We start from the raw sequence: 144,179 nt of genomic DNA on the forward strand, positions 1-144,179 counted from the left end.
TTCAAGAGGTAGGAAGACTAAAGTTTGGGTGCTTTGGTCCTTCTTAGAAAGGGGAACAAAATACTCACAGGAGCAAATATGGAGATAAAGTGTAGAGCAGAGACTGAAGGAAAAGCCATACAGAATCTGTACCACCCGGGGATACATCCCAGACACAATCACCAATCTCTGACAATATTGTGGCTGCTAAGAAAGACTTGCTGAAAGGAGCCTGATATAGCTGTCTCATGAGAGTTCTTGCCAGAGCCTTACAAATACAGAGTCAAATGCTTGCAGCCCACAATTGCAGAGCGTGGGGGCCCCAATGGAGGAGTGAGCGAAAGGACTGAAGGAGCTGAAGGGGTTTGCAACCCCACAGGAAGAGCAACAATATCAACCAACGAGAGCCCCTAGAGCTCCTAGGGATTAAAACACCAACCAAAGAATATACATGGCTCTGGTTGCAGATGTGGCAGAGGAGAGCCCGTCAGAAGCGTGATAGATGCCCCAGTGTAGGGGAACACCCTCATAGAAGCAGGGGGAGGGGGAATAGGTGAAGGAGTTTCTGGGAGAAGGGGATATCTTAGCATGCCACACCAATCACTCTGGGAGCTAGCATGCTTCTGCAGCATTCTGTGGAAAAAACACAAACATACCCTCTTCTCCATACCTGATCAGAATGATGCCATATGCCAATAAACAGATCCTTCCATCTCAACTAGGCATAAGAATGCCTACTTGTAGGATGCTACAGACACTCAACAAGGAGTTCCTTGGCATCCAAATTTTAATTTTTTAAAAAAATATATAAAAGCATGACTTAAATAATGTGCACAGCGATATTATTCTCCCCTTTTTGTTTTTAAGAAGATATTGTTTTAAAGTCTCACAATACCTTGTCCTTGACAGTTATAAAAAACTAAATTGTTATTAAATTGTTGTCAAAACATCTCAAATGTTTGACTGTAATAAATAGCCAGTTCCATTACCTGTTTTAATCTGAGTTGGAACACCAAACACAGAAAATAATGTAGGCAATGACTATGTAAGCATAGAAAATAAATGTAGCATTTTTAGTTGCTTCTTCTGTTAGAACTGCTGCAACTAGAAAGCCTGAAAAGATATCATTAGTCACATATACATATTTTAATTTTGTAAAAATCAGACATTTAAGTACCAGTTTATTTGCAATAACTGATTAATTCCTCTAGAATTAACACCATTATATGGTACAGGTAGAAACTGAGGACACTGAGAACAAGTCTTTACAATTTAATGTGCACATTCTCTAAAAATATCAACTTATTCTCAAGCCATTACTATTTTAATGATATGATGTATGACCAATTGTTTCTATGTAAGGCCTATAGTCTGCCTAGGACACAAATTTCTTGTGGCCTTTCCTTAAGGGGTCTTGTCCAGGCAATCTAGGATGAGCTCTTTTTTGAAGTTTTATTAATGTATTATATATAAGTACACTGTAGCTATCTTCAGACACACCAAAAGAAGATGTCAGATCTCATTTTAGATGGTTGTGAGCCACTATATGGTTGCTGGGATTTGAACTTAGGACCTCTGGAACAGCAGTCAGTACTCCCCAACTAAGTCAGTACTCAGCTAACACTGAGCCATCTCCCCAGCCCTGGGATGAGAGCTCTTAAATGTCCAGAGGACAATCATTTGAAGGAATAGTACCTTTTCTTAACTTGAATTGTATTTGCATAAATAATTGCAAAATTTAAAAATTAGCAGTATCTAAAATTGTAACAATTTCAAGCAATTGTAGGCCATGATATATAGATAGATAGATAAATAGGTAGATAGATAGATAGATAGATAGATAGATAGATAGATAGACAGACAGATAGATAGATAGAGATACCGATACAGATACAGATATAGATATAGATGTAGATATTGATATATTGGCTATCAGTATACAAATTTAAAGCTTGATTTTGTAACATTTTAAAGATAGCCTCTATAGCACACAATCCAATTATCTGTGCTGAAGCAGGGGAAACTCAAAAGAATAAACATGTGATCCAATTACATGAGCTTCTCTCCCACAGTAGATGCATTCTTTATGGAATGCATGCATAAGTCTATAGGAAATACAAAAGCATGCATGGAAGAAAATTTTAACTTGTCTTTTGGATAACAATTATTGATTTTGCCTAAAAGGCTTGCCATGAAATAGGCCAACTATCAATATTCTGCAATAGTCAATTTGATTGCTGTTTGAAACAAGGAACAAATGTTTCATCAGGTTCTTAAGACATTCTTTTAAAAATACTTTCAGGATTATATCCTACAAAACTTTATTGACACACCAACAGCTTCATAATAAGATGCTAAATCTTTACTTGGAGATGAAAAAAGGTGACTCCAAATTAATACTCCCTTTTCCAGGAATTGTTGGGAACACATAGCATAAACAACTAGCAACTGATTACTGTAGCTTTCTCTACTATCTGTAAAGCTATTTCTCTCACCAGTTAATTTGCATACCCCTTGAGAACATCAGAGACTTAAGTCTTCCCAAGGTAAACTTAAGGTGAGGTCTTAGCCAGGTAACATATCCTAACAACTTTGAAAATCATTTACATTAAGTAAATTATCTTTTCTTTAAATTTTCTGAGCCAATTTGTTTAGGATATAATTGATATATTACCTTTGAATCTTTTCTGGAGCAAAAACTACTCCAAAACTTTTAAATCCCATTGTTTAAAATTCTGTAATATAAGTCCATGAATAATATACACTGAAAGATTTAAAATTCTAGCTTCTTGTATTGAAGCAGAGACAAACATTTTTTCTCACATAAGGTCAGGCTATATCAGCCATTTCTTGAGGAAAAACTTTCCAATGATATTGCTTCATTGGTTCTTTAAAATTAGCTCATTAGAAGCAAATGCTTTACAATTATCAGGATGCAAAGGAAAAACAACGCACTAAATCCATGATAGTTTTTCACAGAGTAGGCAGGCCAAATTTTAATGCCTTCATAAGTTCTACATAGCCTTATTAACCTTTCATAGATCTTAAGATTGAACTTTATTTCGAACCACACCTAGATAGATCTGTTAAAAATGCGGTGGTTTACAAGACAAAAGCAGTGCCTCAAAAGCTCCCCTGAGGCAGCTCTGAGCTTTGCATTTACTCAAATGTAAATATTTTCTAATCTGAGCCTATTGCCCAAGGCCCACCTCTCCTGCAAGGCAGCAGCCTGCAGCCAGATCCCATTGTATGAGGGTCCAATAACAAAAGGAACCTCTGATTGAGGGTTTCAGAAAAATTCTTCTAGCAGTTTTAGTAGACTATCTGCAAATTCCTGAAACAGTTCAAAAGGAGCCTGTTTGATATCAAATAAATTCCCACTGAGATCTCCTTTCCAATCTTAGGGGTTAAATTTTGTTTCTACTGCTATATCCAATAAAGCCTGTATAAAGTGGCAGCAGGCCCATACTGGCCACAGCTGTTTTTAACATTTATCACTTTTGAAATCATCCTAATTACAAAATATGGGTGAATTAAGAATCGTGAGCCTTTGATCAGACTGCAAACTGCAGTCAATGGTTGCTACCCATAATTCTTAAGTTTCTCTTGCAATATTAGAGCATAACTAGAACTTTGGAAAGCAAAACCCAATTTTAAACAATCCGTTCTCCTTAAGATCAATACGCAAAGTATTACTTTTACAAGTTTGGCTGTCAGATCTTTTATATGAATGCATGACTATACAACTTTTAATAGCTCATTAAAAAGACATTGTTTTAAATCTAATACCTTATAAGCCTAATTTCTAGGACAAGAATTACATAAAATATTATGCCAATTTAGAAGTATCTTTAGGGCTGGAGAGATGGCTCAGCGGGTAAGGGCACTGACTGTTCTTCCAGAGGTCCTGAGTTCAATTCCTAGCAACCACATGGTGGCTCACATTGTTTGTTTGTTTGTTTGTTTGTTTGTTTCTGTATTGGTACACTGAAGCTTCAGACACACCAGAAGAGGGCATCAGATTCCTTTACAGATGGTAAATAAATAAAATAAAGAAGTATCTTTAGAGGCCTGTTTTTCCTGGGTTGGGTCATGCCATGTGCTATTGTTTAAATGACTCCAACCCTGATTTACCAGGTTTAAGCTAACTTTCTTGTTACCAATGTTACAATTTTTAATCATGCCTAATAACTTATAAGCCAATGCTCTGTAGCCAAGACATACAAACCATATTTATACCTTTAAAACCAATCAAAAACAAAATGAAGCAACTCTATGAATCATATAAATTTAAACCAACCAATTTTTTTTTCTTTTTCTAGCTGTAATTTCAAGAGAAAAAGCACTTTGGGCCCAATAATCACTATTATAGAGATTTTTCTAGGAGAAATGACCATCAACCTATTTGCCCTAGAACTTGAGATGCTGCTGGCCATTTTAAAAGCAGCTTTTTCTCCAGTTGTGCTTGACACCTAGCTAAGAATGTGGGGCAGCTTAAATCAGCCTCTGCTGTGTAAACTGAGACTGGATTAAGAGATGCACCGCCAGCGCATAAAGTTTTTACCATTTTTTCCTTTTCAACATGAAACATAGAACAACTATCATGCAAACAACAGGGCAAAGACAGACACAAATTGACATGTGGATAAATTGGTGCACCAAAGACAAACAATACATACAGAGGGAAGAGAACTTGTAACCAGTACTAAGAATATCTCCAGTAAGGTCCATAGTAGAAACAGGACATCTCCAGATTTCCCCTTGTCCCTAGGAGAGTTCTGAAATCCATTCTCCTTCTCTCTTTCTCTCTCATGTTTCTAAAATCTATTTTTGTTTGTTTGGTTTTTTTTTTTTTTTTTACTCTTTTTATTTTATTTTATGCCCTAATGTAGTTCTAGATGTAGTTCTAGACTGCAGACAGTTGCCTAATAAGATTCACCATTTCAATCTGCTGTCATACCCTAGCTGATCTCAGCGTTGGGCCTACGCTGATTAAGTCTAGCCTGTATCCCACTTGCACCCCTGCAACAACAGCCTTCAAAAGATGGCATTCATAGCGCTAACATTAATGCTGCATGTTGCTAACCGTAATGGATACATAACTTTTTTCGTTCCTGTGGAGCTTCACCTAAGACAGGGTCCCTCAGTTGGTCTCTCCATTTCCAAGCACTGTGTTCGGGTGCTAATCTGTAACCACCTGCAGGTGAGGGAACCAATGGCACCTGGAAGGAAAGCTGGGGATGAAATAAAAGGACAGGCAGGAAAGAGAAATATGGAGTCAAGGCAAAGTTTTCTGGCCAAGGCTAAATATTTAATGGGGAGCTCCAAATTTAAAGGTGTGGGGGGAACCCTTCCCCCCAAAAGGCTGGCAACTCCTTCGAAAAACTAGTTTGGTTACTCAGAAGGTGGTTGGCTCCTCTCAGGAAACTGTAGGTCCTTGAAGGACAATGTACTTCACCTTGGACCAAGAGATCCAACTTAGGTTGGAAGTAGTGACCAACATCAAGGTTTGAAATTCCCACTCAAAGCCTTGAGGGGAGGGAAGGCACATTGGGGAACTGGGGTTAGGTGCTAGAAAGTCCTAGATGTCAGGAAAGCAAGAGCCACCCAGGACCTAATATGGATGACATTAGCTGAAATTCCCTACAAAAGGCAGGGAGAACCTGGCAAGAACATATCCAGAGTTTATGCATGGCCCTATCCCCTGGGTTGGAGGATGGGGCCACCCACCTATCTTCAAAATTTTATCCCAGAATTGCTCTTGTCTAAAGGAAATACAGGGACAAAGAGTGGAACAGAGACTGAAGGAAAGGCCATGCAGAGACTACCCCACCTGACGATCCATCCCACATTCCGACATCAAACCCAGACATTATTGCTGATGCCAAGAAGTACCTGCTGACAGGAGCCTGATACAGCTGTATCCTGAGAGGCTCTGCCAAATCCTGACCAATACAGATGTGGAGGCTTGCATGCAAACAACATCCTGAGCACAGGGACCCCAATGGAGGAGTTAGGGGAAGGTCTGAAGGAATTGTAGGGGCCTTATCTGGTGTCAGTGGGAGTGGAAGCCCTTATTCCTTTGAAGGCTCAATGCCCCAGTGTTAGGTAAATGCTAGGGCAGTGAGGCAGGAGTAGGTAGATGGGTGGGGGAGAACCCTCATAGAAGTAGGATAAGAGGAGATATGATAGATGGGTTGCAGAGGGGAAACTGGGAAAGGGGATAACATTTGACATATAAATAAAAATGTTTAGTCTGAATAAAAATTAATATGATCACCCTTGTCATATTTAAGTTCATTATATCTGCTTTCAAATGCCCAAAAGAACACTGCCTTTTGAGGGTTTGTTTCTTTTGGTGGCAGAGGTAGGTTGTAGATTGGCAATAAATTAATTTTAAAAAAAAATTCCTGGTTCTAAACTGCCTGTGGCTATAGTGGTTTCTGGCCTAGTTCAAGAGCATCATGTATCAGCTCTATGGTACTCACGCAAACTATACCATCTAAGCTCTTACCACCCAAGTGGGGGAGTATTGGTATTCTTATTCCATTGAGTTATTTTCCTTGAATTCTTAAAACGTCAAAATAGAAAGTATAATATTGTTTGGTCTCCTCAGAGACTACAAGATACCACAGTGAGATCTCAAGTAACAAGTAGGAAATATAAGCAGATAGAAAACTGGGGAGGAAAATGAAGGAAATGGAAGTGAAATGCTATGTTGCATTCTATGCACAACTGGCTTTCTCCTGAGTTGATAGAAGTCACTTGAAGAATTAAACAAGGGAGGTAACACAGCTAGACAGCATTGCAGAAGAAAAGCTTTGGGTAGGACAGCATGCTAAAGTGTAAGAGTGTAAGAGGTGAACAGATGAGTTAGATGTTTATTGACACATATCATCATCTTTTTAGAAGCCAGGCAGAGGTAAATAGAGACAGAGATATGCTATCAAGGGAAGTGGCCCAATAAGAATGCAAATCCTTCCTGATGTGTCAGGGAGGATTGGAACCCATGGGGGACATTCTCTTCTTCTCAGAGGTGAAGAGGAGGGCATCATGGAGAGATATGAGGGTAGGGCTGGGAGGGGAGATGGAAGGGACTCCATTCCAAATGTAAAGTGAATAAATAAATAAATTAAGTGAAAAGAAAAGAATGCAAATCCTGAACTGAAATGCCCAAGAAAGTGATACTGTAAAATGAGGTCTTTGGAAGGTAGCATGGAATAACAGCTGAGTCTCCTAAAATTATCACAGTGGGAATTAAGCTTTCATGCATAAATTTAGAAAAACATCAAGACAATAGCTGTATGAATTTCACAAGTGCTAGAGGAGTTTCTTAAATTGACTCTACAATCCCTCTTACTCCATCCCAACTCCAGCCTAACAACTATCTTTTCTCTACAGAATGCCATAGCTCTTAACCCTTACTGTGATCCAGAGTCTCTTTTTTATAAACTTCTTTTTTTTTCTTTATTAGATATATTCTTTATTTACATTTCAGATGATTTCCCCTTTCCTGGTTCCCCCCTCCCAAAAAGTACCATAAGCCCTCTCCCCTCCCCCTGTTCCCTAATCAACCCTTTCCTGCTTCCTTGTCCTGGTCTTCTCCTACACTGCTTCATTGAGCCTTTCCAGGAGCAGAGGCCTCTCCTTCCTTCTTCTTGGGCATCATTTGATATGTGAATTGTGTCTTGGGTATTCTGAGCTTCTGGGCTAATATCCACTTCTCAGTGAGTGCATACCATGTGTGTTCTTTTGTGATTGGGTTACCTACCTTCGGATGATATTTTCCAGTTCCGCCCATTTGCCTAAGAATTTTATGAATTCATTGTTTTTAATAGCTGAGTAGGATTCCATAGTGTAAATATACCACATTTTTTTTGTATCCATTCTTCTGTTGAGGGACATCTGTGTAACCCAGAGTCTTTACCATCTTTAGCACCAACTGACAACATTTCACCTATCCTGCTTCTTACTGACTAGGACTTTGGTTCTCTTTAGTTCTCCTCACTGACCCTGCACACAGTAACCCATAAATAAATTAATTTGGAGATTCAGTTAATCTTTGTAGTTTAAGCAAGATTAATGATAGTGAAATTAATAAAAAATATAAAGAGCTATAAAATCTAGTTATTGTTTAATAACAAACCATTCTCAAAACTGAGTAACTTAAATAATTTTTTACTGCTCACAAATATATTTGGGACAAATGAGTAGTCCTGATAATCTAGACTAAACAAAGCCTGTATGAGCTGTACCTACTGTGTTGGCTGGCAGGTGGGCATCCTGATGAAGCTAGCCATTATCATTTAAGTGATGAAGAGTCTTGAACTATTTGTCACTCATAATCTGGAAGGCTACCCTGAACTTGTTCTTGATGTTGAAATAAGCCTCCATGAGAGTCCGAGAAGAATGAAGTCACTTGAGGTCTATACTGAGCCTGGGAAGAATGTTGCTTCTGTATTCTACTGGCCAAAGAAAGTTACAAGATCAGTCCTCATTCAAAAGAACAGTACAAATAAACAACCTAATTGAAATAATAAAAAATAATTCTGTTATAGATACAGACATAGGGGATGTGAGGTTTGGGTACATTTCTGTAACTGATCTATTTTTAAACAAAGATTTGGCTTGGTCAAGATTAGCTCATCACAGCCGGGCGGTGGTGGCGCACGCCTGTAATCCCAGCACTCTGGGAGGCAGAGGCAGACGGATTTCTGAGTTCGAGGCCAGCCTGGTCTACAGAGTGAGTTCCAGGACAGCCAGGGCTATACAGAGAAATCTTGACTCGAAAAAATCCAAATCCACAAAAAAAAAAAAAAAAAGATTATCTCATCATAAAACATGCTGTTAAGTAGTAGGAGACTTGCCTCCTGTGTATTGGATCTTAGTATTATCCTCAGCAATGCAAAACAAAACAACTACAATGAATAAAAACTCAAAACCTCTCACCTTTAAAAAATGATGACAGCAATGGTAAGGACAATGGTAGCAATAGTGATGATGGTGGCGGTGATGAAGAAAATAATGATGGTGATAATAGGGATGATGCAGTTAATGGTGATGGCAATGGGGATGATGATGATGACATTGGTAACAATAATGATGATGCTGGTGATGGTGATGGCAATTCAGATGATGATGGTGATGATGATGCTGGTGACAATAGTGATGATGCAGGTGATGTCAATGATGAGAATAGTAGCAGTGATGATGATGATGATGGTATAATGATAATGGCAAATGTGATGGTGCCAATGATGTTGACAGTGATAAAAGAGTTGATAATGATAGTGATACTAATGATAACATTAATGGCAGTGAATGTTCATGACAGTGATGGTGAGGATGGTGAGGATGATGATAATGATAAGGTTAGTGAAAATAGTGATGATGCTGGTGATAGTGATGACAATGTTGATGATGATGATATTGATGATGATAGTTATAGTGATGATGGTGATGGTGATAGCTGTATTAGTTACTTTTCTGTTGCTTTGATAAAACACCATAACTAAATGACATAGTTACATTTCAGTTGCTGTGGTAAATGAATTTATACATGAAAGCATTTAATTGGAGGCTCACAGTTCAATGGGGTTAGAGTCTGCGACCATCCTGGCAGGAAGCACAGCAGCAGGCAGCTAGGCAGAGCACTGTAGCAGGAGCTGAGAGCTTACATCTTTTTCTATAAGCACTAGGCAGAGAAAGCTGACTAAGAACCAAATCAGCTTTTGGATCCTCAAAGCCCACTCTCAAAACCTACTCTTGGTGACTCACCTTCTCCAACAAGGCCATACTTTCTAATCTTTTCCAAACAGTTCCACCAGGATCAAGTATCAAACTCAGGATCAAGTATCAAGCATACAAGTCTATAGAGGCCATTCTTATTCAAGCCAGCATACCAAGATGACTTATAGAAGGAAGAGTTAGGATTACAATTCTAGAGAAATACAAGTCCATTAGGACACGGAGGTGTTACAACAAGTGGAAGACAAGTGGCATGATCAGAAATCTGAATTCTCACATCCTCAAACAAAAACACAAAATGAAGAGGGCAAGTTGGAAGTGGTGTGGAGTGTTTAAATTCTCAAAGCCTTCCTTTACTGATATACTTCATCCCATAGGATTGCATCTCAAAAACCTCTCCAAACAGTGCCACCAATTAGGGACCAAGTATTTCAATATCTGAGCCAACAGGGAGCATTCTCATTCAAACGATTACAACAGCAATGGTGATGCAGATGGTGGTGATGGTGATGAAGACGGTGGTGGTAACTGTGATTATAGTAATGATCACACAAACAAAACTTCCTGTAAGCCTAACATGTCTTTTTTTTATTTATTTTTTAACATTATCTATAATCAGATTCCCATGCACTTTTCATTTTCAATTATGGAAATCTAGTACTCAAGTAGAAAAGTGACCTGGCAACTAAGGTTTTCCCAGGAACTGAAAAAAAAAAATTTTGTGTTTTTTTTTCTATTGAATCTGTCTCCTTTTATCCCTCTTGATTATCCTTTTCCCTGTGAAGTCTTTCAGATTTAATCTGTAATGTTTTATAATAAAAGACTTTTTTATTCTGCTTTATAAAGGCATGGAGAGGATTAACAGTTAATTTAATGTTTTCAAAATGTTTTAAGCACCTTAGAATTAAATATGTCATGTGCAAATAAATAAATAAATGAAAGCTTTAGAGCACAAAGGCATCAGTCTACTTTAACGCACATGCTCATCTAAATGCATATATACTCACAGCCTGCTGAAAATCTGTGGATCCCAATGGCAGACAGCAAGGGACCCTAGAATTTAAAATTTCATGTGTTCTATTAGAAATAAGAGATGAAAGGCAACATTTCATCATTTTCCACATATTCTCTCCTAGAAACCCACACACACACACTCACAAAAAAGATAAGGCATAACAAATACCTTCCTTAAGTATGATCAACAATATATTTCACCTATTCACATCACACACATACACACATTTCATATCTTTTCTGAGGTGTTTTCCCATTCTCATCATCTAACTAAGTACACTTTTCCTAGATGCTACTCACTAGAGACTGAACAGGGAAGGGTAGAGGCAAAGATCTGCTTTTAGAGCCAGAAAGACAGCAAGGAGCTTGGCACTTCACTGACAGCAATTTCTCCATTTTTATCTTTGTAACCCATGTGTCAGTGCTTCCATTTCTGACTGCTTCAGACATACCCAGCATTCACCTACCAAATCTTAGCATGTATCAGATGAGATCTCAGCCTGCATAGGAACTTGAGGTTAGATATACTCTAGAATTTATAACCTGAATAAAATCAGTATAAATTTGGAGGTTAACCTAAAACCACTTATAACATCTTATAACTCATGTTTGGTAGTAAACAATGGATATGTGGATATTTTAATATAAAACTGTGGTTGTCAAGGTAATGTGGATTTTAAAGCAAAAAAAAAAAAATCTCAGTATTCAGGCTTTCTCCATAACACTCATGATGGATATGTTTATTGTATTCTATTTCTTTTTTGTGTGTAGGTGTAAGTTTTATATATATATATATATATATATATATATATATATATATATATATATATATATATATATATATATATGTGTGTGTGTGTGTGTGTGTGTGTGTGTGTGTGTGTGTATGTATGTATGTGCATTTATGTAGATCATGTATGTGGAAGACTAGTTTACCTGCATTGTCTCATGTAATCATTCATCCATGGAAGAATATTAAAAGATAATATGTGATTGTCCATATTTTATTTCTGGAATCTTGAACTATGTTACTTCTGGATGTTCATGGACCTTTCTGAAGGAGGTACCTTGCTTACCATTGTATCTCTCAAGAGATCTTCCAGATAACAGATATTTAGTCCATGCTCACTGGAGAAAAGAGAAAAGAGATAAGAAGAATTGAAAATCATTCCTGTGAGCTTACAAAATCTGTGTCTCTTTTGCAGAACCCAACCATTCTAGGCCAGAGTTCTTGATCCTGTCTTAGGAAATGTCCTAAACTCAACATCTGTTTTTTTTCAAAATTTCTCCCCCTCCAAAAAAACAAACAAACAAACAAACAAACAAACAAACAAAACCCACAGTGTCATTAGATGCTGCTTCTTTTGCCTTGCAGATATGTCTTCTCATTTTTTTTTTGTAGCCTCATTTGTCTGTACTATTTCCAGATGTGGAATTTGAGTTGGGATTCCTTCGTGTCTCTTATGGAATGACATTTGGGTAAATCCTTGAGGTTCTTAAACAAGTCCCTTTTTAACTTGTATTTTAAAGTATTTTATTGGGGCTGAAGAGATGGTTCAGCAGGTAAGAGATGGTTCTTCTAGATGTCCTGAGTTCAATTCTCAGCAATCACATGGTGGCTTACAACCATCTGTAGTGGGATCTGAAGCCCTCTCTTGGTGTGTATGAAGAACATAACAGTGTAGTCATATACATAAACAAACAAACAAACAAACAAATTTGTAAGAAAGTTTTCTCTTTTACTTAAATGCTTCGGATACTATCTAAGAAAGCTTACCGCAATCCTGCCTTGAGGCACCACTCAGCCCTGATCCCCCACTCCACTTTCTTTAACTAATGGAGCTCCATTTCCAGTCCCAGTGGCCTCTTGTTCTTGAGTGAGCAAACCCATGATGCTGCCACATCCTCTCTTCCTGAAATAATTATCACATCTGTCACTCTCTCACCTTTCAAGTTACAGTTTAAATGTCACCTTATCAAAAAGACATTCTTACCTACACAATCTCACAGGCACTTCTCACCATATCATTTTCAGTGCCCATAGCTTGACTGTACATTGACACAGCTTCACTATCACCTGCCATGTTACAGATGTATTTAGTTAATATCTCTCTTATTAAGACAGTATCTTTTTCTTAGTTACCCATTCTGTCTTCAGTGCCTGTAACTTATTGTAGACTCAACCATTTATGAATGAATGAATCCATGAAACAAATGGTATTTCCTCACATAAAAGGAAACACAAGTGTCTCACTACATTCTTTGATATCCATCTCCAATCTCACTTGTGAATCACAGGTCTTACCCTGAAGAGATGGGATAGAGCATTCAAACCCTTTCCTTACTGCACACAATAAAGACTGATGTCTTTACTTAACAAAGAAATTTAATTGACCTCCTAAGGCTAGTATGTTTTCTAGCCTTGTGAGCTGAGTAGATCACATATCAGTAGGGAGACCTTTACTTGTGACTCTGGTTTGAGGATGAGACTATATCATAGCAATTAGCTTATTCTCTCATGTAATCATTTCTACCAGGAGTTCATACTGCTCCTTTGTTTTAGCCTACAACTGTGCAGGTGCAGGCTTTGACCAACTCACAACATCAGATAGTGCTCATCTCCTCAAAAGGAGAGGCATTTTCAGGATGGAAGCTTGGAATTCACCCCAGTGAGGGTATTAACATTGGGAAAATTGGCATGTTATTTTTCTGATCCTCTTCACTTTGGTAATTAAGGGAAATATGTGTGGGGAGGTAAAGTTCAGAGGGAAAATTTCCTTTCTCATCAAGAACTGAAGAGGTTGGAGTTATTTCAGGGGTCTTTACTTCCCATGGTCATTGTCCCTACATCACTTCTGTCTGGTTTTGAGAGACAGAAAGAAGAAAGAGGAAGAAAGCCTGTGACAGGATCCTTCCAGTCACCATCTGCACCCTGGAGCTGGAGTTGCTCCACAGCCCTTTGTGCACAGGTCCCTTCAGCAAAGAGTTGGGGTCTTGGAAGTGCTGACAATGGCATAGGAGGGACATGGTGCAGAGAGAGACAGCAAGATGAACTAAATCCAGAATAACCAGATGACTAAAGGCAAGTGCAAGAACCCCACCTACAGAAACCAAGGATACATGGTATTATCATAACCAAGTTTTCCTAACACAGAGTGTACTGGATACACCAACACACTGGAAAAGCAAGATTAGAATTTAAAATCACATCTCATGATGCCAATAGAGAACTTTAAGACGGATATAAATAAGTCCCTTAAAGAAATATAGGAGAACATGGGTCAGCAGGTAGAAGCCCTTAAAGAGGAAACACAAAAATACCTTAAAGAATTACAGGAAAACACAAGCAAACGTGTAGAGGAATTGAACAAAACCTTCCAGTATCTAAAAATAAAATTTGAAACAATAAAGAAATCATAAAGGGAGACAAATCTGGAGATAAAAAACCTAGGAAAGAGATCAGGAGTCATAGATAAAAATATCATCAACAGAATACAAGAAATAGAAGAGAGAATATCAGGTGCAAAAAATACCATAGACAACATTGACTCATCTGTCAAAGAAAATGCAAAATGCAAAAAGCTCCTGACACAAAACATCCAGGAAATCCAGGACACAATGATAAGACCAAAGGTAAGGATAATTGGTATAGAAGAGAACAAAGACTCTCAAAGGGCCAATAAATATCTTCAAAAACTTACAGAAGAAAATTTCCCTAACCTAAGGAAAGAAATACCTATGGACACACAAGAAGCCTGCAGAACTCTAAATAGATTGTACCAGAAAACAAATAACTCACATCACATAATAATCAAAACATCAAATGCACAAAACAAAGAAAGAATACTAAAAGCAGTAAGGGGAAAAGGTCAAGTAATAAATAAAGGCAGAACTATCAGAATTACATCAGACTTCTTAGCAGACACTATGAAACCAGAAGATCCTGGGCAGGGATCATATGGACACTAACAGAACACAAATGCTTGTCCTGGCAACTATACCCAGAAAAACCCTCAATTTTCATGGACCAAGAAACCAAGATATTCCAATGCAAAAACAAATTTACACAATATCTTTCCACAAATCCAGCCATTCAAAGGATAATAAAAGGAAACCTCCAACAACAGGAGGGAAACTACACACTAGAAAAAGCAAGAAATTAATCTTCTTTTAACAAAACAAAAAGAAAAACACAAACATAACTCCACATCCTCTAACAAAAGTAACAGAAACCAACAATTACTTCTCTTAATATCTGTCAATATCAGAGGACTCAATTCTCTAATAAAAAGACATAGACTAATAGACTGGATACATAAGGAGGACCTAACATTTTGCTGCATATAGGAAACTCACCTCAGGCACAAAGACAGACAAGACCTCAGAGTAGAAGACTGAAAAACAATTTTCCAAGCAAATGGTCCCAAGAAACAAGCTGGTAAAGCCATCCTAATATCAAATAAATTTGATTTTCCACCTAAAGTAATCAAAAAAGATAAGGAAGGACTCTTTATACTCATCAGAGGAAAAAATCTCAATTCTGAACATATATGATACAAATACAAGGGTACCAACATTCACAAAAGAAACTTTAACAAAGCTCAAAGCTGACATTGTACACACACAATAATATAGGAAGACTTCAACATCCCATTCTCATCAATGGACAGATCAGGGAAACACAAACTAAACAGAGAAATAGTGAAATTAACAGAATTTATGAACCAAATAGATTTAACAGATTTCTATATAACATTTTATCCTAAAACAAAAGAATATATCTTCTTCTCAGTGCGTCACTGTAGCTTTTCCAAAATTGACCATATACTCAGTCACAAAAGACCTCAGCAGGTATAAGAAGACTGAAATAATTCCATGCACTCTATCAGATCACCACGGACTAAAGCTGATTTTCAATAGCAACAAAAACAACAGAAAGGCCACATACACATGGAAAATGAACAACATTCTACTCAATGATAACTTGGTCAAGTAAGAAATAAAAATATTAAAGACTTTTTAGAATTTAATGAAAACAAAGGCAGACCATTCCCAAACTTATAGGACATAATGAAAGCAGTGAAAAGAGGAAAACTCATAACTCTGAGTGCCTCCAAAAAGAAACTAGAAAGAGCATTCACTAACAGCTTGACAGAACATCTGAAGGTTCTACAAGAAAAAGAAACAAATACACCCAAGAGGAATAGATGGCAGGAAATAAATTCAGGGCTGAAATCAACCAAGTAGAAACAAAAAGAACTATACAAAGAATCAACCAAACAAGAAGCTGGTTCTTTGAAAAAACCAACAAGATAGATAAACCCTGAACCAGACTAAGCAGAGGGCACAGAGACAGTACCCAAATCAGCAAAGTCAGAAATGAAAGGTAGGCATAACAGCAGATACTGAGCAAATCCAAAAACCCATCAGATCCTACTACAATAGATTATACTCAAAACAGTGGAAAACCTAGGGGAAATGGACAATTTTCTAGACAGCTACCAGGTACCAAAGATAAATCAGGATCAGATAAACAACATAAACAATCCCATAACCCCTAAAGAAACAGAAGCAGTCATTAAAATCCTCCCAACCAAAAAATGCCCAGGACCAGATGGGTTCAATGCAGAGTTCTATCAGACCTTCAAAGAAGACCTAACACCAATACTCTTCAAACTACTCCACAAAATAGGAACAGATGGAACACTACCCAATTCATTTTATGAAGCCACAGTAACTTTGATACCTAACCCACACAAAGACCCAACAAAGAAAGAGAACTTTAGACCATTTTCCCTTATGAATATCGAGGCAAAAATACTCAATAAAATTCTTGCCAATTGAATCCAAGAACACATCAAAACAATCATCCATCATGATCAAGTAGGCTTCATCCCAGAAATACAGGGATGGTTCAATATATGGAAATCCATCAATGTTATCCACTATATAAACAAACGCAAATTCAAAAAGCCTCATAATCATTTCAATAGATGTTGAGAAATTATTTGAGAAAATCCAACAACTCTTCATGATAAAAATCTTGGAAAGATCAGGAATTCAAGGCCAATATCTAAAAATAGTAAAAGCAATACACCACAAATGAGTAGACAACATTAAACTAAACAGAGATAAACTTGAAGTACTACCACTGAAATCAGGGAATAGACAAGGTGTCCACTCTCTCCCTTCTTGTTCAATATTGTACTTAAAGTCCTAGCCAGAGCAATTAGACAACAAAAGGAGGTCAAAGGGATTCAAATTGGAAAGGAAGATGTCAAAGTACCATTATTTGCAGATGATATGATAGTATACTTAAGTGACCCCAAAAATTCCACCACAGAATTCCTAATCCTGATAAACAACTTCAGCAAAGTGACTGTAAATAAAATTAATGCAAACAAGTCAGTAGCCTTCCCATACTCAAAGAATAAAGAGGCTGAGGAAGAAATTAGGAAAATGACACCCTTCACAATAGTCATAAATTATGTAAAATACTTTGGTGTAACTTTAACCAAGCAAATGAAGAATCTGTATGACAAGAACCTCCAGTCTCTGAAGAAAGAAACTGAAGATGATCTCAGAAGATGGAAAGATCTCCCATGCTCATGGATTGACAGGGCTCATATAGCAAAAATGGCCATATTGCCTAAGCAGTCTACAGGTTCAATGGAATCCCCATCAAAATTTCTACTCAATTTTCATAGAGTTAGAAAGTGCAATTTCCAAATTTATCTTGAATAACAAAAAACTCAGGAGAGTGAAAGCCATTCTCAACAATAAAAGAACTTCTGGTGGAATCACCATCCCTGACCTCAAGCTATACTACAGAGAAATAGTGATAAAAACTGCATGGATTGGTATAGGGACAACCAGGTAGATCAATGGAATAGTTTGGAGAAACAGAAATGAACTCTCACATCTATGATCACTTCCTCTTTGACAAAGGAACTAAAACCATCCAGTAGAAAAAAGACAGCACTTTCAGCAAATGGTGCTGTGTCAACAGCCACTCAACATGTAGAAGGATGCAAATTGATCTATTCTTATCTTCCTGTACAAAGCTCAAGTCCAAGTGGATCAAGGACCTCCACATAAAACCACATACACTGAATCTAATAGAAGAGAAATTGGAGAAGAATCTAAAGCACACGGGCACAGGGGAAGAGTTCCTGTACAGAACGCCAATAGCTTATGTTCTAAGATCAAGTAGTGACAAATGTGACTTCATAAAATTACAAAGCTTATGTAAGGCAAAAGACACTGTCAATAAGCAAAATGGCAACCAGCAGACAGAGAAAAGATCTTTAGAAATCCTACATCCAATGGAAAAAAGATAGCCTTTTCAACAAATGGTGCTGGTTCAACTGGAGGTCAGCATGCAGAAGAATGCAAATTGATCCATCCTTGTCTCCTTGTACTAAGCTCAAATCCAAATGGATCAAGGACCTCCACATAAAGCCAGACACTCTGAAGCTAATAGAAAAGAAACTGGGGAAGACCCTTGAGGACATCGGTACAGGGAGAAAGTTTCTGAACAGAACACCAATAGCATATGCTCTAAGATCAAGAATTGACAAAGGGGACCTCATAAAATTACAAAGTTTCTGTAAGGCAAAGGACACCATCAAGAAGACAAATCGGCAACCAACAAATGGGAAAAGATCTTCACCAATCCTACATCAGATAGAGGGCTAATATCCAATATATATAAAGAACTCAAGAAGTTAGACTCCAGAAAACCAAACAACCCTATTAAAAAGTGGGGTACAGAGTTAAACAAAGAATTCTCACCTGAAGAACTTCGGATGGCGGAGAAGCATCTTAAAAAATGCTCAACTTCATTAGTCATTAGGGAAATGCAAATCAAAACAACCCTGAGATTTCACCTTACACCAGTCAGAATGGCTAAGATTAAAAATTCAGGAGACAGCAGGTGTTGGAGAGGGTGTGGAGAAAGAGGAACACTCCTCCACTGCTGGTTGGGTTGCAAATTGGTACAACCACTCTGGAGATCAGTCTGGCGGTTCCTCAGAAAACTGGGCACCTCACTTCCAGAAGATCCTGCTATACCACTCCTGGGCATATACCCAGAGGATTCCCCACCATGTAATAAGGATACATGCTCTACTATGTTCATAGCAGCCCTATTTATAATTGCCAGATGCTGAAAAGAACCCAGGTATTCCTCAACAGAAGAGTGGATGCAAAAAATGTGGTATATCTACACAATGGAGTACTATTCAGCCACTAGAAACAATGAATTCATGAAATTCTTAGGCAAATGGATGGAGCTAGAGAACATCATACTAAGTGAGGTAACCCAGACTCAAAAGGTGAATCATGGTATGCACTCACTAATAAGTGGATATTAACCTAGAAAACTGGAATATCCAAAACATAACCCACACATCAAATGAGGTACAAGAAGAAAGGAGGGGTGGCCCCTTGTTCTGGAAAGACTCAGTGAAGCAGTATTCGGCAAAACCAGAATGGGGAAATGGGAAGGGACGGGTGGGAGGACAGGGGAAGAGAAAGGGGCTTATGGGACTTTTGGGGAGTGGGGGGCTAGAAAAGGGGATATCATTTGAAATGTAAATAAAAAATTATATCGAATAAAAAAAAGTAAAATAAAAATGAAGCTTTTAAATAAAAATAAAAAAATGTGATCCTAAGAATAAAACATAATCATTATAAAAAAAAAAAAAGAAATCCTACATCCAATAGATGGCTAATATCCAATATATATACAAAGAACAAAAAAAGTTAGACTCCAGAGAACCAAATAACCCTCTTAAAATGGGGTACAGAGCTGAACAAAGAAGTCTCAACTGAGGAATACGAGATAGCTGAGAAACACCTAAAGAAATGTTCAATAATCATCAGAAATATGCAAGTCAAACCAACCCTGAGAGTCTACCTCACACCAGTCAGAATGACCAAGATCAAAAACTCAGGGGACAGCAAATGCTGGAGAGGTTGGGGAGAAAGAGGAACACTTCTCCGTTGCTGGTGGGATTGCAAACTGGTAAAACCACTCTGGAAAAGTTTAGCAGTTCCTCAGAAAACTGAACATAGCACTACCTGAGGACCCAGCTGTACTACTTCTGGGCATATACCCAGAAGATCCTCCAGCATGTAATAGGGACACATGCTCCACTATACTCATAGCAGCCTTATTTATAACAGCCAGAAGCTGAAAAGGACCCAGATGTCCTTCAACAGAAGAATGGATACAGAAAATGTGGTACATTTACACAATGGAGTGTTACTCAGCTATGAAAAACAACAAATTCATGAAATTCTTAGGCAAATGAATGGAGATAAAAAACTATCATCCTGAGTGAGGTAACCAAATCACAAAAGAACACTCATGGTACACAGTTGCTGATAAGTGGTTATTAGCCCAAATGTTTGGAATACCCAATGTACAACTCACAGAACATATGAAGCTCAAGATGAAAGGAGACCAAAGTGTGGATACTTTGATCCTTATTGGAAAGTGGCTCAAAACACCCATTGCGCACAGCCAACTAATAGAATGAGAATAGGGTCCCCAATGGAACATCTAGAGAAAAGACCCAAGGAGCTGAAGAGGTTTGCAGCTCCACAGGAGAAATAATAATATTATCAACCAGTACTCCCAGAGCTCCCAGGAACTAAACCACCAACCTAAGAGTACACATTGAGGGTCCACCTACATATGTAGCAGAAGATGACCATTTCAGACATCAGTGAGAGGAGAGGCCATTGGTTTTGTGAAGGTTCGATTCCCCAGAATAGGGGAATGCAAGTCAGAAAATTGAGGGGTGAGTTAGCAGGAATAGTAGAGATGGGATAGAGGATTTTTAGTGGGGTAATATGGAAAGGGGTTAACATTTGAAATCTAAATGAAGCAAATATCTAATAAAAAAAAAAAGTGAAAAAGAAACCCTCAATTTCCATTGATGGAGAAACCAAGATATTCCAATGTAAAAACAAACTTACAAAATATCTTTCCACAAATCCAGCCATTCAAAGGATGATAAAAGAAAATCTCCAACACAAGGAGGGAAACTACACTCTAGAAAAAGCAAGAAAATAATCTTCTATTAATAAACCAAACATAATTCCACCTCTAACAACATAAATACAAGGAAGAAACAATCACTTTTATTTAATATCTCTTAACATCAATGGACTTGATTCTTTAATTAAAAAACATAGACTAGAGCAGCGGCAGCAGTGGCTGCTCCAGCTGAAGGGCCATCAGCAGTGGAACCAAGGCGTCACAGGGACCAGTTAGGCCCTGCGCCCACGACCACTGACCTTCGCTGACCAGCCGGACAGCAAGCAGCTGCAGTTGTGCGGCGCCTTTCCTGCACGGAGGCCACTTCAGAACTCGGCCTCCCACCAGTCAGGAGAGGAGGATCCATCTTGGTTCCGTACTCCAGGAATCGGACAGACTGAGGTACACAAACATAATCCGAGGCCAACACCGCGGTGGTCTGAGCCCGACGGGCGTTGGCCTGCACCCAGGCCCTGGGCGGGTCGGGGGGCCATCGGGGTGCCAACCCAACCAGGAGGTTTTTTGCCCAGGCCTGCGAGCGCGCCGCCGCCATTTTGCCTGCAGGACGACAGAGAGCTCAGGCGGGCAGACCTGTAACAGGCATAGCCTAAGGCTAACAAAGCGGGGGTCCCCAAAAGGCACAGGACTGACCCCAAGAACTGGGCGGCTTGGTGGGCCATCTGTGAGTCAACCCGCCCAGGTGATTGTTAGCAAAGCAGACTCTCCCGGCGCTTTCAGGGAGCGCGGGCGCACACGCCCGCCATCCTAGTCACCTGGCAAACCCAATTAACAGTCAAAGCCATAGGGGAACTTTGCTCGGACCTTGGCCTCCCAGGCTTTTGCCTGGACTCAGGGACTGGGCGGCCAGGCTAACCTTGTGTGCGATAGCCCGGTTGGCAGATCGGCTGCCCAGCGGAGTGAGCGGAACTCAGGGGAGGTCACAGTAGCATACACCGTCGGCACTCCCTGGGAGTGCACACGGGCTCCATCTGCTCCACAGACAAAATCTGGGGCAAGGCCTCAGGCAGAAGCCCTTAGCTCTACTCTCTCCGCTTCCGGATCCAGATCAGTCTGGGCGGCAGCATTACATCTCCAAGTCCTGCAAGTGGCTAGCTGGGCTTCCGGGCGGCCAGCTGGGAGAAGTCAGTGTGCTCCAGTGAATCCAGCGGGCCCCAGCGGGAGCCTTCGGGTGCCTGCTTTGGGATCTGAACAGCCTGGGCAGCAGCACACTGTCTACAAGCAGTGCAGGAGGTAAGCTGTGCACCAGAGGCCAACTGGGAAGGGGCAGCTTGCACTGGTGAGTCCAGCACTGACAAGATAAACTAACACCAGTGAGATCTAGATGGCAAAAGGCAAACGCAGGAACGTCACTAACAGAAATCAAGGCAATATGGCAACATCTGAACCCAATTCTCCTCTACCAACATGTCCTGGATACCCCATCACACCAGTAAAACAAGATTTGGATTTAAAATCACTGGTCATGATGCTGGTACAGGAACACATGAAGGTCATACATAAAGAAATTCAGGAGACAATGGATCAAAAGGTAGAAGCCCTTGCAAGGGAAACACAAAAATCATTGAAAGAAATCCAGGAGAATACAAAAGCCAACAAGGAGGAAATGCAAAAAACACTTAAAGAAATACAGGAGAACTTTGCTCAACAGGCTGAGGTCATGAAAGACGAAACACAAAAATCTCTTAAAGAAATACAGGAGAACTTTGGTCAACAGGCTGAGCTCATGAAAGAGAAAACACAAAAATCTCTTAAAGAATTACAGGAAAACACAAACATGCAAGTGAAGGAGCTAAGCAAAACCATCCAGGATCTAAAATCAGAAGTAGAAACAACTAAGAAAACTCAAAGGGAGACAACTTTGGAGATAGAAAGCCTTGGGAAGAAATCAGGGGTCAGAGATACAAATATCAACAACAGAATACAAGAGATAGAAGAAAGAATCTCAGATGCTGAAGATTCCATAGAAACCATGGACTCAACAGTTAAAGAAAATGCAAAATGCAAAAAGCTTGTAACCCAAAATATCCAGGAAATCCAGGACACAATGAGAAGACCAAACCTAAGGATTATAGGCATAGAGGAGAGTGAAGATTTACAACTTAAAGGGCCAGCAAATATCTTCAATAAAATTATGGAAGAAAACTTCCCTAACATAAAGAGAGAGATGCCCATGAATATACAAGAAGCCTACAGAACTCCAAACAGACTGGACCAGAACAGAAATACTTCCCGTCACATAATAATCAAAACACCAAATGTTCTAAACAAAGAAAGAATACTAAAGGCAGTAAGAGAAAAAGGCCAAGTAACATATAAAGGAAGACCTATCAGAATCACAGCAGACTTTTCACCTGAGACTATGAAGGCTAGAAGGTCCTGGGCAGATCTCATGCAGACTCTAAGAGAACACAAATGCCAACCAAAACTACTATATCCAGCAAAACTCTCAATCACCATAGATGGAGAAACTAAGATATTTCATGACAAAACCAAGTTTACCCAATATCTATCCACAAACCCGGCCCTAAAAAGGATAATAGGAGGACAACACCAATACAAGGAGGGAAACTTCACCCTGGAAAAAGCAAGATAGTAACCTTTCATCAAACCCAAAAGAAGTTAAGCATTCAAATTTAAAAAATAACGTCAAAAATGATAGGAAGTAACAATCACTATTCCTTAATATCTCTTAACATCAATGGACTTAATGCCCCAATAAAAAGACACAGACTAACTGAATGGATACGTAAACAGGCCCCTACATTTTGCTGCTTACAGGAAACACACCTCAGGGTCAAAGACAAACACTACCTTAGAGTAAAAGGCTGGAAGACAATTTTACAAGCAAATGGTCTCAGGAAACAAGCTGGAGTAGCCATTTTAATATCAGATAAAATTGACTTTCAACCCAAAGTCATCAAAAGAGACCCTGAGGGACACTTCTTGCTGGTCAAAGGAAAAATACAAAAAGAAGAACTGACAATCCTGAACATCTATGCCCCAAATGTAAGGGCACCCTCTTTTGTAAAAGAAACTTTATTAAAACTAAAAGCACACATTGCACCTAACACAATAATTGTGGGTGACTTCAACACTGCACTTTCCTCAATGGACCGATCAGGAAAACAGAAACTAAACAGGGACACAATGAAACTAATTGAAGCTTTGGACCAATTAGATTTAACAGATATATATAGAACATTCTATCCTAAAACAAAAGAATATACCTTTTTCTCAGCACCTCATGGTACCTTCTCCAAAATCGACCATATAATTGGTCACAAGACAGACCTCAGCAAATATAAGAAGATCGAACTAATCCCATGCCTCCTATCTGATCACTATGGAGTAAAAGTGGTCTTCAATAGCAACAGAAACAACAGAAAGCCCACATACACGTGGAAACTGAACAATACTCTACTCAATGATACCTTGGTCAAGGAAGAAATAAAGAAAGAAATTAAAGACTTTTTAGAACACAATGAAAATGAAAACACAACATACCCAAATCTATGGGACACAATGAAAGCAGTGCTAAGAGGAAAACTCATAGCCCTGAGTGCCTCCAAAAAGAAAATGGAGAGAGCATACATTACCAGCTTAATGACACACCTGAAAGCCCTGGAACAAAAAGAAGCTATTTCGCCCAGGAGGAGTAGAAGGCAGGAAATCATCAAACTCAGGGCCGAAATCAATCAAGTAGAAACAAAGAGAACCATACAAAAAATCAACAATACCAGGAGCTGGTTCTTTGAGAAAATCAACAAGATAGATAAACCCTTAGCCAGAATGACCAAAGGGCACAGAGAAAGTATCCAAATTAACAAACTTAGAAATGAAAAGGGAGATATAACAACGGAAACTGAGGAAATCCAAAAAATCATCAGATCCTACTACAAGAGCCTATACTCAACACAACTGGAGAATCTGGAGGAAATGGACAATTTCCTTGACAGATACCAAATACCAAAATTAAATCAGGACCAACTAGACCATCTAAACAGTCCCATAATGCCTAAAGAAATAGAAGGAGTCATAGAAAGTCTTCCAACCAAAAAAAGCACAGGACCAGATGGCTTCAGTGCAGAATTCTACCAGACCTTCAAAGAAGAGTTAACACCAATACTCTTCAAACTATTCCACAAAATAGAAACAGAAGGAACACTACCCAATTCCTTCTACGAAGCCACAATTACGCTGATACCAAAGCCACACAAAGATCCAACAAAGAAAGAGAACTTCAGACCAATTTCCCTTATGAACATCGATGCAAAAATACTCAATAAAATTCTTGCCAACCGAATCCAAGAACACATCAAAACGATCATCCACCATGATCAAGTAGGCTTTATCCCAGGAATGCAGGGTTGGTTCAATATACGGAAATCCATCAATACAATCCACTACATAAACAAACTCAAAGAACAAAACCACATGGTCATTTCATTGGATGCTGAAAAAGCATTTGACAAAATTCAGCATCCCTTCATGCTTAAAGTCTTGGAGAGAACAGGAATTCAAGGCCCATACCTAAACATAGTAAAAGCAATATACAGCAAACCGGTAGCCAGCATCAAACTAAATGGAGAGAAACTTGAAGCAATCCCACTGAAATCAGGGACCAGACAAGGCTGCCCCCTTTCTCCTTATCTTTTCAATATTGTACTTGAGGTACTAGCTCGGGCAATTCGACAACATAAGGAGGTCAAAGGGATACAAATTGGAAAGGAAGAAGTCAAACTATCATTATTTGCAGACGACATGATCGTCTACCTAAGTGACCCAAAGAACTCCACTAGAGAGCTCCTACAGCTGATAAACAACTTCAGCAAAGTGGCAGGTTATAAAGTCAACTCAAGCAAATCAGTGGCCTTCCTATACTCAAAGGATAAGCAGGCTGAGAAAGAAATTAGGGAAATGACCCCCTTCACAATAGCCACAAACAGTATAAAGTATCTTGGGGTGACTCTTACCAAACATGTGAAAGATCTGTATGACAAGAACTTCAAGACTCTGAAGAAGGAAATGGAAGAAGACCTCAAAAAATGGGAAAACCTCCCATGCTCATGGATCGGCAGAATCAATATAGTTAAAATGGCCATTTTGCCTAAAGCACTATACAGATTCAATGCAATACCCATCAAAATCCCAACTCAATTCTTCACGGAGCTAGAAAGAGCAATTATCAAATTCATCTGGAACAACAAAAAACCCAGGATAGCTAAAACTATTCTCAGCAACAAAAGGAAATCTGGGGGAATCAGTATCCCTGACCTCAAGCAATACTACAGAGCAATAGTGTCAAAAACTGCATGGTATTGGTACAGTGACAGACAGGAGGATCAATGGAACAGGATTGAAGATCCAGAAATGAACCCACACACCTATGGCCACTTGATCCTCGACAAAGAGGCTGAAAACATCCAATGGAAAAAAGATAGCCTTTTCAACAAATGGTGCTGGTTCAACTGGAGGTCAGCATGCAGAAGAATGCGAATTGATCCATCCTTGTCTCCTTGTACTAAGCTCAAATCCAAATGGATCAAGGACCTCCACATAAAGCCAGACACTCTGAAGCTAATAGAAAAAAAACTGGGGAAGACCCTTGAGGACATCGGTACAGGGAGAAAGTTTCTGAACAGAACACCAATAGCGTATGCTCTAAGAGCAAGAATTGACAAATGGGACCTCATAAAATTACAAAGTTTCTGTAAGGCAAAGGACACCATCAAGAGGACAAATCGGCAACCAACAAATTGGGAAAAGATCTTCACCAATCCTACATCAGATAGAGGGCTAATATCCAATATATATAAAGAACTCAAGAAGTTAGACTCCAGAAAACCAAACAACCCTATTAAAAAATGGGGTACAGAGTTAAACAAAGAATTCTCACCTGAAGAACTTCGGATGGCGGAGAAGCATCTTAAAAAATGCTCAGCTTCATTAGTCATTAGGGAAATGCAAATCAAAACAACCCTAAGATTTCATCTTACACCAGTCAGAATGGCTAAGATTAAAAATTCAGGAGACAGCAGGTGTTGGAGAGGGTGTGGAGAAAGAGGAACACTCCTCCACTGCTGGTGGGGTTGCAAATTGGTACAACCACTCTGGAAATCAGTCTGGCGGTTCCTCCGAAAACTGGGCACCTTACTTCCAGAAGATCCTGCTATACCACTCCTGGGCATATACCCAGAAGACTCCCCACCATGTAATAAGGATACATGTTCTACTATGTTCATAGCAGCCCTATTTGTAATTGCCAGATGCTGGAAAGAACCCAGGTATCCCTCAACAGAAGAGTGGATGCAAAAAATGTGGTATATCTACACAATGGAGTACTATTCAGCCATTAGAAACAATGAATTCATGAAATTCTTAGGCAAATGGATGGAGCTAGAGAATATCATACTAAGTGAGGTAACCCAGACTCAAAAGGTGAATCATGGTATGCACTCACTAATAAGTGGATATTAACCTAGAAAACTGGAATACCCAAAACATAATCCACACATCAAATGAGGTACAAGAAGAAAGGAGGAGTGGCCCCTGGTTCTGGAAAGACTCAGTGAAACAGTATTCAGCAAAACCAGAACGGGGAAGTGGGAAGGGGTGGGTGGGAGGACAGGGGAAGAGAAGGGGGCTTGCCGGACTTTCGGGGAGTGGGGGGGCTAGAAAAGGGGAAATCATTTGAAATGTAAATAAATTATATCGAATAATAAAAAAAAAAAAAAACATAGACTAGCAAGTTGGGTACTTAACAGGACCCAACATTTTGCTGCATACAGGAAACACACTTCAGTGAGAAAGACAGACACTACCTCAAATAAATGGCTGGAAAACAATTTTCCAAGCAAATGGTCCCAAGAAACAAGCTCGAGTAGCCATCCTAATATCCAATAAAATCAACTTTCAACCTAGAGTTATCAAAAAAGGTAAGAAAGAACACTTGATACTCATCAAAGGAAAAATCTACAAAGAAAAATTCTCAATTCTGAACATTCATGCTCCAAATGCAAGGGCAACTACATTCAAAAGAAAACATGTACTAAAGCTCAAAGCACACATTGCACCTCACACAATAATAATGAGAGACTTTAACATCCCACTCTCATCAATAGACAGATCATGGAAATAGAAACTAAACAAGGAAGCAAGGAAACTAAGAGAAGGTAAGAACCAAATGTTCTATAGAGCATTTACTCCTAAAACAAAAGAATATAACAACTTCTCAGCACCTCATGGTACCTTCTCCAAAACTGACCAGATAACTGGTTACAAAACAGGCCTCAACAGATACAAGAAGATTGAAATAATCTCCTGCATCCTATCAGATCACCACAGAATAAGGCTGATCTTCAATAACAACAAAAACAATGGAAACCCCACATATACATGGAAGCTGAACAACATTCTACTCGATGATAACTTTGTCAAGGAAAAAATAAAGGAAGAAATTAAAGATTTCTTTTAGAATGTAATGAAAATTAATCTACAACATACCCAATAAAAGCAATTCTAAGAGGAAAACTCTTAGCTCTTAGTGCCTCCAAAAAGAAAGCATACAATAGCAGTTTTATAGCACACCTGAAAGCTCAAAAAGAAGTAAATACACCAAAGCAGAGTACATGGCAGAAAATAATCAAACTAATGGCTGAAATCAACCAAGTAGAAACAAAAAGCATTATACAAAGAATCAACCAAGCCAGGAGCTGGTTCTTTGAGAAAATCAACAAGATGGATCAACCCTTAGCCAGCCTAACCAGAAGGCACAGAGACAGTATCCCAATTAACAAAATCAGAAATAAAAAGAGAGAGATAACAACAGAAAGTAAAGAAATAAAAAAAAAATCATTAGATCCTACTACTAAAGTCTTTACTCAACAAAACTGGAATGTCTGGATAAGATTAACAATTTTCTAGACAGATAAGAGGTACTCAATTTAATCAGGATCCTAAACTATCTAAAGAGACCCACAGCCCCTAAAAAATTGGAAGCAGTCATTGATAGTCTCCTAACCAAAAAAAAAAAAAAAAAAAAAAAAAAAGCCAAGTACCAGATGTGTTTAGTGCAGAATTTTATCAGATCTTCAAAGAAGACCTAATATCAATAGTATTCAAATTATTTCACAAAATAGAAACAGAGGGAACACTACCCAGTTCTTTCTATGAAGCCACAATTACTAAGATCCAACAAAGAAAGGTGAACTTCAGACCAATTTCCCTTATGAATATCAATGTAAAAATACTCAAAAAGATTCTCACAAACTGAATCCAAGAACACATCAAAATGATCATTCATCACGATCAAGTAGGCTTCATCCCAGGGACGCAGGGGTGGTTCAATATGAGGAAATACATCAATATAATCCACTATATAAACAAACTCAAAAATGCCTGATCATTTCATTAGATGCTGAGAAAGCATTTGACAAAATCCAACACCGCTTCATTATAAAAGTCTTGGAAAGATCAAGAATTCAACGCCCATACCTAAACATAGTAAAAGCAATATACAGCAATCTAGTAGCCAAATTCAAACGAAATGGGAAAAACTTGAAGCAATCCCATTAAGATCAGGGACTAGAAAAGGCTGTGCACTCTCTCCATACCTATTCAATATAGTACTCAAAATGCTAGTCAGAGGAATTAGACAACCAAAAGAGCCAAGTTTGGATATAAACTGGAAAGGAGGGAATCAAAATATCATTATTTGCAGATGATATGATAGTATACTTAAGTGACCCAACAAATTCCAACAAAGAAATTCAAAGCCTGATAAACAAATTGTCTGGATGTAAAATTAATTCAAACAAATCAGTGGACTTCTACTCAAAGAATAAACAGGCTGAGAAAGAAATCAGAGAAACAACTCACTTCACAATAGTTCCAAATAATATAAAATACCTTGGTGTGACTGTAACTAAACACAAGTCTCTGAAGAAAGAAACCAAAGAAGACCTCAAAGATGGAAAGGTCTCTAATGTTCATGGATCGGAAGGATTAATATAGAAAAATGGCCATCTTACTGAAACCAACCTAAAGATTCAATGCAATCTTCATCAAAATTCCAACTTAAATCTTCATAGAGATAGAAAGAGCAAATTGCAAATTTATCTGGAATAATAAAAAACCCAGGATAGCAAAATCTATTATCAATAATGAAAGAACTTCTGGTAGAATCACCATCCCTGACGGCAAGCTGTACTACAGAGAAATTGTGATTAAAAAACTGGATGGTATTGGTACAGTGACAGGCAGATAGATCAATGGAAAAGCATTGAAAACTCAGAAATGAACCAGGCTACATGAAGCTCAAGAAGAAGGAAGACCAAAGTGTGGACACTTTGACCCTTCTTATAAGGGGAAGCAAAGTACCCATGGGAGGAAATATATAGACAAAGTGTGGAGCAGAGACTGAAAGAAAGACCATCCAGAGACTGCCCCACCTGGGAATCCGTTTCATATACTGTTTCCAAACCTAGACAATATTATTGATTCCAACAAATCCTTGCTGACAGGAGCCTGATATAGCTTTCTCTTGAAAGTTCCTATCAGTGCCTGACAAATATAGAGGGAATGCTCTCAGCCAACCATTGTACTGAGCACTGGGTCTCCAATTGAGGAGCTAGAGAAAGGACCCAAGTAACAAAAATACAAATCAATCAGTATCCCCAGAGTTCCCAGGGACTTAATCACCAACCAAAGAGTACACATGGAAGGACCCATGGCTCCAGCTGCATGTGTAGCAGAGGATGGCCTTGTCTGACATCAATAAGAGTAGAGGCCCTTGGACCTGTGAAGGCTTGTTGCCCTAGTATAGGAGAATGCCAAGTCAGGGAAGTGGGGTGTGGTTGGGTTAGTGAGCAGGGAAAGGGGGATGGGATAATGGGTTTTCAGAGGGGAAATGAAGAAAGGGGATAATATTTGAAAAGTAAATAAAGAAAATATCTTTTTAAAAAAAATGCATGGCGATAAGAATGGATCAATTCGCATTCTTCTGCATGCTGACCTCCAATTGATCCAGCACCATTTGTTGAAAAGGCTATCTTTTTCCCACTGGATGTTTTTGGCTCCTTTGTCGAAGATCAAGTGACGATAGGTGTGTGGATTCATTTCTGGATCTTCAATTCTATTCCATTGGTCCACTTGTCTGTCACTGTGCCAATACCATGCAGTTTTTAACACTATTGCTCTGTAGTATTGCTTGAAGTCAGGGATGCTGATTCCCCCAGAATTTCTTTTGTTGTTGAGAATAGTTTTAACTATCCTGGGTTTCTTGTTATTCCAGATGAATTTGAGAATTGCTTTTTCTAACTCTGTGAAGAACTGAATTGGGATTTTGATGGGGATTGCATTGAATCTGTAGATCGCTTTTGGCAAGATGGCCATTTTAACTATATTAATCCTGCCAATCCTCAAGCATGGCAGATTTTTCCATTTTCTGAGGTCTTCTTCAATTTCCTTCTTCAGAGACCTGAAGTTCTTGTCATATAGATCTTTCACTTGTTTGGTTAGAGTCACACCAAGATACTTTATATAGTTGGTGGCTATTTTGAAGGGTGTCGTTTCCCTAACTTCTTTCTCAGCGTGCTTATCCTTTGAGTATAGGAAGGCAACTGATTTGCTTGAGTTGATTTTATAACCAGCCACTTTGCTGAAGTTGTTTATCAGCTGTAGGAGTTCTCTGGTGGAGGTTTTCGGGTCACTTAAGTAGACTATCATGTCATCTGCAAATAGTGATAATTTGACTTCCTTTCCAATTTGTATCCCCTTGACCTCCTTATGTTGTCTAATTGCTCTAGCTAGAACTTCAAGTACTATATTGAAAAGATATGGAGAGAAAGGACAGCCTTGTCTAGTCCCTGATTTTAGTGGGATTGCTTCAAGTTTCTCTCCATTTAGTTTGATGTTGTCTACCGGTTTGCTGTATATTGTTTAACAATGTTTAGGTATGGGCCTTGAATTCCTGTTCTTTCCAATACTTTTAGCATGAAAGGATGCTGGATTTTGTCAAATGCTTTTTCTGCATCTAATGAGATGATCATATGGTTTTTTATCTTTGAGTTTGTTTATGTAGTGGAAAGCATTGATGGATTTCCTTATATTGAACCATCCCTGCATCCCTGGGATGAAGCCTACTTGATCATGGTGGATGATCGTTTTGATGTGTTCTTGGATTTGGTTGGCAAGAATTTTTTTTTTAATTTTTTTTTATTCGATATAATTTATTTACATTTCAAATGATTTCCCCTTTTCTAGCCCCCCCCACTCCCCGAAAGTCCCGTAAGCCCCCTTCTCTTCCCCTGTCCTCCTTCCCACCCCTTCCCACTTCCCCGTTCTGGTTTTGCCAAATACTGTTTCACTGAGTCTTTCCAGAACCAGGGGCCACTCCTCCTTTCTTCTTGTATCTCATTTGATGTGTGGATTATGTTTTGGGTATTCCAGTTTTCTATGTTAATAACCACTTATTAGTGAGTGCATACCATGATTCACCTTTTGAGTCTGGGTTACCTCACTTAGTATGATGTTCTCTAGCTCCATCCATTTGCCTAAGAATTTCATGAATTCATTCTTTCTAATGGCTGAATAGTACTCCATTGTGTAGATATACCACATTTTTTGCATCCACTTTTCTGTTGAAGGATACCTGGGTTCTTTCCAGCATCTGGCAATTATAAATAGGGCTGCTATGAACATAGTAGAGCATGTATCCTTATTACATGGTGGGGAATCCTCTGGATATATGCCCAGGAGTGGTATAGCAGGATCTTCTGGAAGTGAGGTGCCCAGTTTTCGGAGGAATCACCAGACTGATTTCCAGAGTGGTTGTACCAATTTGCAACCCCACCAGCAGTGGAGGAGTGTGCCTCTTTCTCCACACCCTCTTCAACACCTGCTGTCTCCTGAATTTTTAATCTTAGCCATTCTGACTGGTGTAAGATGAAATCTTAGGGTTGTTTTGATTTGCATTTCCCTAATGACTAATGAAGTTGAGCATTTTTTAAGATGCTTCTCCGCCATCCGAAGTTCTTCAGGTGAGAATTCTTTGTTTAACTCTGTACCCCATTTTTTTAATAGGGTTGTTCGGTTTTCTGGAGTCTAACTTCTTGAGTTCTTTATATATATTGGATATTAGCCCTCTATCTGATGTAGGATTGGTGAAGATCTTTTCCCAATTTGTTGGTTGCCGATCTGTCCTCTTGATGGTGTCCTTTGCCTTACAGAAACTCTGTAACCTTATGAGGTCCCATTTGTCAATTCTTGCTCTTAGAGCATACGCTATTGGTGTTCTGTTCAGAAACTTTCTCCCTGTACTGATGTCCTCAAGGGTCTTCCCCAGTTTCTTTTCAATTAGCTTCAGAGTGTCTGGCTTTATGTGGAGGTCCTTGATCCATTTGGATTTGAGCTTAGTACAAGGAGACAAGGATGGATCAATTCACATTCTTCCGCATGCTGACGTGGTTGGCAAGAATTTTATTAAGTATTTTTGCATCAATATTCATAAGAGAAATTGGCCTGAAGTTCTCTTTCTTTGTTGGATCTTTGTGTGGTTTTGGTATCAGTGTAATTGTGGCTTCATAGAACGAGTTGGGTAGAGTTCCTTCTGTTTCTATTTTGTGGAATAGTTTGAAGAGTATTGGTGTTAGGTCTTCTATGAAGGTCTGACAGAACTCTGCACTGAAGCCATCTGGTCCTGTGCTTTTTTTGGTTGGGAGACTTTCTATGACCCTTTTTTATTTCTTCAGGTGTTATGAGACTGCTTAGTTGATCTATTTAATCCTGATTTAGTTTTGGTGTCGGACATCTGTCTAGGAAACTGCCCATTTCCTCCAGATTCTCCAGTTGTGTTGAGTATAGGCTTTTGTAGTAGGATCTAATGATTGTTTGAATTTCCTCAGTTTCTGTTGTTATATCTCCCTTTTCATTTCTAAGTTTGTTAATCTGGATACTGTCTCTGTGCCCTTTGGTTAGTCTGGCTAAGGGTTTATCTATCTTGTTTATTTTCTCGAAGAACCAGCTCCTGGTTTTGTTGATTCTTTGTATGGTTCTCTTTGTTTCTACTTGATTGATTTCAGCCCTTAGTTTGATGATTTCCTGCCTTCTACTCCTCCATGTACTAAACTTCACTCCAAGTGGATCAAGGACCTCCATGTAAAACCAGACACACTGAAACTAATAGAAAAGAAACTGGGGAAGACCCTTGAGGACATGGGCACAGGGGAAAAGTTCCTTAACAGATTACCAATAGCTTATGCTTTAAGATCAAGAATTGACAAATTGGACCTCATAAAATTACAAAGTTTCTATAAGGCAAAGGACACTGTTAAAAGGACAAAACGGTAACCATCAAATTGGGAAAGGATATTCACCAAACCCACATCTGATAGAGGGCTAATATCCAATATATACAAAGAACTCAAGAAGTTAGACCCCAGGGAACCAAATAACCCCATTAAAAAATGGGGTATAGATCTTAAGAAAGAATTTTCACCTGAAGAAATTTGGATGGCTGAGAGGCACCTTAAGAAGTGCTCAACATCATTAGTCATTAGGGAAATGCAGATCAAAACAACCCTGAGATTTCACCTTACACCAATCAGAATGGCTAAGGTCAAAAACTCAGGAGACAGCAGGTGTTGGTGAGGATGCGGAGAAAGAGGAACACTCCTCCACTGCTAGTGGGGCTGTAAGATGGTACAACCACTGTGGAAATCAGTCTCGAGGTTCCTCAGAAAACTGGACATGAGACTTCCAGAGGACCCTGCTATACCTCTTCTGGGCATATACCCAAAGGATTCCCCGGCATGCAATAAAGACACATGCTCCATTATGTTTATAGCAGCCTTATTTATAATAGCCAGAAGCTGGAAAGAACCCAGATGCCCCTCAAAGGAGGAATAGATGCAGAAAATGTGGTATATTTACACAACGGAATACTGCTCAGCAATTAGAAACAATGAATTCACAAAATTTTTAGGCAAATGGTTTGATCTGGAAAATATCATCCTAAGTGAGGTAACCCAATCACAAAAGAATACACATGGAATGCAATCTCTGATAAGTGGATATTAATTAGCCCAGAAGCCCTGAATACCCAAGGCACAAATTGCATAACAAATGACTCCCATGAAGAAGTATGGAGAGGATCCTGATCCTGGAAAGGATTGATCTAGCATGGGAAGGGAGTATAAGGACAGAGAAAAAGGAGGGAGGTGATTGGAGAAAGGATGGAGAGAAGAAGGTTTATGGGACATATGGGGAGGGGGGATCTGGGAAAGGGGAAATCATTTGGAATGTAAACAAAGAATATAGAAAATAAAAATATTTAAAAAAAAGAAAAGAAAAGAAAGTTAAGAAAACTAAAGCAATCAATAAAAATGGAAAAAAAAATGCAAGTCCAAACTTGCTTTCTGTAGGCCCTGAATCAGAACTGTCCAAGGTGCTGCTAAAATTTGGATCACTTGAGCACCAACCCACCTGTGCTGATCAACTCTGAAGATGGGATTTACAAAAAAACACCACAGTGAGCACAATAAGATGACTCCTAAGAGCTCAAGTAGCTCAGGCCTGCTAGCCTGTATCAGCCTAATTTAGAGAGGTCATCTGAAATTTACAGGTAAGCCCCATATGACATTTTGAGGATAGGTTCGTTGAAGGACATTCCAATCCATGGTTTAATGAAGCTTTCTAAATTATTTGATGATGAACTTCACTATCAACTTATATCCTTCTTCTTGTCTTTTGAAATAGATGAATTCTTTTCAAAATTCCTGACAGTGATTTACCAAACAGAGTTTACTTACAATTGCTAATCTGGGAACCATCTTCAGATAATCACCACTAGGGACCTGGGGTGATGGAATCATAAGTAATAGGACCTCAGAAGCAAGAGGACCTGAGTTCAGATCTCCATCACACATGTAAACAGCTAGACATGGTAGCACACACCAGTAAACCCAGCAGAGTTTCAGGAAACAAGCCCCACTTAAAAATGGTGAGCTATACCGGGCAGTGGTGGCGCACGCCTTTAATCCCAGTACTTGGGAGGCAGAGGCAGGCGGATTTCTGAGTTCGAGGCCAGGCTGGTCTACAGAGTGAGTTCCAGGACAGCCAGGACTACACAGAGAAACCCTGTCTCAAAAAAACCAAAACAAACAAAACAAAAACCAAAAAAAAAAAAAAAATGGTGAGCTATAGTTTCAGTAAAAGAACTTATCTCTTAGGAATAAAATGATGACACAACTTCATCCTCTGGCCACTGCACACACACTCAATGGTATACATTTTGGCACATATGTGTGTATACATACTGCCAGGACACACACATATACAACAGTCAACACATGCACTTATCATATAGACAACAGAAAGGGAGTACAATATAGTGTGCGACAAAGTACATATGGAATATGGAATATGCACAAGCATGGCCTGAATCTTTTCCTTAAATTATTGTATGTAATCCACAAGCAATGAACATCTGGAATACTTATGGCACTGAGAAATGCTGTTAACATGCCTATTTTTCAGATGAGGAAGCTGATACATGGAAAGCCATATTACTATTAAGATGCAAAGCCTGAATTCATACCTGAACATGCTATGCTTCATCAAGAAGTTTATTGCCTGTTGAAAATTTTCACAGGCACACAATTCAATCATTTCAATCTCACTGAACAGAGAGAATTTTGTACCATAATTTTAGACATTTCTCACAAATGTCCAATTGTACTTTTCTGGATTTTCTCCTACAGAAGTCAGAGCTGGCTGAGAAGATTTATATGGATGGAATGCAATCATAGTAATTGGTTTGCATCAAGCAAAGGAATGAATAAATTAGCTTGAACATGACCTTTCAGAGACAGCTTTCTATATGGCTCCTATTCTCTGGCCCCGAATTGTCGCTCATTAATTGGTCGTTTGTTCCTAGTTGGGCTGCCTGTTTGTGACACTGGGCAATGTATTATGAGACAATCTACTTTCTGTGACTTCACATAGTTCCCATGGCAACTGTCAATGACATTTCTCTGCAGAATGGCTGCTTTGTTTGTACCAAATGTGTTAGAGAAATGTAAACATTTCTGATAAAAAAAAAATTACAGCAAAATAACAGTCCAAGCAAAGAATGATATTAATATAATTACAACAAGTTAGTAGTCTATAATTATTTCAACCTCTTTCCTGAGAGTAAAATAGAAAATATGTAGGATTTGGGCGTTTTGGGATTTTTTTTCCCCACATTTTTGTTTAGGCAAAGAAAATTAAGGAAAGGTTTGCTTAACAAGACATACTTGAAAATACATAGCACTCTTATGGAAAAAAAATCATTCATAGAAACCATAGTTTCTTAACATCAAGGCAACCACATTTCTGGGGAACAAGCACACTTACTAGCCTAGCCACCACAGACTCAAGTAAGGTGCTCTCTGCAACACCACCTCAAGTGTCAAGCTATCTTAAAAACTAATAAACCAGGATTCTCTTGGTTGAGCGAGAGATGGTCTCCCTTTTCTTAAATGCTACATTTGTTTTGTCCCCCTCTAAGTGAGTTCCCAGTAGATTTCTCATCTGAAGATACAGCCTCAAAGGATAAGAAACCAAAAAGACCTGGACCCTTTCTACAGATTTCTTGAAATATCAGAAACACAAAATCTATGTATATGCATTGTATATCCATGCACATTTCATACAATGGAATTCTGGAATCTGGAGCCTACTTCCCATGGATACCAAGGAACTGCATCTTCTGGAATGTTGCTTTCATGATTTTCTTTTTTCTTTTAGCCTGGTCTCTAAAGATGCCTATTTCCTTGAAGCTAAGACCTATGATGACCAATTTTTTTTCCCTTCAATGAGATAGTAGAAGGGTCTACACATATGAGCATATTGACAGAGCATTCTTGACTCAATGGGCTATTAAAAGAACAAAGGATATGGACTTAGGGGGCCTAGGAAGGCAACGTGTATATTAGATGAGTCAGTAGATGAATGTGATTAAAATAAATTTGAATACATGTAAAAAGTTTTTAAGAATTAATAAAATATACAAGAACATTGTGGTATTTTCTTAGAATTTGTGTACTACGGTGCAAAGAACCTTACATATTATCTGTATTATTTGTAGCTGTAATACAGAATAATTCTTATGTAAACCATTGTTATATTATCTTGATAAGAATAGGGACAAGGGAAAAATCAATTATTTTTCAATTCATAACATGTTGAACCTACAGTTGTGGAACTATAAGCATTAAAGTCTTTTTTGAATTCTATAATTTCAAAGCCACAGATAAGGGGAAGATTAAGTTTAACTGAGAAGTTAGAGAAAGCTTCAACTTCTTTGCACCTTTACTCCATACCAATATGTCTCTGGTAAAGTAAAAGGAGTTCACTGAATGAACTGTCAGACAAAGGCTATCTCAGAAGAAGAATACTCAGTCAACAATCATTAAGGACAACAAGCAAAGGCTCCAGAAACAAATATGCAGAAGCACCTGACACATACTATGTCAGAAATCATTAAATGTAGCCGGACGGGTAAACAGGTGAACATATATGCTTATGCTACAGAATTATTTTTCCCAACTCCTACCATTCAAGTAAGTAATATATTTGGCCATTATGAAGAAATATAACCCAAAGACAATACAGAAAAGGTCTGAAAGAAGAAAGCAATATTTAGAACCATCCTGAAACATGCCTCATGTATCAGGTTTAGCTGATAGAGAACGCAAAATGTATTAAGTGATATGATGGAAGAAGTAGAAGACGTTCAAGAGCGAATGTCAGTTGTGTAAACAAGGATTCAAGACACTGTTGAATAATGGGTAAAAATCAGAATGAAGGAGGAAGAACACCTCAAGTTTTCAGTAGACACCACAGAGTCACAGAAAGTATTAGTGAACTTGAAGGTATGCAAATAGAAATCCCCAAAAGTGAAGTTCATAGAGTAATGAAACAAACTAAATAATTGAGAACCATAATGCAACATCAAATGGAACAACAGAAGGATGCCTAGACTAGTACACAAAGAAAAATGTCAGAAGAAACATTTGAAATAAAAATTGATGTGAACTTTCTAGATTTAATGATACAAAAATCCAAAGAATATGACACGGATAAATAAAGCAAAACAAAGTATATAGAAATAGTGTATTCTAATTGCAAATAAAGACAAAGGGAAAAAAGACAAAGGAAAATTTCAGTTGGCACTAAAAGAAATATATACTTCACTTATGAAAAAGCAATGGTGGAAATTATAGGGAAGACAGGAAATGCTGTTTATATTAAAAATGCACACAGAAAACAGTGAAGGAAAAACATATGAAGAGTAAAAAGAAAATCATTTTTAACATTATAGACATTTATATCAAGAAGCTGAGTTGGAGGTGAGGCTACCATCTTCTCTCAGGTGACTGAGCAGGCAGTTATAGCCAGGTGCTCAGGGAACACAGAAGTGGCAGAGTAGGTGAGCCAGGGTCCCCACAGGTCCACCTGCACCCAGGATCTGGGAATAGCCACAGCTATCTGTGCCCCAATCCTCCCAGGGGAGAAGTACTCTGCAGGAAGTGATTTGACTCCCAGCTTTGGAAGTGAGGCCACCATCTTCCCTCCAGTGAGTGAGCAGGAAGGTACAACCAGAAGCCCAGGGAATACAGGAGTGGCAGAGCAACTGGCACAGGGTCAGTCCAGGCTCCACCTGCACCCAGGAGCTGGGCAACACCACATCACTCTGAACAAGGGAAGAAAAGGTCACCCTAGGGTCCTGAGACAGGCTTGCAGGACTACAGGAGGGACAAGAGCCAACCAGAGACAGCAGGACCAACTAACACCAAAGATAACCAGATGGCAAAAGGCAAATACAGGAAGTTACCAACAGAAATCAAGGCAACATGGCACCATTGGAACCCAATTCTCCCACAACAGCAAGTCCTGGATAACCTAACACTCCAGAAAAGCAAGATTTGGATTTAAAATAACAGCTCATTATGCTGATAGAGGGCTTCAAGAAGGACATAAATAACTCCCTTAAAGAAATACAGGAGAACACAGGTAAACAGGTAGGAAAGCCCTTAAGTAATTACAGGAAAGCACAATCAAACAGGTGAAGGAATTGAGCAAAACTATTAACAATCTAAAAATGGAGGTAGAAACAATAAAAAAAAATCACAAAAGGAAACAATTCTCAACATAGAAAAACTAGGAAAGAAGTCAGGAGTCATGGATGCAAGCATCAACAACAGAATACAAGAGATAGATGAGAGAATCTCATATGCAGAGGATACCACAGAAAGAACTGACACAACAGTTAAAGGAAATGAAAAATGCAAAAAGCATGTAGCCCAAAACATCCAGGAAATCCAGGACAAAATGAGAAGACCAAACCTAAGGACTATAGGTATAGAAGAGAGTGATGATTTCCAAATTAAAGGGCCAGTCTTCAACAAAATTATAGAAGAAAACTTCCCTAACCTAAAGAGAGAAATGCCTGTGAACATACAAGAAGTATACAGAATTCCAAATATATTTGACCAGAAAGGAAATAACACACTTCACATATTAATCAAAATGCCAAATGCACAAGAAAGAAAGAAAGAAAAGAAAGAAAGAAAGAAAGAAAGAAAGAAAGAAAGAAAGAAAGAAAGAAAGAAAGAAAGAAAGAAAGAAAGAAAGAAGGGAGGGAGGGAGGGAGGGAGAGAGAGAGAGAGAGAGAGAGAGAGAGAGAGAGAGAAAGAGAGAGAGAGAGAGAGAGAGAAAGAAAGAAAGAAAGAAAGAAAGAAAGAAAGAAAGAAAGAAAGAAAGAAAGAAAGAAAGAAAGAAAGAATACTAAAAACAGTAAGGAAAAAGTCAAGTAACATATAAAGGCAGACCTATCAGAATTACACCAGACTTCTTGCCAGAGACTATGAAAGCTAAATGATCCTGGGCAGATGTCATATAAACCCTAAGGGAAAACAAATGCCAACAGGCTACTATACCCAGCAAAACGTTCAATTACCATAGATGGAGAAACCAAGGTATTCCATAACAAAAACAAATTTATACAGTATCTTTCCACAAATCCAGCCCTTTAAAGGATAATGAATGGAAAACACCAACAAAAGGAGGGAAACTACACAATAGAAAAAGCAGGAAATTAATCTTCTTTTAACAAATCAAAAGAGAGACAGACATCCAAACATAGTTCCACCTCTAATAAAAAAAATAACAGGAAGCAACAGTCTCTTCTCCTTAATATATCTTAATACCAATGGACTCAATTCTCCAATAAAAAGACATAGACTAACAGACTGGATACATAAGGAAGACCCAACATTTTGCTGCATACAGGAAACACACCTCAGGCAAAAAGACAGACAATACCTCAGAGTAAAAGGCTGGAAAACAATTTCCCAAGCAAATGGTCCCGAGAAACAAGATGCTGCAGCCATCCTAATATCAAATAAAATTGACTTTCAAGCGAAAGTAATCAAAAAAGATAAGGAAGGACACTTCATATTCATCAAAGGAAAAATCTACCAAGATGAACTCTCAATTCTGAACATATAGTCTCCAAATAAAAGGACACCAACATTCACAAAAGAAACTTTAACAGAGCTCAAAGCTCACATTGAACCACACACAATAATATTGGGAGACTTCAACATCCCACTCTCATCAATGGACAGATCAGGGAAACACAAACTAAACAGAGAAACAGTGAAACTAACAGAATTTATGAACCAAATGGATTTAACAGATTTCTATAGAAAATTTTATCCTAAAACAAAAGGATATATCTTCTTCTCAGTACCTCATTGTACATTTTCCAAAACTGCCCATATGCTTGGTCACAAAAGACCTCAGCATAAATAAGAAGACTGAAATAATTCTATGCACCCTATCAGATCACCACGGACTAAGGCTGGTCTTCAAGAACAACAAAAACAATAGAAAGCGCAAATACACATGGAAACTGAACAACATTCTACTCAATGATAACTTTGTCAAGGAAGAAATAAAGAAATTAAAGACTTTTTAGAATTTAATAAAAATGAAGGCAGACCATTTCCAAGCTTATGGGACACAATAAAAGCAGTGCTAAGACAAAAACTCATAGCTCTGAGTGCCTCCAACGAATCTGGAAAGAGCATACACTAACAGCTTGACAGCAAATCTGATGGATCTAGAACAAAAAGAAGCAAATACACCCAAGAGAAGTAGATGGCAGGAAATAACCAAACTCAGGGCTGAAATCATCCAAGGAGAAACAAAAAGAACTATACAAAGAAATAACCAAACAATGAGGAAGATCTTTGCAAACACCAACAAGATAGGTAAACCCTTAGCCAAACTGCGCAAAGGGCACAAAGAAAGAATCAAAATCACCAAAATCAGAAATGAAAATGGAGACATAACAACAAATACTGAGGAAATCCAAAAAATTAACAAATCCTTCTAAAAGCCTATACTCAACAAAACTGGAAAATGTAAATGAAATGGACAATTATCTAGACAGAAACTAGGTACCAAGTTAAATCAGGATCAGATAAATGATCTAAATGATCCCATAACCCCTAAAGAAATAGTAGCAGTCATTAAGAGTCTCTCAACCGAAAAAAAAAATCCCAGGACCAAATGGGTTGAATGCAGAGTTCTACCAGACCTTTAAAGAAGACACAATACCAATGCTTTTCAAACTATTTAAAAAAAAAAATAGAAACAGAAGGAAAACTACCCAATTCATTCTATGAAGCCAAGATACCTAAACCACATAAAGACCCAACAAAGAAAGAGATCATTAGACCAATTTCCCGTATGAATATCGATGCAAAAATACTCAATAAAATTCTTGCCAACTGAAATCAAAAGCACATCAAAATGATCATCCATCATGATCAAGCAGGCATCCTCCAAGGGTTGCAGTGATAGTCTAATATACAAAAATCTATCAACATAATACAATCTATATAAACAAACCCAAGAAAAAAGCCACATGATCATATCATTAGATGCTGAGAAAGCATTTGACAAAACCCAACAACTCTTCAGGATAAAAGTCTTGGAAAGATCAGGAATCCAAGACCCATACCTAAACATAGTAAAAATAATATACAGCAAACCAGTAGCCAACATCAACCTAAATGGAGAGAAACTTGAAGCAATCCCACTAAAATCAGGAACTAGACAAGGTTGCCCTCTCTATATATATCTATTCAATATAGTACTTGAAGTCCTAGCCAGAGCAGTTAGACAACAAAAAAGAGGTGAAAGAGATACAAATGGGAAAGGAAGAAGTCAAGATATCACTGTTTGTAGATGATATGATAGCATACTTAAGTGACCCCAAAAATTTTACCAGATAACTCCTAAACCTGATAAACCACTTCAGCAAAGTAGTTGGATGTAAAGTTAGCTCAAACAAAGCAGTGGCCTTCCTCTAGAATAAAAAGGCTAAGAAAGAAATTAGAGAAGCAACTCCCTTCACAATAGACACAAATAATATAAAATATCTTGGTGTGACTCTAAGAAAACAAGTGAAAGATCTGAGTGAAAAATTCAAGTCTCTGAAGAAAGAAATCAAAGATCTCAGAATATTAAAGATCTCCTATGATCATAGATCCATAGGATTAATATAGTAAAAATGGCCATCTTGAAAAAGCAATATACAGATTCAATACAATCCCCATCAAAATTCTAACTGAATTCTTCATAGAACTAGAAAGAACAACTTTCATATTCATCTGGAATAACAAACAACCCAAGATAGTGAAAACTACTCTCAACAATAAAAGAACTTCTGTTGAAATCACCATCCCTGACCTCAAGCTGTAGGACAGAGCAATAGTGATAAAAGGCTGTATGGTATTAGTAAAATGACAGGAAGGTAGACCAACAAAATAGAATTGAAGACCTAAAAATTAATCCACACACCTATGGTCACTTGATCTTCAACAAAGGAACTAAAATAAGTCAGTGTAACAAAGACAGCATTTTCAACAAATGGTGCAGGTTCAACTTGTGGTTAGCATGTAGAATGTAAATCAATCCACTCTTATCCCCTTGTACAAAGCTCAAGTCCAAGTGGATCAAGGGCCTCCACATAAAACTAGATACACTGAAACTAATAGAAGACCTGGAGCACATGGGCACAGGGGAAACATTCCTGAACAGAATACCAACAGTTTATCCTCTAAGATGAAGAATTGACAAATGGGGCCTCTTAAAAATACAAAGTTTCTGGAAGGCAATGGACACTATCAATAGCACAAAATGGCAACCAACAAATTGGGAAAGGACCTTAGCTAACACTGTGTCTGACAGAAGGCTAACATCAAATATATACAAAGAACTCAAGAAGTTAGACTCCAGAGAACCAAATAACCTTAAAAATGAGGTACAGAGCTAAACAAAGAATTTTCAACTGAAGAAACTCCAATGGCTGAGAAGCACCTAAAGAAATGTTCAGCATCCTTAGTAAGGAGGAAAAGCAAATTAAAACAACCCTGAGATTTCACCTCACACCAGTCAGAATGGCTAAGACTAACAAATCAAGACACAGCAAGTGCTGTTGAGGATGTGGAGAAAGAGGAACACTCCTCCATTGTTGGTGGGATTGCAAGCTGGTATGACCACCCTAGAAATCAGTTTGCTGGTTCCTCAGATAACTGGACATAATACTACCAGAGAATCCTGCTATACCACTCCTTGGCATATACCAAGGGGAGTTTTTCAGCATACAATAAGAATACTTGTTCCACTATGTTTATCGCAACCATATTTATAATAGCTAGAAGCTGGAAAGAAACCATATGGTGAAAACTCTTCTCAACAATAAAAGAACCTCTGGCAGAATCATCATCCCTGACCTCAAGCTATACTACAGAGCAATAGTGATAAAACTGCATGGTATTAGAACAATGACAGGTAGATAGATCAAACGAATAAAAATGAAGACACAGAAACAAACTCATACACCTATGGTCACTTCATCTTTGACAAAGGAGCTAAAACCATTCAGTGGAAAAAAGACAGCAGCGAAATTGAAATTTTTGGCAAATGGTGCTGGATCAACTGGCAGTCAATATGTAGAAGGATGCAAATTGATCCATTCTTATCTACTTGTACAAAGTTCAAGTCAAAGTGGATCAAGGATATCCACATAAAACCAATACACTGAATCTAATAGAAGAGAAATTGGGGGAAAACCTGGAGCACATGGGCACAGAAGGAAATTTCCTGAACAGAAACCAATAGCTTATGCTCTATGCCCAAGAATTGAGAAATGGGACCTCATAAAATTGCAAAGTACACTGTCAATAGGACAAAATGGCAACCAACAAATGGGGAAGATCTTTACCAACCCTAAATCTGACAGAGGGCTAATATCCAATATATACAAAGAACTCAAGATCAAGCAACAGAATGGGAAAAGATCTTTACCACTCCTACATCCAATAGATAGCTAGTATCCAATATATACAAAGAACTCAAGAAGTTAGACTCTAGAGAACCATATAACCCTTTTAAAAATGGGGTACAGAGCAAAACAAAGAAGTCTCAACTGAGGAATACTGGATGGCTGAGAAACACCTAAAGAAATGGTCAACATCCTTAATCATCAGGGAACAAATCAAAACAACCCTGAGATTCTACCTCACACCAATCAGAATGACTAAGATCAAAACTCAGGGGACAGCAGATACTGGAGAAGATGTGAAGAAAGAGGAACATTCCTCCTATGCTGGTGGAGTTGCAAACTGGTAAAACAACTCTGCAAATCAGTTTGGCAGTACCTCAGAAAATGGTATGTAGTACTACCTGAGGACCCAGCTATATCTCTCCTGGGTTTATACCCAGAAGATGCTCCAACATGCAATAAGGACAAATACTCTACTATTTTCATAGCAGCCATATTTATAATAGCCAGAAGCTGGAAAGAACCCAGATATCCCTCAGCAGAGGAATAGATACAGAAAATATGGTAAATCTACACAATGGAGTACTACTCAGCTATTAAAGACAACAAATTCATGAAATTCTTAGGCAAATGAATGGAACTAGAAAATATCATATCCTGAGTGTGGTAACCCAATCACAAAAGAACACATGTGGTATGCACTCACTGATAAGTGCATATTATCCCAGAAGCTTGGAATACCCAAGATACAACTCAGACCATATGAAGAAGCTCAAGAAGAAATACTAATGTTTGTATACTTTGCTCCTTCTTGGAAGGTTGATCAAAATATCCATGGCTCACAGACAACCAATAGACTGAGCATAGGGTCCCCAATGGAGGAGCTAGAGAAAGAACCCAGGAGCCAAAGAATTTTGCAGTCCCACAGGAGGAATGTACTAACCAGTACCCTAAGAGCTCCCATGGACTAAACCACCAACAAAACAGTACACATGGAGGGATCCATGGCTCCAGCTACATATGTAGCAGAGGATGGCCTTTTCAGACACCAATGAGAGCAGAGGCCGTTGATCCTATGAAGGCTCAATGTCCCAGTGTAGGGGAATGGTAGGTCAGGAAAGTGGGGTGGGGGCTGCCTTGGTAAGCAGGGTGAGGGGAGATGGGATAGGGGGTTTTCAGAAGGGTAACAAGGAAAGGGGATACCATTTGAAATGTAAATAAAACAAATTATCTGATAAAAAGATTTATATAAAGAGATGTATACATGTTTTAGGTGTGATGATCATAGTCTCTGTCTAAAGTAGCTCTCTCAGCTTCCGAAACATGAAATCATATTCAAACAAAATTTCATTTGTAAAAGCAAGCAGCAGATTGACTGTGGCCTACCAGCATAGTCTGTCAGCCCCTGATCTAGGTGACTTCTGAATCTATTTTTAGTAAAAAGATCATTCATTCAACCTCACTCTATAAATGATAAAGAAATAGAGTAGAACAGTTGTTTTCTATCTCTACCTGATACCTATTCTTCAGGAGTTTCTGATTGTTAGCTTCAATTGTAAATGTGACTGAACCTAAAATTGTGCGAGAACTTCAGTGAAAGATTATCTATATTGGGTGAGCCTGTGGGCATGTCTATTCTGTTTTAAATAAGTTAATTGAAGTCAGAAGCCTTATACCAGATTGGCCAGCACCATTTCCTAGATGGGATCTTGAACTGGATAAAAGCAAAGAAATCAAGTTGAGCAGAGACAACCATGGCATGCATGTATATACTAATTTCTCTCTGCTCTTGACTATAGATATGACATGTTTAGCTGTTTGAAGTTCCTGCCTTGAATTCCCCATAATCATGGACCATACACTGGAATTATAAGGCAAATAAACCCTTCCTCCACTAAGCTACTTTTATCAAGATATTTTATAACAGCATCAGAAATGAAACTAGAACACGGTTCATATAATCTATGCTATTGAATCCTAACCTTCTTCCCATACATATATATCCTTTTTCAGTGGAATCAAGCACACAGCAGAAATAAAAAATAGAATAAAATAAAGTACCTATTCAAACGTCAGAGTGGTTAAAAATTCGGGCATTGGAATAAAATGGATAAAAGTCTCAGTTTCACCATGGAGAAGCAGATTCTGTTTTATTACTTCTTGATCCTTCATTTCTATAATGTGTCAAGTAGGGACTGTAACAGCTATTTAACATCAATTTTACACACAGCATGTACTTAGTAAATGTTGAATTATTCTTAATGTCTATTCTCTGGAAAGTTTTGCCTTCCAAAGCAAAACCTGAAAGAACAAGGAGAAAAAGAAAAATGATGAGGAAAAGAAGAAAAGGGAGTGAAGGGAAGGAAAAGGATGAGAATGAGAGGAGGATACAAGATTTGTGTGTGTGTGCCTGTGTGTATGTGTGTTGTGTGTGCATCTCTGTGTGAGTGTATGTGTATATGTGTGTGAGTGTATCTGTGTGTCAGTGTCTGTGTGAGTGTATGTGTATGTATGTGAGTGTGTCTGTATGTTTGTGTAAGTGTCTGAGTGTGTAATTGTGTCTCTGTGTGAGTATGTCTGTGTGTTTGAGTTTGTGTGTCTATGTGTGAGTGTGCCTGTGTGTCTGTGTGAATGTATATGTATATGTTTGAGTGTCTTTGTATTTGTGTGAGTGTCTGTATGTGTGTGTGTGTGTGTGTGTGTGTGCACCAGATGTATAAAGTTTAAGAGCTAGGTAACCTATCTGATATTACCAGGTAAATAGTGAGAATCCACTCCAGATCTGTATAACTTCTCAACCTAAACTTGGACTTTCAATTGCTTCATAGACAAAAATCAGTTTAGTATTCACACCTCCAGGGACTCATTCATGGCAACTATATTGTCCTGGAGGAGGTGTGTTTTGAAAAAGATAGATCAAACTCAGCGCATTTGAGTCCAAAGCCACTAAATCTGTTTCCACAAAAATCATGGTCCTCTGAGTAAGACAGCAACCATATTCACTGGCTGTGTGAGTATATACGTGTTTGTATTCAAGCAAGATCACCAGGCTCATCACCTTTTGATAATCCCTCAAGGGATTATCCCTCAAGGGAAGGGCTAGGAAGTCCCCTTTGATCTGACCTGAAATTCTGTTCCTATTTCCATTTATATGTTCCATCCATTTATATGCATCTCTCTCTCTCTTTGTGCTAATTGCTTTGGAATTTCAAGATACCAGAGTACATAAGCCTGTGAAAGTTAACAAAAGTGAGCTTTGCCTATGTGGCTATGGGGAAACCCATCATGTGTGGTTGGTGAAGACTTTCTATTGCAGCTGCTTTGGGGGCACACATGCTACTGCAGACAGCACTTCAGTAATGCCAATAAATTTATTGGTTTCCAAAGCAAATTTTGGTGGAATGGAACTTTGGTTTGTCACTGAGCTATTACAAGGAGAAGGGGAAGGAGGAGGAAGAGAAGGATGAGGAGGAAGAAGAGAAGGATGAGGAGGAAGAGGAGGAGGAGGAGGTTGGTCATGTTTACATCTTCTCAGGGAAGGAATTTTTACAATACTTCAGTAACTCTCTGTGGTCAAGCTTCTGCAGGGCATCATACACTATTGCAAACTCTGTGGTCTCAGAAACAGTGATGTACCTTCTTCCTTCTCCAGGGTCACTCAGTGGGCAAAGAAGCATGCGTTTCTGCTCTTGGAGAAAATGGTTAGTGCTGTGCACATGCTGGATGCCCTGCCTTACCTGTTTTACACGATTGCCTCACAGACAGCAGTGCCTTTGTAGAGGAGTCATAAGTACTTTTCTCCTTGAATTGGCAGAGAAATATTTATCCAGAGTTGTAAAAAAAATGGCCAAAAGATATTACATTAAAAATGAATAGAGAAGGAGAGGAGGGAAAAGGAGGGAGAGAGAGATGGAGGGAGAGAAAATATTTACTGTATTGGAGAATTAGCACTTCTCTTTGACATTTCATAAGGCATAAAATTAATAGTAACAGAAGTCCCAGAGATGCACTGTTAGTGCAGGTGAAGGCATCTGGAGGAGCCCAGGAACGACATGTCTCTCCCTGTTTTTTGTTTATCCTGAGCACACTCTTGTCTATAGGATCTCTTGAATACCTTTCTCTCCCAGGTTAGTTCACTAGAGACTCCAGACTCCAGTTCACACTGTTGAAAATGCTAGTTTTAATTCCTACTCATGCTCCCTTCCCTCAAAGAAGCCATCCTGTTAGGTAGCATACCTAAGGGCTGACTTAAGAAAAATACATGTCAAAAGAGTAGCATGTGACCCATATTTAAACATGAGGTGAGCACGGTGGGTTTATTTTGTTCAATAAACACCAGTTGTTTTGCAAAAAGAAAAGACAGATTTCTCAATGCAATTCACTTCATTCACTTAGCAAATGTATACTAAGGACCTACTGTGTTCTAGGCCCTGTGGAATGCTGGAAAAAACCCACTGTGAACATGCATGGTAAACTAGGAACACTGGCATTCCTCCCTGACCTGTGAGGCAAGTTAAGGAGAAGCAGCTGAGCATATAGCCCTGCTCAGTCCAGGCTGGTCAAGACAAAAGAGTACCTACTGCCTTGGGAGCTGAGTCACAGTTTGGCAGCTCTGAAATGAGAAAGACTAGGGCCAAGTGAATTCAACACACCTCTTTAGCATAAATAGCCAAACAATGATAATGTGACATTTAAGCACTGGCTGCAGGCATCTTATCATCTGTGCCACCTGGGAAAGAAGACTCCACAATGGAAAGGACATGGATGTGCCTTCATACAGGAACACACAGGCAGGAACAACAAGGTTTCCTTTAAATATGCCCTGTGTACCAATGGAACTCACTGAAGGTATAGTAAGTGTATATAGCCAACCCCTATCTTACTTTTCTGTGTAGGAAGCTTGCTCCACTTAGACTGAAAATTGCTTCTACATGCAGCATCTAATCATGTGCAGTTTCTGCAGTAGGCATTGTCCCTTCCTTTGTGGTAGAAATGGTAATAAAATGAAAAACTGACAATATTTCTTGAGTATTTTTCTACTTGTGAAAGAGTTGTCCAGGCACATTATATGTATCATTCATTCTGTCCCCAAAAGGGGGTCAATGGCCTCTTGCATAGAGGGACCACACACCAAGGATTCATCTTCTTATAAAAACAAAATAAAAGCAAGATGCCTGTGGCAGCTATTTTTGTTCGTGAAAATAAAACAAGAGTCTAACTTCTGTCAATGTGTGCTTAAAAACTATTTACAATTTATATAAAATTACATTTTGTATGAGATTTGACTTAGTCTTTATTCTGCATTTGTTTACCACATCAATTCAGGTTCATATCATGTGAGAGCCCCAGTTTCTCATTCATAAAATTAGTATAACAATTATTATTGTCAGAAGGAATGGAAATGGTTCCTTTAAGCATATAACACAATATAGTTACATAGCTGGTACCCAAAGTTCCCTTCCCTCACTTTTCTTCTCTTCCTTCTGAAAATCCATGTGTTTTCATGTCATAAATGATTAGCCCTGAAGCTGCACACTGAAGTCTAAAATTTTCCTGCCACAAATAAGGTTTTGGATAGCAGTACTTCTTTGGAAGTTGGAAAACTGCAGGTTCTAGCCCAGCCTCTTTGAGATCCATAGTAAGAGACTATTTATAAAATCTTTAGGTGATTCTAATGGAGCTGGAAAACAGTCTCCAAAGGGGCATCGATGAGGAAAGGAAAGCTGTGATTCAACTGCCTGAAGAAGATGTTAGAATATTTATATAATTACATATTTATATTTAAGTCTCATTTTGAATGTTTGATACTTTTGCATGTTTTACAATTAATTAGTATCAAGTATAAACACATACACACACTCCAGCTCAAGGGTAAACACTGTACTGAATAGGAAAGGGTATCAGAGTCTTAATCCAACTAGAAATCCCTTTCTGCTTCCCACGGCCCTGAAAAACAATTTCCAATAGCCCCCACAGTGGAGTAAATGGATAGCCCTTCCCTGGCACAGCATCGCTTGGGAATTCTCCATGTTGGTAGTGTGTCTATTATTTGCCCTTTGTGGAAGGGAGAAGTGACTTCAGCAAGTGATAAATTGGTGACCCAGACCATATTCCATCCTGTATCTTACTATGTGTTCCTCTACCAGTGTGTTACCAATTGCTGAGAACGTTCAACTGTTGCTTCTTTGCATATTCTATACCATTCCCTACCTATTCTCTGTTACATTCCCTACCTATTCTCTATTACTCATACTCTATTCCTCTGACAAAACAGAAAACTTGGCCCACTCCAGCTCAACTCACCCAGTGGCTGCCTTCATATGTTCCTCAGGCTGGACAACAAGATGATGATAGGAGTGAGGGCATAGACATGGCTCAGTACATAAGAGTATTTGTTGCTCTTGCAGAGGACCTAGATTCAATTCCCAGCACACAAATGGTAGCTCATAACCATCTATAACTCCAGTTCCAAGGAATCTGGCACTTGTATGTGGTACACTTATATACATGCATGCAAAACATTCATGCATATGAAATTAAATAATTAAAATGTATTTTTAGAAGATGATATAGCTGAATTCTCAGCCACAAGCTTCAAACAGACCTAGTTTACCTAGTCGTCCTACTAGCAACCCACAATTTCTCCTCCTTATTCTTCAAACCTCCAAAATGCCCCCTTCCTTCTTAGCCCTCAGCTCAAACAATAGCTTAGATTCTGCAAAGATGCCTGACTTTAGCCAGAGTTTAATGGCTTGGACTTCGTATTCTGAAACTTCAGTGCCTGTAATGGAATCAGAACATCTCTCATTCTAAATTCCTTACAGCATACACAAAACTTCTGGCTCCCTGTCAATGTCAAATCCAAATATTGACATTTTAGAAACTGCCCTTTCTCCAAATACCTTATTAATCCTCAAAGTATCTATGAGCTTAAAAAATGTTGCTAGTGGCATATGATGCATGAGACCAGCTGTGGATCCCAGTTTGCTAAGTTCCTGGTTCAAAAGCCTATTGTGATCTACTCTAAGATCAAGAGTTTATCCCCTCCCTAAAGCCCACTGTGTCTTTGTACCTGTGTCCTAACAAGCAGGAATCAAAAGAGGCAACACAAAACTTTCTCCTCTACCCCTGAATGATCTGATTACTATAGTTGATGGTGCACATGGCCCAGAATCCAGGATTGGAATTGGAGATTTGGGTGGAGTTCAGTGGTTTTCTTCAGTAAGATCTTTAAAATGTACAAAAATGCCCCAGATATGCCCTCCCACCAAGAGCTTCCAGTATCTCAAAAACCCTAAAGCATCATCCAGATGGAGTCAGGATGAGTGCAATCACCAAAGCCTAAGGAGAATACATACTTCTATGTCCTCACCCAACCCACTCAATCTCTATCTCCAGAACTGGATATGAAAATGTTTTAGTAATGCTTCTAAGCATGATCAGACTTAGGAACTGTTGAATCCTAGTCATTATGAACATATTTAAATACTCAAATAGTATTGCTGGCAGAAGCTTAGGGATAATTTATTCACCTATTATTTTAATTTTTTTCTCTTTTTAGAGCAGAGGAGAGAACCCATAGCCTTGCACTTGCTAGGCAATTGTTTTACCACTGTGGTAAAGCCCCAACTCCGCCTCACCATTTTACAGAAAAGAAAGCAAATGTGACCTTTCTACATTCTTGGGCCCAAGAGGAGCAACTGTGACTCATTTCACGTTGAGTTACAGTCTCAAGTAATTCAGAATCAAATCTGCCTTGTTGAAATTCACATGAATATTAACTTACTAATGGCTGAAAAGCAGGGCCATATTTCTTATTCAAAATCTTCTCCCCAGTAAGGCTAGTAATCTAAGTCCCAAGAGCATCTACCCTTATAGCCCACAATGCTCAATAATAAAGTGATTTCCATCTTGAACAGGGATAGGGAAAAATGCATCCTGAAAGCCCTGTTAGGTTTCAGTACTAAATTTAAGATTTCAGTAGGTGAGAATTCTTTGTTTAACTCTGTACCCCCATTTTTTAATAGGGTTGTTTGGTTTTTTGGAGTCTAACTTCTTGAGTTCTTTATATATATTGGATATTAGCCCTCTATCTGATGTAGGATTGGTGAAGATCTTTTCCCAATTTGTTGGTTGCCAATTTGTCCTCTTGATGGTGTCCTTTGCCTTACAGAAACTTTGTAATTTTATGAGGTCCCATTTGTCAATTCTTGCTCTTAGAGCATATGCTATTGGTGTTCTGTTCAGAAACTTTCTCCCTGTACCGATGTCCTCAAGGGTCTTCCCCAATTTCTTTTCTATTAGCTTCAGAGTGTCTGGCTTTATGAGGAGGTCCTTGATTCATTTGGATTTGAGCTTAGTACAAGGAGACAAGGATGGATCAATTCGCATTCTTCTGCATGCTGACCTCCAGTTGAACCAGCACCATTTGTTGAAAAGGCTATCTTTTTTCCATTGGATGTTTTCAGCCTCTTTGTCGAGGATCAAGTGGCCATAGGTGTGTGGGTTCATTTCTGGACCTTCAATCCTGTTCCATTGATCCTCCTGCCTGTCACTGTACCAATACCATGCAGTTTTTAACACTATTGCTCTGTAGTATTGCTTGAGGTCAGGGATACTGATTCCCCCAGATTTTCTTTTGTTGCTGAGAATAGTTTTAGCTATCCTGGGTTTTTTGTTGTTCCAGATGAATTTGATAATTGCTCTTTCTAACTCTGTGAAGAATTGAGTTGGGATTTTGATGGGTATTGCATTGAATCTGTATAGTGCTTTAGGCAGAATGGCCATTTTAACTATATTGATTCTACCGATCCATGAGCATGGGAGGTTTTCCCATTTTTTGAGGTCTTCTTCCATTTCCTTCTTCAGAGTCTTGAAGTTCTTGTCATACAGATCTTTCACATGTTTGGTAAGAGTCACCCCAAGATACTTTATCCTGTTTGTGGCTATTGTGAAGGGGGTCATTTCCCTAATTTCTTGCTCAGCCTGCTTATCCTTTGAGTATAGGAAGGCCACTGATTTGCTTGAGTTGATTTTATAACCTGCCACTTTGCTGAAGTTGTTTATCAGCTGTAGGAGCTCTCTAGTGGAGTTCTTTGGGTCACTTAGGTAGACGATCATGTCGTCTGCAAAAAATGCTCAACTTCATTAGTCATTAGGGAAATGCAAATCAAAACAACCCTAAGATTTCATCTTACACCAGTCAGAATGGCTAAGATTAAAAATTCAGGAGACAGCAGGTGTTGGAGAGGGTGTGGAGAAAGAGGAACACTCCTCCACTGCTGGTGGGGTTGCAAATTGGTACAACCACTCTGGAAATCAGTCTGGCGGTTCCTCCGAAAACTGGGCACCTTACTTCCAGAAGATCCTGCTATACCACTCCTGGGCATATACCCAGAAGACTCCCCACCATGTAATAAGGATACATGTTCTACTATGTTCATAGCAGCCCTATTTGTAATTGCCAGATGCTGGAAAGAACCCAGGTATCCCTCAACAGAAGAGTGGATGCAAAAAATGTGGTATATCTACACAATGGAGTACTATTCAGCCATTAGAAACAATGAATTCATGAAATTCTTAGGCAAATGGATGGAGCTAGAGAATATCATACTAAGTGAGGTAACTCAGACTCAAAAGGTGAATCATGGTATGCACTCACTAATAAGTGGATATTAACCTAGAAAACTGGAATACCCAAAACATAATCCACACATCAAATGAGGTACAAGAAGAAAGGAGGAGTGGCCCCTGGTTCTGGAAAGACTCAGTGAAACAGTATTCAGCAAAACCAGAACGGGGAAGTGGGAAGGGGTGGGTGGGAGGACAGGGGAAGAGAAGGGGGTTTGCGGGACTTTCGGGGAGTGGGGGGGCTAGAAAAGGGGAAATCATTTGAAATGTAAATAAATTATATCGAATAAAAAAAAAAAAAGATTTCAGTAGGGTTGATCCTAAATCAAGTTTCAGGCTTCAGGATGGTTTTCAGTCACACCATTCCTCTCTGTGGAATACATCAGCTGTTTTGAGACTCTCAAGGCCTTCAAGATCAGGTGGACCCTTTAGTGTAAGCCAGGAAGCCACTCATCCACAGCAAAGAAAATGCAAATGCATTCTGTGCTTGCATTTTCCAGGCGGCAGGTTTGCATACAGGAGTCACAACATTAGTGACATCTTTTAAAGAATGAGCCAGGCTTGGTCCAGGAAACAGAATTGCTAACAGAATAAAGATGTCATCTGTGAGTGTGAGAGCTGGGAAGCACTCCTACTTATAGGTGCCTGGGCATGTCTCTCCTGCCCTGTCATTTTTGCTCTAGGTTTGGAAGCCTGGCTTGTTATCCCACTGTTAGTCAATCGAGTGCCTTTCCACCTACCTGTCTCCTGAGAAATAGAATCTGTTGAGAGCCTATGAACAAGAGCATTGCCTAGAACTTCAGAACTCACATGAATATTGGATGAGCGTGTGAACTGAATTTTACCCTTTCTGATGTCTGTATATTTTTAGACAGCTTTTGACTTAATAGGTAAAGCCAATGTGAATCCTATCAAAAATGTGTCCAGTAAGGGTTAAATACATGTTAATTACTATAGCTTTATCAAAGTCAGTGAAGTAGGAGAGGTGCAAACTAGGGGAGAATTCACGTTTGCTATTGTTATCCCCACTTGGAGAAGACAGCTTGTGAAAAGGAACTTACAGAGGTGTGGAGAAGAGTCAGGATGTCTGGAAGAATTCTGCTTGCCTTGCCCCTATTTCCAAAGCCCTTGCCAACCCACCATAAGTTGTCTGTTGCCTAATTTCTCTTTTTATGAGTGGTGAGTTCCTTGATCGTGGAGATCTTTGCTCTATTCAATGATCTGCCCCAGCATCTAAAACAGCTTCCAGCACATCTGGAAATCTGGAATGATTCTGAATTCCAATCGTCTTTCTTTTGGCTATTAGTATGATTTATAACAACTGTCATGTTAGCTTTAGACTCCTCCTCTGTGATTCAGTTGTAAGAATTCAGCTTTCTAGGAGGAAAATAAATGCAACCAGAGATAATTTTATTAAGATGAAGTAGACAGTCTCAGAAAGACAAATATGTATTTTTCTCACTTCTAGATTTTACATAACATTTACATATATATGTATATATATGACCTTATATGATATTTAACAAAAATATCTAGGAAAACAAAAAACACAAAAATATCTAGGGATACAAAGAACACTAACAAGCAAGATGCAGGAGAAAGCATTTGACTGGGAACATTCAAGAGGTACACTCAACATACAAAATATGCTTGTATAAAAATCTCTTAAAACAATACGTTGAATATTGACTATGCACAGTGAAAAAACATTTTTTAAAACTAGGGAGTTATTATACCAGTGGACAAAAAAAAAAAAAAAAACCAGAACTAAGATTTCTCAAACAAGTTGGTTATTAGCTGATGGCATTCATATCACTGTGCATATCACATGACCTTAGTGTTCACATTTTGAAAGGCATAAGATCTGGAGATAAGGGCATGAATTTTAAGAAGCACACTGACTCTACCTTTCAAATGTATATTATGTTGCTTTTAAACATGAATATGAGAAAACACAGAGGATAAGAACTTTAAATAAATAAGGATTTGTTTCTTTTTTCTGTTTTCTCAAATGACAAGAAATCTGGAAGTGCCTCCACAGTCCACTTACTGATATCTGTAGTCCTCTGGATCATGGCTGAGGAAATTTTAATAGCTATGATTTTTGCATGGTTTAGATGTCTTGTCCTCTCCCCAAGCTCCAGAAACTCAGATGTTCAAGACGTGATCTTCATTGAGGTGTTGGAAGGTTGTAGAATTGTATGAGGTGAAGTCCAGTGGGAGTCTCAACTAGGTCAATTAAGACTGTACCATAGTGGGAGTGGTGGAATTCTCCTTCTGGCTTCTTGTTTGCATGCCTTATCTCTCCCATACTTGCATTCTTGATCTATTCCCTGGGGCTTCCATCCTGTGGCATTGCACTAACAAGGAGAAAAGAGGATAAGGCTTTGGATAGGAACTCACAAGCTTACCATAATTCATTTGTTTGAGATGGGGATGGTTTGTGTATGAATGTCAAATCCATGCAAAACATGGACCTTACTTGTAGGAATTTTTAAAAAGCTTCCTGAAAAAAAAATGGGATTTGTAGACTAAGATGATCTTTGCTAATGAAAACATTTTCATCTCTCTTGAATTGGCTTCTAGAAAGATTATTACATATCCCCTCAAGTGAAACATCTCAAACCCCTCCTTCCACAAGCTGAGCTCTGCTTCCATTGCCTTATGAAAAAGAGATGTGAGTAGTAAAGTACTAGTAGTCTAAACATTTACTGAGAACTTGCTATCCATCTGACACCATGTTAAACACTATATGAACTGGGTTATTTCAATTTCTTGACAAGCTTTTTTTTTTTTTTTTTTTTTTTTTTTGGTTTTTCAAGACAGGGTTTTTCTGTATAGCCCTGGCTGTCCTGGAAATCACTCTGTAGACCAGACTGGCCTCGAATTCAGAAATCCACCTGCCTCTGCCTCCCAAGTGCTAGGATTAAAGGCGTGCACCATTGCCATGGCAATCTTATTAAGTAAAACTCTTATCACATTATTCTGTAGCCAAGGTTAAGACTCTGAACAAAGGAAAGGAAGCTGTGAGGTAAAATCAGAAAGGGGTAAAAAGATACTTTATAGAGAATAGAGTGCATGGTAGTTTCTTAAAGCAGGTAATTCCCCAACAATAGGGAATTGAGAAAGGATAAGATTCAGGGAAAAATGACAGTAGGAAAACAAGAAAAGTCACTTTGGGAAGAACCTGCATGCCTACACAAAGAAGTGTGGGTTCCACTTTGCAAGAAAATTGGAAAATACAGAAAGAATCCACACCTCTGTATTCTCATATTGTAGACAAAATAACATTTAGAAGTCTACTCCACTCATTCAGAGAGAAGACATCGAGTTAAGGACAAAGTGTGAGAGCAACAGTCACAAAGATTCATGAAACTGTAGGATCATTAGCATCCTGGCCTAGGTGTGAAAGTGAAGGTCACATTACAGCTTCCAACACACCTGCATCACACATCTCATTTGACCCTACTTCACCTTTAATAGGTGTCAGGCTTTTTCTCCCATGTGGTTGACAAAAAGTCCCAATATAAAATAAATGCCTGGTCAAGGTCACACCAAGTATTTGGTAAAGACAGAGAATCAATCTCTCCTTTCCAAAGCCTAGTCCCAATCCTGCCTTGCCTCTGACCCTAAATTAGAAAGCAAACCTCTGTTTATCAAACATAACATATAGGACAAGTCACAGAAATAAGCTTTAAATTCTTCTAACTTCTAAAGCCTTTGCAACCTCAGCACTTCTCCTGACTTTTTCTTCATTTCTTTTCGGATAAATACTGTCATGTATATGCCTCACAGTACTTTCATTTTATACATACTCATGGATTTAAGGCAATGTTCTTCATCACCCATGACCTCTGACCTTGAGCCCCACCCCAGTTCACTTGTCATCCCCTATTTGTCTCCCAGTGGTTAGGTCATCCCTAAAGCTTTCACAGCTTCTCAAGCAGGATGGAAGAATGAATCCCTTTTTACTGTGGGGCAGAGTGAAATTTTGCTTTAAAAATGAGACCAAATTAATCAAGTTAGCTTTGAACTCATGTATGACTTCTATCTCCTCTGTCACCTCTTAAGGAGCTTTTTCAATCTGCTGAAGAATGTAGTTTCTCCCACTCACTATACATTCAGTGCTTTCTAGCCAGAGCATGAGTCTATACCATGTTTATGTCTTCAAAAACAGCCTTAACCATGATTATAGACTGTGCCTCAAGGAAGAATGTGGGATCAGAGAATGTCCTTGAACAAATAAATCATGCCAATTGAGGTCCAGTTTTCCCACCTCACACTGAAGGAAATAAGCATATGCCTTGCAGATAGAATCTTGATGAACTGTCATTTCCTTCATTGTTAAAGGAACACTTAGAATTTTAAATATGATAAAGATAGCTTTACAAATTAGTTGATTCATCTCTGTGTTGCAGAAGACACCCTGATTTTTCAGAAGGCATTTTATGCTGATTTTACTTTAATCTGTTTATTAGATTCTATTTACATAACACAACTTATTCCTGTTAGAGGGGAATGGATAGAAGACTATAGATAGGAGGAAAATTAGGAGGCTATTGAAAAATGAATCATTCTGAGGTACTATTGAGCACTTAACTCCTGAATCCAAGTCCTAACCCTCAGTATCTCAGAATGTGATTGTATTTGGCAGCAAACCATTTGGAGAGGTAATTAATGCAAATTCACGTCAAGCATGTAAGTCTTTCTCCAATATACATGGTGCCCTTACAAGAAGAGGAGATTAGGAAAAACACATGCACAGAGGGAAACTACAAACTAGGGAAAGACATTTGCAAGCCAAGAAGGAAGCTTCAAGAAAAAAAGAAAGAAAGAAAGAAAGAAAGAAAGAAAGAAAGAAAGAAAGAAAGAAAGAAAGAAAGAAAGAAAGAAAGAAAAAAGGAAGGAAGGAAGGAAGGAAGGAGAAAGAAAGAAAGAAAGAAAGAAAGAAAGAAAGAAAGAAAGAAAGAAAGAAAGAAAGAAAGAAAGAAAGAAAGAAAGAAAGAAAAGAAAGAAAGAAAAGAAAGAAAGAAAGAAAGAAAGAAAAGAAAGAAAGAAAGAAAGAAAGAAAGAAAGAAAGAAAGAAAGAAAGAAAGAAAGAAAGAAAGAAAGAAAGAAAGAAAAGAAAAGAAAAAACCTTTTTTTTTTTTCTAAATTGAGATCATGAACTTTCAGCCTCCAGACCACTGGAAGGCATTGTTTTCATTATCATTTAAGCCATCCAGTCTGTGATCTCTTATGGCAGACCTAATCCTTGACAGTCAGTCATTCATCAACTATGTACAGTATAGACACAGTGCATTGGGTAGCCCTGCTTTCGTAGAACTTCCCATGGAATATATGGTGTTACACTTAGACTTCGCAACCACTTTGTATGATGCCATAGACTCGGATATAGATCCCCAGATAGTGACATAGTTTTAAAAGGTGGTAGAAACTTTAAGAGATGGAAACTAGCAGGAAGAAGTAGTTCCCAGGGGCCATACTATTGAAGGCTTTATCAGGGGGCTGGCTCCATTCTTGCTCTCTGCTTCCTCTTCACCTCAAATAAAACACCCCACTCTGACTACATGTTCATACTATTGTGATGTTCTGCCCTGTTTTGGGCCCAGAGTCAGTGGAGTCAAGAACTGTAGACTAAAATCTCTGACAGCATAAGCCAACAGAAGCCCTTTCTTCCACAGGTTGTTTCTGTCAGAGAAATGATACGTCACTTAAACTTATGATAAAGATAGCCATAGTTTCATTGTACAAAGAAATAAGCAGATTCTAACAGACCAGCTGGATGGTATAATATCCATTATACTAAAATGGTACTAGGACATTGTCTTAGTTAGGGTTTTACTGCTGTGAACAGACACCAAAACCAAAGCAACTCTTATGAGGTCAACTTTTAATTGGGTCTAGCTTACAGGTTCAAAGGTCCAGCCCATTATTATCAAGGCAGGAGCATGGCAACTTCCATGAAGTCATTGTGCAGGAGCTGAGAATTCTACATCTTCATCTGAAGGCAGCTAGAAAAAGACTGGCTTCCATGCAGCCAGGATGTGGGTCTTAAAGCCCACATCTGCAGTGTCATGCTTACTGAAAAAAGGACACACCTACTCAAATAGGGCCACACCTTTTGATAGTACCACTCCCTGGACTAAACATATACAAACCATCACATTCTACTCCTGGGTCTCATAGGCTTGTTCAAACATCTGAGTCTATGGGGGCCATACCTTGTCATAGCATAATAAAAAAAATACATTTAGTCCAACTTCTAAAGTCATCATAGTCTATAGCAGACTCACCAATGTTAAAAGTAAAACTTCAAAGTTTCTTCTAAGATTCATTCATTCTCTCACCTGTAACTCCATATAAAGTTAAAAATACTGAACCAAAGCAAGACAAAAAAAAAAACAAAAACAAAAAACAAAAACAAAACAAAACAAAAAAAACCAGACAAACAAATTTCAAACTCCATGTTTTCATTTCTGATTTCAAAGCACTCTTCACATCTCCAACTCCTTTCATCCTTGTTGACTACTGTTGGCATTCAGCAGCAACAAACTTCATTTAGTTTCCATTCCCTATTAGCAGCTTTTTTCAGCAGGTATCCTATGACTCTGACACGCCTAACATCTTTGGGTGTAGGAAAACTTTAGCTTCACATCTTTTTATTCCAATGTCTGAGATCCACACATGATCTTCTGGGCTCCTCCAAAAGGCTTGGGTGATATATCCAGCTCTGCTCTCTGTTGCACTCTAAGTTCTGATTGACTCCACTCCACTGTCACTGCTGTTTTTGGTGATCTTCCCATGGTATTGGTATCTCTAATATGATGTTGTCTTCACCTGCAACTAGGCTTCACCAAGAGCTTCTCATAGGCTTCCTTCATGGTGTCAAGCTTCAACCTTTTGCATGACCCCTTCAGTCCTGGGCCATTAACTGCAACTGAGGTTTCACCTTCATCAGTGGCTTTCCTGGCCTGTTACAATGCCAAGCCTCAGATGCTTTCTATGACCCCCTTCATACCATCAAAATCAGCACAACCTGAGTGATTCTTATGCATTACCAAGTCCAGCTGTAGCACCAGGTACAACCTTGGCTTTCTCTGAAACACAGCTATTTGTGCTCTCAGAAAACACTTCCTAGAAGATTTTACCTCAGTGATGCTGGTTTCTTCTTAAGCATCACAAATTTCTTAGCTCCAGCTAACCATCATCAATTGTCCCAGAAATATCTTCTAGTTTTGACTCCAAAGCCAGAGTCATATTGCCAAAGCTATCGAGTTCTGCTGCTTGCTGGAGCTGGAGCATGGTCTCCATATTCTATTATATCATCACCAGCTTTCTGTTTTCCACCTCCTTCACTGCCTAAGCTTGGCTGTCCTAGACCTTGTTCTGTATATTAGCCTTAAACTCAGAGATCTGCATGGCTCTTTCTACTGAATACTGGAATTAAAGGCACCATCATACCTGAACCTAAATTTAGCTGGGTGATAGCTCGCCTCAAGGTAATGAATCCTTTCTAAACTTGCTATGCTTGTTCAAAATACTCTTCATGAGACATAACCAGAGAACAAGTCTATGCCAGGCATTTCTGAGACTTACTTTATCAATGCAATTAATCTGAGTCTCAGGCAGACTCCAGTCAAGGACAAAAATGGCACACCTAATAATGCTACTCCTTAGGATGAGCATATACAAACCATCTCAGTATCTGAAATGGCTCAAACAGTGAGTAGAAGACAGCACTAGGGATACAGAATTTATAAACTGACTAGTCATAGAAGGACCTCCTTTAGTAACCAGAGGAAAGATTCCATTAGATGACAGAGCAAGATCCATGCCAGTCCTCCAGAAAGGTGACCTCAGCTAGAACTAACTAGATTTTGTCAAAGTGGGGCCCTGTCAAGAATATAACTTCCATACAGTCTTGGGAATTAAGGCCAGTATACACTTGTTTTGCAAACAGGTGTGGGGACTCTGGACCTATCCTAGTAAGGTCTAAGGAACATTCTAACTATCAGCTGTATATAGTATGTTTACCATCTCTTTGAAAAAAATATTATCAAGACTGAAATATTATACCCACAATATAAGTTAATTTGCTATGGAAGCCAATGAAGGGTCCCCCTTTGTAAGATGATTAGAACAAAGCCAGTCACTTCCGTTGGAGACATTAATATTTGACTTATAAAATTCCAATTGCAGTTTCCTTTGATCAAACACCTACTGTGAAAATAAGAAAGTGGTGTGATTCAGCTCATTTAACATTTGCAACATCCCAATGAGACAAGAACTAGCATTTCCTGAATTTTGTTTAAGGAAATGTATGTAAAGGAAGTTAATTAGGTTGTTCACAATTCTACAGTGAATACCAAGCAAGGCATAATTAGAAGTTGACTGTGTCCAATGCTACATTCTTGTGCTCAATTGCTATGTTCTATAACTTCCTAGACTAAGGGATTAGACATACCCTGGAGAGGTAAGAGTACAAAAAAAGACTAAGCTTGACAAGGAGTCCCTTGCTCTTTTTATTTCCCAATACACTTTCCTCCAACTTAGCAGGTGACGCTCTTTTGAGATGTTGTTTTATAAAATTGGAACAAGAGCAAAGATCAACCATACAGCCCTTAATATTGTTCTAATCTTCAGTCCAGTAACTGCAAAACAGATATGAAAAGAGACTACACCTATAGCAAGAATAAAAATCAAGAAAGGTCAAGTGGATCAAAGGAATCTGAGACAAAGAAGCACAATCCTCCAAAATGATGGAATAGAACATGGACTAAAGGTTTCCAGCTTGGGTCCATCATATGGCACAACAGACCATATCCAAGTGGTGCAGGGAGACAGCTTAACCACTCAGGAGTGCAGAGAAACCAGTCTGCACAGGTAAAAGCATACCTGCTGCTCAGTTCATACCCAAAAACCTCTGGCAGAAGCCCTCCTGTTTCATTTTCTGGATTGGGACCACCCTCTGCCACAATATACCATATCCAAGTGATGCACAAAGCTAGCTAGCCACTCAGGAGTGCAGAGAGTCTGGAAAGCACAGATAGGACCACCCCTGCTACTCAGAGGAAACAGTCAGAAACCCTGAGGACACAAGAGCCTAGGAACAACCTGGGATAGTAGTCTTCCAACTACTGCCTGAACCCAGAGTTGATCAGGGCCACAGAGTTACATACCCAAATACAACCACAAGAGAATGAGTCTCAGAGGAGTACCCACAAACTGGTGTACACAGAAAGAATGGGTCTCCCAGGAATACAGATACAGAGGCTTGCATGACAGATAAGCCACAGGCAGAGACAGCAACACCAGCTAACACCAGAGATAACCAGATGGCAAAAGGCAAATACAAGAACATCACCAACAGAAACCAAAGCAACATGGTATCATCTGAACCAAGTTCTCCAACAACAGCAAGTCCTGTATACCACACAAGAAAAGCAAGAACTGGATTTAAAAATCACATTTCATGATGCTGATAGAAGATTTCAAGAAGAACATAAATAACTCCCTTAAAGAAGTACAGGAAAACATAAGTCAGCAGGTAGAAGCACTTAAAAAGGAAACAAAAAAATCACTTAAAGAAATACAGGAGAACATGGGTCAACAAAAAGAAGCCCATAAAGAAGAAACACAAAAAAATCACTTAAAGAAATACAGGAGAACATGGGTCAGCAAGCAGAAGTCCTGAAAGAAGAAACACAAAAATCCCTTAAAGAATTATAGGAAAACACAAGCAAACATGTGAAGGAGCTAAAAAAAAAAAAAATAACCATCCAGGATTTAAAAACAGAAATAGAAACAACTAAGAAGTCACAAAGGGAGAAAACTTTGTAGATAGAAAACCTTGGAAAGAAATCAGGAGTCACAGATGTAAGCATGAAAAAGAGAATTCAAGAAATAGAAGAAAGAATTGCAGGCTCTGAAAATAGCATAGAAAACATTGATTCAACAATCAAAGAAAATGCAAAATACAAAAAGCTTGTAACCCAAAACATCCCGGAAATCCAGGACACAATGAGAAGACCAAACCTAAGGATTATAGGTATAGAAGAGAGTGAAGATTTACAACTTAAAGGGCCAGTAAATATCTTCAAAAGAATTAAAGAAGAAAACTTCCATAACCTAAAGAGAGAGATGCCCATGAACATACAAGAAGTCTACAGAACTCCAAACAGACTGGACCAGAACAGAAACTCCTCCCATTACATAATAATCAAAACACCAAATGTACTAAACAAAGAAAGAGTATTAAAAGCAGTAAGAGAAAAAGGCCAAGTAACACATAAAGGAAGAACTATCAGAATTCCACCAGAATTCTCACCAGAGACCATGAAAGCTAGAAGATTCTGGGCAGATCTCATTTAAACTCTAAGAGAACACAAATGCCAGTCCAGTCTTCTATACCCAGCAAAACTCTCAGTCACCATAAATGCAGAAACCAAAATATTCCATGATAAAATCAAATTTACACAATATCTTTCCACAAATCCAGCTCTATAAAGGATAATAGATGGAAAACACCAATAGAAGGAGAGCAACTACACCCTAGAAAAAGCAGCATAGTAATCTTATTTCAATAAACCCAAAAGAAGATAACCACTCAAACATAAAAATAACACCAAAAATAACAGGAAGCAACAATCACTATTCCTTAATATCTCTTAACATCAATGGACTCAATTCTCCAATAAAAAGACATAGACTAACAGACTGGATACATAAACAGCACCCAGCATTTTGCTGCATACAAGAATCACACCTCAGTGTTAAAGACAAACACTACCTCAGAGGAAAAGGCTGGAAAACAATTTTCCAAGAAAATGGTCTCAGGAAACAAGCTGGAGTAGCCATTCTAATATTGGATAAAATGGACTTTCAACCAAAAGGCTTCAAAAAAGACACGGAAGGGCCCTTCATACTCATCAAAGGAAAAATCCACCAAGAAGAACTCTCAATTCTGAACATCTATGCTCCAAATGCAAAAGAACCATCATTCATAAAAGAAACTTTACTAAAGCTCAACCCATACATTGCACCTCCCACAATAATTGTGGGTGACTTTAAAACTCCATTCTCCTCAATGGACAGATAAGAGAAACACAAACTAAACAGACACATAGTGAAACGAATTGAAGTTTTGTTAAATCCATTTGGTCCATTTGTTTTATATATATATATAAACATTTCATCCTAAATCAAAAGAATATACCTTATCACCACTTCATGGTGTTTTCTCCAACATCGACCATATAATTGGTCACAAAACAGACCCCAACAAATATAAGAAGATCAAACTAATCCCATGCCTCCCATCAGATTACTATGGAGTAAGGGTAGCCTTCAACAGCAGCAAAAATAACAGAAAGCCCACATGCACATAAAAGCTGAACAATGTTTACTCAATGATACCTTAGTCAAGGAAGAAATAAGGAAAGAAATCAAAGAATTTTTAGAATTTAATGAAAATGAAGGTACAACATACCCAAACTTATGGGGCAAAATGAAAGTGGTACTAAGAGGAAAACTCATAGCCCTGAGTGCCTCCAAAAAGAAACTGGACAGAGAATAGAAACACAAGCTGCATACACTGGCAGCTTAGCAGCACACTTGAAAACTCTGGAACAGAAAGAAGCTAATGCATCCAAGAGGAATAGAAGGCAGGAAATAATCAAACTCAGGACTGAAATCAACCAAATAGAAACAAAAAGAACCATACAAAGAATCAACAAAATGAGAAGCTGGTTCTTTGAGAAAATCAACAAGATAGATAAACCCTTAGTCAGAATAACCAGAGGGCACAGAGACAATATCCAAATTAACAAAATCAGAAATTAAAAGAGAACTATAATAACAGAAACAGAGGAAATTCAAAAAAAAATATCACATCCTACTACAAAAGCCTATATTCAACACAACTGGCAAATATGAAGGAAATGTACAATTTCCTAGACAGATACCAAATTCCAAAATTAAATCAGGATCAAGTAGACCATCTAAACAGTCCCATAACCCCTAAAGAAATAGAAACAGTTATTGAAAGTCTCCCAATCAAAAAAAGCACAGGACCAGACAGTTTTAGTGCAGAATCCTATCAGAATTTCAAAGAAGACCTAATACCAATAGTCTTCAAACTATTCCACAAAATAGAAAGACAACGCTACCCAACATATTCTATGAAGCCACAATTATGCTGATATCAAAACCACACAAAGATTCATCAAAGAAAGAGAACTTCATACCAATTTCCCTTATGAATATAGGTGCAAAAATACTCAATAAAATCCTTGACAACCAAATCCAAGAGCACATCAAAATGATCATTCACCATGAGCAATTAGGCTTCATCCCAGGAAACAAGCTCAAAAAAACAAAAAACAAAAAACAAAACAAAACAAAAAACAACCAAAAAAAAAAAAAAACCAAATGTTCATTTCATTAGATGCTAAAAAAGCATTTTACAAAATTCCAAATTCAGCATCCCTTCATGCTAAAAGTCTTGGAAATATCAGGAATAGTCAAGGTCCATATCTAAACATAGTAAAAGCAATATGCAGCAAACCAACAGCCAACATCAAAATAAATGGAGAGAAACTTGAAGCAATTCCACTAAAATCAGTGACTGGAACAGGCTGCCCTCTCTCTCCATCTCTATTCAATATAGTACTTAAAGTTCTAGCTAGAGCAATTAGACAACAAAAGAAGGTCAAGGAATACAAATTGGAAAGGAAGAAGTCAAATTATCACTATTTGCAGATGATATGATGGCATACTTATGCAACCCAAAAAACCATCAGAGAACTCCTACAGCTGATAAACAATGTCAGCAAAGTGTCCTAATATAAAATTAACTCAAACAAATCAGTGGCCTTCCTATAGTCAAAGGATAAACAGGCTGAGAATGAAATTAGGGAACTAACACCCTTCAAAATAGTCACACTTTCTATACTCAAAGGATAAGCAGGCTGAGAATGAAATTAGGGAAATGACACCCTTCCCAATAGCCACAAGCATAAAGTAACTTGGTGTGACTCTATCCTAACAAGTGAAAGATCTGTATGACAAGAATCTAAAGTCTCTGAAGAAAGAAATCAAAGAAGACAACAGAAGGTAGAAAGACCTCCCATGCTCATGGATTAGCAGAATTAATATAGTAAAAAATGGCCATCTGACCAAAAGCAATATACAGATTGAATGAAGTCCCCATCAAAATCCCAACTCAATTCTTCATAGAGTTAGAAAGAGCAATCCTCAAATTCATCTAGAATAACAAAAATCCCAGGATAGCTAAAACTATTCTCAACAGTAAAAGAACTTCTGGGGAAATCAGTATCCCGGACCTCAAGCAGTACTCCAGAACAATAGTGTAAAAAAAAACTGCATGGTATTGGTACAGTGACAGGCAGGTAGATCAATGGAATAGAATTGAAGATCCAGAAATTAACCCGCACACATATTTCTGACAAAGGAGCTAAATCCATCCAGTGGAAATAAGATAGCATTTTCAACAAATGGTGCTGGCCCAACTGGCAGCTGGCATGCAGAAGAATCAAATCAATCCATTCTTATCTCCTTGTACTAAGCTCAAGTACAAGTAGATCATGTACTTCCACATAAAACTGGACACACTGAAACTAATAGGAAAAGAAACTGGGAAAAAGCCTTGAACTCATGGGCACAGGAGAAAATTTCCTGTATAGAACACCATTAGCCTATGTCCTAATATCAAGAATTGACAAATGGGGCCTCATACAATTAGAAAGTTTCTGTAAGGCAAAGGACACTGCCAATAGGAAAAAACAACAACCAAGAAATTGGGAAAAGATCTTTACTAACCCTACATCTGACTGAAGGCTAATAACCAATATATATAAAGAACACAAGAAGTTAGACTCCAGAGAACCAAATAACCCTCTTAAAAAAATGGAGTACAGAGCTAAACAAAGAATTTTCACCTGAGGAATATACAATGACTGAGAAGCACCTAAAAAAATGTTCAACATCCTTAATCATCAGGGAAATGCAAATCAAAACAACCCTGAAATTTCACCTCACACTAGTTAGAATGGCTAAGATCAAAACTCAGGAGACGGCAGGTGCTAGAGAGGTTGTGGAGAAACAGTAACACTCCTCCACTGCTGGTGGGCTTGCATGCTGGCACAACCACTCTGGAAATCAGTTTGCCAGTTCCTCAGAAAACTTGGCATAATACTACCAGAGAACCCTGCTATACCATTCCTGGACATATACTAAGAGGATTCCCCAGCATGTAATAAGGACACATGCTCCACTATGCTCATAGTAGCCTTATTATAATAGCCAGAAGCTGGAAAGAACACAGATGTCCCTCAACAGAGGAATGGATACAGAAAATGCGGTGTATATACACAGTGGAGTACTATTCAGTCATTAAAAACAGTGAATTGTTGAAATTCTTAAACAAATGGATAGAACAGGAAAATATCATCCCGAGTGAGGTAACCCAATCACTGGACTATGGAATGTGGACACAAGAGTGTTCTCACTCATGGGGGAAAAGAACACAAGGTGAAGGAAGCAATAGTTAGAAGAAATTCAGACACAAGCCATGGAACATCTACTACCACCAGCAACTGTGAGAATCTAGAAAGAGGTGAGAAATGATTCTTACCTAATAATAATACTATACTTGGCAAAAAAAGCTAAAGACATATCCATTGAAAACTACACTTTGTTGAAAGAGGACAGATATGAATACTATATGAAGGCATATAATATTTGAAATTATATTAAAATATTTATTTGTCGACAGTGATTTCTAGACCTACTGTTATCCCTATCAAAAACCCAGCAACTTTTTTTTTATAAAGTGTGTGTGTTGGGAGGGGGGTGGTCCTAAAATTTAGAACTATTAAAGGCCCCAAGTAGCTCACAAAAATCTTAAGAAAGAAGAAACCTGGAGCCCTCATACTTCCAAACTTCATAGCATATTATAGACAGGCTACATAGTAGATGAGAGAAAAATGTTGGCAAATCATGTGTCTCATAAAGAGTTAATATCCACAATGCATAAATAAGTCCTTTGATACCAAATATATGAAAAACTAACTTGACCATTAGTGAGCAAATGATTGGAATAACAATTTCTTCAAAGAAGGCATTCAAATAAAGGAATTGAATAGACTTCTTGAAGGAAGATATGCAAAGAACAAGAATATAAAAGAATTCTCAACATCATTTCTCATCGGAAAAATACAAATCAAAACCACAATGGGATACTACCCCATATCTGTTAGTATAGCAATTATCAGGTACAAAACAGACAACACTGAGTGATGTAGTTCACTGGAGTACTTGTGTGAAGTTGGCGGGGATGTGAAATGGGGTATTATTTCAAAAACAGTGTGAAGTTTTCTTAGAACTTAGAGACAAGACTATTCAAGATCCATCATTCCCAGTTTTGGGTATTAATCCTGGGTTTTTATTCCAAATGTGAAACAGATAGTTTGACTCCCATGTTCACCAAGAGGTTGAAAAAATTGGATCTCCATGGAAAGATAACTACATAAAGAACATATGCCATATATATAAACCATGAAGTCTTAAGCTTATAAAAGGAAACTTTACCCTGTGTTGTAATACTGAAAAAACTTGAAAAGTTTGTGATGAATGATATATGCACTCCATTCTTTCCCTGGAGGAGATGTGAAAAATGTCTGCCCAGTCCTCTTCAGTTTCTAACAACAAATTGAAACACAGTTATCACCACAATTCATTCTGGGAAACCAATGAGTTCATTGGTCTTGCTTACAGATCTTGAGTAAGGGGTTAGCAACAGGTATGCAGTGACCACACATAGCTACATTGGAAAATCTTCACTCAGCATGGATAATGGGTTTCCCATAGCCACATAGATGGAACCCCTCTCCTATATCCTGCATACACAATCCCTTTCCTGAGACCTGAGGCAATGTGACATTAGGTCATAACTACCTAAAATAGCTGAAGAAATGGCCAGAAACTTGGGTGAGAGTCCAATGACAGGACTCTAGCTCTTCGCTTTTCCAGGAAGGAATGCCAATAGCTGACAGGCCCAATCCTCATAGTCTCTAACAGATACACACTGTTGATCCTATGATAGTGGTAGCAGTTTGGTTTGGATGATAACACCTATTACATAGTCATAGGAGGACAAATATTGCTTGCCTCTACTTTGAGGAAGGATTAAAAGTAGTAAACAAAATAGAAGCAACAAATAAGATAGTCACTGCTAGGGTCTGAGAGTGGGGAAGCAGACATAAAAATTGATGGGTGGGTAAGACTTTCAGTTTCACAACATAAAAAATTTCTATTGTCTTTGCAGAAACATACATTTAGTTAACCCTTAAAATCTTGTAGATTCCATATTCAATGCTTTTTTAATACAATACAAAAATGGGAAGAAAAAAACTTCCCTGGATATTAAAACAGCAGCATGAGTCCATTGACACTGTAATTACAGACACCGATGCTCCAAATATGTAAAAGAATAAATTTCTACTGTTTTATAACTCAAGTTTTAATCATTTGTTGCAACCACTCTACTATGGCTTCTCATTCTAAGGGTGCAAGCATAAAGACAAAGAACAAGATTGGTAATGATATAATGATTCCCCAAAGAAGTATAAGGAAGCAAAAAGAAATGTAAAAATATTCAAATGAAGGAAAATGAAATGCTTCCTCATACATAAAGATGTACAAGGGATAATAAAATCTTAAGACAGGGAGCAACACAGGAGTGCTCTCAATCCAAAGCCCAAAGGTGAGATCACTACTTTTACTCCAATGACTGTCCAAAGACGGACCCAACAGAAGCACACGGGGCACAGGAAGAGCAGAGTAGAGTAGACAGGGACAGGATCCTTCTGATCTCCATCTGTGCCCCAGAATTAAGTCTGTCCCACAGCCCTCCACACCCAAATCCCTCCCAAAAGAGAATTCATCTCCCTATGAGTGTTAACACATCTAAGATCAGAGGATCACAGGCCCAAAGGAGGGACAAGTACTACTCCAGAGACAGCAAAACCAACTAATACCAAAGATAACCAGATGGAGAGAGGCAAGCACAGGAATGCAACAGAAACCAATGCTACTTGGCATCACCAGAACCCAGTTCTCACAGCAGAAATGAAAGATGCAGATTTAAAATCACATCTCATGATGATGATAGAGGACTGTAAGAAGGATGTAATAACTCCCTTAAAGAAATACAGACCAGAGGTAAACAGATAGAAATCCATAAAGAGGGAACACAAAAATCTTTTTAAAATTTAGAGGAAAACACAACCACACCGGTGAACAAACTATCCAGGATCTAAAAATGGAAATAGAAACAATAAAGAAATCACAAAGGGAGACAACCCTGGAGTTAGAAAACTTTCTAGGAAACAGATCAGGAGTCGTAAATGCAAGTATCACTAACAGAATACAAGAGATAGGAGAGATAATCTCAGATGCAGAAAATACCATGGAAAATGTTGAAACAACAAAGAAAATGAAATATACAAAATGGTCCTAACCCAAAATATCCAGGAAACCCAAGACACAACAAGAGGACCAAACATAAGGATAATAAGTATAGAAGAGAGTAGAGAGTCCAAACTTAAAGAGCCAGTAAATATCTTCAACAAAATTATAGAAGAAAACTTCCCTAAAGAATGAAATGCCCATAAATATACAAGAAGCCTACAGAACTCCAAATAGATTGAAACAGAAATGAAATTCCTCCTGTCACATAATAGTCAAAACACCAAATGCACAACACAAAGAAAGAATATTAAAAGTAGTAAGGGGAAAAGGTCAAGTAACATGTAAAGGCAGACCTATCAGAATTGCATCAGAGACTATGAAAAATAGAAGATCCTGGGCAGATGCCATACAGATCCTAAAAGAACACAAAGTAGCCCAGGCTACAATACACTCAATTACCATAGATGGAGAAACCAAGACATTTCATGACAAATTGAATTGTACACAATATTTTTCCACAAATCCGGACCTACAAAGGATATTAGATGGAAAACTGCAACACAAGGTGGGAAACTATGCTCTAAAAAAAGAAACAAAGTTATCTTGTTTCCAAAAGCCCAAAAGAAGATAGCCATGCACACAAAATTCCATCTCTAGCAACAAAAATAATGGGAAGCAACAATCACTTTTACTTAATATCTCTTAACATCAGTGGACTCAATTCCCCAATAGAAGACATAGACTAAAAGACTGGATATGTAAACAGGACCCAACTTTTTGCTGCATATAGGAAATGCACCTCAGTGACAAGGACAAACACTACCACATAGTAAAGGGATGGAAAATTTTTTCCAAGCAAATGGTCCAGAGAAATAAACTGGAGTAGCCATTCTAATATCAAATAAAATCTACTTTCAACCAAAAGTTATCAAAAAGGATAATGAAGGACACTTCATACCCATCCAAGAAAAAAATCTACCAAGATGAACTCTCAGTTCTGAACATCAATGCTCCAAGTGCAAGGGTGCTCACATTCATAAAAGAAACTACTAAAGCTCAAAGTACACATTGAACTTCACACAAAAATTGTGGGAGACTTCATCACCCACTCTCATCAATGGACAGATCATGGAAACACAAACTAAACAAGGGCACAGTGAAATCAACAGAAGTTATGAACCAAAGGGATTTAACAATTATCAATAGAACATTTCATCCTAAAACAAAAGAATATACCTTCTGAACACTTCATGTACCTACTCAAAAACTGACTACATAATTGGTCACAAAACGGCCTCAACAGATACAGGCAAACTGAAATAATCTCATACATTCTATTAGATCACCATGCACTAAGGCTTGTCTTCAATAACAATAAAAACAATAGAAACACACCTACAAGTGCAAGGGGCCCAATACTCTACTCAATGATATCTTTGTCAAGGAAGAAATAAAGAAATTAATTAAAGATTTTTTAGAAGGTAATAAAAATTAAGGTACAACATAACCAAACTAATGGGACACAATGAGTGCCTCCAAAAAGAAACTGGAGAGAGCATACACAAGCAGCTTGACAGCACACCTGAAAGCTATAGAACAAAGGGAACCAAATATACCCAAGAGAAGTAGACAACAGAAAATAATCAAACTCATGGCTGAAATCAACCAAGTAGAAACAAAGAGAACTATACAAAGAATCAACAAAACCAGGAGTTGGTTCTTTGAGAAAATTAACGGGAAAAATAAACCCTTAGCCAGACTAACCAGAGGGCACAGAGACAGTGTTCAAATGAGCAAAATCAGAAATGAAAAGATAAACATAACAACAGAAACTGAGGAAATCCAAAAAATCATCGTATCCTACTACAAAAGCCTACACTCAACAAAACTGGAAGTTCTGAATGAAATGGACAATATTCTAGATAAATACCAGGTACCAAATTTAATCAGGATCAGTTAAACCATCTAAACACACATATCACCTAAAGAAATATAAGCAGTCATTACAAGTCTCCCAAACAAAAAAAGCTCGGGACCAGATGGGTTATTGCAGAATTCTCTCAGACTTTCAAAGAAAGCCTACTACCAATACTCTTCAAACTATTCCACAAAATAATAATGGAAGGAACACTATCCAGTTCATTCTATGGCATCACACAAAGACTTATACCTAAATCACACAAAGATCCAAGAAAGAAAGAGCAATTCAGACCAAGTTCCCTTATGACTATTGATGCAAAATACTCAATAATATTCTCACAAACCAAATCTAAGAACATATGACAGCAATAATCCATTATGATCAAGTATGCTTGATCCTAGAGATGCAGGGATGGTTCAATATATGAAAATCCATCAACATAATTCTACTACACAAATAAACTCAAAGAAAAAAAGCAAATGGTCATTTCATTAAATACTGAGAAAGCATTTGATAAAATTCAATACCCCTTCATGATAACAGTCTTGGAAAGGTGGGGAATTTGTGATCTATACCTAAACATAGTATAAGTACTATACAGCAAACCAGTTGCCAAGATCAAACTAAATGGAGAGAAACTTGAAGAAATCCCACTAAAATTAGAGAGTAGACAGGGATGCCCACTTTCTTCCTACCTATTCACTATAGTACTCAAGATCCTAGCCAGAGCAATTAGACAACCAATGGAGGTCAAAGGAATACAAATTGGAAAGGAAGAAATCAAAATATCACTATTTGCAGATGACATGATAGTATAATTAAATGACTCCAGATTTCTACCAGAGAACTCCTACAGCTGATAAACAACTTTAGCAAAGTGTCTGGGTATAAAATTAACTCAAACAAATCAGTAGTCTTCCTATACTCAAATAATAAACAGTCTGAGAAAGAAATTAGGGAAACAACACCCTTCAAAATAGTCACAAATAATATAAAATACCTTGGTGTGACTCTAACCAAGCAAGTGAAAAATCTGTAAAACAAGAACTTCAAGTCTCTAAAGCAGAAAATTGAATAAGATCTCAGAAGTTGAAAAAAATCTCCAATGCTCATGTATTGGCATGATTAATATAGTAAAAATGGCCATCTTGCTAAAAGCAATCTATAGATTTGATGCAATCCCTATCAAAATTCCAACTCAATTCTTCAAAGAGTTAGAAAGAACAATTCTCAAATTCATCTGGAATAACAAAAAACCCAAGATAGCAAAAACTATTCTCAACAATAAAAGAACTGAGAGATTCACCATCTCTGACCTCATACTATATTACAGAGCAATAATGATAAAACTCCATGGTATTGGTAGAGAAACAAGCAGGTAGATCAGTGTAACAGAATTGAAGATCAAGTGGATCAAGGACCTCCACATGAAACCAGATATACTGAAACTAAGAGAAGAGAAGGTGAGGAAGAGCCTTGAACACATGGGCACACGAGAAAACTTCCTAAACAGAGCATCAATGGCTTATGCTCTAAGATCAAGAATCGACAAATGGGACCTCATAAAATTGCAAAGCAAAGGACACTGTCAATGGAACAAAACGACAACCAACAGATTGGGAAAATGTCTTTAAGAACCCTATATCCAGTAGAGTGCTTATATCCAATATATAGAAAGAACTTAAGAAGTTAGACTCCAGAGAACCAAATGACCCTACTAAAAATGGGGTACAGAGCTAAACAAAGAGTTCTCAACTGAGGAAACTTGAATTCTTGAGAAGCACAAAAAGAAATATTCAACATCCTTAGTCACCAGGGAAATGAAAATGAAAACAACCCTGAGAGTCCACCTCATATCAGCCAGGATGGCTAAGATCATAAACTCAGGTGACAGCAGATGCTGGTGAGGATGTAGAGAAAGAGGAACACTCCTCCATTGTTGGTAGGTTTGCAAGCGGGTACAGTTATTGTGGAAATAAGTCTGATATTTCTTCAGAAAATTGGACATAGTACACTTGAGGACCCAGCTATACCACTCCTGGGCATATACCCAGAAGATGCTTCAACATATAATAAGGACACATGCTCCACTATGTTCATAGCAGCCTTATTTATAATAACCAGAAGCTGGAAATATCCAGGATGTTATTTAACAGAGGAGTGTATATAAAAACTGTGGTATATTTACACAATGGAGTACTACTCAGTTATTAAAAATAATGACTTCATGAAATTCTTAGGCAAATGGACGGATCTAGAAAATGTCATCCTGAGTGAGGTAACCCCGTCACAAAAGAACACACAAGGTATGTACTCACTGATAAGTGGATATTAGCCCAAATGCTTTGAATACCAAAAATACAATTCACAGACCTATGAAGCAAAAGAAGGAAGACCAAAGTATTTATGCTTCAGTTCTTCCTAGAAGGGGAAACAAAATACTCACAGGAGGAAATACTGAGACAAAGTGTGGAGCAGAGACTGAAAGGCCATCCAGAGTCAGCTCCATCTGAGGATCCATCCCATATACAAACACCAAACAAGACATTATTGAGTATGCTAAGAAATGCTTGTTGACAGGAGCCTGATATCTGTCTTAGGAGAGGCCTGACAAATAGAGTTGGATGCTCACATCCATTGGTCTGAGCCTGGAGTTCCCAATAGGGGAGTTAGAGAAAGGACTGAAGGAACTGAAGGGGTTTGCAATCCCATAGGAAGAACAACAATATCAACCAACCAGAGGTCCCAGAGCTCTCAGGGATTAAACCACCACCCAAAGACTACGCATGGAGGGACTCATGGCTCCAGCCACATATGTATCAGAGGATAGCCTTGCTGGACATGAATGGGAGGAGAATAGGCCCTTGGTGCTGTGAAGGTTTGATGCCCCAGTGTAAGGTAATGCCAGGGAGGGCAGTTGGTAATGGGTGGGTGGGTGGGGGAGCACCCTCATAGAGGGAGAGGGAGGATTGAATGGGGAGTTTCTGAGGGTGGGGTTGAGGAAACGGGGGGGGGGGGGCAAGGGATAACATTTGAAATGCAAATAAATAAAATATTCAATTTGGAAAAAAAGAAAGAAGGGCCACTAGAGATGGTGGAGAATGTCATCCTAGAATTCAAGACAACTGCTTTTTTGAGAAACATAGAGAATAAAATGAGAAACTACTAGAGCCAGAAATCCTATGTGCAATGATAGAAACCAAGACTAAAATATAGAGATATTAAAATCCCAAGCAATTTCATCTAGAAACTCAGGAAGAGAAAAATATATGAAAAATATTAACAAAGCCAGTAAGATAAAACAATTTGCCAGACATGGGCTTCAGAGTCCAAAGACACATGAACATTAATCAATCGCTATAAAGAGGGCAATATTTAAACCTTATGAATTCCGGTACCTTATGTCTGAGGTACTCTAGATAAATGGGTTTTAAACTCTTACCTGTAGACTTGATGAAAGATACATTGCAGTGCTAAGAGAACATTCTCTGGAAGGTCATTGTTTTCTGAAATGAAAGAATAGCATCATAATCCCTCCCTGGTTCTGAGCCAATGTTTGTAGCATATGGAAGTAGAATTGCCCATTTTCGAAGCCTATGGTGTGATTGGAGTTTATTAGTCCCAGTGACAAGTGTGTTTCTACAGAGTTCATTCTGCTTGACTTAGTCTTGGCCTGGAACAAGCTAAAGCTTGCATTCCTGCCAAATCAGAGGGGAAAATCCATAAGGAAGCATCTTGAGTTTTTTTTTTTTAATTGCACATAAAACACAAAAAATGCTTTAAAAATCTCATGTAGTCATCTGTTTGGATAAATATTATTGGAAATATTGACATTTATGTGAAAAATTATTCTTCAGAAAATGGAGTGGAATGTTATCTTAGCACTGTGGTGTATCTTGCATTAAAAAGTCTCTTACCAGATAGCAAAAATAAGAAAACTAAAGAGATTGGTCGATTTTTTTTAAATTAAAATAGTATTAAACTGAGATGAGAAATATCAGTCTTGTAAGAATGAGTCAGAGTGGCATTTGGTGAGGTATAATGTCTCTTGGGATGTAAACAGTTCCTAGGATTATTTTGTTAATCAACTCTTAGGAGAGGGGATTAGACAAAAACCATTCTACCTAGTAAATGAAACATATTTAATTTTGTGTCTTATTCCATGTCAGCTTGTTGTTAAAGAAATTCATATCAAGACTTAAAAAAAACAGTTTTCAATCAATAATTGTTTGACAGTTAGGATGCTACAGGGTACGCCTTTCAATTTTGTAATTTGGGAAACACAGTAGATGAGACATGGATCAATAACACAGTCAATTTTTCTGTTATGGAAATAAATTGATATTTCCACCTCAAAAAAAAATCATTTCTTCCAATGTCTCTGAACAACAGTATTTATTTCCAGCAAGAAGGCAACTAAGTGTAGGTTTAAATGTTAGACAAATTACAGTAGTACTTACGAATTTCTTTAATTCTCTGGGTGATGTCAGGCTTGCTTAGCAACTCTCTCAAAGGGGCTATCTTCTCAGATTTCTTCATTGGCTTAGAAGAAGCAGGTCTAATTCTTTACTCCTCCAAGATCAACATTACTGACAGTGGCATTAGTAAACACAACAGAGAAAGCAAAGCGTAGATTTAGAAAAACAACAGAGCTGGGTATTAATCTTGACTTTGAATTTGTACGCACTCTTAACTAATCCTGAAACTTCAGCTCTCTCAACTACAAATTTCAATCAGCTCTATTTAGATTCAAATCCTTTAATCTCATTGTGGTTTGAATTAGAAATACTGCCCATAGTCACAGGCATATAACAGTCACTTGCTCTCTCTATTCAGTAGCAGTATTGGTACAGTTTTTGGTGGTGCAGCCTTGTTACCAATGTTACCAAAGGTGGGCTTTGGAGGAGAAAAGGCTTGCACCATTTCCCTTTCCTCTCTCTGCCTTATCATTTCTTTGTATGCCTCCATTCTGTCATCATGTGCACCAAAACAAATTCTTTCCTCTATAAGTTATTTTGGCTATGTTTTATAACAGCAACAGGAAGGTGACTAATATTTGGTAGGTTTATTCTGGCCACCTCTCCTTGAATAGTTCTGCTTTCCTTGGTGAACTATCAACATGAGTGCAGTAATTTGGTGTATGTAAATATTAAAGCACTAAAGGCATGCTTTAAATTTTCAGTTGTTTTCCTTTTCCTCCTACCCTTCATGTGATAACTTTCATGGGGAATACAGAAACAATGCATCACACTAGAAAGTTGAGATCCACTCGTGAAATAATCAGTCTTGTGTATCTCATCTTTATTCTAAGAAAGTAATTCTGCAAAAATAGCAGCTTCATTCATCAATTGCTTATGAAATCTATATGATCAAATCAACCCCAAATTTGTTCAAATGAGTTTTGCCCAAATAGTGTGAGGAAATGAAAATGGCTGCTATGATTGCCTGCTTAAAGAATTTTTTTTAAAGCATGTTCTTTTATTGAAAAAGGAAGTAAAAACATTTTGTGATAAAATTGAAGATTTACATGAACAATATTTCTGATAAGATAGAAGACATAGATAGAAAAACATGTTAAAATTGACAATTTTCATGGAAAATTAAAGAGTAAAGTGGTAGACATAAAAAATATTACTAAATTAAGTGAAAATGAAATAGAAACAATTTATAATAGAACTGAAGATTTATGTGGGAAATATTTCTGATAAAATTGTAGAAAATGTAGAAAACCATGTTAAAATTGAAGATTATCATGGAAAATTTTACATAGATGTGATAATAGTAGGCATAAAAGTATTCCTAAGTTGATTGAAAGTGGAATTGTAAACATTTTCTGATAAAGTTGAAGATTTACATGAAAAATATTTCTGATAAAATTGAAGAAATATGTAGAAAAATATGTAGAAAAATATGTAGAAAAACATGTTAAAATTGAAGGTTATCATGGAAATAATGCAGAAAAAGAGTAGGCATAAAAATAATTCTAAGGAGCTAGGAGCACACAGGGCGTAAGATCAGTGGAGCAGCTGGGACAGAAGTCTTCGGCTGCCATTTGCATTGGGGAGCCAGAAACTCCACAGTCTTCTGTGCATAGCCCTCCAGGAGAGAGATCTCCCAGCAGTGCTTTCACTTCTGAGCACAGAGGAGAGATCTCTACCTTCTCTCTGGAAGGGACCAGCTTGGAACACACAGGGCATAAGATCAGTGGAGCAGCTGGAACTGAAGTCTTCCTACCACCATTGACACCAGGGAGCCAAGAAACTCCACAGCCTTCTGTGAATAGCCCGCCAGGAGAGAGATCTTTCAGCAATGCTTTCACTTCTGAACTCAGAGGAGTAAGGACACAGGCTTACAGGCCCACAAGAGAAACAAACTCCAGCCAGAGACAACAATACCAACTAGCACCAGAGATAACTAGATGGTGAAAGGCAAGCACAAGAATCCTACCAACAGAAACCAAGGCCACATGGCAAGATCTGAACCCAGTTCTCCCACCACAGCAAGTTCTGGATACCCCAACACACCAGAAAAGCAAGAGTTGAATTTAAAATTGTATTTCATGATGCTGATAGAGGGCTTCAAGAAAGACTTAAATAATTCCCTTAAAGAAATACAGGAGAACATCGGTCAACAGGTAAATGCCCTTAAAGAGGAAATACAAAAAACCCTTAAAGAAATACAGAAGATCATGGGTCAACAGGCAGAAGCCCTTAAAGAAAAAACACAAAAATCCCTTTAAAAAATTACAGGAAAACACAACCAAGTGAAGGAACTGAACAAAACCATCCAAGATCTATAAGGAGAAGTAGAAACAATAAAGAAATCACAAAATGAGACATCTCTGGAAATAGAAAACCTTGGAAAGAATTCAGGAGTCACAGATGCAAGCATCAACAACAGAATGCAAGAGATAGAAGAAAGAACCTCAGGTACTGAAGATACCATAGAAAACATTGACTCAACAGTCAAAGAAAATGCAAAATGCATAAAGTTGGTAACCCAAAACATCCAGGAACTCCGGAACACAATGAGAAGACCAAACCTAAGGATTATAGGTATAGAAGAGAGTGAGGGTTTACATCTTAAAAGCCCAGTAAATATCTTCAACATAATTGTAGAAGAAAACTTCCCTAACCTAAAGGAAGAGATGCCCATGCACATACAAGAAGCCTTCAGAACTCCAAACAGACTGGACCAGAAAAGAAACTCCTCCTGGCACATAATAATCAAAATACCAAATTCACTAAACAAAGAAAGAATATTAAAAGCAGTAAGTGAAAGAGGGCAAGTAACGTATAAAGGCAGACCTTTCAGAATTACACCAGTCTTCTCACCAGAGACCATGAGAGCTAGAAGATTGTGGGCAGATCTCATACAGACCCTAAGAGAACACAAATGCCAGTCCAGACTACTACACCTAGCAAAACTCTCAGTCATCATAGATGGAGAAACCAAGATATCCCATGATAAAACCAAATTTACACAATATCTCTCCACAAATCCAGCCCTACAAAGGATAATAGATGAAAAATTCCAACACGAGAAACTATACCCTAGAAAAAGCAAGAAAGTAATCTTCTTCCAACAAATCCAAAAGAAGATATCCACACAAACATATAAATAACATAAAAAAATAACAGGAAGCAACAATCACTATTCCTTAATATCTCTTAACAATGGACTCAACTCCCCAATAAAAAGACATAGACTAATGAAATATTTCTCATGTAAATCTTCAATTTTATCAGAAAATGTTTGTAATTCCACTTTTAATTAACTTAGTAATTGTTTTTTATGCCTACAATTTTATCTGCATTATTTTTCATGATAACTTCAGTTTTAATACGTCTTTGTATATATTTCCTCTATTTTATCATAAATGTTTTCAATGTAAATCTTGGATTTAATCACAAATGTTTCTAATTCTACCTTCAATTAATTTAGAAAGAGTTTTTATATCTACCATTTTATATGTAAAATTTTCCATGAAATCATCAATTTTAATGTGTTTGTCTATATATTTCTTGAATATTACCAGAAATATTTTCCGTGTAAATCTTCAATTTTATCTGAAAATGTTGATAATTCCACCTTAATTCAACTTAGTCTTATCTTTGTGCCTATCATTTTATCTGTATAATTTTCATGATAATCTTTAATTTTAACATGTTTTCTGTATATTTCTTCAATTTTATCAGATATGTTTTCCATGTAAATCTCCAATTTTATTCAGAAAACATTTATAATTCCACTTTAAATCAATGTAGGAATACGTTTATGCCTATCATTATTATATATATATATAATTTTCCATGATAATCTTCAATTCTAACATGTTTTTCTGCATTTTTCTACAATTTTATCAGAAATACTTTTCATGTAAATCTTCAATTCTGTAATAAAATGTTTCTATTCCATATTTCAATTAAGTTAGCAATGTTTTACATGTCTACCACTTTACTCTCTAATTTTCCATAAATATTGTCAATTTTAACGTGTTTATCTGAAATATATTCCATGTAAATCTTTAATTTTATCATTAGTGTTTTTACTTCCCTTTTCAATTAAAAAAATAATTCTAAGTTGGTTGAAAGTGGAATTATAAACATTTTCAGGTAAAACTGAAGATTTACACAGAAAATATTTCTGATAAAATTTAAGAAATATATAGACAAACACATTAAAATTGACTATTTCATGGAAAATTATACAGATAAAATGATAGATATAAAAACCTTTCTAAATTAATTGAAGGCAGAATTAAAAACATTTTGTGATAAAATCAGAGATTTACATGGAAAACATTTCTCATAAGATAGAAGAAATATATATAAAAAATGTTAAAATTGAAAATTTTCTTAAAACATAATGCAGATAAAATGGTAGACATAAAAAACATTACTAAATTAATGGAAAAAGGAATTACAAGCATTTTCTGATAAAATTGAAGATTTACATGAAAAATATTTTTGCTCTTCTATGTTTTTTTGGGGGGTAATTGAGTCTGTTGATGTTAAGAGATATTAAAGAATAGTGATTGCTGGTTCCTCTTATTTTTGATGTTATTATTATGTTTGTGTAGGTATCTTCTTTTGGATTTGCTGGAAGATTAGTTCCTTGCTTTTTCTAGGGTGTAGTTGCCCTCCTTATGTTAGTGTTTTCCATGTATTATCCTTTGTAGGACTGAAATTTGGTTTTATCATGGAATACCTTAGTTTCTCCATCTATGGTGATTGAGAGCTTTGCTGGGTATAGTAGTCTGGACTGGCATTTGTGTTCTCTTAGGATCTGTATGAGATCTGCCTAACATCTTCTAGTTTTCATGGTCTCTGGTTTGAAGTCTGGTGTAATTCTGATAGGCTTGTCTTTACTTGCCCTTTTCCCCTTCCTGCTTTTAATATTCTTTCTTTGTTTAGTGAATTTGGTGTTTTGATTATTATGTGCTGGGAGAACTTTCTGTTCTGGTCCTGTGTGTTTGGAGTTCTGAAGGCTTCTTGTATGTTCATGGGTATCTCTTTCTTTAGGTTAGGGACGTTTTCTTCTATAATTTTGTTGAAGATATTTACTGGGCCTTTAAGATGTAAATGCTCACTCTCTTCTATACCTATAATCCTTAGGCTTGTTCTTCTCATTGTGCCCTGGATATCCTGGATGTTTTGGGTTACAAGCTTTATGCATTTTGCAATTTCTTTGATTATTGAGTCAAAGTTTTCTATTGTATCTTCAGTACCTCAGAGTCATTCTTCTATCTCTTGTATTCTGTTGTTGACTATGACTCCTCATTTTCTTTCCAAGGTTTTCTATCTCTAGAGATGTCTCAATTTGTGATTTCTTTTTTGCTTCTACTTCCACTTTTAGATCCTGATTGGTTTTGTTCAGTTCCTTCACTTGTATGTTTGTGTTTTCCTGTAATTCTTTAAGGGAATTTTGTTTCCTCTTTAAGGGCTTCTGCCTGTTGACCCATGATCTCCTATATTTCTCTAAGGGATTTTTGTGTTTCCTCTTTAAGGGCTTTTATCTGTTGAATAATGTTATTCTGTGTTTCTTTAAGCGAGTTATTATGTCCTTCTTGAAGCCCTCTATCAGCAGCATGATATTTCTCTATAGGGATTTTTGTGTTTCATCTTTAAGGGCTTTTACCTGTTGAACAATGTTATCCTGTATTTCTTTAAGCGAGTTATTATGTCCTTCTTGAAGCCCTCTATCAGCAGCATGAAATACTACTTTACATCCAACTTTTGTTTTTCTGATGTGTTGGTGTATCTGGGACTTGCATGTAGGGAGAACTAGGTTCTGATGCTGCCAACAGCCTTGGTTTCTGTTGGTAGGGTTCTTGTGCTTGCCTTTCTCCATCTGATTATCTCTGGTGCTAATTGGTCTTGCTGTCACTGGCTGGAGCTTGTCCCTCCTGTGGGCCTGTAAGCCTGTGTCTGTACTCTTAGGAGACCAACTCTCTTCTGTCATGGTCCATACACAGAAGGTTGTGAAGTCGCCCAGCTCCCTTCTGCAAATGATGGCAGGAAGACTTCTGTCCCAGCTGCTTTAGCTGTTCCCCTCCAGAAGAGAAGATGGAGATCTCACCTCCAAGCTCAGAAGTGAAAGTACTGAAAGGAGCTCACTCTTTCCTGGCAGGCCATGCACAGAAGGCTCTGGAGCTACCTGGATCCCTAGTGCAAATGGTGGCAGGAGAACCCTGCTTACAGAAGTGCAATACCTGCTGGAATGTTTTACCATGTCACAATTGTTATAACCATTATGCTCTTGTCTCCCAGGGTTAAGGAGAACACAGGCCTTCAGGATCTCATAAATTCTCTATAATTCCCAACCTCTGCTAAAAATATCCCAAAAAAACATTGTATGTGACTAGGGTTCTTGAATGCTGAGGGGTTTTAGAGTTGGTCAGTCCTGCTTTAATTAATGATAAGCTTGTTATTTCCATCTGAACATACCAACTATAGATGCTATCTGCTTCTTTTAGTATAGCTATTTGATTTAAAAAAATGCTTAGAAGCATAATAAAATTTGGCCATTTTCTAGCACTCAGGCTGTGGAAACTATCTCAAGATAATGAAGATAAACATTAAAACTAGAGAACAGAAGCAGAGATTGTGAAGTATGACAAAAAGCTGTAAATGCTGTCTACCTATATGGGTTAGATCAAACTTAGCAAAGACAATATTACAAAACTTTCTGTTCTTCATCTCCAATGTGATATTGATAATCCTCTACCTACTGGCAACAACTTTGTAGCCAGACTGCCTTCAACCTCATGTCCTACTACCTCACCTGCCCACATCTACGATTTGATCAGGAACATGCTTCCACACAAGTCAGTAGGTTGGATTAAAGTTTTTCCCCTCAAAATAATATTAGGATTTGCTTTAACTATCAGAATCAACAGGATAAGTGGTAACTTTCAGTACTAGTTTACAAAAGGACAAACATGCATTCTTGTTTGGCTTTGGAATGTTTTTATTGGGGCACTCTTTTAAATGGCCATCATACTGTAAGAAGGTTCTACCATAGGAAAGGGCACTTATAAATAGTTGATTATTATGCCCAGCTGTATCACCTAGGCCGACAAAAAATATGTAGGTGAAGGAACCTTCACATAATTTCAGACCCTAAATTTCTAAGTCTTAATAGACTGCTTGAGTATCCTCAAGTAAAGCCCTAGGAATTATAGAACAAACAAATATTTCCACCTCTATTCCCTGACTAGATTTATACCCACACACTATGTATAACCTGTGAGTTTAACAAAGTAGTGGTTATATTTTACTACTCAATATGGTGGTTTGTCATAATGTAGCATTAATGACTGGGATATATACCATAGGTTAGGCACAGTAGCATTTACAGGAACAGTACACACACACACACACACACACACACACACACACACACACACATTCAGTCTCACTTGTGATAGAGAGTCAGGGAAGGTTGAAAAAGAAAGGTAAGTCTCTGACATTCTATGTCCCAGTCTCTCTGGCCATGAGGGCTTAGGGAATTGGAAGGATATGCTCAGTTCACAAAGCTCCTCCAAGCTCTGATGTTCTGTCCTCCTTTCTCTTTAAGTAAAGCCAAGACTGAAAATTTCCACTTTCTCAGACATATAAACATCATTGATGACTTCTTTTTTTCTTTTTTTAATATATTTTTATTTCCTATATTCTTTGTTTACATTCCAAATGATTTCCCCTTTCCCGGATCCCCCCTCCCCATATGTCCCATAAACCTTCTTCTCTCCATCCATTCTCCAATCACCTCCCTCTTTTTTTTCTCTGTCCTTATATTCCCCTCCAATGCTAGATCAATCCTTTCCAGGATCAGGACCTTCTCCATACTTCTTCATGGGAGTCATTTGTTATGCGATTTGTGCCTTGGGTATTCAGGGCTTCTGGGCTAATTAATATCCACTTATCAGAGATTGCATTCCATGTGTAATCTTTTGTGACTGGGTTACCTCACTTAGGATGATATTTTCCAGATCAAACCATTTGCCTAAAAATTTTGTGAATTCATTGTTTCTAATTGCTGAGTAGTATTCCATTGTGTAAATATACCACATTTTCTGTATCCATTCCTCCTTTGAGGGGCATCTGGGTTCTTTCCAGCTTCTGGCTATTATAAATAAGGCTGCTATGAACATAATGGAGCATGTGTCTTTATTGGGCATTGATGATTTCTTAAGACTACTTGTATTTTAGACAGAAGCCTCTGATGCAGAATTTCAGAGCTGTAGGTTATCTCTTCTTTCTTTCTTTCTTTCTTTCTTTCTTTCTTTCTTTCTTTCTTTCTTTCTTTCTTTCTTCTTTCTTTCTTTCTTTCTTTCTTTCTTTCTTTCTTTCTTTCTTTCTTTCTTTCTTTCTTATGGGACAGGGAAAAGAGTGGTTCTGTAAGTCTTGAAGTTAAAAGTATCATTGCATCCTGATTATAAATTCTGAGTTCTGTTGCATACAGTAATTGTTACTTTACATGGAACATTGTTATACATTGATACTCTTCTGTGTTAACATAGTTTCCTTGAATATTAAGAAATTAATATAGTCAGTTTTTTTTTCCAAGATAATGCCATGCATGATTCAGAGTACAAAAAGTGTTCCCTGGAGTGATGTGTGAACATTGTTGTGTAACAGAGTATTATTGTGCCACTTTTGATGGGGATTTCTTTAAGTGAAGATTAAACAGAAAAGATTTTTAGTTTTTGCCCCATACGTTGTATTCAAAATTACTTATGTTTCTATTGCATGATGGCTAAGTCAGATCAAAAGAAAAACAAGCACTGGAAATATTATGCAACCATAGATGACCAGAATAATTTGCCCTCATTGATGAGTGATCTTGGATAAGTCATCTAACTCTTCTAATTTGTTCTCTAGAATAGGAAGGCAATTGTAGATTCAGTTATTTTTGTTTGTTTGTTTTGTTTGTTTTGCTTTTTGTTTGTTTGGGGGGGTTGATTAAAGGGATTATATACTTAGTACAATGCCTAATGTGTAAATCACTGATAAATGCTTGCTGCCTTTATTAATAACCCATTTCTATATTATTGTAGGCACGTTCAAGACAGAATATAACTTTCCAGGTGATTTTAATGTACTAGCAGAAGTCTTAGGAGGAAAAATAAAGTTGTCTGTGTGTATTCATAGATATCTGAGGTTAGCAGATGAGGTAATGTCTCATAATAACATTTCCAGATTAGCTGTTTAACTTTCCATTTTTCCTTTTTAATATAAAAGTATTGTAGTGAAAGGTGATAAAGTTATTAAGAAAAGTAGGAGACCAAAAATGAATTCTAATGATAGGTAAGTTACTTATCTTCTTTGAAACTTGATGCAGACACATATAAAGTGCTCAATAAATATTTGCAGGACACAATTCTAAAAAATGATTACATGAATATTTACCTTTTTCCCTGAAGGGATTAAATGAGATTTGAAGTGAAAGTGTCTAGCTCATGATTACCACTTGGCAAATATTAGTTTTCTTTAGCCATGCACTTAAAGGGCCAGACATTTTTTTATTAAGATATTCCAAATTTGACCAGTTCTTTTCATTTTAATAGAGCATAATTCCTCTGTTTATCACATGGGTAAGCATAGCTTTAGCTACTGAGCCAGCTTTACTGAATCTTCTTCACTCTCTCTTAGAGACTTTCTGAAACCACCATTACCAACACTGTTTTAGTGGCTTTCTGAGGATAGCTTGTCAACCATAGGGTTAGCAATGGTACTTCTTGCTGGGAATGAAGAACATAGACAGAAACTAACTCTGCTCTCAATGATACGATTGAAAAGTACAACTTTTAAAATTAACTTAGAAAGTACCTGTTTGCTTTTCTTGAGAGAGAGAGAGAGAGAGAGAGAGAGAGAGAGAGAGAGAGAGAGAGAGAGAGAGAGATATGAGGCAAGGGGAGGGGACAGGAGGAAAAGAGGTAGGGGCGCATACACAATATGGTATGTCCTTATAACTTTGAATTCTGAGATGGTCAAGGACTACCTCATCTGATGCCCTTGTACTAGAAGTAAATTTAGATATCTAGGCTTTCCTGAAAGAAAACCATTTGTTAAATATTTAAAATTAAGGAATAAGGGCTGAGAGTTCAGCATTCCTTTTTTTAATGCTTAATGGTTTCTCTTCTTCCACTTAGAAGCAACAAAATTTACAGCACACAATTCACCTTCCTGCCATAAATCTGGTGATCAGTCTAAAAGCCTTGCTGTCTTCAGGCCATTTCCTAGGTAACCAATCCCAAGTGACCTTAATGGATAGCCCATAACAGACAGAAATAAACAATAGAAAGGAAAGGGGGGAAACACATAACTCTCATTTTGTACTTTCCCCCCAATATGTTTAAATAATTTAAAACACCATCAAGAAACTAATCCATAGGCCCCTGGTTCTGGAAAGACTCAGTGAAACAGTATTCAGCAAAACCAGAACGGGGAAGTGGGAAGGGGTGGGTGGGAGGACAGGGGAAGAGAAGGGGGCTTGCGGGACTTTCGGGGAGTGGGGGGGCTAGAAAAGGGGAAATCATTTGAAATGTAAATAAATTATATCGAATAATAAAAAAAAAAAAAAAAAAAAAAAAAAAAAAAAAAAAAAAAAAAAAAAAAAAAAAAAAAAAAAGAAACTAATCCATAGATACAGTGACATGTAAAGCAGTATGAAAGCATTTACTCAGGGCTTTGCTTCTCCTAGAAGAAATATTTTCAGTCTTTGCAATGAACTTAGTTCTTCGGCCATAACTTGTTGAGTGAGGAAGTCCAAATAGGCCTGAGCATAAGTGAGGACCTCTAAGTTTCCTTCTGATATGGAAATATCAATAAATACCTCTTTGAGGAACACATAGCAGATGATATTTAGTCATCTAAGAAACTATGGCAGTTCAAGCATTCATCTGAAAACTCAGCAACTGGTAAAGCCTAAGAATAACACAGAACAATGTATGATGTTTGGCGAAAGATAAACAAGTGTTCTGAGTTCCTATATATTGAACTGCACAATGAGGATAGTAAAAATTAGTAGTATCTAATGACTGATAGTTAGATTGGGTAAGGTAGATTAAGCATAACAGTGACCACAGACTATCAACAAAGATTATAAATTAAAGAAAAATAAATTATTCATATGTAGTACTTACTGTCACTTATCAGGCCAAGATATCTACGCCCATTAGAAATACTATTGCAGGGGCTAGAGATGGCTCAGTGTTTAAGACCACTGGCTGCTCTTCCAGAAAATCTTGGTGCTATTTGTATATAAATGGCAGTTCAAAATCATCTATAACTTCAGTCCCAAAGATCCAATGTTCTCTTCTGGCATCTGAAGGCACTGAACACACGTGGCACACAGACATACACTCAGTCAAAATACTCATACACATAAAATAAAGGTAAAATTTTTAAATTTTGAATATTATGGCAAGACTAGTGTGGTAGTTTGAATAGTAATGGTCCCCATAGACTCATGTACTGGAATGCTTAGACATTGAGAGTGGCATTTGGAGGTGTGGCCTTAGTGAAGTAGGTGTGTTGTTTTTGTGGGTGGAAGTTCAAACTACACCCAATTCTTCCTGCTGCCTGCTGATCTAAATGTAGAAATTTCAGATCCTTCTCCAGCACCATATCTGCCCGTACACTCCCATACCTCCCACCATGATGTTTGGCGAAAGATAAACAAGTGTTCTGAGTTCCTATATATTGAACTGCACAATGAGGATAGTAAAAATTTGGTGATAATGAACTTAAGCTCTGAAACCTTAAGCCCCCTCCAATGAAATGTTTTTCTTTGGAAGAGTTGCCATGGTCTGGGACCCACCCAAAGCCCATAGGACACAGGAAGAGCAGAGCAGGCAGGGTCAGGATCTATCTAGTTTTCATGTGTGTCCCAGAGCTAACTCTGTGCCACAGCTCTCCACAACCTAATCCTTCCTAGAGAGAGGTAGTCTCCTTGGAGTGCTAACACACCTAAGATCAGAGGCTTACAGGAGGGACAAGCTTCAGTCAGAGACAGCAAGACCAGCTAATACCTGATATAACCAGATTTCAAAATGCAAGTGCAAAAACATAAGCAACAGAAACCAAAGCTACTTAGCATCATTATAACCCAGTTTTCCCACCACAGTGAGCCCTGGATACCTCAAAACACAATAAAAGTAAGACTCTGATTTAAAATCACATCTCATGATGATGATAGAGGACTTTATGAAGGACATAAATAGCTCACATAAAGAAATACAGGAGAACACAGGCAAACAGGTAGAAGCCTTTAAAGAGGAAACACAAAAATCTCTTAAAGATTAACAGGAAAACACAACCAAAAATGTGAAGGAATTGAACAAAACCATCCAGGATCTAAAGATGGAAATAGAAACAATAAAGAAATCACAAAGGGAGATAACCCTGGAGGTTGAAAACCTAGGAAGGAGATCAGGAATCATAGATGAAAGTATCATGAACAGAATACAAGAGACAGAAGAGAGAATCTCAGGTTCTTTGTTTTATATCTCAGAAGATATAAAACAATGGTAGGTAGAAGAAGATGGAAAGCTCTCCCATGTGCCTGGATTAGCAGGATTAATATAGTAAAAAAAAAAAAATGGCCATTTTGCCGAAAGCAATCTACACAATCAGTGTAATCCCCACCAAAATGCCAACTCAATTTTTCATAGAACACCATCAGAGAAGCAGGCAGACGGGGAATGGCATAGGAGGTTTTGAAGAAGAGATCAGGAAAGGGGAATGTAAATAAAGAAAATATCTAATAAATTTTTTCAAAAAAAATAAAGAAAAAAGGAAATATTGACACAACAGTCAAAGAAAATGAAAAATGTAAAAAGCTCCTAACCCAGAACATTCAGGGAATCGAGGGCACAATGAGAAGACCAAACCTAAGGATAATAGGTATAGAAGAGAGCAAGATTACCAACTTAAAGAACCATTGATTCTATGAAGCCACAGTTATTCTGATACCTAACTCACACAAAGACCCAACAAAGAAAGAGAACTTCAAACCAATTTCCCTTATGAATATCTATGGAAAAATACTCAATAAAACTCTCACAAACCTAAACCAAGAGCACATCAAAATAATCATTCACCATGACCAAGTAGGCTTCATCCTAGTGATGCGGGGATGGTTCAATATATGGAAATGTATTTACACAATTCACTACATAAACAAACTCAAAGAAAAAAACACATGATCATTTCATTAGATGCTGAAAAAGCATTTGACAAAATTCAACATCCTTTCATGTTAGAAGTCTTGGAAAGATCAAGAATTCAAGGTCCATACCTAAACCTAATGAAAGTAATATACAGCAAACCAGTAGCCAACATAGATGGAGAGAAGATTGAAGCAATCCTTCTAAAATCAGGGACAATACAAGGCTGCCCACTCTCTCCCTATCTATTCAACATAGTACTCAAATTTGTAGTCAGAGCAATTAGACAACAAAAGTAGGTCAAAGGGATACAAATGGAAAGGAAGAAGTAAAAATATCACTCTTTGCAGATGATATAATAGTATACATATGCGACCCCAAAACTTCCACCAGAGAACTCCTACCACTGATAAAGAATGCCAGCAAAGTGGCCAGGTACAAAATTAATTCAAACAAATTAGTAGCCTTCCTATAGTCAAAGGATAAACAGGCAGAAAAAGAAATTGGGAAAATGACACCCTTCACAATTATCAGAAACAATATAAAATATCTTGGTGTGACTCTAACCAAACAAATGAAAGATCTGTACAACAATAACTTCAAGTCTCTAAAGAAAGAAATTGAAGATTTTAGAAGATGGAAAGATCTTCCAAGGCTCATGAATTGGCAGGATTAATAAAGTAAAAATGGCCATCTTGCCAAAAGCAATCTACAGATTCAATGCAATCCCCAGCAATATTCCAACTCAGTTCTTTATAGAGTTAGAAAGAGCAATTTGTAAACTCACCTGGAATAACAAAAAAACCCAGGATATGGAAAACTATTCTCAATAATAAAAGAACTACTGGAGGAATCTCCATCTCTGACTTCAAGCTGTACTACAAAGCAATAGTGATAAAAACTGCATGGTATTGGTGCAGTGACAGGCAGGTAGATCCATGGAATAGAATTGAAGACCCATGATCACTACATCTTTGACAAAAGAGCCAACAGAACACCAATGGCTTATGCTCTAAGATCAACAAGAGACAAGTGGGACCTCATAAAAAAGCTTCTGTAAGGCAAAGGACATTGTCAATAGGACAAAACAGCAACCAACAGATTGGGAAAAGATCATTACCAATGCTATATCCAATAGAGGGCTAATATCCAATATATACAAAGAACTCAAGAAGTTAAATTCCAGAGAACCAAAAAACCCTATTAAAAATGGGGTACAGAGCTAAACAAAGAGTTCTCAACTGAGGATTTTTGAATGTCCTAGAAGCACCTAAAGAAATGTTCAACATCCTTAGTCATCAGGGAAATGCAAATCAAAACAACCCTGAGATTCCAATTTACACCAGTCAGAATGGCTAAGATTAAAAATTTGGGTGATAGCAGAGATTGATGAGGATGTGGAGAAGAAGGAACACTCCTCCATTGATTGCAAGCTGGTACAACCACTCAGGAAATCAGTCTGGTGGTTCCTCAGAAAACTGGACATAGTACTACTTGAGGACCACTCATGAGCATATACCCTGAAGATGTTCCAACATGTACTAAGGACACACGCATGCTCCACTATGTTCATAGCAACCATATTTATAATAGCCAGAAGCTGGAAACCACCCAAATGTCCATCAACAGAGGAATGGATACAGAAAATGTGGTACATTTACACAAGGAAGCTATTAAAAACAATAACTTCGTGAAATTCTTAGGCAAATGGATGGAACTTGAAAACATCATCCTGAGTGAGATAATCCAGTTACAAAAGAACTCACATGGTATGTTCTCTGTTAAGTGGATATTAGGCAAAAAGCTTGGGAAACCCACGATATAATTCACAGACCATATGAAGCTCAATATGAAGGAAGACCAAAGTGTGAATGCTTCAGTCCTACTTAGAATGGGGAACAAAATAATCATGGGAGGTAGAGGGTGAAAGAGACTTTGGAGGAAAAGAGGAGGGTAGGAAACGGAGGACAGGATCAGGTATGGAAGGAGACAGGGAGAAATACAGAGAGTTAGGAAATGGAACAGAGGTGTGTAGCAATGTGTCATGGGGAACTGATAGTAGCCTCCAGAAAGTTCCAGAATCCAGGAAAGCCAGAAGTTCCCAGGACCCCATAGGGAAGACATTATCTGAAATACCTAACAAAGGGGACAGAGAACCTGTTGAGACCATATACAGAATTTAGGTACAGCCCCAGGTTGTGGAAAGAGGCCACCCACCCATCTCAAAAATTTTAACCCAGAATGGCTCCTGTCTAAAGGAAATACAGGGACAAAGAGTGGAGCAGAGTCTGAAGGAAAGGCCATCCAGAGACTACCCTACCTGGAGATCCACCCCATATACATCCACCAAACCCAGACACTATTGCTGATGCCAAGAAGTACTTGCTAACAGAAGCCTGATATAGCAGTCTCCTGAAAGTCTCTACCAGAGCCTGACCAATATGAATGCTTGCAGCTAACCATTGGCCTGAGCATGGAGACCCCAATGGAGGAGTTAGAGGAAGAACTGATGGAGCTGAATGTGTTTGCAACCCCATAGGAAGAACAACAATATCTACCAACCAGAACCCCAAAGCCCCCAGGGACTAAACCACCAACCAAAGAGTACACATGGGGAACAAAATAATCATGGAGGGAACCACGCTCCAGCTGCCTATGTAGCAGAGAATGGCCCTGTCGGGCATCAATGGAACAAGAAGCCCTTGGTTCTGTGAAAAATCAATGTCCCAATGTAGGGGAATGCTAGGGTGGTGAGGCAGGAGTGAGGGGTGAGGGGAGTACCCTCATAGAAGCAGGGGGAGGGGGAGGGGATAGAGTGTTTGTGGAGGGGAAGCCAGAAGAGTAGATAACATTTGACATGTTAATAAATAAAATATGCAATAAAAAATATATTTAAAAAAAGTTGCCAGGGTCATGGTGTTTCTCCATAGCAATAGAAAACCTAAGTAAGATAAAAGTTATACTTCAGCTCATTAAGTATTTGCTTTGCAATCATGATGGCTCAAGTTCATTGCACTAATCATGCTTTAACAAGAAATCTCACATGATAGCACTTGTTTGCAGTTCCAGTATTGAAGAGGCAGAGCCAAATAGTCATGCCTGGAACTAGCTGGCCAGTCAGCCAATTTGCTAAGTAAATTACAAGCCATTGAAGACAGCCTGTCTTCAAACAAAGGTGGACTGTATGTGAGGAATGGCATCCAAGGTCATCCTCTGACTGCCACATACATATATACACATGTACACAGACACACACACACAAACACTCTCTCTCTCTCTCTCTCTCTCTCTCTCTCTCTCTCTCTCTCACACACACACACACACACACACACACAGGCACTCCATACACCAATGAAGTGTTGAACACTCCTGAACTGAAAGGAGAGCATTAGGTCAGGAATGTCAGTGCAATGTCACAAAAAGTTAATACACTGAGCAGTCTATGCAAAGCAGAAAGGGGGAGGGGAAAACATGGCCTCTGCAGTGAGACAAAAATACAGTCAAGCCCAGCTTTTCCCTTATTACCTGTGCAACCTAGAAAAGGAAAAAAAACAAAAACAAAAAAAAACAAAAAACTTTTTTTTCTTCTTTAACACAGGAAAGTCCTTAAGGCTGAGGTTTGCATTCAAAAAAAAAAAGGACTTAGCAAATTGAACTACACTAGCATTTCATTAGAAGTACTCAGGACACTTACATAGTCAATTAGATACTGAACGAACAGGTTGAAAAACAGTTCAGGGTTTGGGAAGACTTGTTAAGATAGAGACCTCAGAATGGTGACACAACAACAATAAAGGCTATCAGAGCTGCTGGTGTGAACATGACCAGAATTGTTTAGCTCCAAACTCAACAGCTTTGTATCATTGGGCCACTAGTGTAAGCATCGAAGTCCTTCAATATGACTGCTATGTCTCTCATGCACAGCTGTCAGTTGTACGGATTTTTCAGCCATGAGCACGGGACATGCTGTGAACATATGTATGAGTAATTGAGGACTAGGAATGTGGCTCTGTGATAGAATACAAACTTGCCTTTACTAAGGACCCAGGTTCAACTCTCAATGCTACAAAATAGGAGGAGCAGGAGGAGGGAGAGGAAAAGGAGGAATAGGTAGAACTCCTGTCCTGCTCTCTCGCTTCACTCTCCTCTCCCGATAAGTTGAGCTCCACCACCTCCTCCACCAACTACCAGTCCCTGGGCTCTGTACGGACTCCCAGCCAGCAGGTCCAGTCTGCCAGCAGTGCAGCCAGAGTCTATGCAGGACTCTGGATCCCAGATATCCTTGTCCTGCTCTGTCTGAAGTGGCTCTGTGGTCCGCAGGCCTGGTGGGAATCGGTAGAATTCAGACGGAGAAGGAGACCATGCAAGACCTAAACGCCTGCCTGGCCAGCTTCCTAGAGGAGGTGAAGAGCCTGGAGACTGAGAACATGAGACTGGAGAGCAAAATCCGGGAACAGCTGGAGAAGAAGGGGCCCCAGGGCGTCAGAAACAGAAGCCACTACTTTAAGGGCTCAGATCTTTGTGAATTCTGTGGACAATGCCCGCATCATCCTGCAGTTCGACAATGTGCGTCTTGCCACTGTTGACTTTAGAGTCAAGTATGAGACAGAACTGGCCATGTGCCAGTCTGTGGCGAGTGACATCCTTAGAATCCACAAGGTGGTAGATGACACCAATATCACAAGGCTACAGCTGGAAATAGACACCGAAGCGCTCAAGGAGGAACTGCTGTTCATTAAGAAGAAACATGAGAAGGAAGTTCAAGGTCTGGAAGCCCGGACTGCCAGTTCTAGGGTGACTGTGGAAGTGGCTGCTCCCAAATCTCAGAACCTCACCAAGATTATGGAGAACATCCATGCCCAGTAAGAAGAGCTGCCTTAGAAGAACCGCAAGGAACTGGTTAAGAATTGACTTGTCTCAGCAGATTTATATATATATATATATATATATATATATATATATATATATATATATATATATATATATATATATATATATATATATATAGAACAGTTTATTTGGACATATGGTTCCAGAGAGATAAGAGTCCATCCTGATGGGGAGGTATGGTAAAAAACATTTAGCATAGTTACAGGAAGAGTACCTGAGAGCTCACATCCTGAGCCACAAAAAAAAAGAAAGAAAGAAAGAAAGGAAGGAAGAGAGAGAGAGAGAGAGAGAGAGAGAGAGAGAGAGAGAGAGAGAGAGAGAGAGAAAGAAAGAAAGAAAGAAAGAAAGAAAGAAAGAAAGAAAGAAAGAAAGAAAGAAAGAAAGAAAGAAGAGAGGTACAGACTAGGCACACTGGGAATGGTGTAAGGCTTTGATGTCAAAGCCTACCTCCAATGACACCTCATAAACCTGCACCAAGCACCACCAAGACCAAGTGAGACAATGAGGAGACCTACCATTCAGCACCCCATAGCATGTATGTCAGATACTTTGCTTGTTAGTGTTGGGGTGTGGTACAAAGTGTCAGATACACATTGTTTTATTTATTTGGTGTTATTCTTAATAATGATTCAGTCATGCTAAAAGTTTTGTTACATAGGTCACAATTCTATTACCATAAGTTCAGAAATAATTTCTATGTAGTTTTACAAAATGTACTCTATGGACCAGCATTTGCTCATTTTTGTTGTATCCAGTTTCTAATGAACAGCACTTATGGAGAATAGTTCTTAATTTCTCTTATAACATGCCTCTGTATTTTATCAGAGAAAAATGATCATTTGTGTAATCAGGCCCCATTCTAAACTCGCTGTTGTATTCCACTAACTTACTCATGTGTAACTCAGTACCCAGAGTCTTAGGAGTACATGCTATTCAAACATCAGCTTGTCTATAAATACATAGTATCTATAGGGGATACACTGAGTCAGGAAATGCCTATTGAATAGTTGAAAGTGCACTTCTACTGCAGCAAGACTTTGGTTTCATGGTTGTTTCTTGTGTGTGTGTGTGTGTGTGTGTGTGTGTGTGTGTGTGTGTGTGTGTGTGTGTGTCCTGTCTCAGCAGATTAAGGAGAGTATCACAGCAGTCATCACCAAGTCTGCTGAAGTCAGGGACGCTGAGGCTGCACTCACAGACCTTGGAGATTGATCTAGACTCCATGAAAAACAAGAACATCAACTTGGAGAACAACCTTGGGGATGTAGATGCCTGATACAAGGCACAGATGGAACAGCGCAGTGGGGATCCTTCTGTACCTGGAGTCAGAGCTGGCACAAATTCAGGCAGAGGTGCAGGTCAGACCCAGGAATTTGAAGCCCTGTTGAATGTCAAGGTCAAGCTTGAGGTGGAGACTGCCACCTACCGCTGCTTGCTGGAGGTGGGCAAGATTTCAGACTCACCAATGTCCTGGAATCCAACAACTCCATTCAAACCGTGCTACCATAAGATCATAGACGGGACTTTCGGGGAGTGGGGGTGCTAGAAAAGGGGAAATCATTTGAAATGTAAATAAATTATATCGAATTAAAAAAAAAAAGATCATAGAAGGCAAAGTGGTGTCCGAAACCAATGACACCAGAGTTCTGAGGCACTGAGGCTGAGAACGAGGGAAACCCCTGGGGAGTGAGGGACCAATAAAAGTTAAAAGCTCAAAAAAATTAATAAATTAACAATAACAACAACAATAACAATTTCTCCTGACAGGTAATTGTGTAACAACTGCTTGTTCACACAGCAAAAAATAAGAACAAAGAAAAAAAGTTCCTCAAATGTAAATAGCCTAGCATTACAAAATTAGGAGCTCCTAGTATTTGTTCAAAATATTATCTCTGGAACTGAACAAAGTTCCTTTGGCTACTTTTCTATGCCTGGCTCTACACTAAGCTGAAGAATGACTAATGATAATACAGGCTAATGTGTTATTACATCTGCTCATAATGATATTACAGTGTAATGGAGGAGGCAGAGAAGGAAAGAATGATAATAATTTGGAATAGCTGAAAAAAAGAACATTATGATCTAGACTCAGAGAAGGAACAATTTATTGCATCTTAAATGGAATAGAAGCAGAAAAAGGAATCTTTCAATGAAATAGTAACATCTGTCCTTATTCATTAATTCTTTAAGGTCTCAATTGCTTCCTAATTTACAATGCAGGTAGCAGTATTTGAAAAGAGAGGAATTAAACTCTGCAGGTGAGCAAGAGGTTGCAAAGGGGAAGAATTCTTGTTCATTTCTTCATTGTTTCTCATTTCTATCCCTTTCTCAAGCCCAAATGAGTTCTTTCTAGCCAAAAATTAAGGGTTTCCTACAAAGGAAAGTTATTATTTTCATTTACAGATTTCTTATTTCAAAATATGTATGAGTATTTATTGAGGAGGTGACTTGGGTGGAACTTCTCAGGGGCTTAGTTCCTGGGATCTAACAGATAAGGACATCTTGCTAGGTGATCTAGAGGAAGCTGATAACTCCATGGAAATCAGGAAAGAGCCTAGTAAACATGACCACAGATTTCATGTGATACCATACAAATACCTGTGTTCTGGTGTTGGCCATACTATGACTCTGTCATGTGAGAGAAAGTGCCTTCCACTGTCAAGGAAAATAAACTGGAAAGTTGTCAAAGACTAGCAGACACAAAAAGGAAATAAAGAAAATTCAAGCAGAGTTTAACACTGTCAAGGAAAGCGTTCTGGTTCTTCCATAATTGGCTGGTTGTTCTATTATTTCATCAGAACCTGTAACTATGTGGGCACCAAGAATGAGTTATATAAATATGACATTCAAAATAGTAATTCTCAAACTTAGCTTGACTTTGAAATCAGTTGAGTGTATTGAAAATCTAATGTCTATTTCTCATCCTGACAATATCCCATCATTTTGTTGCTAATGGTCTTCACACTTGGACTTTCTATGCTTTCAGGAAGTTAAAGTGTTGCAATTAGTTCTACAAAGTGTCACTTTAGTCAGGGTGAGTTTTGAGCTCTAAATGGTGTGACAAGATAGTATTACAAGACAATTTATTTCACTAAAAATAAACAATGAATGGGGAAAATTGTTGTGTCAGCCATGGTGGATGGTTTATTGTGGCAAGAGGTATAGACTCAATATTGAGTATATCTAGATCTACCTTGAACTGTAGTCAAATCTCATTACTAAAGGATATAGTCTGAATCAACTTACATTGGTGGCTTCCAAATTCAAGGACCGTGACAGGTATGGTAGCACAGACCTGTCATCATAGGACTTAGAAAATGGGAGCAGAAGGATCTAGAGTTCAAGGGTATTCTTGGCTACAAAATAAGTTCATTCTGTAGATCAAATGCATTTGGTAGCCTGATTTTGCAAATAAAGTTTAATTGGAAAATTGCCCCACTCATCCCTTCATCGTCTATGGCTATCTTCATAGTATTTCATTGTATTGAGTAGCTATAACAAAGAGCTTATGATCTATAAAAAAGTAAAAGCCTCTGTCTATACAGAAAAAAGTATTCTCTATGGTCTATTTAACAATTACATATATTGTACACAATGTTTATGACAATGAAGATTTGCTAATTTTTGCTAGTCTCCTCCCCAGACTTAGGTTTTGTTTTTGTTTTTTGTTTTTTGTTTTTTTTGTTGTTGTTGTTGTTGTTTTTGGTTTTTTTGTTGTTGTTCTTGTTGCTGGATCCCACCTTCCTGAACTTTTATTTTATTTTTTTAATATACACTATTTCACATTCTGTTTCTACTTTTCAAAGAACTTTGCTGTATCATTTCCCAGACTATGGTACAAAGGACATTTCATTCATTGATTGCATTTTCTTTACAAAGGACATTTGATTCATTGATTGCATTTTCTGATTGATTTCAAGTTCCAGGCAATTGGGACACTGGTTATTTTGTAGCTGAGGTGAGGGGTCACGAAGACCATCACAAATCCTTGTATCAAATGGTAACAGACTATTTCAAAACATTGTACAAAATGGCTTTTCTAATTGACATTTCTACTTGTCACTGGTTTCCATCCAAGTCCTTTATGTGAGCATTATGTGAGCTTCACCTCAAGAGACAGTACAGTTGGTGTTGGTGTTGAAAAGAATATTTAGAGTCAGTTCTGAGTTAAAACCCCAGTTTGACCACTCCCTAGCTTTGAGATTTGGCTGTATGGTGACTATTTCAGAATCATTTAGAATCTAGACAAGTTAGAAACACATTCTTTACCTCGGTCTTACTTCCTACCTGTCAGCAACTCAGAAGCAATGGTTTAGAGTCTACTCAATTCCCCATTCCTAGAGAAGACATTGTGTAAATCACCTCTTAGAGTGGCAGATAAGTATATGGTCCAGTCTGGAGCCAGGTAAGATTGTTAAGAAAAATACAATTACATGAAGCAAACATTGAAGACAGAAAATTAGGGTTGCTGAGGGGACACATGAAGATCTGTGAAGATCTGGAATGGTGTAACATTTCTGACCTCCTTATAGCTCCTACAATAAATGTAACGAATAAATGGCAATGCTTTCAATATTGTTAGATATTTCAAGTCCAATGTAAGTTAATTTTAATAATGCTTTCCATTTATTTTGTGCTTATCATTTGAACCAGGGCTATGCCTTTTCTGTTCAGTAACTGAGTTGATAAGGGAAATTTCATTACAAATTCAGGTTGAATAAGCTCTTGACTACTTAATGTTGTTGCTAACAGTAAAATGATGTTGAGATTTTTTTAAGTGGGAGATTTCTCTCTACCATTAGTTTGTATGAATTTTATCTTAATTCCAGAGATCAGATGCTTCTCTGTTGGACCCTTATTTTTTGCTATGCTTTGCTTTTAAAAAATGTGGTTAATTTATAGAAGAATCTGTTACAAGGATTATTTGGTTGGAAAAGACAACCAAGAGTGAAATTAAAGACAAGAAGTTGAGAAAAGTGGCTCCTAGGAACATGGCAAGCTGGAATAATCTCTAACAATTCTGAACAGGTTTCAAAGGCATGAGTTATTTGCTCTCTAATCACATGTTCAGCAGCAAAATGAATTTTTATGTTTGTATTTGAATATGAATCTCATACTTTAAAAATTCACTTCAGATTTAACAATGGATATGGACACTTATATTTGGCCACTCAGCTATGGCGTTTTGTTTGTTTATAGGTTTTCTTTGATAGAGAGTCTTACCATATAGAGCAGACTGGCCTTAAATTCATCATACTCCTACATCAGTTTCCCAGATGCTGGGATTATAGGTGTGCATGATCACACCTGGGTTGGACATTCTTCTGAATTTCAAAAATAAAATGGCTGGTTAGTTACAATACTCTGTAAACAGCACTCATCACATTTGATCATCACACTGATTCTATAAAGCACACATGGCAGATGTTAAAATTTATATCTAGTAGATAAATAAAATAATCTTCAGAAAAAGCAAATGTGTTTCCATACCTCCAACAGACTGGTACACCTTTTTATGAGCTATATTATTCTTTTTTGAAAAGAGTGCTCCGGTTTACTTTCTATTGCTATGATAAAACATTAGCCAAAAACACTTAGAGGAGGAGAGGGTTCATTTAAGTTTACACCCAGGTCAGAGTCAATTGTGAAGGCAATCATGTCAGAAAACACAAGGCAAGAACTTGGAGGTGTGAACTAAGACAGAGGCCTATGTTCAGGGTTACACATTGGCTCATGCTACCCTCTCTAATACAACCAGGACCACCAGTCTAAGGATGTCACCCATAGTGGGCTAGTCCTTACTATATAAATAAATTGGGATAATCAGATAGACATAGCAAAATGTCAAATCTGATCTGAGAAATCATTCAGTTGAACCTGGCTCAGATGACTCTAGACTATCCCAAGTTGACAGTGGGAACTAACCAAGACAATGGCATGCCAGGTCATAACAGTTTCCCTCTGTGATTACCTATTCCAGAGTCTATCCAGATTATGACTTTTCCCTTCTTTTTAGTGCCTACTTCAAATCTGCCTTGCCCTAGGTCAAATCTCCACCTCCAAGCTCTTGAAGAATATGACGAAAGTTAACTTCCTTTTTTGTTCTGGCTTCTGCTGTTATGAGGTTTAATGTTATGAGGCTCAGCCATATCTAATTCTGTGCTTAGGCCCATGTATATTCCCCTATACTCTTGTCAGGTGTTGCTTGCTCTAAGAACATATATTGTCTAGCAAAGAATCTATGAATTCCATCCACTTAGAAAGATTCTATTTAGAACTTAGTAATAGACTGTAGACTTTTTACATAAGAGTTCATACAGGAGAGCTGTATAAAGACTATGAAGATGAGTTATTTATCTGGTTGATTAGGGGAGTTGTTTGGGTATCAATGACTACAGCACTATTGAAGCAAGACTGAAAGATTGGTTTTTCTCATCAAAAACTTTTTGAGACAAAGTAAAACCAAAGTTGCTTCACTTCATGACACAATCATTCATTCAGCAAATATATTAAATAAAAATGATAGTGCTATTAGTCATCAGGGAAATGCAAATCAAAACAACCCTGAGATTCTACCTCATACAAGTCAGAAAAGCTAAGGTCAAAATCTCAGAATGACAGCAGATGCTGGTGAGGATGTGGAGAAAGAGGAACACTCTTCCATTGCTGGTGGTTCATGCTGGTAAAACCACTCTGGAAATCAGTCTGGTGGTTCCTCAGAAAATTGAACATAGTATTTACTACCTCAGGACCCAGCTGTACCACTCCTGGGCATATACCCAGAAGATTCTCCAACTTGTAATAAGGACACATGGTCCACTATGTTCATAGCAGCCATATTTATAATAGCCAGAAGCTGGAAACAACCCAAATGTCCCTCACAGATACAGAAAATGTGAAATATTTACACAATGGAGTACTACTCAGCTATTAAAAACAATGACTTCACAAAATTCACAGGGAAATGGATAGATCTAGAGAATATCATTCTGAGTGAAGTAACTCAGTCACAAAAGAACACATATGGTATTTATTCACTGATTAAGTGGATATTAGCTAAAGAGCATGGAATATCCATGATACAATTCATAGACCACATGAAGCTCAAGAGGAAGACAGACCAAAGAGTGGATGTTTCAGTCCTACTTAGAAGGGAGAACAATATAATCAAGGGAAGTAGAGAATGGGAGGTACTTGGGGGGAATAGAGGAGGGAGAGGGGAAAAGAGGTACAGAATCAGGTATGGGAGAAGATAGAGGAAATGTGTAGAGCATTAGGAAATAGAACAGAAGTGTGTAGGAATGGGGGATGGGGAATTGGGGGTAGCCTCCATAAAGCCCCAAATGCCAGAAAAGCAAGAGCCTCCCAGGATCCCATAGGAACGACATTAGCGGAGATATCCAACAAAGGGGAGTGAGAACCTGTCAAGACAATATACAGAGGTTAGGCATGTGCCCCACCTCCACTACCAGATGGGGCCACCCACCCATCTCAAAAATTTTAACCCAGTATTGCTCCTGCCTAATGGAAATACAGGGACAAAAAATAGAACAGAGACTGCAGGAAAGGCCATCCAGTGACTGCCCTACCTGGAGATCCATCCCTCATGCAGACACCGAACCCAGACATTATTGCTAATGCCAAGAAGTGCTTGCTGACAAGAGTCTGATACAGCTGTCTCCTGAGAGACAGAGCCTGACTAATACAGATGCAGATGCTCTCAGCCAACCATTGGATTGAGTACAGGGATCCCAAAGGAGAAGTTAGGGGAAGGACTGAAGGAACTGAAGGGACCTTATCAGCATCTAGGGGAGGGGAGGCCCTTGGTCCTGTGAAGGCTTGATGCCCCAGTGTAGAGGAATGCTAAGGCGGTGAAGCAGGAGTGGGTGGGTGGATGGGAGAGCACCCTCATAGAAGGAGGATAAGGGGGGTTGGGTAGGGGGTTTGCAGAGGGGAAACTGGGAAAGGATTTACCTTTGATATGTAAACAAATAAAATATCCAGATTTTAAAAAGTCACTAATCTCATCATTAGGGACCCTCCCTCATGGCCTCATCTATTCTTAAGCCCTGGAGGTGCCATCTCCAAATGCTTTTATTGGTATCTAAGACTGTAGAGTGGGAAAGTATTTGGGGGATTAAAGAGGGATATGATGCATTCCCAAAGAAAAAGAGTAAATCTTATAACTTAGGAAAGTATTATTACTTATGAAAGGAAAACCTCTCCTTTGCATTTATTTTTAACTAATATGTAGCACCCTATAAATATCCATTCTTCTTTTCTGTTTCTCAGGTTATCTGTAATAGAAATTCACACAGCATTCTAAAATCAAATTTGACAGTTTGTGATGCAGAAAAAATTTTAATTGCTTATGGTTTTAATTAATTTTAATTGTAATGACACCATGTGTGAATCTGCAGAAAGTATTTGTATTAGTTTGGGTTCTCTAGAGTCACAGGATGTATGGGCAGTCTCTATATAGTTAGGGAATTTGTCGATGACTTACAGTCTGTAGTCCAACTCCCCCAAAATGGGCAGTAGCAGCTGTGGATGGAAGTCCAAGGATCTAGCAGTTTCTCAGTCCCACGAGGCAAGCAGGCAAGGAAGAGTGAGTGAGTCTTCCTTCTTCCAATGTCCTTATATAGATCTCCAGCAGAGGGTGTAGCCCAGATTAAAGGCTGTAGGTCTCCAGCAGAGGGTGTGGCCCAGATTAAAGGCGTGTCCATGCCTTTAATCCCAGATGATCTTGAACTTGAGATCTCCTTGTCTTAATCTTCTGGAATTCATAGCCACTATGCTTCAAAATCTCCATGCCAAGATCCAGGCATGGATCAGAAACTTATATCTCTGAGCCTCCAGATTAGGATCATAGGTGAGCCTTCTAATACTAGATTGTAGTTCATTCCAGATATAGTCAAGTTGACAACCAGGAATAGCAACTACAGTATTTTTCCATTTTTTGACCCATTTTACTTAGGTGATATTTCTAAAATTTGTTTAAAATTATATTTCTTTATTCCAAGTAATGAATAAAGCTGATATTTATGAAAAGGTTAAAAAATAATAATGCTGGATTCTATAGACACTGAAGAATCATCAGGAAGTGAAACAGGAAAAAAATCCTTCCCTCAAACAGCTTACATTCTAGTGAGAAGCAAATGCTATACTATGAATAAAAATATGTGTCTGACTAATAAGCAGTACTTGCTTGTGGTTTATATTTCTATATAGTTGGTTATTTTATATTGGCAATGCTTTATAATTTCTGTGTACATATGTTGACTTTGGTTACATTTAGTTGTGTTTTTAAAGATATAAATAAAATTTTAAAACTTCATTTCCAACTGTTTGCTAATATTTGCCATATTGACCTAAAACCTTGCATTCATATTAAACTCACTGGACTTATGCTACTGATTCTTGTTTGGTGTTTTAGACTAGACTGCTGATATCCTGACAATGAAGAGCAGAATCATCCAAAACACTACTTCTAATCAGGTCCACATCCCCCTTTTCCTAGTAACCATTTTTCTCCCCTACTTTTGGTTAGTGAGCTAAAAGGGAAGTTGAAGTGTTTGAGAATCCTTATTAAAGCATGTTTTGAAAAATCTAATCCCACAACATAAAATTCCAACATGGAAAAGGAATTACAGACCAATTTCCTTTATGAACATAGACGCAAAAATTCTCAATACTTGAGAAAATCACTGGAAGGAGTAGAAAAAGGCCTATGACATAATTGAATATCTCTTCATGATAAAAGTCTCAAAATGATTATGGATACAAGGAACATAGTTTAATATAATAAAAGAAGTATAAAGTAAGCCCATAGCTAACATCAATCTAGAAAGAAACTCAAGCTATTCCACTAAACTCAGGAATAAGACAAAGTTGTCTACACAGCCAATACAGTTTTGACCTCAGAGCAACTCTCTGCTTGCAGTGTGCCTATAGAAGACTAGGTGATCTATTGGCTACTGAAAGATTCTGGGAAGGTATAGATGTTTTCACCTATGAACCCACTGAGGAGACTACTAGATTCACACACACACAGAGCCATACAAATGATCCTTGTTAAATTCAGTGGATCTCAAAATAAAGTTAATTAGTAGAATAAAATTTCATGTACCAACAACTAAAACCAGGTTAAACTATGTCTTCACAAAAAAATGCATATATAGACCTCTAAAGGTCATGGTCGCACCCAGAACCCCAGGTAAGCATCCCACCTACAAACCACCAACACTCTCTCAATGTCTGCGAAATCTACACTCAACCAATCCCCTCCTCCTAACAATATCTTGGCCTACAACTCTGGCAGAAGCCCTATACCCTACCAGAGGCCATATTAGCAGCCAGAAACCCAAGTAGGCTCCTTGCTCATAAACTAAGCCCAACATTCTTTGTGCCTCCCCATCTACCCCCAACCAGCCTCTCTTTAATCAAAATGTCCTAGCCCCAAAGGACATGCCAGCAAACAGAACCATAGGTAACCTAGCACTGTACCTACATAGTGCCAAGTGCCTGTCCACCTTACCTTCAGTTACCCCACTCCTCCTCATCACCATATTCTGCCCTGAACTCCTATGAAAAGCCTTCTTCTGGACAAGACTCTGTGCTGGCCTCTAGAACTCCAGCCTACAGCTTGAATGGAGACACTACACTCAACCACAAGATAGTCCAGCCAGAAGACTAGGAAGAAAATAGAAATCAAAGGGAAAACATCCATCCCACAAAGACAAACTCAGAAAAAAAAATGTAGACCTACAACTATTCAAGCCCAGATGTCTAGGTGCCAGTGTAAGGACATAACCAACAACAGTCAGGGGAATTTGTCACTGCCAGACCCAGCTATCGTAATACAGTTCCTAAGTATTTCAACACAGCTGAAGCACAAGAAAATTACCTTAAGACAAACCTTATGAAGATGATAGTGGTTTTTGTTCAGGAAATGAATAAAGCCTTTAAGTAAATTCAGGAAAAGACAAAGAAAAATGTGAAGGAAATAAATCTATTAAGGAAAGTAAAGGAAAACAAACAGTTGAAGGAAATGACTAAAACTGTTTAAGACCTGAAAATGGAAATAGAAGCAATAAAGAAATCACAAACTAAGGGAATTCTAGAGAAAGAAAATCTAGGTGAGTGAAGAGTAACTACAGATAACAAGCATCATCAACAGAATACAAGAGATAGATAAGGAAATCTCAGACATTGAAGATCCAGTAGAAGAAATAGATTCATCAGTCAAAGAAAATGTTAAATCTAAGAAATATCTGACACAAAACATCCAGGAAATTTGGGATGCTATGAAAAGACCAAACCTAAGAATAACAAAAATAGAAGGGGACGGCCAAGAAAATATTTTTAACAAAATTATAGAAGAAAAATTTTAACCTAAAGAAGGATGTGCCTATAGAGGCACAAAAAACTTACCGAATACCAAATACACTGGACCAGAGAACAAAGTCCACTCCTACATAATAATCAGAACAAGAAAAATATAGAACAAAGAAAGAATAACAAAATCTGAAAGGGGAAAAGGCCAAGTAAGAAAGCAGACATATTAGAATTAAACTGAAATTCTCAACAAAGACCCTAAAAGCTAGAAGTGTCCTAAAAACTTTGAGACCACAGATGTCAGCACAGACAGCTATATCCAGCAAAACACTTAATTATCATAGATGGAGAAAATAAGATATTCCAAAATAAAGTCAAACTTAAACAATATCTACTCAGAAATCTACAGAAAATATGAGAAGGAATATTCCAACCTAAGGAGGTTTACTACACTAACGAAACACAGGAAATAAATAATCTTATACCATCAAGACCAAAAGAAGGGAAACACACACACACACACACACACACACACACTTAGCATCACTACCAACAAATTAATAGGAATTAGGAATCATTGGTCATTGCTATCTCAGGATTAATGGACTCAATTTCCCAATTAAAAAACACAGAGTAACAGAACAAATAGAAAAACAAGGTCCATCCTTCCACTGCATACAAAAATTACACATCAACAAAAATGAAAGGCATCACCTCAGAGTAAAAGATGGGAAAAAACATTTTCCCAGCAAATGGACCTAAGAAAGAAGCTGTTGTAGCCATTATAATATCTACCAAAATAGACTTCAAATCAAAATTAACCAAAAGAGATGGGGAAGGACGCTTCAAACTTTGCTTGTCAAAGGAAAAACCCACCAAGATGAATGTTTCTTTTTTCTTTTTCATCTTTTATTGGATATTTTCTTTATTTACATTTCAAATATCACCCCCTTTCCAGGTCTCCCCTCTGGAAACTCTCTACACTTTCCCCTTCCCCCTGACTCCATAAGAGTGCTCTCACACCTGCCCACACACTCCTACCTTCCCACCCTGGCATTGCCCTACACTGAGGCATCGAAACCCTTCTTATCCAAGGGCTGAGCCTCCCACTGATGTCCAACAAGTCCATCCTCTGTTACATATGTGGCCAGAGCCCTGGGTCCCTCCATGTGCATTCTTTGGTTGGTGGTTCAATCCCCGGGAGCTCCAGGGGATCTGGCATGTTGACACTGTTGATCCCCCATGGGGCTGCAAACACCTTTAGCTCCTTCAGTCCTTTCTCCAATTCCTCCATTGGGAACGTGCACTCATTCCAACGGTTGGAAATCTCTTAGGATTAATGGAAAGCATTTGCCTCTATATTGGTCAGGCTCTGGCAGAGCTTCTAAGAAGACAGCTATATCATGTTCCTGTCAGATAGGGCTTCCTTGCATCCTCAGTAGGGTCCAGGTTCAGAAACTGTATATGGGATGGATCTCTGGGTGGGGAAGTCCTGGAAGGCCTTTCTTTCAGTCTTTGCTCCACACTGTATCTCCATATTTCCTCCTCTTAACATTTAGCTCCCCTTTCTAAGAAGCACGGAAGCATCCTCACATTGGTCTTCCTTCTCGAGCTTCATGTGGTCTGTAAATTGTATCTTGGGTATTCCGAACTTTTGGGCTAATATCCACTTCTCAGTGAGTACAAACCATGTGTGTTCTTTTGTGACTGGGTTAGCTTACTCAGGATGATATTTTTAAGTTTCATCCATTTGCCTAAGAATTTCACGATTCCTCTGTTGAGGGACATCTGAGTTGTTTCCAGTTTCAGACAATTATAAATAAGACTGCTATGAATATAGTGGAGCATGTGTACTTATTACATGTTGGAGCATCTTCTGGGTACGTGCCACAAAGTGGCAATCCCAGCAATCCCACCAGCAGTGGAGGAGTGTTCCTCTTTCTCTACATCCTCACTAGCATCTGCTGTCACCCAAGTTTTTGATCTTAGCCATTCTGACTGGTGTGAGGTGCAATCTCCGGCTTGTTTTGATTTGCATTTCCCTGATGACTAAGGATGTTAGACATTTCTTTAGGTGCTTTTCAGCCCTTCCAGTTTCCTCAGTTGAGAATTCTCTATTTAGCTCTGTTCCCCATTTTTTTTAATAGGGTTATTTGGTTCTTGGGAGTCTAGCTTCTTGTGTTCTTTGTGCATATTGGATGTTAAACCTCTATTGGGTGTAGCATTGGTAAAGGTCTTTCCCTAATCTGTTGGATGCAGTTTTGTCTTTTTGGAAGTGCCTTTTTGCCTTACAGAAGCTTTGCAATATTTTGAGATCTCATTTGTCTATTTTTGATCTAAGAGCATAAGCCATTGGTGTTCTGTTTAGGAAATTTTCTCCTGTGTCCATGTCTTTCAGGCTTTTCCCTACTTTCTCTTCTATTAGATTCAGTGTATATTGTTTTATGTGAGGTTTTGATCCACTTGGACTTGAGAACTGTACAGGGAGAAAAGAGTGGATCAGTTTCCATTCTTCTACATGCTAAGTGCCAGTTGAACCAGACCAATTTGATGAAAATGCTGACTCTTTTCCACTTGATAGTTTTAAATCTTTTGACAAAGATCAAGTAAGCATAGGTGTGTGGGTTCATTTTTGGGTCTTCGATTCTATTAAATATATCTACCTGCCTGTCTTTTGGTTTTTTGCTTGTTTTTGTATTTGTTTTTGTTTTTTGAGAAAGGATTACCTGGCTGGCCTCAGAAATCTGCCTGTCTCTGCCTCCCAAGTGCTGGGGTGACAGCCTTGCGCCACCACTGCCCAGTGACCTGCCTGTCACTGTACCAATACCATGCAGTTTTTATCACTATTGCTCTTTACTACACCTTGAGGTGAGGGATGGTGATTCTCCCAGAAGTTCTTTTATTGTTGAGAATAGTTTTCACTATCATGGGTTTTTTGTTATGCCAGATGAATTTGAGAATGGATTTTTCTAATTGTATGAAAAATTGAGTTGGAATTTAGATGCATTGAATCTATAGATTGCTTTCAACAAGATGGACATTTTTACTATTAATCCTGCCAATCCATAAGCATGGGAGATTTTTTCATCTTCTGAGGTCTTCTTCGATTTCTTTCTTCAGAGATTTCAAGTTCTTGGTGTACAGGTCTTTCACTTACTTGGTTAGAGTCACACAAAGATATTTTATATTATTTGTTACTATTGTGAAGGATGTCATTTCGCTAATTTCTTTCTCTATTTATCCTTTGAGTATAGGAAGGCTACTGATTTTGTTAGTTAATTTTATATCCAGGCACTTTGCTGAAGTTGTTAATCAGCTATAGGAGTTCTCTGGTAGAGGTTTTGGGGTCACTTAAGTATACTATCATATCATCTGCAAATAGCGATATTTTCACTTTTTCCATTCCAATCTGTATCCCTTTGACCTCCTTTGTGGTCTAATTGTTCTAGCTAGAACTTCAAATACTATATTCTCTAAGTTCTCCTTCTTTGTTGAGTCTTTGTGAGTTTTTGTTATCAGCTTAACTGTGGCTTCATAGAACAAATTGGGTAGGGTCCCCTCTGTTTCTATTTTGTGCAATAGTTTGAAGAGTATTGGTTTTAGGTCTGATAGAATTCTGCACTAAACCAATCTGGTCCTGGGCTTTTGTTGTTGTTGTTGTTGTTGTTTGACTTTTAATGACTGCTTCTATTTCTTTAGGGGTTATGAGATTGTTTAGATGGTTTATCTGTCCTGATTTAACTTTGGTACCTGGGATCTCTCTAGAAAATTGACCATTTCATCCAGATTTTCCAGTTTTGTTAGGTTAGTCTTTTGCAATAGGATCTGTTGATTTGTTTGAATTTCCTCATTTTCTGTTGTTATAGATCTCTTGTCATTTCTGATTTAGTTAATTTGGATACTGTCGCTGTGCCTTCTGGTTAGTCTGGCTAAAGGCTGATCTATTCTGTTGATTTTTTCAAGCAACCAGCTCCTGGTTTTGTTGGTTCTTTGTTCACTTCTTTTTGCTTCTACTTGGTTGATTTCAGCCCTGAGTTTGATTATTTCCTGGTGTCTACTCCTCTTGAGTGTATTGGCTTCTTTTTGCTCTAGAGCTTTCAAGAGTGTTGTTGAGCTGCTAGTGTATGCTCTCTCCAGTTTCTTTTTGGAGGCACTCAGAGTTATGAGTTTTCCTCTTAGCATTCCTTTCATTGTGTCCTATTAGACTGGGTATATTGTGCATTCATTTTTATTAAATTCTAAAAGGTCTTTAATTTTTTTCTTTATTTCTTCCTTAGCCAAGTAACATTGATTAGAGCATTGTTCAGCTTCCGTGTATATGTGGGCTTTCTATTGTTTTTGTTATTATTAAAAACTAGCATTAGTTGTGTTGATCTGATAGGATGCATGGGATTATTTCAGTCTTCTTGTATCTGTTGTAGCCTGTTTTGTAACCAATTATATGGTCAATTTTGGAGAAGGAAAAATAAGGTGATGAGAAGAAAGTATGTTGCTTTGTTTTAGGATGAAATGTTCTATAGATATTTATTAAATCCATTTGGTTCATAACTTCTGTTAGTTTGACTCTGTCTCTGTTTGTCTCTGTTTAGTTTGTGTATCCAGGACCTGTACATTGATGTGAGTGTGGTATTGAAGTCACCCACTATTATTATCTGAGGTGTAATATGTGCTTTGTGCTTTAGTAAAGTTTCTTTTATGAGTGTGGGTGCCCTTGCATTTGGAGTACAGAAGAATTAAGAATACTTCTTGGTAGATTTTTCCTTTGATGGGTATGAAGTTTCCTTCTTTATATTTGTTGATAACTTTTCATTGAAAGTTGTTTGTATTCAACATTAGAATGGCTACTTGAGCTTCTTTCTTGGGACCATTTGCTTGAAATATTGCTTTCCAGCTCTTTACTCTGAGGTAGTGTCTGTGTTTGTCACTGACGTGTGCTTCCTGTTTGCAGCAAAATGGGTCCTGTTTACATGTCCAGTCTGTTAGTCTATGTCTTTTTATTGGGGAAATTGAGCCCATTGATGTTAAGAGATATTAAGGAAAAGTGATTGTTGCTTCTTATTATTTTTGTTTTTAGAGATGGAATTATGTTTGTGTTGCTGTCTTCTTATGGGTTTGTTGAAAAATTACTTTCTTGAATTGTTAGGGTATAGTTTTGCTCCTTGTGTTGGAGTTTTCCATCTATTATCTTTTGTAGGTCCGGATTTATGAAAAGATATTGTTTTAATTTTGTTTTATCATGGAATATCTTGGTTTTTCTATCTATGGTAGTTCAGAGTTTTGCTGGGTATAGTAGCCTGGGCAGGCATTTGTGTTCTCTTAGGGTCTATATGAGATTTTCCCAAGATCTTTTAGCTTTCCTAGTCTCTGGTGAGAAGTCTGGTGTAATTCTGATAGGTCTGCTTTTATATGTTACTTGTCCTTTTTCCCTTACTCCTTTTTAATATTCTTTCTTTGTTTTGCTCATTTGATATTTTTATCATTTGGTTATGTGTTGGGAGGAATTTCTTTTCTGATCCAATCTATTTGGAGTTCTGTAGGCTTCTTATATGTTTATAGGTATCTCATTCTATAGGTAAGGGAAGTTTTCTTTTATAATTTTGTTGAAGCTATTCACTGGCCCTTTAAGTTGGGAATCTTCTATACACCTATTATTCTTAGGTTTGGTCTTCTCATTGTGTCCTGTATTTCCCTGGATGTTTTGAGTTAAGAGTTTGCATTTTGTATTTTCTTTGCCTACTGTGTCATTGTTTCTTTTCTTTTATCTTCATTTTTTTCAAATTTCTTTATTAGATATTTTCTGTTTACATTGCAAATGTTATTCCCTTTCCTGGTTTCTTCTCCAAACACCTTCTATCCCGTCCCTCTCTTCCTTCTTCTATGAAGGTATTCTCTCCCACCCACCAATGTTTTATGGCATCTTCTGCAACTGAGTTTTTCTCTTCTGTCTCTTGTATTCTGTTGATGATACTTTCATCTATGATTCCTGATCTCTTCCATAGGTTTTCAATCTCCAAGGTTGTCTCCCTTTGTGATTTCTTTATTGTTTTTATTTCCATTTCTAGATCCTTTATGGATTTGTTAAATTCTGTCACCTCCAATTCTGTCACTGTGTTTTCCTCCAATTCTTTAAGGGATTTTTGTCTTTCCTCTTTAAGGGCTTCTACCTGTTTACTTGTGTTCTCCTGTATTTCTTTACATGCATTATTTATGTCCTTCTTGAAGTCTTCTATCATCATTATGAGATGTGATTTTAAATCAGAGTTTTGCTTTTCTGGTATTTTGAGGTATCCAGGGCTCACTGTGGTGGGAGAAATGGGTTCTGATGATGCCATGTAGCTTTGGATTCTGTTGCTTATATTCTTGCCCTTGCCTCTAGACATCTGGTTATCTCTAGTCTTGCTGTCTCTAACTGCGGCCTTTTCCTCCCACAAGCCTGTGTGTCAGTGTTACTGATAGACTAGATCTCTCTGGGAGGAATTTGCTGTATGGAGAGCTGTAGCACAGGATCAGCTCTGGGCACTGTGGTAGAGGATCAGTTCTGGATGCAAACAGAAACCGGAAGGATGCTGTCCCCCGCTGCTGCTTGGTTCCTGCATTCTGAGGCCTCCTGGTGGGTCTCTTTGAGCAAAAATGGTGGTCTCATATGTGCTCATAGGCATGTCAGCACTCCTGGGAATCCAGCTCTCTTCTAGTGGTATTTGGGTATGGAGAGCTGTAGCACAGGAATAGCTCTGGGCACTTTAACACAGGATCAGCTCCAGGCACAGACAAAAACTGGAAGATGAACATTTCTTAATATTTATGCCTAAACAAAGGACACCAACATTGTAAACACTTGTATCATGTGTGGATCCTCCCAAGTTGATAATGGAAAACTTTAATATTCCACTTTCACCAATGAACAAATGATCTAGACAAAAACTAAACGGATAAATAATGGAGCTAACAGATGTTATGAACCTAAGAGATATCCACAGAATGTTTCACAAAAACTCAAAGAATATACCTTCTTATCAGAACCTCATAACATTTTCCAAAAATGACCACATACTTGATCACAGGGAGCCAGGAGGGGTTGGACCTAGGTCCTCTACATTTATATTATGATTGTGCAGATTGGTGTCCTTCTTATTACTAACAATGGCAATAGGTACTGTATCTGAAGTTTTTGCCTGCTTTTGGGAACATTTTACTTCCTACTGGGTTGCCTTGTCCAACCTTAATATAAGGGGATGTGCATAGTCTTATTATAACTTGATATCCATGTTTGGTTGATATCTCTGGGAGGCCTACCCTTTTCTGAAGGGAAAAAAGATCTGGGGGAGAGGGAAGGTAGTGGTTCAGAAAGGGAGAAAATGAGGGGTTGAAAACTGTGATGGGCATGTAATATATGAGTAAAAGATGTGTGTGTGTGTGTGTGTGTGTGTGTGTGAGAGAGAGAGAGAGAGAGAGAGAGAGAGAGAGAGAGAGAGAGAGACCCTGCATGCTGTCAGGGTCTGGGGATTAAAGCTGGATTTCAACAACAACAACAGAGGCAAGAGAAAGTCTACAAACTCATGCCAAATGAACAGTTCTCTACTGAATGACTGTTGGGCAAAATCGGAAATGAAAAGGGAGATAAAGCAATGACACTGAGGAAATCACAGGATCATTAGGTCATACTTTAAAAACTTGGGCTCCACAAAATTAGAAAAAATAAAGTAAAATACAATGTATACCACTTAATAAAGTTACACCAATAACAGATAAACAATTTAAATATTCCTATAGAAACATTAAAAGTAATTAAAAGTAATTAAAATCTCCCAAGTAAACAAACAACAAAAAACAAAGCCCCAGGGCCTGATAATTTTAGTGTAGAAATTTTACCAGATTTTCAAAGAAGAGGTAACACCAATACTCAACAAATTTTTCCAGAAAACAGAAACAGAAGGAACATTGTCAGATTCATTTTATGAGACCATAGTCACCCTGATACCCAAACCACAGAAGGATTCAACAGAAAAAGCGTATTACAGACTAAATCTCCCCACTGAAGATAGATGCAATAGTTCTATATAAAATACTCTCAAGCCAAATCAAAGAAGTATCATCCACTATGATCAGAGAAAGTTCAACATACAAAAACCAGTTATGTTGTCCACCATGACATAAACTGAAAGGGAAAAAACATATGATCATCTCATTAGATGCTGAGAAAATTTTTGACAAAATCTAACATTTCTTCATAATAAAAGTCTTGGGGAGATAAATGACAAAACAGACTTACATAGACATAATAAAAGCAATTTATAGCAAGCCTATAGTCAAAACCAAAATAAATGGAGCAAAACTCAAGGCAATTATGCTAAAATAAGAAACAAGGCAAGGATGTCCACTCTTTCCATATCTATTCAGTATAGTAATTGAAACTCTAGCTGAAGCAATAACACAACTAAAGCAGATCAAGGGGATACAATTTGAAAAGGAGAAAGTCAAAGCATCACTATTTGCAGGTGGTGATAGTAAATATAAATTACCCAAAAATTTCTTCCAGGAAACCCTTACAGCTGATAAACACCTTTAGTGAAGTATCTGAGTATATGAATAAAAAAAAAAATCTGTGACCTTCCCATACACAAATGACAAATGGGATGAGAAAGAAATCAGAAATAACTCCCTTCACTACAGCCACAAATAATATAAAGTATCTTGGGGTAACTCTATTAAGAAAGAGAAAAGTTTGTACTGCTGGGTAGTACCACTGCTGTTGATTCATGCTTGCTATCCTGAGTCTACCAAACTGGACTGCTGATATATCTGTGAAGTGTGTGTCAGTAAGTCAAGCTGCCACTGCTAACCTGTGAACTGAACTGCCAAATTCCTGACAATACAGACAGGAATTGCATCCATTCCCTCCCCCCCCCCCATTCTTTCTTTCCCTGCTGGGTGGTGGGCTAAAGGGGAGATTAAAGTACTTAAAAAGCATCATTAAAAATAGGTTTTGAAAATTAAATGTAGTTACAATGTTGTGAGTTTGAGTCTACCTTAGCTGACATGCGACCCTTACCTCAAAACAAGAATTGCAGCAAAATAACAGAAGGCAAGGGTTTTGCTTCTGTAAGAGATCATGAGAAGCTGTGACTAAATTTAATTTTATGTCTTCCTTCTTGTTTTGAGAGTCAAGATCATAGTCTTGCAACCCCTGACTCACTGGGTCATGGGTTAAGACTCATAAGAATGAAGACTTAGAAGCTAACCAACTAGCTTTGGAAAGGCAAAGAGGGCTTCATATAGGGAACTAAATTAATGAAGGAAGGGGCACACATAAAAAAGGTTATAACTGTAGGATTTGTATGGGAGATGGGAGACAAAGTGCAAAGGACTTGGGTAAAGTATGAAAGTTGGCCAAGTCAGAAAATAGATATTACCATTCTGGGAAGGATCTAGATGAACATACCTGGCCAGAGAGGCTTGAGAGTATGCTAGTGACTAACATAACCAGAGGAGGAAGGCATAATGTAATCAGTTGTGGAATCTTGTCAGGAAAAGCCAAGTTTGAGGTTTCACTGTGAGCTTTCTTTAGAGAGTTGGGTGGTAAATAATAGTCATAATAGACAATGTCATCATGAACAATGAGGACAAGTTTAAGAGACACAGGCTATGATTCCAACAAAGCCTGTCTTTACAGTCTCTTTCTCTACAACTTTCCTCTGACTCCTTCTCCTCAGGACAACTCAGATTCTTGAACACTGAGGTGTCAAAGACTGTTTTTACTTATTGAATTGCTCAGAAATAAGCTATCATCAAGCTGAGTTTCAGAGGGAAGAGATTTGAGCTTTCCCAAGGAACTATGCAAAGTCATTGCACACTCAGACACCCTGACCTTGTCCTTTATGAATCTTGGAAGGATATAATATGTTCAATGCCTATCTTAAGTAAAATTTGAAAGCAAAATCAGAGTATCTATGTCAGAAAAAAAATACTTGCCTTCATTGGTATGAAGTGGGAGGATGAACATTTCATTTTTTAGATAAGAGATGTAGATTAAACATGGAAAAGGAGATCACTTATCTGAATGGTTCTAAATGGTCTTTGGGAAGAGCCTTTTTAGAATGTCTTCCTAAGTAATATTGTTGGTGATACTTTCCTTTCAGTCCTGCCTACAGTGAGTGGAGGATCTCTCATTCTCTTCTAGCCTGAGTATTACATTTGGTTTTTTTGCCTTCCCTCCTGTATTGAGAGTCAAGATCATTGTCTTACAACCCATGACTCACTGGGTCATGTATTGTGATCCATAAGAAAAGACACTTAGAAATTTCCATAGGACTAAATTCTACTAAATTCTGTCTACAATAAGATTTAAGACAATTCTGTGTTCACAGTTTTACTACTACAAAGTCCAAATAGGTACCAGGTATAAACAATCTTTATGAAGTATAAGCAAACTGTATGAAGTATACTATTCTGAATGCAATCCATTATTTCTTCCTCACAGCATACTTCATAAAACAGATATTGCTCTTACCTCCTTGTTCGAATATCAACAATGACAATATATAGTGTCTAATACATGTCTATAGATGATATATACAATTCTGATCATATTAATTAATCTAATCCCCTAACAACCCTTAATTCTATGTATTAGCATTTATACCCCCATGGACCTGATAGCAAAATAGAGTTGTAAGTAGCACATTTACTAAACACACTAGAGGATATAATTTGACTGGTTTCAGAAGCCATAGACTTAAATGATAAATATTATTGTCTACCCAAATTTCTCTGTACAAAATAATGAGCATATCAATGTATGAAATGATCTATATTGATCTTGTTTATAGATCAGTCATTGGTTTTAGTATATATTATTCTGAATTTTCAATCCAAAAGATATCAACCTGTAACAATAAATAGGAAAGGGAGCCTATGAATGAGTGGATACAAATGAAATCTTGATACGGGGGGAAAAAAATCCCCCAAGATTTTCAAAGTGTTATTTCAAAGACTGGCACCCCTTGTGGGATCGGATACCCAAGTCTCTCTCGCAGCAAGTAGTTCAAGTATAGATTCCCCATTTGGTCATTAACACTCATTATCTCACTCCCCCTCCAGACCTGCCAAATTTACTTTTAACTGCTCTCAGCACAAAGACAGGAGGGGGCAGGATTATGAGTCTCCACAATGTATAATTATTATAAATGAGCAGAGATAAACTACACCTGTCAAAATACATGATCAGCATCCTAAATTGCTGATTTCTCTACTGTTTTGTAAACTTGAGTTATTCGCCCTTCTTACTAATTTCTCCCACTGCTGTTCACAGAGGTGGTTGAGTTTTTATCCCCTTATTATCACTCTCCCTTACCCTCTCCTTCCTCTTTCTCTCCCTTTCCTAACTCCCTCCCTTCACTCTGAACTGTGCTCCTAGAATTAACTCAGAAGGTACCTGTCACCTCCAAATTCTTCAAAGGTGAAAAGAAAAAGCTATAAGTAAATTATCCCCATAAGAAAACTAATTACTAAATAACTACACTTCCATGAAGGATGTCCACATGGTCTGTCTCACTGTGGCTGGGTCTATCAATTTTCAGCCTTTCTGTAGTACTCCCTTTTGTTCTTTTTCTAAGGTTCTGCCAGCTGACAGTGACAATGACAATATAGCACAGAAGTCAAGTTAATCTGGAGCATAACTAGGTTTAAGAAATGTTCAATCAACAGTATTTGGGGTACAGGAATACTATGTCCCTGGTTTCTAAAGTTCAAGGCCAACAAACCATACTTCTGAGTCTATATCCAAGTAAAGTAGAGTGTGTTGACTCTTTAATAATAGTACATGGATGTGAAGCTCTTTTTAAAGGCCATAACATAGCCATTGCCATTTTTTAAACCAGAGCAATGGTGATTATCCATAAAAGAAATAATTTTGGGAGATATGGAGATATGGAGATATGGAGTCTGTTAGTGGCCACTTCCTGTAGCCAGGAAGGACTCTCAATGGAAAGACAAAGACATCAACCTACCCAAAATATTTTAACCCAAAATGTGTCCTGCCTATAAGATATGCAGGGACAAAGATGAAGTCGAGCAGAGGGAATGGCCAACCTATGACAGTCCAAACTGAGACCTATACCATGGGCAGAATCACTCCCTGACACTATTAATGAGGCTCTGTCATGGTTGCAGACAGAAGCCTAGCATAACTGTCCTCTGAGAACTCCAACTCCAATAGAAACAGATGCAGAGAGCTACAGATAAACATTAGACAGAGCTTGGGAAGTTTCATGGAAGAGTTGGGGGAAGGATTGAGGAACCCAAAGGAGATAGGGACTCCACAAGAAGACAAACAGAGTCAAATATCCTGGACCCTTGAGGGCTCCCAGAGACTGACCTACCAAACAAAGAACAAGCATGGGCTGGACTTAGCTCCCTGCCATACACACATATGTAGCAAATGTGCAGTTTGGTTTTCATGTGGTTCTCCCACCAACTGAAGTGGGAGATGTCTCTGAATCTGTTGCCTGCCTGTGGATTCTGTTCCCCTAACTAGGCCTGGCCTCAGTGGGAGAGGATGCACTAGTCCTGTAGTGACTTAATGTGCCATAGTGAGGAGAAGGGGCTGTTAAGGGGGGACTTGGAGGGGGGGCTGTGAGTATGATGTCAAGTGAATACATAAATGAATGGAATAAAAAATGAGTTTAGGAAGAACAGTTTTATTGTCCCATAAGTAGATGATAAGAAATGCATCTAAGGACTGTGTCTGAAGACAGAAAGTCCTTGGGTAGAATCTGTTATTGGAGAAATTGAGATTCCCTTTTGGGGTCCTGGTCTTATTAATACAAGAATTTAGAAATGATATAAAAAAGAAGTAGTAGGACAAATTTGTTAGAGTTTAACAAAGCTAAGTATAGAAGTTAGGTGAAAATTTTAGTAGCTACCAGGAAGAAATAGAGAAAAATGTCAAGCCTTTCAAGTTAAACATGGAAATAGAACAAAGAGCATATTAAGAAGGGGAAAAGAACCCAGAGATATAACTCAGTGATTAAATGTGTGTGCTGATCTTTCAGAGGACCTGAGTTCAGTTCCCAATGCTCATGTTACAGGGAAGGGCCTCACAACAACCTGTAACTCCAGAACCAGGGGATACAATACACATTTTTTCTTGGCCCCAACAGACACCGTACTCAACATGAATGTTCCCACATATGTAAATATTTTAAAAATACAGCAAATTTAGAAAACTTCAGTCTAGATGATTTCTGGCCTTTGGATTTTAATATCCAATTCTCTCCTTGAAGTATTTTAGTGAGGAGTCAAATTTGTCTTTGGCCATACCACCCTAAGCTAAGCAGGGTTTGGCCTGGTTCACACTTGAATTGTGAAGAAAGTGGAAAGCCTTTGGGCTAATGAGCATCTAGCCCCATGGTGTGTGGTCTTTTATAGCTCCTACATGCTCTGTTTCTTAGATGATGTGTAGACAAGAAGGGACTCCAGAACATTGAAAACAGACTTCTTTTACCTGTTAATCTGGATTTATCTTCAGTTTCTATTTTCATATCACACCAGGGATTCAATCTTTCCCTGAATGGATAGGAGTAGTATGCCTCTTTGATGAATAGATTCCACCACATGAATATGTGGATGCCAAAAAAAATTAACAGACTAGAAAGTGAGTTTTTATAACAAGATCATGAACAGGAATTCATTCCAGGATCCCTAATCTAAACCACTAGACACACAGTGTAGGCTGAGCTATTTTCCCAGAAAAAAAAAAGAAATTACAATAAGAGAAAAGATATGTAGATAATATTTTCTACCCCAGCCCTTGAATTTGCAGGAAAAAATAGAAAAGAATTAGGTAGAAGCACCAAATTATCATTTGTGTGTTTGTGTGTATGTGTTTGTGTGTGTGTGTGTGTGTGTGTGTGTGTGTGTGTTCTGGATTGGTGGATCAGGTAAAGAATACAAATTAGTTCCATGCTGAATAGTTGCTTCTGGGTCTGAAAAACTGAAAACCCAAGGGAAAACAAAGTACCAAGGCAGAGGTAGAAAGCAAGGTAGAGCTGAAAGAAGCTATCCCTCAAGCCCAGCTTCCAGTACAGAGGAAGGATGAATCTATGATTTGGTATGCAGTCAGGAATTTTCACAGCCCTCCAATAAGGTAAATAGTGTTCAATAGGGAATACTTAGTACCTGAAATGCTTGAATGGAAACTTTAAAAAAATGTCATGGAAAAGTTTCAAACAGTCACTCAGTGGAGATGCACAGCATCTCAGCAGTAGCACGCCTGGGTGAGAAAGCAAAGGATCTCACAGAGAATGATATTGGAATATAGAGTGCTAAGTAGTGTCTTTCCTCCCCACCACCCTCAGCATTGCTCTCCTGAGGAAACAACTAGGGCAAATAAGCGATCGTTCCTTGCTTTATTGGATCTTACTTACGTTTTATTAGTAATTCCTTAGAGTGAGGTTTGGAATCAATGTGCACAGGTACAAGGACCATGAACAATTATCTGTGCTTATATGAACATAGATCAGTTGCAGGTGTTTGAAGGATTCTAGGGTACCACTGCATTTTCAAAACCAACCTTTTGAAGTTGCCTATTCACTGAACTTAATACTTGATGAAACAAAACAAAATAACCTAAATCCTCATAGGCCTGGAACCAAAAGTCTAAGGTAGGTTTTGAATAAAATTATGTCTTTGTAGAACAAACTAAACAAGTCCATGCCCTGCTACTCAAGTGCGCTTTAGTGTTGTAAGTAACTAGAATCTCAGAGGATTACTACTAGGAGTATTGTAGAAATGACATTAACAAACAGTCCCCAAAAGAGTTTAGTCTCATTATAAAAACCAGGATACAACAATAGAATAGCAATTATTAGTATTGCAGTGGGTGGACTCCATTACCAGTCACACTTAAGCTACAAAGAAAATGGATTTTCCAATTAAGGGTTGAATCAAGACCTTTGGGCCAAGCCCCTTTCTACAGTGCCATAGAATTCAACTCTGGAAAAGTGGCATGCATATTTACAGCAATGAGGTACAGTGTCCATAGGCTCAGTCTTTAATACCCATAGTCTACTGAATTTTGTCATCTTTCTTCAGGTACTACTTGGGGCTTTCCCCTGGGTTTATATAGAGTGTGGCCACAGGAGGGCTGATATATGCTAGAAACCAGCTAAGGTTGCCAGTATTCCCTTGAAATGAATTGGTATCACACATGCCAGTGTGCGTCAAATATCTAATGCTTGTTCTCAATCACAGCTGTTTATAAACATTTCTATGCAGGTGAGCAACACCCAAAAAGGTATCACCTATAGCTTAGCTTTCTAGAACATTCTAGAGATTTATGCTGAAGTGCATTAAGTCCTTCATTTGCACCTGTTACTCAGGTTGGGTAGTTGAACAAGTACTGTTCTTGATATTTAGTCTCCAGTGAGTTAAGGTACTAGTATAGATACTATATCCATCTTTTGCCTTTTATAACTAGGTTTTATTCAAATAATCTTATCCTCTGACTAGACATAGGTTATTCTGTATTATTTTCTTTGCCATTCATTCATGAGTCTGTTAATAAAACACTTCCTGTGGATTCAAAATGAATTTAACACAATTCTATAAACATGGGGAAATAGCATTCTTATATTTGAGGCCCACCTTGCTCCAGAGGTGACAACATGCTCATTGGCCTTTCAAAGCAATATTCTGTTTGGATATATGGGCATTGCCATGTATAAAATTCTTAAAAATGTATGTGAATCAGGAAAGAAAAAGTAGAAAGATTTTAAAAGCCAGATGTTGAGGAGGAATGCTGTAAAAGAATGCTATAGGCAGAGCAGGGTTGTTGCACTCATGAACTCACGGCAGCCCTGGGATCTTACACAATACCCACATAAGATCAATCCAGTCAATGTTCCATCATGGATATGTGAGAGACTCATGAGATTCCATTAGGCCAATAGCTGTGACTTAGTGGTAGTTAGTGGCTGCAGAGGAGGGAGATTCAGTTGTATTCAGGGATGTGCCTTAGGTTGCCCATGCTCAGATGGACAGCCCCACATGCATTCATATACAATCAGTTCTACTTAAACTAAGTGCCTCATAAAGACAAACATGTTGGTGTTGGGGGGAGAACATGTAATTAGAAAAGAGAGGCATGGGATTCTGAGAGAAGCTGATAAGTTATGTAGGTAGATATGATCAAAATATATATTTAATATAAATAAAACATTTAATGAAAACAACATTCCTGGAGTTGGGCTTAACCTATTTCCTGGGCAATCTAAGTTGTTGGTCATCAGAGTGGAATACTTGAATACTTTCTTTTCATGCTTAGTTATGTTTGATTCCTGTCCATGGGATTATTTTAGCCCTTGTCTTAGGGTTCTGCTGCTGTGAAGAGACACCATGACCAAGGCAACTCTTATAAAGGACATTTTACTTAGGGCAGGCTTAGAGTTTCAGAGGTTCAGTCCATTAGCATCAAGGTGGGAACATAGCAGCATCCAGGCATGCATGGTATAGAAGGAGCTGAGCATTCTACATCTTATTCTGAAGGTAAACAGGAGAAGATTGACTTCTAGGCAGCTAGGATGAGGGTCTTAAAGTCCAGGCCCAGAGTGACACACTTCCTCCAACAAGACCACATCTATTCCAACAAGACCATACATCCAAATAGTACCACTTCCTGAGGCAAGAATATTCAAACCACCAGAGCCCTCATGCCCATTCCACCTTCCCTGCTCCTACTAAGTAACCAAATCCATCTACCAGGTCCTTCACCACAGCATTTTTACTTTTCTCCTAAATCCTGGTCTATAATCATCAAGGGACTCCTGGGTTTTCTCCATTCTTTGGCAATATTAAAGCAAAAGACTCTATAATGGTATTTAATGTGATCATTCATCTCCCCACTCAAAGTCTCTGTTTTAAAGGAAATTTATGATACTTGCTTAGAATGTCACCATAAACATCATCACCAAAAAGAGCTTATTTGTGGATATATGCTACTTTGTCCGTGTTTAGTTATCATGTGGCTGTCATAGTGTTTGCTTTCCAAAATACAGAAAATTAGAGGATGTGTAGAAATATATGAGAGTACACTGGCCTGAAAAGAGAAAATAACCCCCTAAAAAAGCCATTTGTGGATACCAGAAAGAAATGCTATTCCAAAGGCAACTGGGGTACACAGCTGCTGACAATAAAGCAGGCTTTAGTTTCTTTGCTTCTACTGACTTTGTAGGGGAGTGACACTTGTCAAGGTGATTGAACAAGGTGAGCTGGGCATGGGAAAGCATCTTGTCAATATTTGAATATGTAAGGAAACAACATATCTAGATGTAAAAAGTCATTGGCAGACAGCCTCACAAGTCTGTCTTTTGGTTTTATTCATCTGAACTCTAAAAACCCAGTCACAGCTAGTCTGGCACTCTTCTTGGCTCCATGTAGTATATTGCATTTCCACCTGGTTGCAATATCTCTAGCTTCCAACCCCATTACCTCTTTCTCATTTAATGACTTGATTTTTTTGAAGACCCCCAACTTTAACTTTGTGGGTTTGATGTGAAATGTCTCCTGTGTTGGCTAGTTTTATGTCAACTTGACACAAGTTAGAGTCATTTATCTCTCATAAAGATCAGCAAAAACAAGAATCTGTATGCTGTAGTGCCATTGCTTCTATCTGGGAATGCATAAAATTTATCATGGAGGGGCACAAAACCCCCATTTAAACAGAAATTTGATTTGCTCCTTAAGTGATGAATTTGGAAGTTATACGGATTTTGTGGCTTCCCTTAGCTTGGCAGCAGGACCTCCCAACTGTCTCTTCTTGGTCCAGCTCTCGGTTGTTAGAGTCACTTCTACAAAGGGTACTCACTACTGTTGGCTGCTTTGTATGATGCAAATAATTAGCTGGCAATTGACACAATAGACAAATGAACTTTGAAAAACAGGTTTTATTTTCCCTACTCACCCTTGTCAAAAATTCTGGCCTTAACCACTTTTCCAGAACATGATGGGAATAATGAAGGAAGGTAGAGAACCCAAGAAAAGCTGACATCTATGGAAAGACTGAATAAAAATGTTGCACTTTGTACCTAATTTGGGGCATGGAAATGAGTTGAGAAGAATGTTTGAATAGAGATAATTCTTAGGCAAGCTTGGTGTCATCACTGGTGTTTAAAGTAAAAGCAGTTTTGTTGTTGATTTGTTCTTTTGAAAATGCAGAAGGTATATACCTTAGTTTTACTGTGAAAAATAATATTGTAGTAAGAATTAAGGTCTCTGAATTCTGCACCTGATCCTATCCTGAAGACATCATGTGATGTAGACTACATATTCACTCATTTATTCATTCACAAATATTTTTGAGTACTTATGTGCAAGAAACTAGACATCTTTATAAAGATAAATTGTATAGCACTCTTGTTGTTCAGAGGTTCTGTAAAATGAGAATGCACTCAGCAAGATGGAGGCCGTTGTTGACTTTAGCAAGAGCAGTTTTCAGGAAGCAATGGCATCAGAAGATTTACTCAAGTGGGTTGAAGAGCGACTGGCAGGAGAAGAATTGGAAATAACAAGAGTTCATGAGTGTTGCTAAAGTTCTCAAGAAAGGCAACACATCTGAATTGCTCACTCGGTGAAGTGCTGGATTTTTTTGTCCAAAAGGTGAAGTGGTGTATATAGGTCATGCCTTCCTCTTCAGATATAGTGAACAGAGAGTGCTCATATTAACCAATTAAACAGAGTTGAAACATTGAAACATTCTTCCAGTGGAGCTTAAATTTCAAGGGGTGTTTTATGCTTCTGGCACACAATAATGGTCATCTTGGCAAGTCTTACGTAAGAATTTCTCTTCTCTGCCCATATGTTTGTCCTCTGATAACACTGATTCTTTGTTATGGTCTTGCAAGTTGAATATGAGTTCAGAATAAGGGCTGGGCTTTTAGAAGGCATTTTTGCTTGAAATAGTTGATGTATAATCTGTAGATTGACATATTCAATGTCTATATATATGTGAGTACGAGTAGGTCCATGCTATACCAGACATGTGGAGGTCAGAAGGCAATCTCAGGTGGCCTTCTACTTCATTTGAGATAGTCTCTTCTTGTTTGTTGATGCTTATACCAGGTTATCTGGCACATGAGCTTCCAGAGATTCTCTGGTTTCCAATGTCCATTTTACTATCGGAGAGCTGCAATTAAGATCCTCATTCCCAAAAAAAAAAAAAAAAAAAAAAAAAAAAAAAAAAAAAAAAAGATCCTCATTCCCCCATAGCTATCTCTTCATTGCCATAGTGGACTGCAAGACAAAATAGACCCTTCCTTCCTTAAGTCACTTTTGTCACAGAAGTTTTCAAAGCAACAGGAATGAGTAAAATAATTAAGTGATCTGCGAAATCTGAAAGTCCAGAGGGTGTTATCAACCTTGTAGAGAACTCAAGTTTGCTTCCCAACATGCACATCAGACAGCTCTACCTTTTACTCCAACACCAGGGTTCAATGCCCTCTCCTGGCCTCTGAGCACACGCATATTTTCTTATGCATACTCACACAGACACAATTTTTTTTGTAAGTTAAATAGTTTTTTTACAGTAAAAAAAAAATGATTTCTACTTGAAAGCATCCTAACCTAACATGACTTCAGAGATGATTAATTCAGGACTCAAGTTCCCACACTGTTTTCTAATTCAGATTCCCTGTGGGAATATGACTTATCAAGGATGGGGAATGAGAGACAATGGAGTCATATGAAGAATCCTGGGAAATCAGATTCTAGAGACCAGCATCAGAGTACAGATCAGAGCTTAATCCCCATCACATAAGCTTTTATATAGAGTTTGACTAAATCCCAAGTCCCTAAATCCTCAGCCACACCATCTTGTATTCTTGCCACGCCATCACCATGCTCCAATGAAAGATAACTTAGAAGGAGCAGGAGTCAGGAGCATTATCACCTGTGAGGACTTCTGTCAAGATGGGTTTGCTGTCTCACCAGTGTTCTGGAAGCCATCTTAGATCTAATACCATGTAGCCATGTAGGGAAGATCAGGACTCTTCAAGGAGTAGCAGGAGCCTGTGGTGCCTCACTCTCCATCCCTCTTTTTCATTCATATGGTTGACTTCCACATCCTTCAGTGTTGGTTTTGTCAATTTTGTCCTTGGTAAAATAAATCATCACCAGGTTGGCTGCTGTCATTTCAAGCATTTCAAGTTATGTGTACACACACAACACAGTGTCCAAACTCTTTTTTTTCCTGGTTTCCTCCCTCCCCGAAAACCCCCAACCCCTCCTCCCACCCCCTGCCTCCAAGTATATGCCCCTCCACCTGACCCACTCCCACCTCCCCTGCCTCCTCGATTTGCCTTTGTTGGGGCATCTATTGAGCCTTCACAGGACCAAGGACCACTCCTCCCACTGATGCCAGACAAGGCATTCCTCTGCCACATTTTTGGCTGGAACCATGTGTACCCCCTAGTTAGTCCCTGGGAGTCCTGGAGCATCTGGGTGGCCGACATTGTTGTTCTTTCCACTTCTTCAGCTCCTCCAGACCACCCTCCAACTAGTCCATTGTGGAATCCACACCCAGTCCAATGTTTGGCTGCTAGCATCTGCCTCTGTATATGTAAGGCTCTGGCAGGGCTCCTCCAGAGACAACCATGACATGCTCCTTTTGGTATGCACTTCTTGTCGTTCGAGACTGTTCTACCTGGGGATTCATCCTATACACAGCCACAAAACCCTGACACTATGAATAGTGCATACAGAACTCTTAACCATCTCTCTTTGTCTATAATGAAGCCAAAATCTTAAACCTTAGGGTACTTCTCCAATCTTGCTGGACAGTACTGCATTAATTTACATTTCTAAATGGACTTCTAGTAATGTTTCTTTTTTTTTTAATTTTTTTATTCGATATAATTTATTTACATTTCAAATGATTTCCCTTTTCTAGCCCCCCCACTCCCCGAAAGTCCCGTAAGCCCCCTTCTCTTCCCCTGTCCTCCCACCCACCCCTTCCCACTTCCCTGTTCTGGTTTTGCCGAATACTGTTTCACTGAGTCTTTCCAGAACCAGGGGCTACTCCTCCTTTCTTCTTGTACCTCATTTGATGTGTGGATTATGTTTTGGGTATTCCAGTTTTCTAGGTTCTAGTAATGTTTCTTAAAGGTAGGTGTAGACTAATGAGGATAAATCCTAGAGCAGAAGGCTCTAGTGGAATTATTGCACCACCAGCATGTGAACAATTTACAGATGGGTTGTTTTGCTTTAGAGAAAAGAGAACAATCATATTCCTGGATTTCTTTCAATGGAAAGATTCATAGACCAGGCTTGGATGATTTAAAAAAATCACAACGACCTGGTGTTCTGGGCTAGGTATGATGAGGAAATGTTACTGTAGGTTATTTCCTATTGGACACACATTTATGTAAACTGACTAAAATATTTCCATTCCCCACAGATTCTACTAATTCCTCTTAAGACCCCTTTGTCAGAAGACCCAATTGCAAAATTTTAAGGTTACATTGAAAACATTTGAAAATAAACCACCAATAAATGAAATGACAACAATAAGAGCCTCTAAATAAATCAGCTAAGAAGGAGTTGAGTGTGAAGGAAGAGTGGAGAAATAGTTAAGACATTCATAAGATGAAAGTCTAGAAGAGAGAATTTTAGCAGTACAGAGTCACAGCTAAAAATTTGTATCTTACCCTTTAAAACCCATGAGAAAACACTTTCCCTCTGGAGGAGACTCTTTATGTTTGGCAATTACAGCCTAACTTTTGCAGCTAGACTATAGCTTTTTTGGGGGGAGATGAAGAAAAATAGAGAGACTTTTGTATTAGGTACCTAGCTTGTCAGAAACCATCATTTATCTTCTACTTGTACTGATGCAGTCTTTTTTCTCCACTTTTAATTGACAGATAATAATGGTATCAATTTATGAGGTGCAGTATGAGTAGTATACCAATATATAATGTATGATAATCAAAGCAGGATAATTAGCATTTTACTTCCTTAAACATTTATCTTTGCTTTGTGTTTGGAGCTATTAAGTTCCTCTTCTAGATCTTTATAAAATGTATGATAAATTATTATAAACTTGAGTTACCCTATCTGCTGCAGTGGAATATATTTCTTCTACATAACATTATTTTGGTACCCATTATCCAACCTCCTTCTGTTCCTACTCCCCTCCAACACCCTTCTTAGGCCCAAATGATCATTTTACTACTTCATCTTTCTATGTGATGGACAATTTGCATTTTTACAAATGAGTGGAAGCATGTGTTGTCTTTCAGGCATTTTGTCACTTAGTGCCCTCCAGTTCCATCCATGTAGCTATAAATCACAGAACTTAATTATTCTTATGGCTGAATTATACACTACTATTTCAGTTGCCCTTTTGACAGTGTGGTAAAATGCCTGAACAAAAATAATCAAGGGAGGAGGAATTTGTTCTGTGGTTTCATTTTGTTGTGTGGGAAAGATCTGGTAGGGACTGAGTATTAAACTTGTGGCAACCAAAGAGCTGGGAGATGACAGAAAAAAATCCAGGGCAAAATAGTCTCTTTGCACATATACACTCAGTGACTTACCTCTTGTACGCAAGCCTCATCTTCCATAATTCCACCTTGTTCAAAGGGTAAGTCTTTTCACCATTGACTCCATTAACAGAGTAAACCATTAAGTAGATCCAAACACTCATGATCTCATCTCTCTGAAAATGATCCAACAGACACCTGTAAAAGTGTAGCTTACTAGTTTCTTTGGTAGTTTTAAGTCCAGTCAAGAGAACAGTAGCGATTAAGCATCATGCTGAATGCATATGTATGCATGCTACACTTCCTTTATCCCTTTCTCTCTGGGTGGCTACTTTCCTGCTCACTCTTCTGTTGCTTTGACTAAACACCTTGACCAAACTTAAGGGATAGGAGGATTTATTTTAGCTTCATTTCCAGGCCACAGTCTATCACTGAGAGAATTCAGGGAAGGAGCCCAAGCAGGATCTGGAAAAAACCTTGGAAGAGAACTGCTTACTGGCTTGCTCACTGGCTAATGTTCAAATACTTTTTTACACAGCCCAGGAACATCTGCCTAAGGAATGATGCTGCCCATAGCGGACTAGGCCCTTCTACATCAACTAGATATCAAGGATAGTCCACAATAGACATATCCACAGGCCAATATGATCAAGGTAATTAATTCTTAAGTTGAGCGCCCCTCTTTCCAGGTGACTATTAGTTATGTCAAATTGACAGTAAAAACTATCCAGGATACACGCTATGCATAAGAACCACCATTAAAAGATTTTTTAAAAAGAACTTGTGTGTGTGTATGTGTGTGTTTGTGTGTGTGTGCTTGTGCCTTTCAACTTTTTTTGTTGTTTTTCAAACATTTTTAAAATTTATGCCTCCCCCAACACACACACATCATGTATTTGACTGTGAGGGAGAAGTTCTCAGGAATTGATTCTCTTCTTCAACCACATATCCTTAGGACTGAGCTCAAGTCATCAGGATTGGCAGTTAACTCCTTTACTATCTGAGCCATCTTCTCCTCCCCCATCCCCTTTAATTATTTCTTTTACCACTGAGAGTGTGCTATCAAATGTTCTGCTTAAAACAGTGTCCATAGTAGGACTGTACCCCGCAATATCTCTCAGAACAGGTTGTGAGAGCTGCCCAGGCCCTGTACTGGCAGTGCTCCTCACTATACAGTGAAGACTCATGTACACCTGTAAAACTCCAACTCTCGGTCGGTGGTACTTACTTTGAGACACTCCTGAGTGACATTCCAAGATACAGATCAATGCAAAAGCAAGAGGCTTATTTTCTGGCATATCAAGGTCTACCTTCAATTAGTCCCTCAAGGCAAGTGACTAGAAGGCAACCCCAAATGGCTATTACAAGCAGTTTTTATTCTTTTTTTATAGGCACAGGTTACATAAGTAAGGTTACAGTTCAAAGTTATTGGCTAAGCATATCGACTTTTAAATCTATTGGCTAGCAAGCATGACATGCATTTGAACTCTACCTGGAACTTTCCAGAGAGTCAGGTGACTATCAGTCAGTACATTCTGTGTTTTTTTTCTGAGAATTTTTTACTCAAGAATGTTCCTGTGGGTTGAAAATGGAACTTGGCCTAGCCAAGGCCTGGGCGGGAGGGGGAAGCTTTGAGGAAGGTGTGGGACTGGAAAAGCGATTAGGGTCCTTCACACCAAACACAAGTGGTTTACTCCTGTCACTAGAAGAGCCCACGAAGTAATAAATAAAGGATGGTGAGAGCAGGGCTGAGGGGTCAAGCTAGAATGACTAAGTCTACTTTGAGTTTGAGTAAAGTGTAAAAGCAGTTTATCTGTGCTTTCACGACTTCTGGGGTCAGTCCTCATGAGAATGTGTTGTAAGGCTCTGTGGAGGCCCCCGAGTAAACATCATGGAGACGGGTATCGATGAAAAAAGCAAGAGGAATTTTATTTAATCTAGCATGCTGGGGTTGCCCTGCACATGTAGAGAAAATGATCATGTGCAGCCCTCACAGTAGGATTTTATACAGTCCTCAGGGCAGCCACCATTTAGGCACAATGTGATTTGCAGAACAGTGTTACCTTTAAACTAATTAGTTGTTAGGGAATGAATAACTCTGGGCCTGCCCTAGCTGCAGCGCTCCCTGTGGTCTGAGGAATGTAATTTAGCCTCTCCCTTCTGGGAGGGGCAAGTGTTCCATGACTTGGCCAAAGTTCCTGAGCTGACCCTTTCAGAGTCTATGTATGTCTCCGAGTGTGCATTTTCATCAGCTGATCATTTGCAATTTCTGAAGTTGTTTGAGCCAGCACACCAATACAGACTCAAAATGATCTTATGACTAACAGGTTTCCACCACTTGAGTCATAAACAAACTCTAGCACAGGTTCCAATAGGATAAGAAGCTATTTATAAGAATGGAGTGATGGCAAACTAGCTGCTTCTGCAAGGATAATGCTTCAGGCAAGGGAGTTGTCTGAAAGAGACAATGAACATCCAGTTTTCCCAGAGGGCTGGAACTTCCTGGTGCTCTGAGCCTTGTCAACCTACCCCACCCCTGCTCTGATTTCTGAATCAGCATCTCTTCTTCTATGATCAGGGCATTTGGTGATATTATTGTGAACTGAACCAACCCTGCTTTTAGTATTTGGTTTTCAGTTTCAATAGGTCTTAGACTACTTCACTCCCATGAGTCAATGTCCCTGACTTCTGAATTTGGAGCCCAAGATACTAGTCATATGAGGGTGTTATTTTATGATCCTTGGTCTGTGAATTCTTTGTGCTCTTTTGATTCGAAGTGTTGTATGTTCCTACAGTCATTTTCTTTCTTTCCTTATCTTCCCCATGGACTAGGAATCAGGTTCCTCAGCCCATTGTGTCCTCTTTTTGCTGTGTACTAATGTGATTTCATTACCTAGGGATGAAGCAGCAAGACCTTTCACCTCTAAAGAGAGAAAAATCTGAAGATAAAGATGGTTTGTGTGATAATACCAGACATGTGATCCCTGATCCCCACCACAACAGCAGGGCCTTGTAAAAGAATCAGATCTAAGGTAGTTTCAGTGGCCTGAGAAAGTCAGTTTTCACCTTTGAGATGGTTGCAATTATACTTGTTAATCTAATTATTTTCTGAATAAATACAATATAATGAATGAAGATCTCACTTTTATAAAGGCTACAAATACTTGTGAATTTTCTTTGATAAAACAGAAGGGTTTTAGTGGTGTCCTTTTATTCTACATGGGAGAATTAAATTAGACAAAGAAAACTTTCAGTTTGTTGAATTTCTTATTTGAGTAGAATATCTCAAACTGTTGCAGTAACTCCTTTCAGACTATTATATCATGACACGCACTATACCTTTGAGGTCATCAAATGCATTGGTGTAATACTTTGTATTACACCACTGTATACCTTGCTCTGCTAGGTTCTCACAGTTCCAGTTAGGCCAGGAACAATTATATATTATTTCCCAATTATTGACTATCATTTGCAGCCCATTTACTAGTAAATATTTCAGAACTAAAATGTGGTAGTTGTTGTTAATGTTGTTAAAGACAGGGTCTTACTATATAGCCTAGACTGACTTGGAATGTAATCCAATCTTGCCTCAAACTCACAGAGATGTACCTGATCCAGCCTTGAATGCTGGAATTAAAGGGGTAAGCAGCCACACAGGGCCTATTATTATTACTGATTGGTAAGCTTTTGTATACTTCATAAAAACATATAAAAAAAAGATAATCAGGTTTAAACTGATGTACAAATTAAAAGAACCTAGAAGCAAGATGTCATCCATGACTTGTCTCTGAGAAAGTCTGGGTAGGATGGAATGGTTCCTAAGTTTTGTAAAGTAACTGATGTTTCAGATCCCTAGCTGCAGTGGGCCACTGCTTTATGTGTTCTTTACTCTCTGTCAGGGCAAAATCTTTGATTGTGACTTTTAATTAGCTTGGTCTCAGTTATATGATAATTTTCTAGCATCTATACAAACATAGAGAGGGAACATTTGCTCTGTAATGAATATTTGTAAATTATCTGGCTTAAAACTTTTTTCTTTCTTTCTTTCTTCCTTTCTTTCTTTCTTTCTTTCTTTCTTCCTTCCTTCCTTCCTTCCTTCCTTCCTTCCTTCCTTCCTTCCTTCCTTTCTTTCTTTCTTTCTTTCTTTCTTTCTTTCTTTCTTTCTTTCTTTCTTTCTTTCTTTCTTTCTTTCTTTCTTTCTTTTTTGAAAGACTTTTTAAACACTTTGAAATAACTAAGTAATTCCTTGTCTTTTCTAATAGGCCCAACTTTCTAGACTAGATATCTGGAAACACCTCCATTCTCTACCTGACATCTGCTTTAGTTATCATGGGGTACCACATCAGGAAGCCTGTGTGGAATACCCACTTTGCACATAGCTAGAGTAAAATCCAAGCCCCTCACAGAGATGTGACATGTAAGCTATAGCATAAAACTGAACTCCTGAGGGGGCTGCAAGTCTTTAACCTGGTGCTAGTCAACTTAGGACCACATTATCTTCCCATTGCAGGTGTTCAGCCATAGGTCAAATATCCTGAGCCTATTTCTTCAGCCTTCCTATTGCTTTTGTAAATTTGTCCTCTTCTGCTTAGTGATTTATAGTCAATTTGTGCTGATCACAATCAAGACTTCCTTCCTTTGTTTTCCACATCAGAAGACAGAATTCTATCTCCCATTAAGATGATGATATTAATAAGTCTCTTTCCCCAAGATAGGCATTGAAATCACGTAAATAGATAATTCAATATTGTAATAGTACTTCCATATACATTAGCTCTAAACACTCAGAAATGATCACAATATTTGCTATTACTATCTTCATTTTAAAAGCCGTATGTAAGTCAAGAATCAAAGAGATAAAACAAGATGTTTGAAGATGCCTGAGCAAGCATCTGGTAGAACTGGTCAATCCTCTCAAAGGTTTATGCCTAGACTGTAAGCACTTCAAGTGAGATTTCCGCATTCCCAATTTCTGCCGAATCTCTGCCATGACACATCTCATTAACTGAAAGGAAAAAAACGCAACACCACAACACCACAACATACCCAAAAGATCCAATATTAACAACAAACTCTTTTCTCCAAGAAAATACTTTGCCAGAATTTTCAAAGGCATGCCTGGTACTGAACTTTCCATTAGGCAACAGACAGTGTCCTCCCTCATTAAGAATTGCATGACAATGGGCAGCATCCCATTGGAGGAGTCAGTTCAGTCAGGGTTTCACTGCTGTGAGCACACACCATGACCATGGCAACTCTTATAAGGACAACATTTAGTTGGGACTGGCTTACAGGTTCAGAAGTTCAGTCCATCATCATCAAGATAGGAACATGGCAGCATCTAGGCAGGCATGGTGCAGGAAGAGCTAAGAGTTCTACACCTTCATCTGAAGGCTGCTAGCACAATACTGACTTCCAGGCAGCTAGGATGATGGTCTTACAGCCCACACCCACAGTGATACACCTATTCCAACAAGGCCAAGTATATTCAAACCATCACAGAAGCTCAGAGGCTGAAGTCTCTGGCACTGGAGCTTGTGAGGTGTAGGGAAATTCATCTGCAGCCAGCACAGTAATGAAACCACTTCCTTTAAGAGTTGAAAGATAAAGTACACAGAAATCAGGTAGGAAGTGTGAGACCCGAAAAATGAGGGTGCCCCAGCGCCCCATGCCTTGGAAGGCGACACCCATATCACTCGCAAGAAACAGTCTTGATGCAATAGCAGGAGGATTTTTATTCCAGAGCTCTGGGGTGCACAGTCATACAACACACAGGGGTAGAGGACTGTAGGACCCCGTGTAACTTAAGTCAGGGGTATTTAAAGGGGAAAAATCACAAGACAAGGGGTGGAGGACACAATTCACAAGGCAAGGGGTGGAGGACAAATTATGCTCGGAATGGGAAAGTGCAGAATGAGGAAGTCAGGCAATAGTTTATGCCTTAAGGAAGGTTAGAGATTATCTGGAGCAAATTTCTTTGGGGCATTGTATAGTTAAACATTGGAACTAGAACAGGGTGGGCTATCTTTCTCAAACAGAAAAACAAGTTACTCTGTGCTGGGTTAGTTGTTTAGGGGTTTAAAAACATTGAGTTTGGAGTCTCACATTCCTCACCCCTTCTCTTGTTAATAGTTCTAATCTTAGAACTATAAAACTAAATCTCTGACTCTATATATTCTGAATTGTCCTGCCCTAATCTCTGATATTGTTGGCATAGGATAAGAATCTGCACAACACTTATATGCTCCCTAATAAAAGCTATTAACTGGTTAATCACACAGGTTCCAATTGTAAGCACAAGGAGTAAAATTACAAAGGGTCTCATCAAAGCAGAAAGCAGGGTGGTCAAGAGTACAAGATGAGGGCCTTTCCACCAAGTCTCAAGGTTTTCTGCGCAGTGGCGCCTAATGTAGACTGAATCTCCAACTTGGAAGCGATGTGGCACTTGCAAGTCTCCTTCTCCTGAGTAGGCCTCCCAGAGCTGCTTCCATGCTCGCTGGCTCACACACTCCAGGACCTTGAGCCTAGAGAACAAAGGCCTGAAGAGCACAAAGGGTAGGAGAGCTATCTAATCATTAACAGCAATCTCTGTGGTCAATTTGTTGAGGGTTTCTTACATCAGGGTTTCAGCAACTGTTCCTGAAGCCTTCTTATACAGATCCAGTAACCTATCTAGAAGCAGTGAGGAGTCTCTGGCATGCCTGGAGCATTTAAGGCAAATCTCATATTGTGGGACACCTCCTGGAAGGGCCCAGTGAACACCAAAGGAGTTGGGGTATCAAAGAGGATCTCTAGAGGGGTCAGGTTAAAATGGTAGGGGCTGTTCAGAAACAAGGGGAGAATCAATACCCAGCTGGAGCCAGTCTCCAAGGTCAATGTAGTTAAGGTCTCTCACAGGGTTTTGTTTATTTTCTCTACCTGCCTTGAGTCCTGGGGACAGTACATCCAATAATGTTTCCAATTAGTCCCCAATATCTCTGTCAATTTCTGACTTACCTTAGAAACAAAAACAGAACCATTGTCTGATCCAATTACCCTGGGCAATCTGAAACTCGGGAAAATTTCTTCTAACCTTGGCAGCTGTTTCCTGCTTAGTGGGGAAAGTCTCAACCCATCTAGAGAAAGTATCTATAAATGCTGGAAGGTATTTTATAACCATTTTCTCCTGCCTTAGCTTTTATAAAATCTTTTAATACACTCTAGGCTGTTTTCTTCTATGTCTTTTGCCCTGTTTATTCTTTATAAGCATTTACTTGCTGACATATCTTACACTGTTCTATTATCTCTCTAGCCTAAAACCTGAGTCATAAGTATATATGTTTGGTCTCTTAACTGCCAGGATGAGGTTTTTAATCCCCTAAGTGAGTCCATCTGTGCACTTGGCCTAGTAAGTCTTTGGCTTATTTTCTGGGGAGTATAGTTCTCCCTTCTTGTGTGTACTTTCTCTTGGTAATAGTTGGTAGGGTTGCCAGCAATCTCAGTCCTTTTTTAAGTGAGGCTGTTTCTTAATTTTGTCCCATTTCCCAGTGGGTGTCTCTTACAGACCTATAACCAGTATAGGCTCCTGCATATCCATTCCTGGAGCCACTTGCTCTGCCTGGTTATTGCCCATTGAGTCTTTTCACTTTTGATGTCCTGGGCAGTGAATAATACTCACAGTTGCTGCCTTCATTAGGACATCTAAGAGGTCCAAGATTTCCTGTTGGTTTCCTCTGATGAAGCCATCTTGGCATATATCCCTGTGGGCGTAGGCTGTGGCAAAGGCATACCTGTTATCCATGTGGCTGTTGATTTTCTTGCTGGCTCCAAGTTCCAAGGTCTTGGTGAGGGCAACTAGCTTCACTTTCTGTGTTGACATGCTAGGGGTAAATATTCTTCTACCCAGATGACATTTGTGCCATCCACCACAGCAGTGCCTGCTTATCTCTGTTCATCATGGAGAAAACTGCTCCTGTGTGTAGCGACTTTCAGCAGGGGTCAGTCTCTCTTTTTGGGCCAGTGAGCTGCAGCCCATTGGGCAGGAAGCATATCTGCCACACACACACACACACACACACACACCCCATTTTGGAGAGTATGTCTTACTACAACAGAGAGTAGGAACAGTCTTGGGTGACCCTAAATGAATGGGCTACCCATCCCATCCCTTGGTCCACTGTTCTTCGGGTAGTCCATGAATACATTTTGGTGCCAGTGGCTTCTTAGACCCAAGATCTTTTCTTAGAAACAGTGCTTTTGGCTTGGAAGACCAAGTGTTGAGCCCCTGTATCTACCAAGAACTGAGTAGGTTTCTCTTTCACTCCCACAGTTATCCTGAGTTGTGGGAGGTGATCAGAAACCCCAACTCCCCTAGTCACTGTCTTCACCCAGGGCTAACACCTGGGTTTGTCATTTGGGGGCACTTTTCCCAAGACCTGGGAAATCCTGCTCCCAGCTTCTATTTCTTAGGGCACACTCTGACTCAGTGGCCTCTCTCCTTACAATATGCACACTGGTCCTTTTCTGTCTCTCTTTTCTGCCTTTTCTAACTATTATAGCCAGGATTCTCTGTAGCTTCCTTTTCTGTCATTTTTTTCTTTCTTTTTCTCCGTTTCTTCTCCTCCTCTGTTTCCCTGTCTCATCAAATTACACTAAATCTCTCTACCTACAGACCTTCTCAGCAACCTGCACAAAATCCCTCTAGCCTCTGAAGCTTTTTCCTGATATCTCTACTAGCACCATCTATAAAAGCCATTGTCAAAATAGCTTTATATTCCTTGCCCCTGCAGTCATAGTGTGTATATTGGCAGAATGCCTCTATGAGCTGCTCTAGAAAAGCTGCAGGTGACTCATCTGGTCCCTGCTTAACCTTACATACCTTGCTCAAATTTGTGGGCTGCCATGCCCTTGAGACCTGCCAATGGAGTCTGGTGTTGGGCCTTCAGGTGCCTCTTACCTTTTGTCTGAGAGGGTATTCTTTTTAGCTTCCTGTATTACAAATAAAACAGTTTCAAAGAGTTTAATCAGTCTCTTGGGAAATATGCCCTTAGTGAGAGAGCTACCGTGGTATCAGAATAGGTGTTCTCAGGTCCTCTCCTGCTCCACTCTGTGGTCTTTTCTAAATATCAATTGAGCATAATTATTACCATTTTGTAAATTATAAACTATAAGATAGACATAACACCTAATTTATCATCCCTGTCAATTAAACAGAACCCTTTCATCTGTATTATCTTAAAAGACTGTCAGAATTAACACTTAAGAATTAACATTGTAAGAACTGACTTATGTCCTGGCTTTAAATTTTATGTCACCTGAAAATCATTTATTTAAATCTACATCAGCTTTCTCATGATTAAACAGCTTGGGCTGTCTATGAGACTAACAGTCTTTAATACCATCAGAAATCTAAATTAAAATTAGATATTAAATGAAAATATATAGAAAGCTTAACCCACCTTCTAAGACTAAAACATCATATTCCATAGATTTTTGATGTTTTTGAAAACAAACTATCTATGTAAAGTAGTGTGGACTGTCTTCTTAAACTATCTTCAGCTATTTCTGATTAAAACCTAGAAAACACCCTAACAATAAACTCAGAGCCTTATATTTCTATTTGGCCCTAAACTCACAGGCTTAAACATCTCAGATTGGTAATAATAACAACAAAGAACTGGGTGTAAATCCCGTCCTTTCAAATTTTTAGTATTTATAGCAATGAAAACCTTGATTTTGTATCAAAATAAAACCTGTATCAAATAAGAACTTATGCCTTGAACTTAATAACAATTATAACGACTTTTATCAAATGAAATTATGCCTATATAATTAATTTTATTTCTCTCCATTTTAAATCTGATCATTTCTATATATTCTCTAGAAAGACAATTTCTTCAAGCTGAATATAGGTGTTGAGATATGAAGGGGAGTGGTATTTTCTGTAATATAAATCTCAAAACAAGATTTTATTATCACAAAGACAGATTTTGTTTCACTTAATATTTTAGAATCTAGTTTTTTGGAGGTCTCCCTTATTTTGACATCTCTCCCAGAGGAACAATATAACCACAAAGTTTAACAATCACATCAATCATAATAATTTAAACAATTTAAAATAAAAGAAACCATCTGTACCAACTTAAACCCAAAATTCTCCCACCTGCCACATTGAGCATCTTGTCAAGACTTATTTTCCCCATGAGGGGGTGTCAGAGTCCAAGTATTTTTGACTCTCCTTTTGTTCTAAATTGGCATGCTTGAGTCATGTGACCTGATTTTGGTGTGCTTGAGTCACATGACCTGACTTTGGTACCAGAGAGAAAGAGTTGCTTTTCAGTCAGTCTAAAGTTCAAATAAGATCTTCTGTCTAAGTCCAAGAACACAGAACACGATATAAAACAATACCACATAGACAGCCTGATCCTGCCACTGTCAGGCCTCTAGATTCAAGAACACAAAGCAAGGAAAATCACACAATTTGCCCCTAGAGGGGCCCAGTTTCAGACTCCAGGTGCCCCTGCACACACTGCAGGAACCAGATAAACCAGATACAGCAAAACATGGCTCCCACCATTACTGCCTTGCTGTTTTCTGATGGAGAAGGGCCTTATTCAGCCCTTTCCAGGGTCTAAAGCTTTCTCCAGACACCCGCGGTCTCTCAACTCTAGCACAGCTGCCAGTTGAACGCACCACACCAGACAGGCTCTCCGAGCCCCAGAAGCTTAGAAGCAAAACCGAAAATTTCAGAAAGGCTTATAGGTTCAAACTTTGACAAACGGTGAGACTGACAGAAAACAAACCGCGAGAAAACCAGATGGCCTGGAGGGTGTATAAGTTCTCCAATTCAGTAGAACTACTGTGTCCTCTCCAACACTCAGACGGGAATCTTCCAGGGTCCTTGGAGTTTCCCCCAAACTCCCTGGGATGTCTCCCAGGGTCGCAGCCTGTAGTCTACTCAAAATCCATGTTTTATTTTTCCCAAGTTTTATTTTTCCCCCAAGAGTAGACAATCCATGTCCATGCTCCTTAATTCAGAATTGTTATGTGGACAAAATGAGATAATATATGTGCAAAAAATAAATAAATGAATGAATAAATAACTAAATAAATATCAGAATATTGTTGTCTTCAGGCTTTTAGTGGTTTTGTTGTTGTTGTTGTTGTTGTTGTTGTTGTTGTTGTTGTTCCTGTTTTAAAGAAAGCTTTTACATTGGTAAACAACAGGCGCCACCCTTAAAACTCCTTTATGTATAGAGGACTGGTTTAATTTTGTGTGTGTGTGTGTGTGTGTGTGCGCGCGCGCGCGCACACTTGTGCAACAGGAACATTGCCTTTGTGGGGAAATTATGGCTAGAATCGTCTGTTTTCTACCAAGGTCTAAATCATGGGAAATTAGTTTTAATTGTAACAGGAATGGGTTAGGTAAATCCAAGGAAATACCTCCAGTCTCTGTATTGTTAGGATTAAAGGTGTCTCATACAGATCCTAGGTATTCTACAGTTGATGACTTCCAGAATGAAAACATCATTTGGGTGCTTTTGATAAAAGAAGGGCAAGTGGTTTAGAAAATTGGACTACGGATTTTATTCTAAATCAGTGGTCCTCAACCTTTAAGTCATGACACTTGGGGAAGGGGGGGTCAGTATATCAGATTTTTTTAACTTATAATCCATAACAGTATCAAAATTACAGTTATAAAGTAGCAACAAAATAATTTTATGGTTGGGGTCACCACAACTTAAGGCAGCATTATGGTTGGGGTCACCACAGCATTAAAAGGTAACAGCATTAGGAAGACTGAGAACCACTGCTTAAATCGAAGCTGAGATTGGCCATGAGTTTCCCAAGAGGAAGCTTAGTTGAATGGAAGTGGTTGCAGCAAGTGCACACTTATTGAAAGGCCATTCTATCCTCCCCTGGGAGGGAGATAGGAGAGAGAACAATGCGTGTCAACTCCATTTATACAGAAAGAAGGGCAATTTTCACACCACTTCCATGTGTAAAGCAGAGGATCCCAGACTGTAGGTCAAGGTCAGTTTACTTAGGAGGTTAAGCAGCCCTCACATCCAGGGCTAAACAAGAGCAGAGCTGAGGAAACCAGCTGGACCATCACAAAAGGGTAAGTTGGGTTTCTTGAATCTACCCAACTCAAGTAGAATGTTAGAAAGTTGCTGGCGAAAGTCCCAGAACTGTTCTGCCTCTGACCAGCATTAATTTGTGTTAAGTTCAATGGGGACTTCACTGCTACTTGGAAATCCATTTGTTCATCTCTTGTTGATTTCCCTAAATATCTACCAAACAGCTGTTCATGTTCCATTCTTCTCTTCAAGACTCTTCCTCCTACTCAATAAGCTTCAGATACACTGGCCTTCATTCAATCACTCAATCATGCTGAGTTCTCCTGCTTCCTTTTTTATTACATGCTGTTCGTTCCAGCTGTAATGTTCTTTGTCTTCACAAATTCCTTGAATAACTTCTACATTATACTCAGCCTAAAGAACTCTTCTTCATGAAGATGATCCTGAACTCCATTTATCTTTTTTCTTTTCCATCATGCCCTCTTTGGTTTTTGTAGCATTTGAACAAACCAATAATGAAGGATCTCTTTCATATTGATTGTTTTAGGATATCTCTTCTACTAGATGATACCATTTACGAGAAAGAACACATAGACACTGCTCATTATTGGCCCAAAGCTGGAAGTTACAGTAGGCTTGATTGTAACTGAATGAATAATATTAGACTATGTTTCAGTGTCTCTAGTAGAGATATTTCCCATAAGATTCTAGCCCTTTGGTGTTAGATGGTTTTTAATCTATGTAGGAGGACAGAAGAAACACATTAGTCTCACTGGGGGTATGAATCTGAGGCAACCATTTGTTTCGGTTATTTGCTGATTTTGGTGGTGTCTATAGTCCACATCTGTCTTCTTAAGCTATGTTGATGTGAGCAATTGCCTCCACAAGAAGAAACAAAATTTGAATTCCTATGTCCTACCCAACCCCAGCCTATTTAAATTGGGAAAATGTAAGAATTTTTCTTAAAACCATTAGATTGAGATCTTTAATCCATCGACTAGTAACAAAGACCTCAGAGCCATGGTAGAAGTGGGAAATAGGCTAGAACCTTTCCCCCCAAGTTCATGAAAGCTTTGTGCCAATCACATGCAGCCTTTCACTGTTTCCTGCTAAAATACCCATGTGATCACATGAAAAGAAGAAGCTATATAACACAACTTTGCCAAGTTGGTGTTGAGTTTTTATTACTATCAAAGGTACAACTGCTTGTGGGAAAGAGGAAGCCCATAGTTATGGGCCATTCCTACTAGGCCAATAGAAGCTATCTACCTTCTGTTTGAGAAACTATTAGTCTTGACCCAGCAGAACTTGAATAGTACACCACTCATCAGCAAATCAGAAGAGAACAGCACAGCAAAAGAAGTATGAGCTATAATTTCCCACATCCTATGTGTTCTGCATATCAGAGACCCAGATGATAAGGGAAGAGTTCAATTC

At 38.3% G+C, this 144,179-nt stretch overlaps 1 pseudogene; it reads left to right on the plus strand.

Annotated features, from left to right (window-relative positions):
• Positions 1-8,292: 8,292 nt before the first annotated feature.
• On the plus strand, positions 8,293-98,475 carry LOC127671601 (keratin, type I cytoskeletal 18-like; annotated as a pseudogene).
• The last annotated feature ends 45,704 nt before the right edge of the window (positions 98,476-144,179 follow it).

This window comes from Apodemus sylvaticus, chromosome 21 (genome assembly GCF_947179515.1).
Source record: "Apodemus sylvaticus chromosome 21, mApoSyl1.1, whole genome shotgun sequence".
Lineage (NCBI taxonomy): Eukaryota > Metazoa > Chordata > Mammalia > Rodentia > Muridae > Apodemus > Apodemus sylvaticus.